Raw genomic sequence first — 140970 nt, 5'->3', positions numbered from 1 at the left:
TACTATGACATTTTTTTCACATTTTTGACAGCCTTACTATACTATGACATTTTTTTTCACATTTTTGTGCTTACTATACTTTTTTTTTCATTTTTGACCTTACTATACTATGACATTTTTTTCACATTTTTGACGCCTTACTATACTATGACATTTTTTTACATTTTTGACTTATACTATGACATTTTTTTCACATTTTTGACACCTTACTATACTATGACATTTATTTTCACATTTTTGACGCCTTACTATACTATGACATTTTTTTCACATTTTTGACGCCTTACTATACTATGACATTTTTTTAACTGTTTTTGATGTCTTACTATACTATGACATTTTTTGGCCGTTTTTGACGCCTTACTATACTATGACATTTTTTTCACATTTTTGACGCCTTACTATACTATGACATTTTTTGGCACGTTTTTGACACCTTACTATACTATGACATTTTTTTCACATTTTTGATGCCTTACAATACTATGACATTTTTTTTTCACATTTTTGATGCCTTACATACTATGACATTTTTTTTTCACATTTTTGATGCCTTACTATACTATGACATTTTTTGACCATTTTTGACGCCTTACTATACTATGACATTTTTTTCACATTTTTGACGCCTTACTATACTATGACATTTTTTTCACATTTTTGACGCCTTACTATACTATGACATTTTTTTCACATTTTTGATGCCTTACAATACTATGACATTTTTTTCACATTTTTGACGCCTTACAATACTATGCACATTTTTTTCACATTTTTGACGCCTTGCTTAACTATGACATTTTTTTCACATTTTTGACGCCTTACTATACTATGACATTTTTTGACAATTTTTGACACCTTACTATACTATGACATTTTTTTTCACATTTTTGACGCCTTACAATACTATGACATTTTTTTCACATTTTTGACGCCTTACTATACTATGACATTTTTTTCACATTTTTGATGCCTTACTATACTATGACATTTTTTTCACAGTTTTGACCATTTTTGACGCCTTACTATACTATGACATTTTTTCCATTTTTGACGCCTTACAATACTGACATTTTTTTTGACCATTTTTGACGCCTTACAATACTGACATTTTTTTTCACATTTTTGATGCCTTACTATACTATGACATCTTTTAACTGTTTTTGATGTCTTACTATACTATGACATTTTTTGACCGTTTTTGACGTCTTGCTATACTATGACATCTTTTGACCATTTTTGACGCCTTACTATACTATGACATTTTTTTCACATTTTTGAGGCCTTACTATACCATGACATTTTTTGACCATTTTTGACCATTTTTCAGACTGTTCTTGGCACCTCAATATACTATGACTATTTTTTACACCTTGCTATAGTATGACATTTTTCGATTGTTTTTGACACCTTATTATGATAGTTGGACAGTTGATGTAAAGTTGTTGGTGAATTACCTGGAGGTCTCTGTACTGATCTCATAAAACTTCTTCACAAAGACTCTGTGATCATGGACTACGTGTCTGTGATCATGAACTATGTCTCTGAGATTGTGGACGATGTCGAGGTGGTGACACCTGGAGGAAATCAAAGAGAAACATGCAAAGGAAAATGATCAGTACACTACTACCTATTCCTCATCAACAGTTTATTCCCCAAACACAGAGAAATATTCAACATCACAGGCTGAATCAGAACATTTTCCAAATATTAGAGGAGTGTCTCAGAAAATGGGCTGTTTATTGTCATGTATGACAAGTGTCACATCTTTGACAAAAAATATTTGGGAAAAACGAAACTAAAATGATCTGAAATCTTAAATGTCTATATTAATTGTCTGTTAACTAAGCACTGGATGAATGATGTTTGACTGTGAACTGCAGAATAAAAACTTTCACTTTCACAAATTTTTGAAAGCAGGGTTTACCTTATAATTTTTGATTATACTTCAGTCCGTGGGCAGAAAATTAACTGACAATTATTTTGAGTTTTTAAAAATTATTATAACTAGTAGTATTTTCTGACAAATTATTGGCACAATTGATCAGTTATTATTATATTCAATACTAAACTCACTAAATACCAAGAATTTAAACAATAACACTGTTACTAACACCTTGTTCAGAATGAGTAACTCTTTAGGACACATACCTGTTTGGTTTATCAGGTGAGAGCAGGTGTTTCTGTCCAGGCTGCAGCAGCTGAACCATTAAACCTGGAAAACACAAGTACAGCAGCTGAAAACTAAACACTAGAACCAACAATCACACTCTGGGTATTGGGGTGAATAAACATTATGTATGTGCTCAGTAAAGTCTCAGTCTTCACTGCGTTTAGAAATGTTTTGTCCCTCATGTCGTAAATGACTTCTTTCTCCTCTGTAAAGCTAAGAGCACCATCTGGTGGACAGCTGCAGAGCCTGAAGTTTCCAGGTCCAATAATCTGTCCAGTGTTAGATAGAAATGTTCACACAGGTCACACAGCTGGTTGACCAGGTCTGTGGTTGACCTACTCCAGTAAAGCAGAGTAAAGTAACTGATGAGTGTACTTTAGTTGCGTCAATAAATGACAGCAGAGACAGAGGTGGAGAGCAGCAGTATTTAATGGCTTTTCTGTAGAAACAACAGCGATTTAAGGCAAAGGAAGGAGGTCTTTATTTTATCACCACAGAAACAGAAAAAGTTTAACATGCACATGTAAACATCAGCAGTAACTGCAGCTCAGCATTTCTATTTCTAGTGGATGTAGTGCAAAGCAAGACCAGAAATCTTTGGCTCTCAGGTCACAGGACTAAAGAAAACGGTTACGTCATTAGGCACAGGGATTAGTACGATAAATCTGAGACACGTCGTCTTCAACTGCTCACGTGTCCAAAAGTAAACCTCTGATCTTCATTTCCCCTGAGGAGCTGAGAGGACCAAGGTCCTGAACACTGTTCACACTGAGCTCTTGTAGCTGGAGGTCTTCACCTGTTTCACCTGTGATCTTCAACCACAGCAGCTCAGGTCATTAAACACAGAGGACAGAAGGAGCAGGGCTGATGTTCTCAGTGTTTGTTGGTGGAAGAACTCGGGTGTCTGAGGCTCTGTGGCTCCTACAGTAAAACTCACAGCTGTGTCTCAACACATCTCGATCTTTGATGAAAAAGTCAAAACTACAAGACAAACACCAGTCAGTCAGTCTGTCTGAGTAAAGTCTAACTACTACATTACCCATGAGCCTCTGCAGCTGTTGCTAAGATGAATTCCTGTTAATCTGATTCAGAATCAGGAAGATTTAAACTGCAGAACGTGAAGCTCTTTGAGTGTCTGTTAGAGAAATGCACTCTGGGACTTTTAGTTGATTTCTTTCCTTCAGGTGTTGCGTTCACAGGCATCTTGTAGCTTTGACTTTTTATCACAGAAGCAGATGTTTTCTGACTGAGCTGCTGGTTTTCTGTCATCATGATTGAACCAGGAGATTTTTTATTTTAAATAATAAGAATCTGAGTTTATGAATTTATATAATGTGATGTTTGAGTCTGTGGCTGTTTATCATCGTCTGGAAACCTGTGATAAAACTTAGTTTAACCAGAAACATCATATCACTACCAGACTCCATTGACAAAAACAGGGATTTAACCAGGAGCTGCTGGAATACCACTGCCTCCATCTGTTAGTGTGTCTGTGTTACTGTGAGACTCTCAGTGGTGGAAGAAGTAATCAGATACTTTACTGAAGTAAAAGTACCACACAGTAACACAGACACACTAACAGATGGAGGCAGTGGTATTCCAGCAGCTCCTGGTTAAATCCCTGTTTTTATCAATGGAGTCTGGTATAGTGATATATAGAGATGTTTCTGGTTACTTCCAAAGAGTTTTGTCCCCATCGATCATTTACAGCCAAAAACATGGAAAGTTAGGCCGAGGTTTAAAAACACCAGATTAATCCTTTATTTCTCAGCAGCCACAGACTTTAACTTATTTCCAGACATGAGTCAGTAAACTCAGTGTTACAGGTCACATTAACCTAAAGTGCAAATAATCTGACGTCGTTTGTTTGCTTATAATAAGTACTGATTCATCACGTCTTTCACATGTCGTACTGTGTTGTACAGTGAACTGTTGAATCGTCAGTGTTGTGTTTAATGTCTGAGCAGACAAACTGTGAAGCTGTGAAACACAGTGGACATGATCTCTCGTGCTGAGTTTAGTGTCCCAGGCTGTTTACATTCTCACCTGTCAGTTGGTGCAAATCTCAGCCTGATTTAAAGTTGCTCTGTCTGGTTTTGATAACAGAGCGGAGTCATGAGTCAGAGTGAAGTTTTCAAACCTCTACAGCTACAACAAACCCACGAGGTTAAAGTTCAGTGGTTCCAGCGTGTGGTTTTAACACTGGTCGTGGGTTCTTCAGGTTAGTGTGATGAGCTTCTGTTGAGGTTTACTTTTGGACGCTCTCTCCTCTGTGATTCCACCTCATCCTCTCTCACTGGCCCTGGCCCTGTCCCGGCAGCGCCCCCAGCAGGCCATTGGCTGTGGTGAAGAGGTTGATGGGAGACGATCCGTCGGTGATGAGGGTGGACTTCAGCCCCAGAGCCTGGAGCATCTTAACCTGCAGGAGGAGACACCGAGTGTGAGTCTGAAGCTCAGGTTGTTAAAGGTGTAGTAACATTAATGTCTGATGAGCTTCTCACCTCACATTTAATAACCTGCGTTTAGAGGTGAGACAACACAACCTGACATGTCTGTATCTCTTTTTAAATCAGCTTTTCTGGCTGTGTTGAACAGTACCTGGAGCTCAGGTCCAGCTCTGGCCATCTCCTTCAGCGTGTCGCTGCCCAGACTCTCCACCAGCTGACTGAAGCGCTGACTCTCGATCTGGGCCAGACGCTCCTGCTTCTCCACCTCCAGTCGGTCCATCTCCTTCTTGTAGCTCAGCTCCTGCTCGCGGGCCTTCGCCAGTCGCTGCAGCTCTGCCTCCTGCACACACAGTTTACATCTGCTGTAGGTTTCCTCTTTAGTTCACTATTTCAAATATTGCATGTTTTATATTTAATATTTAAGTCACATGAATAATGACAGATTGCACATTAAATAACGTTAGAGTCAAACCCTGAGATCTGTTTCTACAGGTTCTGAAACTGAAGCACTGACAGAAACTAAACTGTTTTTCTCTAACGCCACAACAGACTGCCAATCATAAAACATCTTTAATATTCTCACTGATAATCTGAATTCCAATCAGCACACACATCTGTTTGATGCTGCACTTTCTGTTTGTGATGCTTTAATAATGAAAACACTCTTCAGGCTCAGTTTCAGAGTCTGAATGTTTGATGAAACTGTATCGGCATTAAAACAGGATTTGTTTTCCTTTTCTCTGATTCCCACAGTTCACTGCTGTTTGGAGTTAACTGTTTTATTTTGAAAGACGACAGAGGAACAGGAAGTCAGAACATACCGCCTCGATCCTCTGAGCCTCGGCCTTCAGCTTGGCCTCGTTGACGGCCGCCTCTCCCTGGATACGAGCCGCCTCCGCCCGAGACTGAGCCTCGGCCTTGGCGGCTCCTGTACTCTCCACCGCAGCGCTGCGACACACAGTTAACATCCACACTGTAAAAATGTACCCGTTTGATCCTTTAACACCTCCTGCTGCTTCACCTGTGAAACTCACCTGAGAGCCTCCAGCTCCAGCAGCTCCTTCCTGGCTCTCTCAGCCTCGGCCTGGTCGGTGATCCTCTGCCTCTCCAGCTTCCCCCGAGCCTCCTGCTCCAGACGCTCCGCCTCGTGCCTGCACACACAGGAAACACCATGAAACTGGAAAACTGGGAAATATCCTCAAACATATACTCACTGCATCTGCTGAAAAATCAGCTGTAAGAAGCACGTTACTGACATGACTCACTGAAACTGATCATTAAAGTGTTTCTAACTGATTCTGAATCATCAGAGTTTTCATTTGTTTCCGGACTCTGAGAATGACTCTCATCCAGCTAAACCTAAAAAACTGATTTTTGTTTTTCTCTTCACTTCAGCTGAAACGTCGGGAATCACTTTCCATTTGTTTTCAGGGAATAAAAACCTCTTTGAGCACCAGAGTGTAACTCTGCTGATCAACAGCGCCCCCTGCAGCCTCCTCTGGTCATTTGACAGCACAGTGAGACTGTGTGTATGTGTGTGTGTTTTTCATACCGTGCGGCCGCCTCCTGGGAGTTGGTGGTGATCTCGATGGCGAGCTGGACGCTCTTCTGCAGGGCGTCTCGTGTCCTCTGGTCGACGGGCTCCACAGACTGGATGTCCACGCTGCTGATCACCAGGTTGTTCTGGTGGAAGCGAAGACTGGGACGAACTGCCAGCTTCTCATCAAAGCCAAACACCGCTGAGCAGATGATCCGGTTCGAGTTCTGGAAACAAGAACCAGAGTGTCAGAGCAGCACGCTGCGAGCAGCCAAGTGAAGGTCAGAACTAATCTGCCTCCTCCTGAACATGAAGGAAGGTGAAATCCAAACCTTGTGGAAATCATCAAACTGCACGGAGGCGACGGCTCCTCTGACCCGGGAGGCGATGGCTTTACAGGCGTCTCCCACAAAGTCAGGGACTGAAAACAGAGCAGCTGCGTCAGCTGGGTCTGCAGGAGACTTTATATCAAAGTGCCTGAAGAAAGAAAGAGAGAGAGAGGAAGAGAAAGAGGGAGGGAAAATAAATACATCAGGCAGCAGAGAGTCTGCAGTTTGCTGTAATTTTAACTGATGTGTTCACTTGTTCTGCTTCTGAAAATCTCTCTCCAAGCACACAAACACTCTGTGACAATAAAAGCTCCATGACATGTTGTTGTCTCCTTTGTGAACAAAACACCTCATATAGCTTTAACTATAATTACCTCCTCCACCAACCAGTCCAGCTGCAGTTCACTAGCGTTTGAATTCTTGCGTCATGTAGGAAGCTGAATCTATCACCTTCGTGTTTGACCACCAAAGTCTAATCAGTTCATCTTTGAGTCCAAGTGAATTCCATCAAGGTGTTACTGAGATATCACCTTCACAACGAACAGATGAATCCCTCCCTGTCAGTTCTGCAAACATTCTCACATCATCAAATACGACTCGAGACCTTTTCTGAGTCATTGATGTGAAGTAAAACCTTTATTTACAAGCTCTAATGATCATTCTCACCTCCTAAACACAACTGCTGTTGAGGCTTTAAATCAGATTCAGAATCAGATTAATTCTCTGTACAATTTTCTCCATGAGCAGCTGCGTCAGAAAACATCTGCTCCTTTGATAAAAAGTCAAAGCTACAAGACACCAGTGAGGATAAGAACTGAAGGAGAAAAGTCAGCTACAATTCCCAGGGCGCATTTCACTGACACACATCCAATCACAGAGCTGAAACTAAAGATTACGTTTTACAGAGACTTAATCAGTTCTGACCGGCTAAAAGGCTTTTATTGTGTAAAATCTGCAGGAAGTGTTGAGTTTGTCTAAACAGTAAACTAATCTATGTCCACTCCGTGTCTTAACCCCAGAACTCGTCACTCCTGTGGTTCTCGGTGTCGGACTGTGTGGTTACCAGTTGTAGGACAGCTGCAGCTGCAGTCGGGCGTGGTCGGCCGTCTCGATGGTGATGATGTCGGTGAAGAAGTCGGGGCCCAGCAGGAGGCAGACGGCCTTGATGACGTTGGCCCTCTTTCGGTTTGTCTCCGGACAGTGACAGTATGGTGAACTGCTCGTCAGGTCCCAGCATCACCATCTCTGGACCAAACACCACCCTGAAGACGAGACCACACCACCACCACGTCAGCTGGTTTATTTAACCTCCACACCCTCCATCAGGACCAGAAACCCGTCTCACCTGGCTTTCTTCTCCCTGTAGTCGTACACCTGGACGGCAGCATTGTGGGGGACCCTGTAGGAGACCACCCGTGTCTTGTCCCTGGGCTGGCCGGTTCCACCGGCAGTCCGGTCAGAGCGGTTGGCCAGTGGGTCGAGAGGAGACGCCAGCAGGGTCTCCACGTTTGGAGGAAGCTCCTTCTGCCACAGCTCCTCATCCTGAGTCAGCATGTAGGTGTGACCGATGACTGCACGCACCTGAGGGACGAGGACACGCTGACGTGAGGGTGGACGCTAGAATGACATGGAGTCAGCTCCGGAGGTTTTCTTTTTTTGTTGGGACTAGTTAGAGAGGACTGGGGACTAGCTTATATAATCTAAGGACTAGGTACCGAGGTAAGGGACTGGTTGGAGAGGTCAGGGACTAGTTAGAGAGTATGAGGACTAGTTACAGAAGTCAGGATTAACTGCAGAGGTCTGACAAGTAGTGCCAGAAGTAAGGGACTAGTTGGAGAGGTCATGACTAGTAACACTTTTGGAAGTCTAACTAGTTACAGAAGTCTGGGACTAGTTAGAAAGGTTTAAAGACTGGTGTCAAAGGTAAGGGACTAGTGGTAGAGGTCTGGGGACAAGGTATAGAAGTTTAAGGACTAGTTACAGAGGTATGGGACTACTTAGACAATGACCATAGGCTGTTAAGGGATCTTGGATTTTGGAGCTCTTTATGTTGATGTGTTCAGACATTGAAGACATGACCGTCAGTCACCAAAAACACTTGAACACAACATACAGGAAAGACCAAATGTTCTTTAAACAGAGGTGGACAGGTAAGACGTACCTTTCCGGTCTTGATGTCCCGGACATAGATTCCCTCGTTCTCGTCCAGAGGGATGGCCTGACGTCTCAGCACCACCTCCACAGTGGCGGGGGGGACGTACTCAATCGGGCCCCGCAGCATCCAGCGGTCTCCGGGGCGACGGAGGACGCCGCTCCTCCGAGAGCGCTTGGCCCTCTCCTGCATCAGCTCCTCCTCCTCAGCCTCCTCTTCCTCCTCCTGGTGCTGGCAGAGAGAACGGGGAAGAGAGAGGAGGAGGACGGAGAGAAGGGTTAACGTGGCGATGCATTGGAGCGGCGGAGGAGGGAGAGGAGGGGAGGGGACTGGAGAGACGAGCTGAGAGGAAAATAAAACCCATAACATGGAACAAAAGATTTGAAAAGGAGGAGGAGAATGTGAAGGGTGGACAGAGTGATGATGAACGATCAGAGTGTCGGTTGGCAGGGTTTGATTCAACAGAAAGAAGGAAGAGGAGAAGAGGAAGAAGAAGAAGAAGAGAGCAGGGGTATAATGGGTTAGCCAGGTTAGGAAGGGAGGATGGTGCAGTGAAGGACAGAATCTCCTCCCTCCTCAAACTGACTCGATCCACCTGGTAATCCTGGATCTTTACCACCGTCAGGACTGAAGACTCCAGGTATTTTCCAAACATTAACATTACCACCAACTGTCAAGGACTTCTACAGACCAGCTCTGATCTCTGTGAAACCTTCGCTGCAGATTTCACATAGCTTTTAGAAAATTTTCCAGACTGACCGTTTTAGATTTGCTTCTTACTTCATGTAAAAAACATCAGTGTTCCCATCAATTACTGAGCTCCACTTTCAGTTTGTTTCTTCTTTAGTTTTTCTTTAGTTCTTCTTTAGGATCGCTGGTGAAGGGAGGAAGGTGATACCGTCCAACTCATATTCATTATAAGGAGTCACACTGTGTTGTTTACCTGCAATCTTCCTGCACATATTAACAACTGCACAGTTTGGCATTTTTCACTGTCTGTAGTTAATAAGAACAGATAATAAAGTAGAAAGTTAAAAATAATCTCCATGAATTATTACTAACAGAAAACCATGGTATGTGTGTCTGATCCAAACTGTCAGAGCTTCACAGTAAAGAGCTATAATTCAGACATTAAAAAGGATTGTGGCCTCAAATAAACGAGTCATTACTTTTGAACTCTTTATACTACAGTTAGTAATTTTCAGCGAATGTTCTGTAAAACATTTGACCTACAGTTGCATATTGGCTAAGTTATGTGGAAAACTGTATTAAAAACCATTTCATGCTTTGCAGCCCACCTTTAACCAATTCGATTTATGAAGGAATCAAACAGATATTCTGCAAAAGCCACAACTTTGCAAAGATACAACAAGTTAAACACGTCCAATGTTTTTAAAGCCTCAGTGTCTCAGAAACCACAGATACGAGCAGAAAACTCTGACATTATTTACATGAAGAATGAAGTAAATCTGAGGTTAGACAGGAGGTCTCTGTTGATCTGACCTGCAAACTATTAAAACAACGTGTGCTCAGAAACGACTGCAGCAGATTTTACTTCTGTTACTGAATCTCTGACTTTTAGTTTGGTTTCTTGCAAACGTTAGAATCTGAACCTGTGTGTTGGATCAGAGATCTGAATGGATCCTAACTAATCAGTCTCCAGCTGCTCCACCTGTAAACTGAGGCTGACGATCACGCCTTTACAGATTCCTCTGTGGGAGACTCCCTGTGATAACCTCCAGCTGTAACCTCTGACTACACCCAACCACACCAATCAGTTACACAGGCTGCGTGTTAAACTTTAAACCACAGAGGACAGAGACACACCTCTGAGCTGCAGGGTTTCTTTAACCCCGACACACCTCTGTATGAAGATGAAGTTTGCTTTGGTAATCAGTTTTCTGTGATCAACCGGTTCCACCAAACCATCAGAGCATGAACACAGTGAGTAGGCTCAGAGGAATGTCAGCTCCTCCCTGACACACAGAGAAGAGACTCACTGAGTAAATACCTGATGTCCTTTTCTAACAATGTAAGTGCAGCTCCATCTGCAGCAGGAGGCGTCTCCTGAGCCACAGTCCGGATCAGGTCTCTCCTGTTTCTGCCTCTTTAGTCTGACTTCCTGTATATTTCACCCTTTATTTTCTAGCCTCTCTTTGTCGTACATTTATGACCTCTGACCTCAGGCCTCCTCACCTCCTCAGTGTCGTTGAAAGCCTCCACAGCTCTCAGGACCAGACCCTCCTCCTCCGACAGCACGTACACATCCTGGATGCCATATTCAAGGTGCTCCCCTGGCTGCAGGAAAAACGAGCGCTCACCCTGACAGAGACAAAGAAGAAATCCAAACATTAGGTCTCAGGAGGAGCAGGACTGAGGAGATCCTGGAGGGAGTGAGGAACAGGGTGACGTGGTTCTCCTCACCTTCACCACCCTCTTCTGGCCCAGCTGAGGTTTCCCGTCGGGTCCAACCGGGTCCAGGATCACGCAGTACTGCCTGCTGCTCAGAGTGGTCACATCCACCACCCCCACCACCTCCTCGGCCACAGAGGGGATGTGAGCCTCCCTGTCGGCCATGGTGACCAGCCACTCCTCCCCTGTGCGACGGTCCCGACCGCCGGCATCTTTGAAGGGACGCAGAGCGCGAACGTGAAGAGCTTTCTGCAGAACAGGAGACAGAACAAGTTCAACACCTGAACTCAGGCAGTTTGATGTGACGTCTGTTTGACGGCATTCTCAGGTTTCTGAGACCAGGATATGACGTTAACCTGCAGCCAACATACTGATCATAACCAGGACACTAATGTACACATGTAAAGGACAGGTGGACATTGATGATATTTCTCTGCTCACATATTATTTTACATTTGTATTGCAGCTCTGTGATTCACCAGTTTCTCATTGACCTGCTTCAAAAGTGAAATCAAACAGAAACAGTTTGAGACCAAGACTTGCTAAGACTCGTCTCTGCAAGATCAGCTGTTGGAGAATTCACAGAGACCTGCAGTCAGTCAGACTGTAGGTGTAACATGGTGACAACGATGCTCCTCCAGTTTAAATCCAGTTTGAATGTGAGATACAAAGTTGGAAAATAGAATTACCGCCTCACGTTGTTGGTCTCCATGCAGCACAGCAACAGTATGTTTATGATGTATGATGTTTTATGATGACGGACGAGTGTGAGTGTTTTTATTTGAACAAAATGTGTCATGCAGTTCAGGGTTAATTAATCCATCTGTGTGTCTGTTAAATCCTGGGTTGATGCAGTTTGACTTCACCTTGTCAGTCAGGATGAAAGCGTTGACGATGTCAATGACCTCTTCATGAGCACCTGGCAGGTACGCTCCCACCTTACTGACCAGCCACTCCTCCCCTGAAACAACACAACGTTTAATGGCCGCCCGCTCCAGAAACATTCTTCATCACAACATCACAGTCACATACCTCCCTCTGCAGCACACAGAGTTTATTTAACTTTACATTTTCATGCTGGCTCTGTCGACCACTGAAGTTTATAAGGAGCTTTTCAAATTCTAATCAAGGTTTGTGTCCTCATGTTTTAACTGACACTCAGGCACTCAGCTTTAATGCAAATGTGTTGAGGCTGAAACCTACGATGTCCTTCTTCATAAAACATGTAAAACGTTTTGCTTTGCAAATGTTTTATGAGGCAGAGGCCTCCAGGGCACAGCCACTGCACACCTGCCTCATCACATCATTATCTGCTTTCTTCTTGCCCTCATGTCAAACTGGGGTCGCCACGGTGTTACCTGTGACCCTGCGGACTCCTCCTCGGTCCACTCCCTCCTTGCGAGCTCTCAGTCTGATGGCCTGGTTCTCTCTGATCACTGTGGCCTTGATGGTCTCCAGCACGGCCACCTCCTTCCTCGGGATGTAGGTCCCTGATGGAAACACACATGATTACAGACAAATGAAATATACAGAGTTTCTGTACAGACACATCTGCAGCTCACACTGTCTAACGACAGAACTTAACTTCTAAAATCACTGCAGTTTACAGTAAAAACAACTTCATCTGTGATAAGAACGGCTCACGAATCCCATACTGATTCCAGTATTTAAAGATAAAGCAACAATATAGAGTCATAAAGAGTAAGTCTAAGTAAAATCTAAACTGTACCAAATTTTTTTGCATTCCTGATTTTTTCTTTATTTTAACCCCTGGTAAAACTGTAGAAACTGTAGAAACCTGGTCCCTCAAACAGCCACTCATCTCCGGCCACTCTCTTCTCTCCTCCCTCCACCTCAAAGTCCAGCAGAGCCTGCAGACGCAGAGCCGTGTCCGGGTACACGATCTGCAGCGGGGTCACGTCCTGGAAGACAAACACTGTTCGTCAGATATGTCTCCTAACAAAGTGGTAAAAGTTTGGTCAGTTTAATTAGGTTAAGATGAATAAAAACCCTGAGACTGCAGGCCGGGTTTCATACAGACCTGCTGGACCTCCTCTCCGGGATACAGAGGGAACGGGTCCTGGGTCAGACGGATCTCCAGGTCGGCATGACGGAGCTTGGCCTGACCTGATTGGTCAAAGAGGACCTGACCGTTATCATCGCGAGACACAGGGTTGGCGACCACGCAGTAGTGACGAGGAGGCACCATGATCATACGAACCGGCAAGAAGAGCACTCTGAGACAGAAAACAGGAGAATCTGTCTTTACATAAGGAGGTTCTACTTGTTTTATATTAGAATATCTTATAGTTTTTTCATCTCACAGGACATACAAAGACATCAACTTCAAAAAAACCAAAGGAGCAGTCTTTGAATGCAGCTGACTAAGTACAGACTGTACATGTATGCAGATGATACTATTCTTTATGTTGCAGCAAAAGCCACAGAGGAATGTCAGCAGGATATGACAGAGGATGTGGAGAGAGCTCATAAACTTCTTCAAAACTTTATGTGCCTCAGAAACACCTTGACAAGTTCATCTCTTTGAGCAGAACCTCTAGAACCTTCCCATCAACCACTAAAGCTTATGATGCTTTAGGACCCTGAGAACCACTACAACCTCTTAGAAACTTCTTTAGATTCTCTAAATGATGTACTGAAATGGTGAATGAAATTAAACTCAAACTCAACTTTAACTATGTGTAAACCTTGAGCCAAGGTTTTCCTTTCATTTATCACCTCACACTGGATCCTGCTGTGAAGCTGATGACGATAATACACAGTTGTGTGCAAAAGTTTGTGGGTAAACTCCATTATTTTATTTATATTTGAAGGTAAAAGAAGTAAATTCAACCCAGCTGCAGTAAACAAACATTAAAATAAGCTTTTCTTCAGATGTTAATGCTCTGTTACTTTTTATTCCATCAACTTTCATGAAACAAACTTCATGAAAATATCAGTTACATATGGAATTTGTCCATGGTGCCCAAATCTTTGTATAAAACTGAATAATCTTGTGCAGGAGAGCTCATTTTTCTAAATAAAAGTAATGTTTTGGAAGTCAATGGTTTTACTTCTAGCAAAAATGTGACCTAGAGTTCTAGTCAATGAAACCTTTTAAAACTGTCCAAAAAAGGGAGTATCTGTACCCAAATAACCTTGGAAAGCAGCAGATTATCCTGGTGAAATGACATTAACTGAACTGAAAACAGTCATTATTTGAAGCCTTAAAATATCTGTCTTATTAAATGACCTGAAATGTCCTCTCTTACATATCCTCGCATCGTTCTTATATCTCAGCTGCATGATTTGCTTACAGTGATGTTTTTTAAAATCCCTCCGTCTTACATGTGGGATAAAATCACTGATTGAGTCGACGTGAGCAAAAAAAAAAGAAAAAAAAGTGGCTGTTAAAGTAAATCACTGTATCTACAACAGCACTGATAAAAGGCTTTTAAACACAGAGAGGGGTGTGTGAGTGTTTGTGGCTGTAGTCTGGGAGATAGTGTGGTCACCTTTCATAACACACTGATCCAGTTTACCACAGTTTATCACTGTGACACAAAAACAATGAAACAAAAGATCTGATCTGTGGTTTTCTGTCACTGATTATAGCAGCAGGTTTAGAGCTTGATCTGCACATTCTGTTCATCTGAATCACTGTGGCTCACAATCAATCACAGGACTGAAGGTCTGAAGTCCTGCTAGCGCCACCTCCAGTCTACAATGTTCACTACATCCGCAATATCAAAGCGACTGTAAAGAGCAAACAACATCCTGAAGATTTAACTTAAACTTTTCACTGCCTTTGGTTCTAGGTCCCATCACTATGAGACTCTATGGATAAGTCGAGTTACTCAGACATGACGTCAATTTGCATGTCAGTTGTACTTTGTATGTTTGGCTCTATCCAACTGATTTTGGAGACATTTAAAGTGGCAACAGACAACGTATTAGTTTTAACTTCTCATTAGAACGATCGAGCAATAGAGCTTTTGATTGGTTGCACTGGGACAGAAACCCAGCCCTGGACTTTTCCTCTGGGACTGACTTTATGGTTTTTTATGGTCCATCAGCCCACTGGGATCGGTCCTGGTAGTCCCTGTGGTTCAACTGTAGAAAGAGCTCTGGGACTTGAGAGAGTTTCAGACAGTCAGTTGTCTTTATTTCTACTGCATCAGTTGGTAACTAAACTGCTGCTGATTAATACAACCAGGTGTTGTACTCTGTCTTTGTCACAGCTCTTTCTTGCGTTGGACAGTATCCAGGCTGATAGCAGGTAGCCATATTGTTAATGCTGATGCTACCAGCCAGAAATAAACAGATGATTCATTGTCTGTTTGATGATTTGAACAAATAACACATTTCCTGGTGGCCCCAACATTAATACCACATACCACACAGACACTGCCATCTTTAGGGCTAAATCACTAGCACGGCTAAAAATACACAATGCTAAATTATTCCAGTTTCTGCCTGTATGTCCACAGGTTTTCAACACACAAGAAATATCTGTATGTGAGTGGGCAACTTTAAGATAAAATCTGAAGGTACTGTTCCCTTTCTAAGGTCTACAACCTACATGTCAGAAGTAACTCTGTCCCAGTTAGACCTTTCACTTTAAAGAACACAGAGGTTTCTAAGGTCGACTGTCTCTGACCTTTCATTGTCTTGGCGGATATAGGTGAGCGGTCCAATCTCCACCCGGGCGATGTTGGTGTTCTGGTCCAGTACATGGATGTAGTGATGAGGTGGGATCCGGATGATCGACGCCTCCACCGGCACCTCAAATTCCGGCCCGCGGTTTCCTCCCTTCTTCGACATGGTCTAAACTACAGACTGCAGAGAGGGTTAAAGACAAACACAATGAGAGCCAATTATCATCAATGAACGTGTGTTATAAGATAACTCAGATGTTTTTGAGCCTGGGTCTTATTTTCCATGTTTTCAGGTGTAAATCATTGATAAGGACACAAATATTTAGAATCAGTGCAGTATATTCCAGCAGCTGTGATGTAGGAATACCACTGCCTCAATCTGAGCCTGTTAGTGGCAAAAACAAGCACCTTAGTGGACGGACTTTAACAATTTAGCAACTTTAGTTTAGTTAAAATGGTTTTGTGGAAAAATGTAAAGTGTTAATTTGGACCAAACCTCAGGAATCATATCAGCACTGGTAGAGAAAACGTTCAGTGATACCCAGCCCCAGTGTGAAGAAATGCAGCTCAAAGTTTAAACATGACTCAAAGATAACTGCCGGAGGATTAAAGAGCAGACAAGCACAAGAAAACAAGAAGCTCTGTTCATTGAATCTCACTGAGGGAGAAGTCAGTGAATCCTCTGTTCACTCTGTACGAGCAGCGAGCTCACTGGGAACTCAACATGCTCGTTAATGTTGGAAGAAAAACAGACTTTTCTAGACACTGGGAACTTATTGTGAAGAGACTGAACGTTTCACAAGACAAACCCAGTTACTGAACCTCAGGTATGCACACTGACACACCTCCTACACAAAGGAATCACCCAGTACAAAGTCTCCACAGTGATGGATTTACCTCTCTATCTGTCACACATACTGTGTGTGCTGAGTGATCCTGAACAGAAGCTTCTGTCAGATGAATGATTAACATCTGCATTCAGTTCAGTTCAACTCTGTCGCTATTTAAGTCATATGAGCTGAGAACAAACTATTAACTGCAAATATAAACTGACTGAGCTCAAACAGTTTGAGGATTAAACTAATCTACTGAGACTCTGGTGACATTCTGGCACTAATTAGATACTTATTAACTTATTAGATACAGTCCATACACTCATGTACATAACGTTCAGTCCGTCCTCCATTAGAAACACCTCCCAGCATAAAGCAGCACAGCTCACCAGCACCACACGTCTCAGTCTGGATCAAACTGAACCACGGTTCAGGTCTTTGTTGTGTAAAAAACATGTTCTTGGATGTCTGATGTAGGGTTGTCACCCATTAAACAACAGAAGAAGAAAAATATGGTCACCCATTAAACAGTAGAAGAAGAAAATTGGAATTAGGCCAATCTGCCAAATTTACTTCAATATTTATTATTATTATGATATTTACAAACAGCAAAGTAAAGAAAGCATTAAAGTAATGTGATGAGAAATCAATAATAATAACAGGAAGCTAATAAAAACAGCACTGAAACTCATTTGTGCAAAGTCACAGAGGTGTAAATAAATCTACACAACTTCAACAACAACAGAACAATGACATGTACACAAACAACTTATTAGTTTTAGTTTTTCCTGTAGACCTGTAAACAACATGAATCTGTTCCAACAATGAACCTCAACCTTCTCAGGTCAGGCCCGTTGGCCTGACAGCTGCCTAACAGCTGCTCAGAGAGTAACTTGGTTACATGGGCCCACACCGGAGAACTTGTTCCATTGAGGAAGAGAACCCAAAACCAAACTCCCATTACAAATCCTCTAGATTTAATGTCAACCTCTTTGTTAGCCTGTGCACACCTAGCAGAGTATTAACTAAAGTATTTTAGGGATTAATAGGATGCTGCATCGAGTACGGCGTGGATTATCAAACACCAAGTAGCCTTGGTTTTAGATTAGGTTTAACTACACCTTATATAATTACTCCACTCCCCAGTCTGAGGCTAGCTTAAAATTGCTGCGAGATCGCTGGAAATCAGATGACAAACAGTTTTTAAAGTGGAGATATCGTGAAATACAGCGCTACTCGGTGTATCAGATGTATGCCGATTTGAAGTTTGAGTCTGATTGATGTTGAAAACATCTTAAATTGTATTTTATTAAGCATGTATCTTCCCCTGCAAATCCAGAAGTTTGAAATTTACAGATTTCGGAGCGGAGTTCTGCAACGTTAGCTCCAGGGCTCCTACCTCGTCCCAGTGAGACTCAACGGCGGTGTACGGGAGGCAGGCAGCTCGGTCCCCTCTCAGACTGATCCGGACTTCTTGAATGTGGTCAGATCGCCAGAGCCAGGACGAAACAACATAAAGACGTCTGCTCTGTAGTGGACGTTGCTGCCGTGGTGATCCCGGAAAAAGTGAACGGTAGTCACGTGGTTTACCGACTCTGACTGGTGCAGAGATATGGGTGATGCGTCATAGTCAGATGGCATCCCGCTGTGTGAAAACACAGCTACAGGCAGCGACTGAAAACGTTTTATTCACCTTGTTTTACTCAGTGAAAACATGTTGGGATGATGCGGGGGAAACAGCTCTTAAGCGCTGCAGCTCTGAGTGTGGTGGGTGAATGTGACACCTGCTGGTCACCTGTGGAACTGCAGGTGTGTTACCTGGTGCGTTAATACATTTCCTCAAGTACTGTATACTTATACTTTACTTTCATAATATCCCACATTTTACTTCTACTTCACCATATTCAGGGAAATATTACACCTTTTACTGCTCTACAGTTATTTCACAGCTACAGTTTATTGTCAGAATAAGATTTTTGAATAAAAGTCACATAACAGAACTGTCACTGCAGCAAAACACACGAGCAGAGGAACATTATAGATATTTAATGGTTAAACTAACAATACAGCCGAGAGGACAGACGACCAAAACAACACACAGCGCACACACATACATATCATCCACTTCCAACATGATGCAGTCTGATTGATTACACGTCTTCTACAGAACTGACTGTTTTTAATCAGATTTCATTTGAATCAATAATATATTAATGACTGAGTTTGCGTCATCTGTTTCACAGGTTTTCCGTCCTGACCAGGAGAAAAAGGAGGAAAATGTTCATTTATTTTATGTTTTGTTATTTGTGGAATGTGGAGGCTGTAAAACTCTTTATCACAGGTGTGTCAGCGCAGACTGTAGTTTACCTGAAGCTGCTTCCAGTCCGTGACCAACAGCCACACTGTATGAAATATTTAAATCGCAAACATAAAGAGAAATTTTAAAAATCCCACAATGAAACATAATATGGCACTTGAACTGTTTTTGCTTTTTATTTATCTAAAGTGATGGATTGTGTTTCTTTGACCTGTGGAGTTCCTCAGGGATCGATCCTGGCTCCTCTAGTTTTCCACTTCACAGAACTTTATCCGTAAGTTTTGCCGTGTGTCTTTCTATGCTGATGATGTTCTACTTTATGTTATGAGGAACTGTCAGATTATCACTTTACATTCAGTAAATTCTCATATAAAGCTGACATTTAAATAATGCCCAGGTCTCAAATAATGGCTGGGAGGTGGCACGAACAAATAAAGGCTGGCTGCTAACAAAGGCTGACACTGGAATTAGCCATAGTCTAGTGTAACAACTGTAATATTGTCCAAGTCCACGGCACTAATTCATCAGTACAACAACAGAGTCATGTCATACGTACAACAGAAATCATGTTTTCATGCTCTTAATTCTTTGCTGTGCTCCTGATCCATGTTCCTGATGTTTTTTCACATTAAAAGCCTGAGAGGGCTGCAAGACTTTTAATGTAAAACAACTGAGACAACATTTCTATTAAGGTCTGGTTTTCATTGCCACTCAGGTAAATATTTTTACATTTACATTAAAGATCTTAAAGAGGTCATGGCCCGGATGTCTCATAGTTTTGCAGTTAAGGTGTTTTTATCTATTTCTTCTCTTTGCCCCAAATCAGAGCTTTGGAATTATAAAGTTTTACTTCAGATGTTTTACTCACTTATTCACTCACACACATTGTTATGGTATTTTCCAGTGTTTAAGGTCTGGTCGCTGTGATGGATGATGATGCGAGTACATCCACATGGAAACTGACGGCAGCTTAGGATTCAGTAGTGGGAGGTAGACACTGCCCTCTGCTGGGCAGCAATGAAATATCTGTTTGTTGGAGAACTCTCTCAAGGACAAAAAGCTGAATTCTATAATAATAATACTATAAAGGAATATATACAAACATGTGTCTTGTATCTATTTTTTTCTTTGTTTGATTTCTCTTTAATTCGGCTTTTTAAATCTTCCATACAGTGAGCAGGAGGACATGGACGAGCCGACAGGTTCAGGCCTGGATTGGGGTGGGGGGTGGGGGGTGGGGGGGGTTTTCCTGAGACTCAGAGATAAAGAAAATCCAACACAGAGCTTCTCATTCACACAGAGGTCACATGATCACAGGACGAAACCAAACACACCAGGGTTAACAAACTTTTTCACAAATCAAACAGAGCTATGGCATGCTAAATATGGACACTCTATCCATACGCTGCAGGCTGGACAATAACATCTCATAAACATCTTACATGGATTCTGTTTTCTTTAAAGGAAATGTTTGTGAAAATATCTGAGGAGAATCTGTACAAAGACCTTTGGTTGAATATCTGCTCCTGTATATACCTCTAGTGTACAATATACACATTTAGATAACTCTAATTTAAATACTAATTTGGCTAAAATGAATATCAAAAAATAGTATGTATATGTATACTGACATGTCACATGCCGTCTTCCACTGTACACACAAACACTGACTCCATATGTGAAATGAGCTGAACATGCTTCTCTTCCCTTTGTATAAACAGCATTAATAAGCACTTTTACAGGTTTCTGTAGATTCATAAACACACACACACACACACACATCTGTAGAAAAGGTCAGTTGTTAAGAACACAAACATACTGGCACCGAGCCGAGAGGAAGACTAACTACACATGGTTAAGATCACTTGGTATAAAATAGATTCTTTTTTAAATATTACAAATGTAAAATTTGAAATGGCCAGACATGGTGAGTAGAGAGCTGAAGTGAAACTGAACCGTCCATGAGAAAAGTGAATCAACAACAGAAATGATTCATAATTCAGACTTAAACATAAACCTGCAGAGTTCAGAGGCCTAGTGTTAACTCCATTTCAGTTGAAGCAGACTAATAAACTTATATTGTACATAGACTGTTGCAGCTGAACCCAAATATAAAAGGCAGCGAGAAGATTTTACTGCAGCATCACCACCTCAGGATCAGCTGATAGAGATTTGAAGTGCTGTCATTGCATATCATCACGGCCAAATGGAAAACTCTAATAAACCTGCAGCAACTGTCTGTTTCAGCTTTGAAATAATAAATAAATAGTCCAGTATTCTCTCTCTTTTAGCTCTGTGTTTGGTCTCCTCCACCTACTGAGGGAAATATCTGTCTCTTTAGCTGCTAAATGCTCCACTGTGTTTACCAGCTGATCTCTGACTGTGATTGGCTGCTGAGCAGGAAGTGAACAGCTGAGACTGAACCAGACAGGAAGCCAAAAGTAGGAGCTAAAAGAGGCTAAAAAGCTCCGGAGTGCTAAGGGAAAGTCTGGTGATAATTTTTATGTGGATTCATCACCACAGGTGACTCATTGTTAACACAGAAATATTGATTGTAGCTGCTTTAAAACTTAAACTCTTACTAAAAGGTCTGTTTTAAATCTTAGAATGAAACTCAACAGGAAGTGACGTCAAGACTTCAGCTCTCTATAAAGTCAAAAAGATAAAACTTCATGTTACATTGTTATTAGTGACAGTAATCATAATAATCTGCTCAGAAGTTTCTCCTCATAGTGGGCTGATAAGAAACCACTGGTCCAGCATTTGTCTCTTTGTTTGGTTCATGTTTGATAAGACATGACGACGTGAAGGTTAAAAAGGTTTGTGCTGGACCGACTCGGATCCATCCACACAGAGACCAGATTCAGCAGTTTTCAGTTTGAAATGTGAGTAAATGACCCAGTTTGTGAGTCTTGTCGAGGAAGCACAGTGAAGATTAAGTGCTGGTGTTCACACTGAGAAACGAGTGTCTGACTTCTCCTTCTCTGACTGTTTTAACCGTGGAGTTCAGAGTCGGGAGGAACGGTGACAAAAACCCTCCATCATCCTTCCTTTCCCCCGTTTCTCTTTCTGTGTTTCACTTCCTGAGGCTGAAGGTGGATGTTTTTGTTTATTCTGAGGGGATGACACGTCTTCAGTCCAACATTGCGTCCAGCTGGTCGGCCAGGTCGTCGAACATGTTGCCGATGTCGTCCAGGATGGTCCCTGCAGACTTCACTGTGCTCGCTCCACTAGAGTGAATGAAACACAATAGATGAATTTCCCACAAGTGGGATAAATAAAATCTATCTTATACGTTACAAACAATACAAAAATATTACATGAATATGAAACAAATACATTGGGAGGTTTTGGCCTGAAAGTGGTGCTGGACGAAAAGTCAGAAAAGAAAGTTGGGAATTATTTTCTAGAGACCTTGAATAGTTCTTGATTTCTCAGGGAACAAAGTGGATATTTTGGTTTAGTGTCCAAAGTGAAAGGAGTTCAACCTCTTGGGAGCAGAAATGTGGTGATATAACGCAGAAAGAAACGCACTTAACAGAATATTTGGTCACGCTACAGCATTAAAAAAAGCTACACCTGATGGTCTTACCCGTCTGAGTTGTCCTCCAGGTTCAGTTTCCTCTCGACGGCGATCAGAGCTGCTTCCAGAGACGTGCTGGTCTGATCCAGTCTCTGTTGGACCACCTCAGTCCCACAGGACGACTCAGGGACATGACCTGGACCAACCACACACACCTGAGGCCTTGCTGCTGTCAAAGATGGACTCTGAGGGGCCGAGACCGAGGTCAGGGCCGAGACCGGAGCTGAAGCTGGGTGCCCGTGGGCTGGGGAGGACGGAGCAGTGAAGGCCACGCTTTGAACCACACTGACAGTCACAGCTGGAGGAGAGGAGAGACCAGCTGCTGGGGACACAAAGAGAATAACAGGTTTTTATGTCCAAGACCAAGTCAAGACCATCAAGTCCTAAGCATCCTAAGTCAAGCTACAGAAGTCAAGAGGTTCCAGGTCAAGTCCAGGGTCAAAATCCCCAAGTTCCACATCAATTGCCACAAGTCCAATAACGAGTCTCAACTATAAAACAACAAGTTCTGAGTGAGAAAAAACAAAAAAAGCCAGAATAAATCCCTGAACAACCCTGAAGGATTTAAACCTGAGGAACTGACTACTGCAGATTTGAAGCTGTGCTGTTTGCCCTTGGTTGAATCATAGATTATAACGTTATTCCTGCTGTACATCAGTGAGGGGTGTGTATCTTACCCTGTGCAGCCAGTAGACTGTGGCGGACTGGTTTCGGGGCAACAGCAGGAGGTTTTGGGGACAGTGGAGGTTTGATGGGAGATCCTGTAGCTGGACTGGCTGGCCTCTCCAGACTAGTCTCACTGATCCTCAGACTGACCTCCTCCTGGCTCTGGGATGGAGGCCTGCTGCTGCCGGACTCTGACTCGGACGTCCCTGCTCCATCTCTGCTGGGGGAGCCTCCTCCCTGCTCCTTGTCTTTGGGCTTGTGTCGGCGCTTCACTGTGTCCGACTCCTTCAGATTAAACTCGGGCACCTCCAGGTTCTTGGCTGCTTGTTTCTCTGGAGGCTCCAGCACAGCCTCGGCCCTGGGGGGCCCTGGAGCCTTGGGCCTCTGTTTGATGGTCAGGTTTCCCTCCTCTGCGAAGGGGATGCACTCGCTGGAGCTGTTCTGAGGGGACGAGGATCCCTCCAATCCCTGACTTTTTGACTCCTCCTCCTCCGAGTCAGACTTCACCCCTTGGTCCGGCTCGGTGCTGGTCTGCGTGGGAATACACTCGCTCTGCACCCTCCTCCTCACCCCTGCAGCCTCTCTGGGTTCCTGCCCTGCAGAGACGAGGGAGGGGGAAGGCGGCTCCTGGTCGATGAGGTCTGGTCTAGGTCCTGGGGTGATCCTTTCCTCTGTGTTTCCTTCCAGAGAGGCAGTGATGCTCCTCACGCTCCCCGGGCTGTCGGTCACCACCATGCCCGTAGACGATGTAGTGCTGCTGTCGCTCAGCTCCCCGCTGGTGGTGCTGCTCACTGAGCTCAGTCTCTTTGGAGGGGGAGGAGGGGGACCTTTTTTCCGTGCGCGCACAGCAAACGACTGACTACGTCCCACATTTCCGTTCTTTTCTGGACTGGACTGCAGTCGAGCCAGCTGGCTGCGGCCGGGCTTGCGGGTTAAGGTGGCGTAGGACGGCAGGTTTCCACAATGTGCGGCTTCGTCGTCATCCTCATCAGGCTCTCCGTCCGACAGAGCGTAGCGGGTCATGCTCTGGGTTCGCTTCTTGGGCGGTGCCAGGGTCATGGTGTGGTCCTCAGGCCGGGGAGATGAGCTCAGGTCTGTAGAGCCACAGTGAGAGTGCAGGTAACTGAAACCCTTCAGTGCCGGGGAGCCATGAGGGGAGGGGCCCCGAGATCCAGACAGCTTGGGTTTGGTCGGGATGGCCGGGTACTTGAACACAGTGGCTGTTCCCAGAGGCACCTGCTTGGGGAGCGGCTGCTGCTGCAGAGGCCTCTGGTCCCAGCCCTCAGGAAGGTTCCTCTCCTTGGCGGGGCTGCCCTCCAGGCTCTCCTGGGACCAGCTGTGGGGGGTGATGGAGGCTGTGGGGGGCTCCTGGGAGCGGCCGGAGCCTCTCGACCGGGTGTCGATGCTCTCTTGACTCTGGGACATTCCCACTGCGTTCTTGATGGCCAAACCTTCCTCACAGCCTCCGTAGTGACTGGACATGGCCGTCTGCAGCTCAGCACTCAGCTCGCTGTCCTGGAACGTCAGCATCTTTGGTGTGTGAGGGGAAGAGCATTCGCCTGAGGAGTCGGGCGGCTCGATGGCGACCAGGTGGAGGGCCCCGGGGCCTTTGCGTCGCAGCGTTCCTTGGCCTGATTCAGCCTGAAGGATCGCCCTCTGGATGTCACACAGCTTCTTCACCGCCAACATCAGCTTCTTCTGGTGGCCTGGAGGGAAAATGAAACCATTACACCACAGTAAAAACACTGGACACGTGTCAGACTGAGAACTCATGACTGTCCTCACCCAGCTTGGTGATGCCGATCTCCTGCAGGTCCTCCCACGTCAGGTCTTTGACGATGTTTATGGAGTCGTAACCATTTTCAGACAGTTTCTTGTGGTACTGTGGGAGTCCGATGGCGCTGAGCCACTCACCCAGATCAGACTGTGAGAGAGAACACACACTCACATTAACTGGTTCACAGTGGTGAAGTCAGTGTATTCAGCAGTAAAGAGCTGAGGTCTTACTGGGATGTATTCAGGCAGCCACTCTGGGATGTTCAGATTGTTGATCTCAATGGAAATCTTCTTACGGTGTCCTGGTTTGGTTACTCCAATGGCGGTCAGATCCTACAAACAAAAACAAGACAGTCAGTCAACAAACCTCCACACACAGCTCACAGCAGAGACTCTGAGTATTACAGTGATTTACAGTCAGTCCTCATACACCTCGACATACAAGTTCTGATAACTTTATTTGTATAGCACCTTTCAAAACAGAGTTACAAACTACGAACGAGCAGCTCTGAGACGTAAGGAGCTGCCGAAGCAGACAGAGAATTGAAGTGATTAGTGATTATTTTAGAAACGATGCTAAAAGATGCAGGCAGTCAGTGTAGGGAGGATAAAATAGGAGTCTAGACACAGGTGTCAACCCTCTGATGCAAAGACTTCAAACAGGCGAGTGTGTTTGTGTTTCACCTCAGGAGTCATCCTGCTGATGGTCGGTACATCATAACCAGCGCTGATGAAGTTCCCAGTGTACTGCTCCAACTGGAAGTCACTCAGCCACTGATAGATGGCCTCTGCATCCTGAAACATGTGATAGTACGGACATGATGAACAGAAGAAGTGATACAAACAGGTTGTTGAGGATTGTGGACATTTGTGCTGATGGTTACCTTCCCCTCCAGCAGCTGCTGAGGACGAACAAACTGCTGCGAGAAGCTCTGCTCTGCAGGTCTCTGCACCGTCACCGTCTGCCTCCGAGGAGTCCCACCTGCAGGGACGTCACAGCAGAGCTCAGCAGGTGAACAACTCAGACACACTCTGAGTGATAAGATCTGAGAACACTTCCCTGGAGCATCAGGTGCTCTCAGTGTGGACAAATAAACCTGAGTGTGTGTTAGAAATGTACCTGCAGGATGATCAGGCTGTTTGCTGAGGTCTGAGTGTCCAGAATCAGCAGCAGGGGGCGCCACCTGCACACAAAAATACAAACAACAAACAGAGTCATTTAGCATGGCGAGCACACACCTGACAGGTTAATATGTAAGCAGAGGGTCACATGATGTGTGAAGTCACTTTAAATCCAAGCTACTGAGAAGTTCAGTTTCATGTTGCACATTAGAAAAATCTTTTACACTGAAGGAAACTACAACTTTAAAACTTTAATCCTGGAGAGTGAAAAAACAGATTTATTCATGTTTCTGCTGCATGTTGCATGAATCAGCTGATCTGGTCTCAGCAGGTGCATCAGTGTGATTGTACTTGAGTACCTTGCTGGCGTTGTCGTGGTGACCGGTGTGGTGTTGGAGGCCGTTGGGTGCGCTGTTGCTCTCGGTGCTCTGGCCGCTGCCGGCGCTGCGGGTGCTGCCCACGCTGCCCGTACTCCCCACGCTGTTCCTGTCTCCTGCTGCGAAACACAACAACCAAAATAAATCCACCACGTCCAGGACGGAGGGGAGGGAGAGTCCACGTCAGCGCAGAGGGAGCGGCCGGCGTCAGGCTGGAGGAAGCAGCAGATGCTCTTTGTGGAGTCACAGCAGGTCGAGAGAACGGGGGACAGAGGGAGGAGGGGGGGCAATAACAAGAAGCCTGCAGGGGCTGGGTGGGGGGTGACGGCAGGATGCAGGTTTCTGGTATAAAAGCTGTGCTGTGGCAGAGCAGGGGGGGGGGGCACAGCTGCAGGCACCAGTCCATTAATGACAGCAGCATCAGACTTTAAGGAGGGAGGGGGGCAGCGTAAGTGTACGACCAAGTTACTTCAGAGGTTTGACTGAACTGCTCACTGCTTTAAATCACTTCACTGGATCATCCACTCTATACTGAACCGTCACTCTCTGATGATACTGCAGAGTTAAGATTTATAAAGGACAGATAAATAACTGCAGAGGAGGAATTCATTTATACACAATTTAACTTCCTGAGACTCGTCCTCATACAGGGATATAACATTTTGGGTTTGCTGCACCTCATTCTTCATTTTAAATTCAAACCTGTTGTCCTCATTAGTTGACACTGTTCTGTGAAGTCTAGTGTTCAGGACATTAACATTCAGACTGGACTGTTCAGCTTTCTGGATGTTTCTTCTTCATTTCAACAGGTGAGGCTCTGTTTCTACAGACTAAACGGACGTTCACAGTTTGGAGTCTGAAGGAAGGAAAATGTTTCACAACGTTCAACAATCAGAGGGATTTTAGATGTTTTTGTTTACAGCCATGTTCAGGTCCTGACATAAAAAGTTTAATGACTTTATTCTGTAGACAGAATAAAATAAACCCATTGTCTCCATGTGTGGACTTTTAGTTTTTATACTAGTCAGGTCCGACTGATCCCAAACAGCAGGAGAAATTAAAGATGTAGACAAAACCAACGCTCAGGTCTCAGGAAGTTAAACTGATCATGACACATGCCAAGTTAAAAATGTCCTCGTGTTACACCTGGGAGGAGACCTCCTGGCTCTTTAAGAAGGATGGCGTGTTGTCGCTCTGCTGTGGCAGCGGTGAGAACTGACTCATGAATTCAGCCTGAAGCAGACGAGCGTTTGGACCCGACACACCAAGATGGCCGACCTCTGCTGAGCATGTGTGGCCTGGACGGTAAAACTGGAGAATGTGAGTGAAGCTTCAGCAGGTGAAGCTGGATAATGAGGAGACACCCTGCGGACAGCAGCAGCTCACCCTGCGGACAGCAGCAGCTCAGCGGTCTTGGTGTGTGGGGTCCTGATGCAGAGCGTTGAGCGGGGGCAGCGATGCAACGTCAGAACAGCCGGGGGGGTGAAGGTGGGGGTCAGGGGGAGAAGCTGTCGTTCGATGGCGGGGGGATGGAGGGACTCTTACCATGACATGAGTCCCTGAGAACCCAGATGTCCTCAAAGGGACACCCAGACTGAGACAGGCGGCTCGGAGACAGACCTACCAGACACAGAGACTCTGATGGACTGGGTTCTGTCAGGGGGTCGGGGGGGCTGAGGGGAGGCGGGGGGGTCTTTGATTTGTTTTTCATGCAATTTACTGTTGATACTTTTTTGATCCAGGATCCAGGAAACAGTCTGTCTTTACGTGATTCCACCATCATCCAGGTTTCTGATCTCAAACCCACACTCACTGTTTGTCTTTCTAACTGTGTGTACGTCAGGTTTACAGACACACCTGCACAGGTGAGTGATCAGTAACCTGCTCTCTTTTGAAACAAACCAGCTCACATTCAGGTTTTCCTAAAACCAGGATGAAAGTGGATCCTGATCCTCAGAGACCAGATCATCACTGGACTGTGAACGTATCAAACATCATTCAACACAGATCCACAACATTTAATCAAACTGGTGCAGGACAGACGGAGGGAATTCACCCGTTCATAACAACATGAACGAGCTGCACATCGTCACAGTCACGTTCTTTAACTATATAGTTTGGAGTCCTGATGTCAGCACACAGCGATCCTCTGTCTCTGAACCTGTCAAACATAACGAGTGTCTCCTACAGGACACTAAAGACTCGTCCAGTGTCTCTGTGCTGCTGACTCACCTCAGTCTGCTCAGCTACAGTCTAACAGGCTTCTTTAGAAATGATGAATAAACAACAACATTATGTTATTTATTTAAAGTGTACCATCCTCATCTGGAGACACACACAACATACAGCTGAGTGAGGTTATGTTGTAAGTAGAGCTGAGAAGATTAGTCGATCAGCAGATCTTGATATTTCAGTCGTCAGGGTCGAGTTAATTCAGACACGCTGCCTTTGTTTTGTATCTGACAGCGAATAGATGAAATCATTAATTAATCAATCAAGCATTAAAGTAAATCAGTGTAAATGTTTGATCGGGACAATAATCTTTGGAATCAGTGCAGTATTGATCAAGAAGAGTGAACCCAGCTGCTGCAGTGTGACGGACGACCGTCCACGTCAGAGTCCGTCCAGACTCAGATTATTAGTATAAATATCTGACAACATGATGAGAGGATTCCTCCAGAGACAGAGCTTCTTATTAAAGAGGAAGATCCTGTTAGTTTAACCAGAAACATCTCTATATATCACTACCAGACTCCATTGATAAAAACAGGGATTTAACCAGGAGCTGCTGGAATACCACTGCCTCCATCTGTTAGTGTGTCTGTGTTACTGTGTGACTTTCAGTGGTGGAAGAAGTAATCAGATACTTTACTGAAGTAAAAGTACCACACAGTAACACAGACACACTGAGGTAGTAGTATTCCAGCAGCTCCTGTGTTCTGTTTAGTAAAAATCCTGTAATCGTCAGTGGAGTCTGGTACTGTCCAAAGTCCCTATCAATCATTTAAACAATAAGATTCACATATACCAGAGTGTTTCTGTGGTGCAGCCTCAGTGTAGTTAAACTACAGACCCAGAACTTTACTTTGAATCAGTGTTAGAGGTCTGAGTGTGTGTCCTGAGTGTGTGTCCTGAGTGTGTGTCCTGAGTGTGTGTGTCCTGAGTGGTGGTGGGTCTGAGTGTGGTGGTGTGGGGGGGGGGTGGGTGGGGGGGGGGGGGGGTGTGTGTCTGAGTGTGTCCTGAGTGTGTGTCCTGAGTGTGTCCTGAGTGTGTGTCCTGAGTGTGTCCTGAGTGTGTGTCCTGAGTGTGTGTCCTGAGTGTGTCCTGAGTGTGGTGTGTCCTGAGTGTGTGTCCTGAGTGTGTCCTGAGTGTGGTGGTGTCCTGAGTGTGTCCTGAGTGTGTGTCCTGAGTGTGTCCTGAGTGTGTGTCCTGAGTGTGGTGTATACCTGTGTTGGTAGTGAGGCCGTTGGCTAGCGGCAGCACCACGTGGGTGGGGGGGGCGTACAGAGTGTAGGAGTCGTCGGTCTGAGGGGCGGAGCTGAGGCTGGAGGAGAGGGGGGCTCTGGACAGCAGCTGCTGGCGCTGGGTGGGCAGAGAGGCGTGCCGGGACAGGGTGCCCCCTACAGGGCGAGACGGGGGAGGACAAGAGGAAGAGGAGGAGGGGGAGGAGGAGGGAGGTTATCAAGCTGATGGTTAGAGGTGGAGGTCAGTGATTATGTGGTGTGGATGGAGAGGTGGATGCAGGAGGGAGGACAGAGGAGGTGGAGGCATGGGATGGTCTGGCAGCAGGCGGATTAGTTCCTGACGGATGACGGAGGGACGTCTGATCTACATCACTTCCTGTACGAGGTGATGGAGAGTCTGATGGAGTGAGGTGACGTGGAGAGAAAACAGACCTGACTCGTCCCTCATGAGTAACTGACCGTTTCTCCTGCTGATGACCTCCACGATGGACGGAGGGAAGAAGCCGACCCGGTCCGTCCCCCTCGGGCTGTCGTGGATGTGGCCCTTCCAGCGTCCGTCCACGTGCTGCTCCAACACCTGCAGGGGCGGAGGAGGCGGGTCACTGTGGTGTTACACTAACGTATTTCAACAGTGAACTCAAAGCAGACTTTTCTGAAACACACAGACGAACGGTTTCTAAATATGTCACAGATAAAATACAGTCAAGTTAAAGAGACAAGACGTAAAAACATCTTCAGATTATTAGTATAAATATCTGACAACATGATGAGAGGATTCCTACAGAGACAGAGCTTCTTATTAAAGAGGAAGATCCAGAAACATCTCTATATAGCTCTACCATGGAGGCAGTGGTATTCCAGCAGCTCCTGGTTAAATCCCTGTTTTTCTCTATGGAGTCTGGTAGAGATATACAGGTGTTTCTGGTTAACGTTAAAGGAATCCTATCCTATATCCCACATGGTGTCCTCAGGATCTAACCTGCAGCCAGTGACACCTCTGAGTTAAACCACTACAGTGAGAAAACATCACAGTCTGGATTTTTTCACTGTTTAAACATGAGCAGAGCTTCACTGATCTTGCTGTGTTTTTTTCTGATGTTTAATATTTAGAACACGTCCCGACATGACGTCCCACAGACCGACACCTGCATCACATCCCTGCAGCTCCTGTTAAACACCTCCAGCCTGATTCACACAGGAAGTCTGACCTCTGACGAGCTGACTTACAGCTTCACTCTGAACTTCAGGCGTCTAACTCAACATGTAGTTACCAGTTTAACACTCAGTCACTGAACAGATCACAGGAAGATCACATCCCTCCACAGAAACCTGGAAGACTACAATCATTCCTGATGGTAAAGTTAGAACTCAGGGAACATTTCACTGCAGCTGTACTATGTGACAAATAAAGGTTGTGAGTCTTGAATCCTGATAAACACTCGGCTTAATACAGAAAAGAACTAAACTCTACAGTCAAACAACTCTACACACAGTTTCTGTTGTTGAGTAATTACATCTAATTTAGAACTGGATATTCTACTCATCACCTTTGACTCATCTGAATCAACTATGAGTCTAAAAACCAGTCCCAGACATTAAGATGTGGCAACTGCTCATTAAGTATTTTCCATCTTGAAATCACTTGTACAGTTTTTTTCTACTAAAGAGTCAGATCCTTTTAGTTTAACCAGAAACACCTCTATATATCTCTACCAGACTCCATAGAGAAAAACAGGGATTTAACCAGGAGCTGCTGGAATACCACTGCCTCCAACTGTTAGTGTGTCTGTGTTACTGTGTGGTACTTTTACTTGCAGTAAAGTATCTGATTACTTCTTCCAGCACTGAAAGTCACAGTAACACAGACACACTAACAGATGGAGGCAGCTGTAGATTAGCAACTCTTTCATTTGCTTGCTAAAATCCCTGTTTTTGTCTATGGAGTCTGGTATAGAGATATATAGAGATGTTTCTGGTTAAACTAAAAGGATCTTCTGTTTTTTACAGTGCAGCTGAGGCAGGAAATGCTGCGTCAGAGGGAAACACCTCTGTCTGAACTGTGATGAACCAGATGCTCATGCTTCACAGTGACACACACACACACACAACACACACACACACACATTTACAGCCGACAGAGGGGGAATATAGGACAGAGTTCACAGGAAGGTGTTGTCTGTGTGTGTGTGTGTGTGTGTGTGGGACTTGTCTCCACCTGTCTCTCGACAGAGGTTCAGTTGTTCCCACATTAAAGGTGTGATGCTGGAGTTCAGACTGAGACAGAGATCCTGTCAAACACTCAGCCTGTGATGTGTTTTACCACAGTCGACATGAGGAGTGTGTGATTTATGGTGGAAATCTTTTAACGAATATAAATAAATTAATGTTCATTTCTTTGTCTTTTACTTTGGTTATTCTTCTTCTCATTATCATTATTACATTTTGTTTACTGTCTATTCTTTACTTTAATCATCAAGAATTCTTATTTAGCCACAACTATTTTATAATCAGAGTTTTCTATGTTTTTGCTGTGATTTGTTTCTATAGAGCTGACGTCCAGTCACAGTTTGTCCCTGTGAAAACCGTCCACCCTGAGGTCTGAGGATCATCCTCAGCGACCGAGACCCGAGTGTCTCACCATGATGATGTCTCCGGCTCGGATGTTGAGGGCGGTGGGATCGTGGAGGTTCCAGTAGTCCTTCAGAGCTCTGACCTGCAAAACCCCCGTCGCATCTGTAGAGGAAAGATCCAGAGAGAGTGAGTCAGAAAACTGGACCAGAACCACTGAGATCCTGATCCAGCCCAACCCTCCTTTAAATTCACAGTTTATTCAACATTACAGCTGTATTTCCCTTTTCCCACCTACAGGATTATATTACAATTCTGGTGGAGAAATATTAAATAAACGTGACATGAATTTCATATTTTTAATTCATCTCTTGTCAGAACTATCATTTTCCCTGTGATGAGTCAAAATCATCAGTCAACCAGAGCGTTAACTCCTCCTTAGGTCAGCAATACCACAGACACCAACCCTAAACTTATTTACAATGTTTTTGATGTAAATAACTGATAGGGACAAAAATCTTTGGAAACCAGAAACATCTCTATATATCACCACCAGACTCCATAGAGAAAAACAGGGATTTAACCAGGAGCTGCTGGAATACCACTGCCTCCATCTGTTAGTGTGTCTGTGTTACTGTGAGACTTTCAGTGGTGGAAGAAGTAATCAGATACTTTACTGCAGTAAAAGTACCACACAGTAACACAGACACACTAACAGATGGAGGCAGTGGTATTCCAGCAGCTCCTGGTTAAATCCCTGTTTTTCTCTATGGAGTCTGGTTAATGTTTCTGGTTAAAATAAAAGGATCGACTCAGCATCAGTTTGAAGGTAGAAGTATTTTAATGTTTATCTTTTGTTTCAGTCAAAACTTTTCACCACAAACACACACAGAGGAAATAAAGCAGAAAAACACACAGAGGCAGAGCTGGATACCAAAATAACACAGAGATTTTCTTGACTCAGAGGAAAATGGGAATTTAAATCCAGCAGGCAGATCCTCAGCGACAATCCTGCCTGTTTCTAAAGTGATTCATTGGTCCCAGACTGTGAATCCTCAGAGAACCGACTGCATTCAGCCGCCAACACGACACATCAATAATTAATCCACGGCGCGTGTCGGCCGAGTGCGTACGAGTTATTCATCTCTGCCTCTCTGCACCAGTAAACAAGTCGGGAAAGTCTGAGCGTCCATGTTTAAACAACTTCAACACAACCCGCTCATTATTCCCTCAGTCTGTTCCCACAGGCACTTCAAAAGGCTGCAGGATTACAGAGCACAGAGCGCTCACATACTGTATATACAGCTCGCTTCAGTGTGAGCAGTCTGCTCTTTGAAGCCCTGAGAGCCGACAGATAAGAGTTTAACGTTACATAACCCCCAAATTTAAACACAGCTGCTGTTTGAATCAGTCAGGTCAGCCTCCATATATCTGACAGAAGCAGCCTGAACATGCATCACCCTGAAAACTGTGACGTTTACACTTTAATAAAGTTTCTTTATGTTTACGCTGCTTTTTACTGTTCCTTCATCTTTCTTTACGCCTCATAAATACACGTGTTGTTTTTTACTGTATTAATTAATACTGGAGGCAGTGTTACAGTCGAGTCTCTAAACCTCAAGTCTGAGTGCGGGTCGGGTCCCGAGTCACCAGTTTTCAAGCCTGAGTTTAAGTTCAAATCATCAAAGACCAGACTGAGCCGAGTCACCACAGAAGAGTCTCAGTGGAGTCTCTATGACCTCAGTTATAGCCGAGTCTCGAGTCCCCCAGTGTTCGACTCCAAGTCCGAATCACCAAAGAGTCTGAACCAAGTCTACTCTCCATCGCCTACGTCTGAGTGAGTCTTGAGTCCGAGTACAAGTCCAACTCAGAGTCACCAAAGAAGAGTCCGAGTCGCAGATGCCTGAGTCTGAGTTGAGTCTCAAGTCCTAAGTGTTCGAGTCTGAGTCCAAGGCTAAGTCACCAAAGAAGAGTTGAATCCCCATTACCTGAGTCAGAGTCAGGTCTCATGTCCCCAGTATCCAAGTCCAAATCCAAGTCTGAGTCTGAGTCGAGTCTTGAGTCTTCAGACTGAGTTGAGTCCCCATTGTGTGAATATGAGTAAGAGTCCAAGTCTAAGTCACCAAAGAAGAATCAGAGTCAAACCTCCATTGCCTGACACGAGTCAAGGCTGAGAACAAGCCCGAGTCACGCAAGAAGAGTCAGACCTGAGTCACCAAGAGTCGAGTCCCGATTACCTGAGTCTGAGTCGAGTCTCAAGTGATGAGGGAATAGAAGAAAGTAGAATAAAGAGGGATCAGGACTCTGACCTCGGAGCAGCTGCTTGATGTCCTTGCTGGCGTGTGAGGTGGTGAACTGGTTGACGATGTCGAGCGCCGTCTGGTTGTAGGTGTTTCTGATGTTGACGTCCACTCCGGCCTGCGAGGACAACGACACAGGAGACACAGGACAACAGCGTTTACCGTCTTTAGACACGAGGTTTACTCTTTAACTCGTCTCCTCGAGTCTTTGATGTGAAACAAAATATGCAGTTTCCCCTTTGGGGGTTTGTCAGAGGTTGATCTGATCTTACGTCAGCACAGAGCTGAAATGGAAGCGCTGCTGCAGGGATAAGAAAGATAAATGTCAACACCACTGTGGGTAAAACAGTGTGTAACACAACAACCCTCAGGTTGTTACTGACATGATGGATTCATGCCATGAGTGATGGGAACACTCAACACTGTTATTAAGGCACAAAAAGCTTTGGAATCAGTGCAGTATTAATCAAGAACACTGAACCATCAACAGCTTTAGTTTAACCACAAACATCACTGTATATCACCATACCAGACTCCATAGAGAAAAACAGGGATTTAACCAGGAGCTGCTGGAATACCACTGCCTCCATTTGTTAGTGTGTCTGTGTTACTGTGAGACTTTCAGTGCTGGAAGAAGTAATCAGATACTTTACTGCAGTAAAAGTACCACACAGTAACACAGACACACTAACAGATGGAGGCAGTGGTATTCCAGCAGCTCCCAGTGAAACTCCTGTTTTTGTCATATGGAGTCTGGTGCTGATGATATAGAGATGTGTATGTCCTCAGATGAACTCACATCCAGCAGCAGTCGGACCACCTCTGTTTTCCCGTACAGAGACGCTTCGTGCAGAGCTGTTCCAGACTTGGTGGTCTTGTTGATGTCGATGCCGGCCTTCAGCAGCAGCCTGGGAACAAACACACAGACACGTCATCCACATCTGAGCCCCTGAGGCCGAGCAGGGAGCTCCAGAGCTCAGAAGACCTCATGATCTGAAGGGAAGTCTGGTCCCAAAGCTCGGGGTTTTTGTTGTGTAGCTGAGTCTCAGAACGCTGCAGGCGTAATGAAACATAATGGAGTCAAAGAAGGTTGGAAAAAAGATGAAGAAACAAGAACCGTTTGTGTGTGTGTGTGTGTGTGTGTGTGTGTGTGTGTGTGTGTGTGTGTGTGTGTGTGTGTGTGCTCAGTGGATTAATGAAGAAAAAGGTCCAATCTGCTGCTGTATTAGGAACACCTGTGCACCTGCAGTATCCATCATGTGAGTGGATGACGGGTCTGCACAAAGGATGTGATGCAGGTGACAGGTGAGGTGTTCCTAATAAAGTGACTCCACACACCTGTTCTACAGCAGGTTCATGTTCAGGCTTAAACTGCTGACTGTTCCCCTCCACTGCACACAGCACACACACACACACACACACACACACACACACACACACACACACACACACACGTGCAGCTCAGTGGTTACCAGCCACAGACCACAGGAGCTCCGCCCTCTGCTCTGTCGTCCTGGTTCATCAGACGTGAACGTCTCGGTTCAGACGGGGACTCGTCACGTGTGGATCCTTCTCCACAGTTTAATGTCAGTGAGCGAACAGTAACACCTGAGCTTCCACTCTCCTCATCCTGTGTGTCATTATCAGACTGTATCTACAGAACACGGAGCGACTGACTCACATCATCAGTCACTCTAACCCAGGCCCTGAAGTGCACACAACCTGCTTCATGTGTGGAAATGAGTCGTTTAGAAAAAACAGAATCAGAGAATAAAAGTGTTCATCATTGCTGGGATTATTAGTGAAAGTGGCCTAAAAGGTGAAGGTGGTTTGAGATCAAGTTTAAAGTTCTGTGTTGTTCCTTTAAGTGTTTCTGAGCTGTGTCGTACATGACGCTGCAGGATCATGTGACAGGATGTGATCGTACCGGATGATGTCTTTGTGTCCGTTGCGGGCGGCGAGGTGCAGCGGGGTGGTGAAGGCCGAGTCTGTCGGCTCCTTCCTCTCTCCCTCCAACAACGCCACCACCATGTTACTGCTGAGCAACAGCTGGGCCACCTGAGGGGGGGGGCAGACAGAGATGAGACGAAGTACCACACACACACACACACACACACACACACACACAGCATCAGACAGCTGCAGGTGAATCCAGATGTTTGGCACAGACACAGAGTCACAGCTGGAAGCTTCAGCTCAGAGAGAAACTGAGTTCACTTTGAGAGAAAAGAATCAGCTGATTCCATCTTTTCATTGTTCCCTCGTTCACTGTGAGTAGATGGGTTTTCATGTTAACGTCCCCGACAACCTCTGTAGTCTCATTTAGACACTCGTTAGCAACCGCCTTTTTTAAGACACGTAAAAGCTTCAAACATCAGGAGTGGGGGATTTACTGACCCATTTTATGTCGGAGAATCAAACCTGAAAATGTCTTGAGCTTGTGTTAAAACCACAGACCTTATTTCAGACATTTAACCAGAAACACACTGACAACAGGAAGAGCTAACATGCTAACATGCTAACATGCTAACTGACTTCCTGGTCTCAGGATCCTGTAGCTCTGTGTCTTCAGGTGAGGATCATCAGGATCCATCAGAGTGAACGGCTGCTCTGAGTGGAAACACAGCAGCTGCTGTCAACACAGCCTGACACCAGTGAGTAACAGCTGAGGCTTTAACACACACACACACACACACACACACACACACACACACACACACACACACACACTCTAAAGATATCTCAGTGAAGTTTGAATCAGCCATGGGGTCATCATGTCTCATTTAACAAACTCTCACCAGTGTGTGTGTTCAGTGTGTGTGTTCAGTGTGTGTGTTCAGTGTGTGTGTTCAGTGTGTGTGTTCAGTGTGTGTTCAGTGTGTGTGTTCAGTGTGTGTGTGTGGAGCATCTTTTCCACAGAGTTCATGTAAAACTCTAACCTGCAGTAACACAAACTTGTGTGTGTGTGTGTGTGTGTGTGTGTGTGTGTGTGTGTGTGTGTGTCTGACTCTCCAGAGAAACAGTGGAGTTCACTGACAGACAGAAGTGTGTGTGTGGTGTGTGTGTCAGCTGTGACTGTGTGTTCTCCGGTCACAGAGACTGAACCCTGACCCTGAACACAGAAACAGCTCTGTATATCAGTACCAGACTCCATTGACAGAAACAGGGATTTTACTGGGAGCTGACATATAGTGATTCATTTACATCCAGAAACAAAACCTCTCCTCCTTTTATAAACATCACACACTTTTTTTCTCACCTTGACTCTTCCGAACTCACAGGCCAGGTCCAGAGGCGTCTTCTTGGCCTTGTTGACCAGACAGGGGTTGGACTGATGCTGCAGCAACATCTCAGACTGAAACAGACAGAAGCTGAAGTGAAAACACAGAACACACACGAAGGAAACACAGAGACACGACCTGAGAATATGAGGAGGGTTAGTGTGTGTGTGTGTGTGTGTGTGTTAAAAATAAGTTCATTTAAAGGAACAGTTCAACAGTCTGATCTGAACTGAGACGATCAGCAGTCAGTGGAGTAAATGTGTCTGAGCAGTGTGTTATATTATTATGATGTTCAACACGTGAGTGTGTGAGTGTGTGAGTGTGTGTAAACATGTAAATCTCTGTCTGACAGTCGTCCCTAATCCTGTCCTGAAACTAACAGAGTGGTGTAACAGTCACATGTGACCCCAGGATTAATCATCAGCAGAGCCCCACCCACACACACACACACACAGATCGGACTATAGCCGACTCACCACTTCGTAGTGTCCGTACTGAGCGGCCAGGTGCAGGGGGATGTGTCCGTCCAGAGAGACCCCGTTGACCGAGGCTCCGGAGCGCAGCAGCATCAGGACTGACTCGGCCTTCCCCTGCCAGGCGGCGTAATGCAGCGGACGCATCCCTGCAGTGAACGCACCACGACAACACGACAGGTCAACGCCGTCCTCTGCTGCTCACAGCTTCACTTCACTGAACGAGCTTCAGGCTGACTCAGGTTGGATCAGTGTGTATTTGGAGTGAGTATGTGGGGCAGAGTGTGTGTGTGTGTGTGTGTGTGGTGTGTGGTGTGGTGTGTGTGTGTGTGTGTGTGTGTGTGTGTGTGTGTTACCGTTGCTGTCCTTGATGTCCACGGTGGCCTGAGCCTCCAGCAGAGCAGACAGCAGCTCTGTGGTCCCTGTGAGAGCAGCGTGGTGCAGGGCCGAGAACCTGAGAGAGAGAGGGGTCAAAGGTCACAGGGGGGGGAGGGTTAATAAACATGGCAACAAACCTCTGAGCAGCTGCAGGTGGCGGGAAACAGCGAGTCTGATTTACACAGCACGACATCACAAATTCAACCAATGATGGAGCAGGAAACAGCCTCAATGTGGAGGACAGTGTCACACAGTTACAGACTGTACAACAAACACCTCTCACTCGTCTTCTCTTCTACATGAACGTGGTGTTTGAACACACCGTCTCCGTCAGGTGGAGGCCGGGGCGAGAGCACACCTGTGTATATATAGACGAGCTGTGATAACACGAGAAACGCCGACGTGAACGTGTGGAGGAGGAAGTGGACTGATGTTCGTCAACGAGACGTTCAACTCACACGATGAAAAACAGAAACAGTTGGAGCTCCGAGTCTAAACCAGGTGTAACAGTTTAATGAATCCAACAGGAGTATTTTTCCATGGAGGGTGTGACTCAGGTGTTGTGGTGTTACCTGTACCTGCAGGTCCACGTCTGACTCACTCAGTCTGACTCTCCCTCCTGTTCGTTCAGTCAGCGGCAGCGAGTCCAGACACACCACAAACATCAGTCACTCAGCCCATCACCACCTTCACCTGACGACGGGAGGTCAGGGTGGTTCCAGGTCTGATCTGTTCCTGTTCAGGTTCAGACGTTAGTGAGTCTCTGAAGCTTTAATCAGCCTGCACTGGTTTTTATGAGTAAAGAACAAGTGGTAAAGCTGCAGGTCGTCAGCATTAAAGACGAATATTAGATTAATTTAACAGCTGTGAATGTAACACCAGCTGAAGACGAGACTGGGTCTGACGTGGGTTATCGTCTTGAAATCATTAAACAGAAACATGTTTGACTCTACGATGGTAAAAAGACGATTTAACGACAGATTTTATTTTCTTGTTAAACTTTAGATCAAGGTCAAATAAACAGCTGAGATTCTCAGCACGAGGTTTAACATGACCAGAGCAGCTCTGGGTTATTGAGTTAGACGTTATATGTGAGGATTCATTTAACATCCTCAGACACATGATTTTAATTCGCTGCGTGTTAGAGAATCACAAACTTAAACTGTTGAGAAACACTCGCACAACAAACACAACCAACAAACCCTCTATCCTACACCACAGCTGGAACAGTTTAACTGAATTAATGAGCGAGAGTTCTGATCTATAATCTGTTTGTTTCAGGCAGTTTCACACCTGTAACCAACATGTGCTGTGTCTCTCTATACTTGACACTGATTGGTTTATGAACAGTCTGACGTCAGCGTGTTGTCAGTTCATCCTCTCTGAGGATAATCTACAAGCTTCATCGTTTTTATACATTTTTCATCATTGAACCAAATCTCAGTTAAATATTTTGTCTCCTCCTCGTCTCATTTTTACTGCTCTTCCAGTTCTTCTTCTTCTACTGTTTAATGGTGACAATGTTTTTCTTCTTCTACTGTTTAATGGATGATGAAGTTTTTCTTCTTCTACTGTTTATGGTGATTAAGTTTTTCTTCTTCTATTGTTTAATGGATGATGAAGTTTTTCTTCTTCTATTGTTTAATGGGTGATGACCTGGCATAAACTTCCTGTCATTAGTCCAAAAGTCAGAACCATCCAAAACCATCCACTGCAGCCGAACCAAACGGTTCAGTTTGCAGTTTCAGTTTTTCTATCACAGTAAACTGAACATCTTTGGGCCAAAACAGGAAGTAAAGATGAACATTTTCCACTTGTTTCTAACATTTTATAAACTAAAAGATCAAGTTGTAAATATGACAGGAAGTACATGAAACTAATGATTAACTGCAGCTCTGCCTCAGAGCAAACACATGGAGAGACTCTTTTATAGACAATTCATTTTACTCTACGCTCCACAGTCTCCACATCTAACCACCCTCCCCCACATGTGAAGGCACAGGCAGGAGAGGAGAGAAAGCTACAGGCTACATGTGGTGGTCTGTAAATAAAAAATAAAAAACCAGGCAGAGACATTAGAGGAGCTGTGCACAGGAGAGAAGAAAGAAAAGAAGAAATGAATAAAGACAGAGGGGGGAGGGCTGTTTTTAGTGCCGCTCGTCCTGCCTTTCTTTCTGTTGCGTAACGTGAGCGATGGCATTGATGTGGGTGCAGTGAGAGACAGCGCTGAGGGCGGCTCCAACAGTAATGGATGGATTACTGAGAGAGAGAGAGAGAGGTCACAAAGAGCAGGAGAGAGTGATGGAGGAAGGAAGAGAAGAAATCCTTCAGTCGACTCAAAGACTTTAACATCAGGAACCGTCTCCTGCAAACAGGTCGTCAGAGGTGAAGAGTCTGGTTTCTGATCCAGACCTGGTCCACAAACCGTCAGATTCTGTTTCACATGAAAACCTAGATTCACTCAGATCTGATCCACAGCTGCAGGTTTTGGAGAGTTTCCTTCAGGATTAATAAAGTTCTATGTTATCTTAAAATCCCTGCATCACATCATTACCACTGCAGCTGAGCCCACAGATTCATCCATCAGTTCTAATGATATTACTGAGGTCAACAGATTTGACCTGTGGTTGCACTTTACAGGGTTTTTTATTTTTCATTTTCAATTGGACTTTTCTGGATTTTTAGTTTTATTAAAGTTCTACTCAAATAAATCAGAATGTCATTTTTTAATGTGTATTAGTGTGCAGTGAGTCTGGATCCTGGTTGAGGCTGCAGACCTCCATGCTGGACTGAGACAATCCCTCCTCACCTGACAGCCCCCCCACTCCACCCCCACCCTCTCTGGGAGAGGGAGGCCCCCTGCGACCTCACCCCTCATCACCCCCATCACTTGTCATCAAGGAGCAGAGAATAAAAGGTGGTGGTGGGGGTTCAGATAGAGAGAGCTCTGACCCTGAACACAGAGACCCTGACCTCCCCCCCCCCCCCAATGCTCAGACAGAGAGGGAGAGTTACAGAAGACATTCCTGCTGATAGTGTCACATTCCTGCAGCGAGCCGACCAATCACAGAGCTCCAAACCCTCGGTCGGGGGGTGGGGGTGGGGGTATCCGTCTGAAACTAACTATAGATCAGTTTTACAGCTGTTCCACATGTTTGGCTGTGGAGACCTGACCTTTCATCATCAGTCTGACTGTGGAGGCACTGACCTGTTGTTATGGAGGCGGATGCTTTTATTTTGAAGGAGTAAAGCAGAGTTTAAAGGTGTTGTTTTATAGCAGCTGATCAGGAGGTTTGTTAATGTTTCGTTTCTTTCTCCTTTTAGTCTAAAGTTTGACGTATCAGCTGAATCAGTACATGAGCCTCAGAAACCCAAACTCTGCTGTGTGGTCAATGAAGCATTAACAGAAATGAACAGCAGCTGAAGGTGGGAACCTGGATTTATTCTGATTATAGCTGAAGAAATACTTCACATTAAAAGTGTGTGTAGAGTCACTCAGTTAAAAAGGTGAGGTGTCAGTTCATTGTGAACAAATGGAGATATCTGAGTTATAATGTTAATGGAGTACTGAAGGATAAAGTCACATTTAGTTTGGTTTTCTGTTCACAGTCAGTTTTAGAGTCAGCTGCAGAGTGAGACCATCGTTAAGCTGAGGACGCTGCAACCATCTCAGACCAGACTTTAAGACCTGGACTCCCAGTCTCAGGTCAGGTCATGGAGTCAGTGCTGCAGCAGCCGGATGGTTTCTCTCCCCTCCTCAGATGCAGCTCCGCTCCTCTCTCCTCCCTCTCTCCCTCCCTCCTCCCGGACAAAAGGCCGGAGCTCCCACCATCGCAGCGTTTCACACGGACTCATTCCAGCTCTTCTCTCCATAGAAACCCGTCCACGCAGCGAGCCAGCGGGCAGCGTCAGCGCAGACTCAAACACTAATTTGTCTCACGGGGACGCAGAAAAGAAGCCTCCTGTATTCACACTGTGTTTGTTTCTCACACACACACACACACACACACACACAGCAGCATGCATGTCAATAAAGACAGATATTGTCAGGAACACACACCAACACGTCCTCAGTCACTCTGATGTGTGTGACAGGTCTGGGCTGATTTCACCTCCTCAGCTCAGTCTGCAGGTCCAGACACCGCCCGGCCTGCCACCTCCACCCTCTCTACACATGAACTACACCTTTACTCCTATCACAACATGAGGAATAAATAACAGAGCGCAGGTCTGTACATCCACCTGGAGAGGAGGATCGGAGCTGAAAACTTGGCCAAATGTTAAAGTGTCTGAGCCAGAAGGAAAGTATGTCAGCTATTGTTCAGACAGAGAGAGCTGGATGCCTTTCTGTTTCATTAAACATAACCTCCGGCTCTGTGCTTCTCCTCTGAATCTGTTTCAACGTTACTGTTTTATTTGTTCACTCATTCAGAGTGTTACTCTGTCTGTCAACAAGCTGCTCGACAAAAGACACCGTATCCTCCGGTGGGTTTAACGATCAGATGAATAAATCAGGCAGGAAACCCTCAGAGAGCTCAGACCTCTGCTGCATTCATTTGTTATTCTAATCACACAAGTTTTATCCTGATTCTTCATCTGCATCTGACGCAGAATCACTGCCTGTACGAGCCTCGTTCCTCTGCTGAGCCTCTGGTTCCTGAACCCAACAACACAGAACCACAGTGAAACAACACAAACACTGCTAAAACTCCTGTTTCTGTCAATGGAGTCTGGTAGAGATATATAGAGATGTTTCTGGTTAAACTAAAAGGACCGGATTCTTTAATAAGAAGCTCTGTCTCTGTAGGAATCCTCTCATCGTGTTGTCTTTAGGACAGACTTTGATGTGGACAGGTGTCCACTGGATTCCCAGAGATCCCCAGTGTTCAGATCGAACCAGACTCCTCTCAGTGAAAACACAAACCTTTTCTCTGGAGCTTCATCTGCAGCTGGAACACAGCTGTCAGGGCACGAAGCTGCTGTTTTAATGTTAATATTAAAGCTGCTAATATCAGCCAACATGTCAGCCGTTGTGTGGCTGTAGCCCTGCGGTCTGTCGGCTGACTTTAATCTGAACAGATGTTAACAGACCAGCTGAGTCACAGAAACAGAAACTGGTCTGAACTGAAAAAGGAAAAGGAAAAGTTCAGGCGTGAGAACAGAGTCCTGGTTTGCTGACTGACTGCTGACGTGCCGTGCGGGCGCTGGAGGATTGTGGGAAGCGGTGCGTTAGCGGTGTTGTGTTTAGATGAAGCCGTGTGATTACTGCAGCGGGGGCGGAGCTGCATCACCCGGCAGCACCAATGAATAATGAAAAACCTTTTCCTGCCTGAGATCCACATCCCCACGGAGGCTATTAGCCCCAGCACACACACACACACACACACACACACACACACACACACACACACACACACACACACACACTCTCTCTTTAACACTGAGGGGAAACACCACGTACAGTTCAGACCTGCTGATGTTGTGTATCCCCCAGAGAGCTGATTCATCCATTAAAGCCACAAACTGTAACTTCACTGAGCAGCAGCGCCCCCTGCAGGGAGGAGGGCTCATATATTACCCATGATCCCCGGCCTCTGGAGCAGGAAGTGCTGCAGCCGTAACAAACAAACTCTTGTTTCTACTTCCTGGTATTTCCGTCAGTTTCCTGGCTGGAGATCAGAGATGATCGTACCTGCACAGGTGTAACTTCCTGATTAACCTGCACTATGAAAGGTGGACAGGTTTTACCTGAGGTCTGCTTCACACTGCGTCTGTGACTGAGTCATTAAACTACAACTCCCTGCCTGCACCAGCAAACACAAACTAATCTAAGTTAACAGAGACTGAACTGGCCGACGTCGTGAACACTGTCGTACTGTTGAACACCAGTTTAGTGAACCAGGGTTTGTTGACCCGGACTCCCCCTGATAACCCTGAGTTGAAGGCCTCAGGTGTTCAGGGAGCAGGTGAGACTGACAGAGGCTGTTACACTGAACCATCACAGAGATTCTGAAGCTCAGACTTTGACATCATGTTGATTTAACCAGTCAGTGATCAATGGTAATCCATTAATCAGGTGAGTCAGTCAGCAGGTAAAAATGTGTGAATGTTTCCTGCTCCTGGGATTTTCTGTGTTTGATATGATCATTTCAACACATCAGCTGAACTGCAGCTGCAGCTCTGTGACTTTAACTTTCTCCTGACGAGTCTCGGCTGTCAGCTCTGCATTAAGTCATCCAGGCTCTTTGTAAACACTCCTATCTAATTGGTCGCAGTCCAGCCCTCTGCTCCCTGACCTTTGACCTCCCCTGCCCCCCCTCTGCCCTCTGAGAGGCCAACAAAGGAGCCCAACACTTGACGGAGTCTCAGGACTGATGTGGTGGTCTACAGTCTGTTTTGCTGCGCTCCTCGTCCTCTCTCTTTGAGCTTTTGTTACGACAGTGGTGTTGACTCAGAGCTGAAAAGGCTTCAGCTGTTTTAGCGAGAGGCCGTTAAATCACAGAGCTGGACTCTGACAGGAGAGACTGACTCTGAAATATCTGGGACAACTTTTACTGTAGAGAAAGAGTCTGCTGCTGCATGAAGAGATCAAAACCTTAACGCTTCTCTGTCTGTGGCTCCGAGCAGATTGGAGGCGTTAATCTTTAAAAACACCTCACAAATATATTGTTTCATTTAAAAAAAAGTTTCCTAAAACTGTTGCTCCCTGTATTTTTTATCAAACAAACAGGAGGAAATATATTAGGTCATGATGATCATGAAAATCTGCTTTTAAATGGCTGTAAAACACATTGAAATCACTTTACCTTAAAGGTAACATGACGTTTCTTTTACTTTAGTAAAATAAATTCTAATGGATTTGAACTGTTCCTTATGGGCTGTGGCTGAGTGAATGTTTTCAGTCAATACTATACTATTACTACTACTCAATACTATTTGCTGTTTAGCTACATAGCTAACATTACCTGGCTAACGTTAGCTTAATGCACTGGTGACCAAAACAGCATCATAACGCAACATTTAGATGAACGTTAACGTTAGTATAACTAAACCAACAGCTGCTACGTTCAGTAACTGGTGGTAACGTTAACTAGTTACGTTAATTAGTTAGTTAACTTTACCTAAAGTTGAATGGGAGCTAAAATCAGAGGAGCTTTATTTTACGCTACTCGTGAGGATAACGATTATCCCCAGCAGCGCTCTATGGATCAGGGGAGTCAGATATATCAGGCTTGTGACTGGAAAAGGTTCATCAAAGTCAGTAGGAATCATCCTCTGGAGATAATGACTGTTTGTACTGAGGATCCACTGAATATATGCTGATATATTTCAGTCTAGACCAAAGCGATGGACCGACTGACGAAGCAAAACAAACAAGTGGAGAGATGAGACACCTCAGTCAGGAGGGAGCCGGCTGAGAGGAAACAGCGGCGAGATGTTACAGGGAGGATAATAAAAACTCTGAACAAAGAGAAATATTAATGAGGAGAGACAAAACTTTCTTCATCTATTGCTCCTCCTGGGCTAACGAGCTTCGAGGGGGAAATTTAACCAGTCAGCGTTTCACCGACTGACGAGGTAACGGGGGGAGAACAGACTGAGGCTGAGGCTCAGGGTTCAGGCAGAGAAGGTAACAAACCAGATCTAAATGATGTTCTGACACCGGCATCACCTCAGCCAGTCTGCTGACTCAGCCGAACAGACCGAGAAGCAGCAGAACCTCCTAACGAGTCTTTGTAGACCTCGCCTCTGGTTTCCAGCTCTGCAGCAGCAGCAGGAGTTACTGCAGAGTGGAAACTGTTTTATAGATGCAGAGGGAGCAGAGTAATGACTGGACACGGAACAGAAACACCCTCGCTCAGAGAAATGTGTCCAGAAAAATGTCTTTTTATAGTGTTGACTTCATCACTTACCCATCTGAGTCCTGGTAGTTCACGTTCAGTCTCTTGGTGGAGCCCAGCAACTCTGCAAAACACAAGACAACACACCATGTTAATGTTTCATCATTATATGGACCTGATATCTGCTCATTCTCTCCTGTTACGTCCAGCTCCTGCAGTAAAACTCTCCTGTTGATTCACCAGGACAAAAGTGTTTGAAAACATCTGGTTCTCTGATAAAAGTCAGAGCTACTCAACTACGACTCCCAGGGTGCATTTCACTAACAAACATCCAACAGACCATCGTCCACGTCAAAGTCTGTCCACTGACTCAGAGCAGAACACAGGAACTGCTGTTGATTTTATTGTGTGATTTTCAGTATTTTAGTGTGTTTGTGTTACTGAGAGCAGATTTTCCAGTGAAGTACGAAGCGTCTGGAGTCCAAAATTGAAATTGAACAATATTCACACGATCATTAAATTCTGAAATTTTAGATTTGTAGGTATTTTTTAAAATGATCATTGACTGATAAAATGAAAACAAAGAGCAGGATCCACTCTCACAGAATAAAGACGCTGTGGTTCAGGCACAGCCATGATAATCTACCAGACAACGTTCACCAAATCTCTCTATGTGATGTGTACGGCCTTTCACTCTTTAGTTAATATGGAGTATCTATGGGAGGGAGCTTCAGTCCCTGCAGGATAATGAACAATAGAGACTGAGTGTCTGGTTTGAGGGACCCAGGAGGGGACGGACTGGAGACCCCAGGTCCCCTCAGGCAGTCCAGGAAATCCAGTCGGTATCTGGGAGGAGATAGGTGGATGTTTCCTGCAGAGAGTTTACTCAGCAGGCGGAGACACCTGATCGTAAATCCTCCTCTGAGTGTCTCTGCTGGACCTCCCGAGGAAGCTTCATTAGCCTCTGACCCGGGTTTGACTTCCTCGGCTGGGTCAGAGGACGGTCCTCCGCTAAGATCCCCGGGAATAAAACCTTAGCAGCTCTTTGATGTGCTGCCAGACAAAGACTCCCTGCTTCTCCTTCTCCCACAGGCCTTTTCAGCCGTCACCGCCGGGGCTCCGCCACAGAATCCAGGTTTGGACGAAGCTTCCTCTTCCCTGCAGCCTCGGTTTGACTTGCACTCACTGGAATGCTGTGGCATTCAGGCCTTTAAACTGGTCAGACTCTCTGACAGTCTGCACTCTGTTCGGTACAGTGGTGGCCTGGCCTGCGTCTAATCAGCATGTCATTATAATGCCACGGTCACTGACTCTGCACTGTAAGTCAGAAAGCTGCATTCACTCTCTGTCGGGCTCTCAGAGCGAAGGCTGCTGCCTCTGAATCATCAGACAATCACAGTTCTGTGCAGGGACACAGCTACAGCCCAGTACAGCATATAGACCAGGGCTTCAGCTGAAACCTACAGCATTCAGGGAGAACCAGCTGATAATTCTCTGAGTTCATCATTCACGCAATCTGGCAAGAGACATGATTATGTGTCCCAAACTGATTGATATCGACTGTGAGTTTATAGAGTATCCTGATGACTGAAGCCTGAAGAACCCAGTGGGCTCATTAGTTAAACTCACAGATCACAGATTCCTCTGATAGGACCTTCTATGTAGAGGAGCAGATTAGACAGTCAGCAGTTTGTGTAAAGTATTTCCTGTCTGGGAGTTCGTAGCTACAGTCCAGAACTTTAATCAGTTTCCTGAACCCATCGTTCTCTGCTGAGCTCAGAGGCTTCATGTCTTTAACTGAGAAGAAGGAAACTGGTTCAGCCCTGCATAGATGTTAGTGGTTCAGCCCTGTAGCTGTTAGCTGTTAGCCCTGCTAGCTGTTAGCCCTGTTAGCTGTTAGCCCTGCTAGGACTTGGTGTGGACGGACAAACAGCATCTTCCTCCTCTCTGTGTGGTCGCTGGGATTAAACCTTTTCAGCTGATTGTAAAGATTTGTTTTGTTTCCATCTTTGTTGGTACCGACCGGAGACATGTTTTTCAGACCGTCTTCATCTGAACTTCGTCACCGTGACCTTTGTTGAACAGTTTCCTGTTCAGAGGATAAAGTCAGTTCTTCACTTTTGAGCTTCACTCATGTTTCTGACTCGTCCACAGCTTTCTCACCTCCGGTCGGTCAGGAGATGGGTGTGTACTTTGATATGACCTGTTTCTTGTTTGCATGTAAACTCAGTGACAGCAGGTGAGTGTGACACTGCTGCAGTCAGTGTTTACTGTGAGAGCTCATAGGTCGGTCAGCAGGTGCTTTCATAGGGGATAATGGGAAAATGACCCCAGACAGAGAATCCACCTTCAGACTGGACACTGACACTCAGACAGGCAGAATGTCATTTTTAACATCTCTGCCCCCGCCCCTCCCAAAATTAACCTCCAACCCCCCCCCCCCCCCCCCCCCCCCCCCAACACACACACACACACACACCCCCTCCTCCCCCCAACAACAGAGCGTTTGAAGTGTTTAAGATCTCGGGGAAAAACAGCAGGCTTTCCCTCTGGGGATCAGAGCGCTGCTTTGATAATGACCTGGATTTTATAATTAATGGGAATAAATCAAGACAAAAATGAAAACCCAGACACACAGTGAACATGAAAACATCTCCTCATTAAAAGATTTTTTTTCATAACATACTATATTAGAAGTCAGCCCAACAAAAACTCCTGAGGATAAAAACTGAGGCCTCGTTTTGAAAAAGATGGTGGACGGGTTTCATTCATGAAGCAAAGTAATCTACTGACATGTTGCCAAACATGGTTTCATGTCAGGAGCCGGTGGTGGTGATGGTCACTCATCGCTACACGCTACAGTGGGGTGCTATTGGAAAGTGATGAGACAGACTGGGGCTAGCTGGTTAGCATGCTAACTTCAGCAGAAGAAGTGACAGTAACAGGAGACAGCCCTTTTTGAGTAAATCAATGAAGTTTGACGCTGAACTAACATTTCTTGTGGACTGGTCAGTAAACAGCTGCTAATGCTAACATTAGCTATGTAGCAATAGCAAAAACTTACATTTAGCATCTGTGAGTTTGGCTGTTTGGAAGAACTTTAAACATTTTTGATTTCTGATGTGGCTGAGTGCCACATCTCTTCTGAGATCAGATCTAGTTCTGTCTCCTAGAAATTCTGTTTTTATACGACTCAACTGCAACAAAACAAAACATGATCTCTGTAAGGATCGTGTTCAGAGGAAACATGTTTATTGGGTGAATGACTTTTGTGTCTAAATGTCTGTTTGTAGCATCACCAAAAAAGTCCTGCGTATCAGCGAGATCGATCTGATATCAAACCCCCCTCATCACTTTGCGCTCAGGGCGCGCTGACCTCCAACAGGAAACGGTCACCAGTTGATGCTAAATATTGTAGCCAACGGTCGTCTTAAGGCTATCATCATCTGCTGCACATTTGTTCAAAGTTATTTTTACTGCTGTTTATGGAGCGAGGTGGAGAGAGGCCCAGAGCTGAGCTGCAGCCTGTTTGCAGGGACTCGGCCTCTTTTTATAATTTCAGGCGAAAGTTTAACGTCCCGTGGATCTGCTGCCACAAGAATGCAGCGAGAGGAGGAGGACGAGGTTTCTGCAGGAGTCTGCACATTCGAGAGGTCTCGTTGGGACCGGGCCCGTGGACCAGAGTCTCGGGCTGAAAGAGAATCTGTTGTAAAAAATCTACCGACTAAAATTAGACGACCACTGTGAGTATCAAAACTATGATTACACGTCTGCAGGCAACGCCTCACACATCTCCCTGTTTCTCAGGGCTCAAACGGCTGCATTCAAGACAAAGCAATAAACAAAAACCAGGCAGCCCGTTATTTTCCTCTTTCCTCTCATTGTGGTGGAGCGTCGAGGCCGAGCAGCAGCTCTGCACCGAAGCTAAGTTTTCTTTCAAGAACTCTGGCCGAGCTCCAAACACACCACAACAGACTGCAGTCAGAAACTGTTCCCTGAAACACAGCTGAGGTCCAGCTCCCACCACTTAAGATTTATACTGCAGATTACATCTCGCAGTCTAAATATAAACAGGCCTCGCAGTTTGAAAAGCAGCCATAAAGGAGCGATACGAGTCTTCATCTGTTAATCAAACAGGAAAGAATCCAAACGGCTGTTCATGTGGTTTCTGACTTTTACTACGATCTCACCTCCAACACTACAACACTGGGACAGCTCGGGTCACATGACGCTGCTGAGCCGCTCAGCTTACAGTGCATGGCCAAAAGTATGTGGACACACCCTCAGCACTCCCTCCATAACATGTGACTGTGACACTGAGGACGTCTTTTCAGTTTATTCAGCCAAGTTTTCTCTCGTCTCCTGTTTCTCCATTCTAACTATCCACTGCCTCTCTCTCATTTACATCGTTATATATCTTTGGTTTTCACACTGGACGGTAACCCACCTGCATCTGGCTTTTGTACAGTTGGCATTCACTCCCAGGTCAAATGACTCTGCAGTATTCACGATTATTTATCGTTTCCAGCTCTGATCAGAAACATGACCCCGGCCAGGAAATGCAAATTTTCACCGCTTTTCCAGCACGATGCTGCGATGAGTGTCGAACACGTTGGTGTGTAAACACTCAGGAACATTTGTTGTTTTTCACAGTCTACAGGCAGCGCTCTAACACCATTCAGTCAGAGTAGAGCGTGAAAAGACTGAAGTAAAGGACATGAAAAAGTCACGTAGATGCACCAGAACAATAAAACAGAAAGGGAAACTGGGTTTACCTGTGTTTAAAGAACCTGCATATATGATATCATCTGACATTTCATAAAACATAAAACATAAAACATCAGAAACCCTGCAGCTCAAACCATTTTCTTCGTCAACCTTTTCTCTCGGCGTCTCCTGACCACATCATGTCAGTTAACGCCTGTAGTACATGTCGGACACAGCGTAGAGATGCTATGCAGAAGAAATGAGCTGTGTCGACCTGGAGAGTAAATCTGAACATTTCTGAGAGTTAATGTTCATCAAGACGCCGCTGATTTACATCTCACACTGTCCTCCATCAGTCAGATCTGGATCAGGAAAAGATGCCAAAATCACTTGAGTAAATAATCTGCAGTGCGAGTTCATGTGTCCTTCACGTCCCTCTTTAGTCAAACTCCAGTGTGTGATAGTGTCACTTAGAGATAGTGGGTTTGTTTGATGCAGCAGGTCTGATTGAAGACTGGAAGGTCGCAAAGGGAAATGTGGGCACCAATCAGCAGCCCCCCCCCGGCCTTCAGAGAGCCTGGCACAGGAACACAGGAAACTCTGGAAGTGTTTGTCCAAAGCAGGAGTGGGACACGTCTGTCTCTTATCTGCTGACTGACTGAGGACGGTGACGGCAGCGCAGCAGATGAACCCGTCTTCTTTCTTATCTGTGTCTCTGGAAGGGACGAGGACGAGGACGAGGTAGAGGTTCGTCCCCTCAGCCTGTCCTCCAGCTCCACAGATGAAGAACGGCAGAGAGACAAAAGCTGCTCCAACCCCCCCAAAGTCTGGACTCAGCGCCAAACTGGACCACAATCACACAGATGCAAATAGACTCTGGTTTTATCAGTTTACTCACTGCAGCTCTGAGCAAGACAAATACAGCAGAGATGTTAGATATCAGACAGTCACAGTGACTCCAGCAGAGTCATTAAAGTTCAGACTGCGCTGACAGAGAGTTGATGTTAAACCTCTGCAAACATCTGCTCACCGTGAGGGGAAACCCCACCAACAGCAGGTCATTTCCTGACACTGATCAATCTACAGCTCTGAGCCATGAGGCCGGTGTTACAGCTGCTCATGACGCTTTTGAATATTTGTGTCTTCACGTCTGAGGACAGAGAAACATCAGAAAGCGTCTGGTTCGATCTCGTGATCTGATTTGACTCCAGTTCTTGATTCAGATTCTTGATGCGATAAAAGAAGTGATTAAATCCAGTTTCAGGGACTTGTTTCCTGCCAACAGCTCTCTGCAGACTGAGCTGTGAAACCTGTCAAACCCTCTGATTCATCGTCTCAGCAGGATCCTCAGTGTGAGAGGAGAACCGGAGTGGAGTCTCCTGTGGACGGAGAACCTGGAGAATGTGTTTAGATTGGACGAGCTGAGCTTCACTCAACAACATTACAAGAACATAAAACCTTAATCCTCCTGCTGCTGAGGGTCAGGTTCAAACTGCTGGATGAAGTTTTCTTCTTCACACTCAGAGCTCTAATTCTGCAGTATCTCTTCAATCAGAGCTGAAACGGTTTCCTTTCACATCACCTGCATGTGTGAGGTTTACAGAAGTTAAACCATCCGACAACAGAAAATGAATCAGCAGCTTCGATAACTGACTGTTTTCCAGTAAATGCTGAAGACCTGCAGTTTTATCAACTCATGTGATGATAAACTGAATACTTCTCATTTTTGAAACGTCTGTCAGAGTAAACAGGTGATTGGAAGACGCCACCGCAGGCTTGAAGAAATCCTAGTGAGGAGTCTGTTTAACTAAACGACAGATTAATCAATAATAGACATAATGTTCAGCTGTTCAGTTATAAATGATCTGAAATGAAGTGGAAACTGTTTCAATAATCAATAATCATTTTTAGAGTGAGAGGATTTTCTGCTTCTCTCTGGTTGATGTGACGTAAACTGAAGATCTGTTGTTAGAACCAAACAAGACGTTTGAAGACAAGTAAGGGAGAAAAATCCTGTCAGACTAATGGATGATGAAAATAAAATCATTAGTTGCAGCCTCATTGGTCAGACTGAAGTTTGACAGCAGGAATTCTGTTTACATTTTTGAATAAATGAGAAGAAACTGAATCCTGTCTTTTCTCCACTAAAACCAGAGCTCGTTACCAGGGAACATATTTAACAGTGAGTTTCCTGCTGCTTCAGAAGTGTGTGTGTGTGTGTGTGTGTGTTTCAGACGGTCTCGTGTTGTTGTTGGCTGCTGTGCTGAGTGTATTTGAGTGCTCAGGCTTCTGTATTTCCACGCCGCAGCGCTCCTCCTCCTGCCAGCAGCCTCCAGCCTGGCAGGACGGAGCAGGGCCTCCGGTTTCACTCCGCCTCACCTCGGCCTTAAACTTTACGCAGCGTTTAGAGGCCGTTAGCCGGTGACAGCCGCTGCAGACGTGTTGTTTACATTCCTGCCGAGCCTGCGGAGCGCAGCGAGGTTCAGAGGTGGAGGAGGTTCAGGCTGAGGTAGGATGGAGACGGAGGAACGAGGCCGGTCTTATCGGCTCTGCTGCCTGTGAGCGAGACGTCGCCGTTATCAGCTCGTTCTCTGCAGCTGATAAATGTGGGTTTAGCAAAGCAGCAGGGAGGCGCCGGGCTGGAGTCCTGTAGGGTGGAGGGTTCACGACCTGCAGCTTAGATTATTTCCACTACTGATGAACCTTCTCTGATCGTTTCTACATTCTTCCTGTCTGATAACTGACCCATCTTTCTACACTTGTTTGTTGAAATGTGAACAAAACAGTTGTTAAATCACTAGAAGGAAAAGTCAGAGGATCAGCGCGCTCGGCAGGATTCATCCTCTGGGGAACATGAACGTCTGAACAACAGTTTGTTCCAACACTCAGATACTTTCTGAAGTTAAAAACCGACAGCTGGACACGAGAGGAGACCACATCAGTCAGTATCCTCTCTCCTCTCTCACTCTATCACTCAGTCAGTTTGTTGTTTCCCTCGGGGGAGGAGGGGGGAGGAGGGGGGAGGAGGGGGGAGGAGGTGGAGGTTCTGCCTCCCGCTCTGTGGAACAATAGTGTTGGGAAAGGAAGTGTAGAAGGGGCCCAGCTCCGAGTCCTGGCTTTGTTCCTGAGAGCTGCTCCACGCCTCGAGAGCCTCCGTCAACACAAAATAACCCCCACCCTCCCCCACCCTCCTCCACCCTCCTCCTCCCTCCTCCTCCCTCCTCCTCCTCTGACACTGAGAGTCCCAGGTTACAGCTCAACGCCTCCGTAACACAAAGACACTTTAAAATGTCCGGCTCTCACTTCCTCACACACACAAACACAACTCCCTGTGCACATGTTCACTGCAGCAGACGTCATGTGTTCTGTGTTCAGTCTGTCAGCATCAGGAAACACAGTTAAAGCCACGACAACAGTTCAGGTATCACAAGGTAAAGTTGTAATGTCAGAAAGTAAAAGTCAGTGTTCCAATAAGTTTGTCAACAACTTTCTACTTCCTGTCCATCCCTCCCAGAGTCAGCTGTCGGTCGGACATAAAACCTGATGAAGGATTGTAGTCGGTGGACACATGAACCAGTGATCAGAGAAACAAGGTGAACAGTCGCTCGTGTCCTCACAGAGAAACACTGATTCACGCCAGAACACGTCTGAATAATCAGGTTAATGAAAACAGAAAGTCCAGGTTCAAGTCCAAGTTAAACATGACTTGTTTGAACACAGCTCACCTGCTCAACAGACCAGAGATCAGTTCTGTTTTTAATGATGTACGTAACGCACAGTTCAGGTCATAGGAGGAACCAGTTCATGGCAAAGTTCAGCTTCAGTTGCTGATCTGGGAGCAGTGATCTCTGAGGGTTAAAGAAGCTGCTCAGGTAAAGACACAAAGGAAACAAAGAGAGGAGGAGGAGGAGGAGGAGGTGCAGACAGAGAGAAAGAGAGAGTGTGTTTTCTTTGGCTGTGAAAGAAGAAGTTCCTGCTGTTTCATGACAAACTGAAAAACTAAAAGTTGTGATTCTGTTAAAAGTCAGTCAGGACTGTGGATTATCTGTAACGATGGATGAGCCCTGAGCAGAGGGAACGTCTCTGAACTCTGCTCTGTCTTTAGAGGCAGAAAGACAGAAACATGAAATCTATCATTCAGTCTGTTTCCCTCTGAACAGCTCAGATCTGTGCTCAGCTGTTCGTTTATTCTGATGGTTCTCAGGAGTGGACAGAACCTCATGAGGAGCTGGTTTCTCAGGGTGTCGGTGCAGCTCCTCCTGACGGCCTCATTCACACTCTGCTGTGGAAACCCTGATCAGACCTTCAGGTCTCAGGACTCAGAGGACAGTGTGGACACAAACGTCGGTGCAGCTGTCGGCTGCTGAACGGACGGTAAATATCCACATTCTGACAGCAGCCTGTTAATGAGACACTGAGTCTGAGTTGTTCTGAAGGAAATGTGATCAGATAGCTGCAGGTTTAAAGCTCAGAGCTTCAGTTGGTGTGATGAGATTCAGAATGACCAAAATGAGACATGAGACAACTACAAAGAGACAAAGAACGACTACAAAGAGGCTTAAAACAACAACAAAGACACAAAGCTACTGCAGAGACACAAAATGACCAAACTGAGACGTAAAACAAGTCGTGTTTTGTCGGTGCAGAGTCTCAGGGTGGGGTGTGATGTGTGTGTTCCTGTTTCTACCCGAACCTAAAACAAGAAATGGCTCAGCTCTCCACACGTATTGTTCAGAGCTCCACGCCTGTTCCTCTGCTCATAATGGACGTTTTCCTCAAGAACAAACCTCCATCTTTTCTGGACAATCTTAGTACCCCACCCTCTCCACCCAGCCTCCGACATGTGACCGGGCATGCCTGCATGGCGGGCAGCGTGGGCGCGGCAGATCGAGCCTCCACTTACAGTAACAGAGATAAGGTGACACATTAACCACAGCAGCTCTGTGGTGTTTCATCTGATACAGCTACAACATGAAGACTGCAGGAACACTTTGTTCAGCTGTTTGTCCAGAGCTGAGCTCAGACACTGGTCACTGTGCTGATCCCGTCTTTACTGGTTTCTACTCTGCACTTCAGTCCGTCACAGCTGCAGAGCTGCAGGGCGCCATGAAATCTGGATTCATCATGATCTGACTTTTGCTGTAGCTGCCTCAGTTCACTCAGAGCAACAGACTGTAAACGTTAGAGCTGAGGCTGTGATGTGATGACTTATCAGGAATAAAAACGCCTTTTAATTTATCGTTTATATCGTGGCGTCGCAATAGTTTCTGTGATGATGTGGACGTGTGCGAGACGTTTGTCTCCATCAGTTATTTACACCTAAAAATACAAACCAGGCTCAAAAATAAAGGACTGATCTCTTTTTACATAGAAACAAAGTAAAAGTTTGGATTTATCTGTTTCACTCTGAGCAGAGTCCAGTCGTCCTGAGACTTTACATAAATGAATAATGTTTGTGTTTTATTGTTGTTTAAAATCTGTTTGAAACATACGACCTGTAGATGATCTACACAGCAGGAATTCTTGAATATTAACAAACATATTGTCTGTAGAAACAAGTTTGAGGTAAACTCTTCTGATGTTACTCTCCTCTGCAGCATGGTGATATATATGCACAGCCCAGACTGAGTCTTACAGCAGCTGAAGCACAAACCTAACAGTGCTGAGCTCTGGTGTCAGGTGAGTTTTACCTGTCACTGGAGCAGAGGCACAAAACCAGAGTCCAGACTAAACTGACAGTAATCTAACGACCAACGTGAATTAATCCACGTTTCTGTCAAAGAGCTGAAACTGAACCAAACTCAGGAGCTGAACTTGGACAGTTTCCTCTCTGTGTTTCTGCCCTGCAGCTCCACATCTCCACAACAACTCGTCCACTTGTTCAGCCTGTGAGTGAGATTCTGTTTCACCGGGGAAAAGAGCAGCGAGAGTCTGCTGGCAGCGCCGCAGACGCCCGTGAGGCCGCGCTCTCCTTTCTCCTCTTTGTCGTCGGCTGAAAACTCGAGGAAACGCTCGGCGCTCTGTGTTTCACCGGAGTCAGATTCCAGCCTCGGAGAAAGGGGGGTCGAAGGTTTTTGCTATGGGGTCCACATACCAGCACCATGACATCACTGCCTCAGCTCTTCCCCCTGCATTCAGACTCACTCTGCTGCTCTGACAATGGCTGGCACACACACAACTCCAGGGATTTTAGGAGAGAAAGAACAACTGAAACTTTCAGCTTCGAGTCCACAGCTGTGAGTTAGACGTCACGCCGAGCGGCCGCCCTCCAACTGATCCTGTTTTACGGCGTCAGAATAAACAGACCTGGACAGACGTGCTGTTATACGCAGCAGCAGCCAAAGTTTCAGAGTGGAAATGCAGCCATTTATAGCATCTCACCACAGCTCTGACCCAAATGACTGTTCTGTGAATTCCTCTCAAGCTCAGCGGTGGGAAATGTTCTTCAGTCAGAGACACATCAGAGTCAGATACAAGACAGGACACTCACCGTCAACAGCTGAGACACTGAGAGGGTCACCAGAGAGGATTCTGGGTATTGTGTGGGGTACAACTGAAAGGGATTTCTGTAACTGATTAATAGTTTTCTCTATTTAACGTCAGAAAACAGTGAAACAGGTGACGCCTCTAAATGTTCATCTGACAAAACAGAAAGAAAAGACATCATGGTCATTTATTCTAACCTTTCATCTAAAACCTTTAACCTGATGAAGGGTTTTAGTCATCGGACGTCTGAAGCTGATTCCACTCATGATTCATCTTCTGCTTGTTTTCCTGATCAATCAATCAATCAATCAATCGTTTGATCTATAAAATGTCAGAAAATACTGAAAAGTGACCACCACATCGTCTGGTTCTGTCTGATCATCAGTTCAAAACCCAAAGATCCTGAAAACATCTGCAAACTGTAGAGACACCAGACACAGCTCATCCATAGGTGGTGCGTTCGGGTGAAGCAGTAAATATAAGAAGTATGGTGAGAGGTGGAACATGCAATGCTGAGAAAACAACCTTCTCAGCATTGGTTTCAAAAACTCAGAGAGACTCTCTACAGATGTTGAGCTGACACACGTCTTTTTCTGTAAAATGTTGAGTTTCCACGTGGTGACGTCCCTGCTGTCGATGAACCACACCCACAGCGTGACCTGCAGCAGTGAAGCAGAACAGATGTGCTGTGGAAACACGGCGGTCAGGGCTTGAAAAGATGCATTCAGTGTTCTTCAATGTTAACGGTCACATCTCGTAACCTCACAGTCACTCAGTGAGTCATGTGACCTCTGAGCTGCAGCGATAAAAAGCAACGACTCCAGTTTGAAACTTACAAAAGAGAAACCGACCAACGAGACAGAACATCCATTACATAACACAGCAAATAAAGAGAAACTCCAGCAGCCATTAGTCTGCTGCACACACAGTATCCCACTACACAATATACACAGTATACACAGTATACACAGGATATCGCCCCAAACCACCTTCATTATTGTTTGTTTTTTTTTCATTTCAAAGCTTCTATAAAAAGTGAAGAGGACCTGTTTCCTGTGCGGCTGCTGTGAGCACGCTCACAGGCAGCTTCTTTTAGAGGAGGCTGATCTCATTATTCCAGAGAAGGTGTTTATGTGGAAAATAAGGAGAGCGATAACTATCAGCATGAGAGCATCAGTTCAACAGCAGTTCAACAGACGTCCCAGAGGCTGGAGACTCTACCCACTCTATGTGGGTTAATTAGCTGAATGTCTGAATTTATGAGGACTCAGTTTGTGCTCCTGTTTTTAGACGAAAGAGTAAAAATATCTTATAAACAGTGATCATCACAGCTCCTCAGACGAGGCTCAGATTCATTCATTCATTTAAAATGAGCTGGGATGGAGCTGGATAGAAGAGATATGTGTACGATGTATGTCAAGTACTTAAGTACTTTTTTTGTTGATAGTTTTCTCTATTTAAACTGTGAAAATGTCCTTTATTTCTTTCTTTCTTGTTTTGTCCGACAGATATTCAGTTTACAAAAAGAGAAAAGCAGTTTCCATAACTGTCGGCCATCTGGATTATCTCACTGTTTCTGTCACTTTTTCAAACCTTCTATCACTAATCTTTAACCTGAAGGATTTTAGTCGTCAGACGTCTGGATCTGAGGTTATCAGAGAAACAAGCGGAGCTAACAGTCTCTCCTGACGTCCAGTGTCCACTCGAAAAACACAGATTTTTAACATGAAACTGTTGTATTGAGTGTTTGACTGGTTTGAATCAGCCGCTCTGTTTGTTTTGGAGAGGAGGAAACCTCTGAGGAGGATTCCAGCTCCTGAACCATCAACACTGAAGGAATCCTGACCCAGAAACAAGCTGAGGTAACGTTAGCAGCAGCTCCTCCGAGAAACACTGATTTAATGTGAAACTATTTTATTAAGTGTTTTCACTGGGTTGAATCAGCGGGTCTGTTTGTTTTGACAGCAGTGGTGAAAAGAAAGAGCAGAGACTTCTTTGCTTGGAAAGACGATGGTGAATCAGGGAAGGATACGTCGTGACGGAAAGTGAACGTGGGCGTCATCGTTTCCAAAAGTCTCCGTTTTAGAGCCTCGAAATGTCCGGAGCAATGTGGACGCTGCGTGTTACCGTAGCAACAGTGATGAGGTTTAAAACTAAAGAGTGGATGCAGCCTGAGTCAGTTATAGAAAATAAAGTCAGGCCTCTGTGGGTTTGTTCTCCGTCCTCTGGAGTCAGGACTAAAACCTCTGACAGCCAGAGGTCCTGAGGGCCCCCCCGGTCCCAACACAACACAGCAGCTTTGTTTCCCTTTCAGAGGTAAGGCTGCTTTAAAGCCTATAGGAGACCTGTCTGTTTAGTGGAGCAATTAAACATTTAACACCCCAACAGCAGAGCTGACAGGCAAACACTATCAGCTCAGACACACAGGCAGAATTTCATGCACTGTCTGAAAGCTTTTAACACTTTCCCTCAAATCTGTCTCGTGTGGAGGAGAGAGGAAAGTTTCCCTCCTCATTATCCCCCTGGTTTATATTTGGTGTTTTGTGATGAGAGGGTGGAAGCAGAGCGAAGCAGCAGAGTCCCACCAAACTTCCTCAGAGTAAGAAGTGACGGATTGACTGAACAAACAGTCTTCTGTGTTTGCTTGGCCTTTCCACAGAGCAGAGTACATTCACTGTAAAGGAAATGTCCTGGTTCTGGGTCTCTCTTCGCAGTGTGGATGGAGCAGCGAGGGTGTGAAGCTCTGAATTTGCTCCAGTTACATGTGAGGCCTGTCAAGTGACTCAGTTATTCCCCATTTGTCAGCAGGAAAACCAAGACGTTTGACAGCAGGCAGTGAGCGATTTGCACAGAAAACTCTGCACTAAATGATTTTCTGGAGAAAGACAAACATTTGAAAAACTGGGTCTGAATATATGAGAGTCCCAGAATTCCTCTGTCCCCAGAGAAAGTTAGAGTTAGACTGAAACTGGCCCTACATCAGAACATATCACTACACCTGTTATTGCTCTGTCTAACTTGGATCTCCCTCTGACTGAGTGATAGTCAGCAGCTTAAACTGCTGGAATCAGACCCAGAGAGTTCAGAGTGAAGCTGTTAAAAACCAGAGTTCATCTCTGATATCCAGGACACTGACGGAAATATTAAGAGTTATAAACAGAGTTTGGTGTGTTGTTAAGCTGAGACATCCTTCATCAGGGACATGATGTGTGATATATGAAGATTTAGTCTGATCTCACAGGGTCAGACTCTGGAGCTCAGATAGGAGCCATTTCCTAATCTAAGAAAACTGATAAAATACTTTGACTTCCGGGCCGGTTAGAAGTCATTTGCTCCTCGAGACTCGTGATAGATCCTGAGCCAGATCCCTAAAAAGCAGTGTGAAGTCTTGGAGGTGGAGGAGCTGCAGAGTGAAGCTCAGCCAGCAGCTTCAAGAGAGGGAAGAGTCTGTGGGAGATGATTGGCTGAGCTGAGTTTGAACCCAAACTCATGAATAAAACATGAGTGTGTGGAGAGACAGCAGACATCCAGAGTGGGCGTTCATCGGCCAAACACCCCCCACCCTCCAACCCCTCTTTTGTAGCAGAGACTCCAACACACTGCTCGCTGTTTTGTCTCGGTTCTCAACGGCCGGCTTTTCATGGAAGGACGACAGGTTTACGAGGCTCCGATAATGAGACACTGATGAGCTTCAACACCAAACACCTCTCCAATGGCTCAATAATAACGCCTCCTGTGGCACACTTCTGTTAAATCAGACAGATGGGGATGTTAGAGGTCACTTTTGTTTGTGGTTCAAACGTTTAAAAACCCACCAGAGTCTGTGGGAGTGACTGTGAGGAGAGAACGTCAGACTTCCACAGTTGTAAAAGTCCTGCAGTGATGATGTGTTTCTGTAGTCCAACCTGAAGTTAGCATCAGCCTGGTTCCTCCACAAAAAGCCAATGGGATTTTTTCATAGTGTTTTGGATTATTCCAGAAAATAAACTGTGAGCAGCTAAAGTTTCTGATCCTTCAGGTTTAGTTGATCAGATCATCTTCACAGATGAACACCACTGTTCTGATGTTTGAAGTAAGAAGCTAATGTTAGGCTATAAACCAACTACACCACGGTCACATGACGTCAACGTCTCCACCACTAAGCTTCCAACTGGTCATTTCATTTAGCTCTGAGCTCTTCTACAAAAGCCTTTCTTCTTAGAAAGTTAGTGAGAGTTTGAAAGAGCGTGAGTAGAAACACAACAAGCTTGTGATAGTTGGACGTGTTGAACGTCACTCTGATCTCAAACCTGTTGTTTTCCCATAGTACGTTCACATTTTAACCAAGAGACAGTCACTGCTGAGCTTTACGGCCGTTTTGTTTGGGGGTCTCTTAAACTTGGTCTTAAATTTTGAAAATCAAGTCACAGAAACTCTACACTTTCTGGAAAACTAGGTTCAAATTCTGGGCCAATGAAAGGAAAAAGCCTTAACCTTTTTTTAAGTCAATCTGTGAAAAGTTCCACTGAACAAATCTTTGACTTCACTTTCTCAAAGAACTCCTGAGAAGTGAAGCGAGGTTATCAGATTAAATTCTAATTCAATAGAGCAGCACAGTCACAGAGAGCTGACTGTAAACAGCAGAGCTATGGGAATGAGATTCCACAGCATCTGATAAACAAAGCTGAAACCCCCTCACCCCTCCCCAGCACTATAATTCCTTTTAATCCTGGCTGGGCACCATCTGGGAGCTCCTTGTGATTCGGGTGATAGCAGTTGGGCGTGGGGCAGATACTGAAGCACCAGATGTCAGGAGGACAGAGTTTGGGTCACACATGTCCTTCACAAATCACAGGAAACATCTCAAAATCTCAAAGAGGCCGTTGGTTTTTCATCAAGCAAGAAGAGCAGAAGTTTATTTCTCTCCTGGTGGAGGAATCGTGGCAGACATTAAGAGCTCTCAGACATTCGATAGGCCGCTGTTTGCAGCACACAATGGTCGACAAAGCTCTCGAGTAACATAAAGGTGATGGATTGGGCGTGTTGAGGTGGAGAACAATGGGTGGGAGTAATGTGACAGTCTGCAGGAAGTCCCTGAGGGAGCAGGACAGGCCTGTCAGCTGTCTGCAGACACCATCTCCATACACCCTGAGACTCCTCTACACCTGCCACAGGGAACACCTCAGCCACATCATCACCAGTTTATAGCTTTCAGCTTATTCAGGTTGAACTGTAGAGAATCAGGAAGCTGGAGACAGTGATGATCACCGTCTTCTCTCATGATACAATATGAAGGTTGTAAACCTCTCTGTCGCCCCCACAGAGATCTCATTACACCGCCATTGCTTGTTGACACCGAACAAAGGCGATGTGATGACGCCCTGGTCTGTGATTTTATACAGCACGCTGCTCCAATGGAAACCTTCACTGCTGGATTTAAGGTGGATTTAAGCTGCTGTTTGTGGTGCGTTCCAGTTGTACTTGGAAGTTGGAATTTCTGAGTTCCTAGTCTGAAGTTTGAACCTGAACGCCCCTTGAAGTCGGAGCAACTTCTGTTGCTAACAACAGTCTGAGATACGTTTGAATCAGTTTGGACGTTTCTTTTTTTCTTAACATCTGAGGTGTTCTAAACTCTGTGAGCGTCCATGTTGTTCCGACTTCTCAACTGGAACGCCGTTACCCCGGAAGTGACGTCGCTCCCGGATCTGACCTCGATGTAAATGGAACAAAGCACAAGCACTACTTCCTGTTTACACCGACATGCACATGCCCAGTGTGTGTGAACTGTCATGTGATGAGTATTTTCAGGTGTGATGGCATGGACAGAGATTCTTTCTGATATGAAGCTAAAACACTCGTCGATAAAAATCACTGACATTTTTAAACATCAGAGAGAAAATGAATGAATGAAACATAAACTGATTAAAAACAAAACAAACATGGCTGCCTCATGTTTTAACTCTCGTCTTTGTATCTTTTTCGATGTGTTGACCTCCCACTCTTCACCTCCTTCATTCACCCTCAGAGGTCAGAGGTCAGAGAAGAAGCTGGACGCCGGCCGTGTGGACGGTCATGTGACAGGTGAGAGGTTATCTGCCTGATAAAGACTGACCTCCTGCCGGCCCCGGGGCCTCAGCGGGCCCCTCTCCCCAGTCACTCTGACGGCAAACAAAGCCTGCTGTCAGGCAGAGAGGCGACGGAGAGAGAAGAGGGACAATCCAACTTTATCAGATTATATCCACAAACTCTGGTTTTACTGGGTGCTGTTTCCTTTTTATGATATTAGATCATTTCTCCAAAAACAAAACACCATGAGAAACTGATTCACTGCTCAACACATCGAACACTCACTGACTCCAGCTTTAGCAGCAGGTGGTCTCAGGTTCATGTCCCTGCACAGGGTCCACACAGACCAGAACTATAAACAGAACCACATCCACGTCCGCTCTCAGTCAGTTTCTGACTCTGTATGACGCTGCAGCTCTCGGCTGTTTCCTCAGAGCAGGACACAGTGAAGGAGAAGTAAACACAGAGCTGCTCTGCAGAGTCGCCTTTCTCTTGTTTTCAGTCACAAAAAAATCCAAATATTTCTGTCCATGAATTTAAAACATCCACTCTTCCTCCAAAGTGAAATCAGAGATTCAGAGACAAACAACTCGTCCTCTGCCTCATTTAAAACCATGTTTCACAGCAGCTTGTAAAGATTCACACAGTAACACACACACACTAACAGATGGAGGCAGCTCCCAGTAAAATCCCTGTTTCTGTCAATGGAGTCTGGTAGTGAAATGACGGACAGACAGACAGACAGACAGACAGACAGACAGTCAGTCAGACAGACAGACAGACAGACAGACAGACAGACAGACAGACAGACAGAGAGCAGGATCATCATCCCTTCAGTTTTAGGATGGAGTTTCAGAAGGAGTCAGCTGCTCCTCTGCCTCCCTGCTGTCTGCAGGTTTATTAGCAGAGAATCAGCTGAGGTTAATGCTGATGAAGCTTCGTCTGGATTTTAAATCCACTGTTTTCTCCCTGTGTTTCCAAACGAGGCCATTTTAACACCAAGAAAGTGCAGAGCGCTCCTCGCTCCTCCTGCATGTTTGACTTGGAGAAGAGAGTGAAACCAGCATGACTCTGCTCTGAAACCATAATAATACCAATCAAAACAGGAAGATGGATGAGAGGTCAGGATGAGGACACGCAGCAGACGACTGGATTATTTAATAACTGTTAAATAAGAGATTTATAGAGCGTGGAGAGCAAACTGAATTTATCAAACTTTAAATGTTTTTACCGATTTAAATTTACTCCCATCACACTTCAATAAATAAACACACACATATGATTAAAGTGACGACAGCTGCAACAACCAAACACTCAACAAACCAAAGTCCAGTCCATAAACCTGCAATTATTACACAGGTCAGGCTGGAATTACTCCACACACACACTCAGCTACAGCTTTCTTTAACCACAAACATCTCTATATATCTCTACCAGACTCCATAGAGAAAAACAGGGATTTAACCAGGAGCTGCTGGAATACCACTGCCTCCATCTGTTAGTGTGTCTGTGTTACTGTATGGTACTTTTACTTCAGTAAAGTATCTGATTACTTCTTCCACCACTGAAAGTCTCACAGTAACACAGACACACTAACAGATGGAGGCAGTGGTATTCCAGCAGCTCCTGGTTAAATCCCTGTTTTTCTCTATGGAGTCTGGTATGAGAGCGGTATGAGCATGACTTACTGTTCCTGTTGGTTTTGAGCTTGGACAGCAGTTTCTGAGTGGACAGCAGGTCTCCGCTCTTCACCGCCTGCAGCAGGTCCTGCTCCTTCCCCATCGCTCCCCGCCTCCTCGTCTTTCAACCAGCTTTATTTAAAATCCTCCCGCCGCCTCCTCAGAGCCTCATGCTGAGCGCCAGAGACATGGACCTGCCTCAGGTGAGACTCTCCACTTCCTCCCTGTGTCTGACGCTCAGCTGACAGCCAGGAAACAACCCCAGACTCTAACTGTGAAAACAAAAACCCTCTGAGAGATTTCCTCTGAGCCGCAGAGATGGAAAAACTCCTCTGTTGCTTAATTTCCTGCTCAGACTTTTCTTCTGCTCAGTTTTGATTCTGGGGGAGATGTTATTTCCAGCGTCGGCCGAGGGGGGCTGGAGGTCTGTGGAGCTACTGTGGATCTGCAGAGGGGGGGTGGTGTGGTCAGGACTCAGAGCCTGAGAGGGAAAAGAAACGAGAAAAACAGATCAGTTCATCTATCAGACGACTCCAGACTGGAAACCACAGCCGCTCTCCTCTGCTGCATGTGGACCTGAAACCAGAGACACTGAAGCAAAGTTCTTCATCAGACCCCAAATCCACTTAGTGGATCCTGATCCTCGTCCTTATCAAATGTGAAGTCTGCACAGTGAATCAGAGCACAGACAGTCAGTCTGTTTAATGTCACAGTAAAGTGAACATCTGTGGTTTTCAGGCTGTTTAACGAACGAACCCTGACAGGAGCCGACTTCATCCTCTGTGACGTTCAGAGTCAGGAAGTGTTTCTGCTGTTTGTTCCTCCTTTACATCGTCTGTCATGACGCAACGTTTCACATCAACATGATGAGAGGATTCCTACAGAGACAGAGCTTTATATTAAAGAGGAAGATCCTTTAGTTTAACCAGAAACATCTCTATATATCTCTACCAGACTCCATAGAGAAAAACAGGGATTTAACCAGGAGCTGCTGGAATACCACTGCCTCCATCTGTTAGTGTGTCTGTGTTACTGTGTGGTACTTTTACTGCAGTAAAGTATCTGATTACTTCTTCCACCACTGAAAGTCACAGTAACACAGACACACTAACAGATGGAGGCAGTGGTATTCCAGCAGCTCCTGGTTAAATCCCTGTTTTTCTCTATGGAGTCTGGTGTGATTGACTCCATGTTGAAAATGATGACTGTGGTTACGAGCACCAGGCTTCTGCACATGAACGTCACTGTGGGTTTCCAGTCTTATCTGATGTGATGTTAATGTGGCCTGAAGGCAAACAGGACAAAGACTTCCACACACACACACACACACACACACCTGTCACAGGTGAGGTCAGGGCCGTGAAACCACAGTGCTGGAGTGTTTAACCTCCTGTGAGCTGAGCTTTAATTACAGCTCAGCAAACCTTCAAACAGCTCATGGAGGATGTTGCGGGCGGCCTCTGCTGTGTAAACACTGAGAGCACAGATTCACACACCAAACTCCACTGACTTCTTCCACGTTTTTACACCAGAGGAATAAGTGATGTTTTAGGTCAGCTGACCGCTCTCTGCTGCTTCCCTCAGGGCGATAGATTACACACTCACTTCAGCCGTGCATCCACTTCATCTCCACTGCAGAGCAGCTACTTAAACTCTTCCGGCCCAGTGGCCAGGCACGGCTCAGACACAGGAGGGAGAAGTTGGCAGAGTTGGTCCGAGCTTCGTCTCTGCTCCAGTTTTTCTGCAGATAACTGACATGTCTGCTGACAGTCCTGATCTCTGCAGCTCCAGGCCTCAGGAGCAGTGTTGCCACATAAACAACAGGAGTGTTAAGGGGGCGGGTGTTTGCAGCCGGATCCCAGAGTCCAGATAGAGACGCTGGTCTGGCCCTGCACCCTGCTCCGAGTCCTGCTTTGTTTTCCTGGTTACAACTTGTTTCATTACATAACCAGGAGGCTCAGAGCAGCACAGGCAGAGCTGTCAGTCCCATTTCCACCCATCGTGTCCCCCTTTCTCTCCCACCTCCCTCAGGCGTTTTGTATTCTCACTGCTTTCATGACAAAAGCAACAACACTCATAAATTTCACTCTGACACTGCAGGAGCTCCAAGTCTCAGTGAGGAAGTGAATAAACATTTTATCACAGTGAAGTCAGAGATGCAGGATGAAGAACCTCATCACGTTAAATGATACGATCTGTTCCAGTGTGTTTACACCAAAGCTCTGTCTTTACCAACTCCAACATGTGTCGTCCTTTTTAATATTTAGGTAATGTCATTCCAGCCTCCATTCGAAATCTGCTACTTTTATGTTTAAGTGTTCTTCAACCAACATAAAACAGTCTTAAAGGATATGATTCAAAGTTTCTCTGATTTAATAAGAGTCTGTCTTTACATCGGGACAAGTTAATGCACAAACAATCACCTCTGAACCTTCTCACTGGAAGTCTTGTTTTAAATGTCGGGCACCGACCGCAAGTTAGCAGCCACTGTGACCAACTCTAACTTGATATTTTACTAAATTTAAAGTGTTGCTCTGTGAGGTTAAAGTGCGCCGAATTGAAGATGTGTTTCTAAAGACACCGAAAAGTCTTTGTTGTTTTAATATTAAGCTCATTTTCTGACGAACGACTCCAGGTTAAAGAGATGTCGACATGACGCTGTCTTTGCACCGCAGAATCTGGTGTTTCGCGGCCGGAGTCTGGTATGTAAACACACCGGGGAGAAGCTTCGCCGTCACCTCCACCAGCTCCGACCTTTGTACCGAAGTAAGTTCACGCACTCGTTCGGATCTTTTCCCCAAAAAATAAAAATAAAAATAAAAATCCAGAACAATAAGGAGAAGAAAGCGGATTCAAAGCGGACTTACCTCTGCTGATCAGGTGTGTCAGAAACTTTTCAGCCGCTGAATGTTAACGGACCACGGAGGCAGTTTGAGGGCAGACTCCGAGGGGCTGACAAAGTATTCCCACTGTTCCAGAAGAATCCAGTATTTTATTCCGCGGGTGTGAACTTCCACCGGTATTAGTTTGTACTTTCACCGCTGCGCAGAGTTAACGACAGATTTCTGTGGTTTTTTTTACGACTTTCTCACTTCATCCGACGCTGACGCTCCTCCGGGTTTTCCCTCCGCGCCGTGAATGCCACATTCACTCCGCTGGATTCTCCAGAATGTGGACACGGTGTCAAGGCGCCGTGAACACAGCACGCAACATCCGGCTGTGACTTTCAAAATAAAACACGTAAAGGAAAGCTCGGAGTCTCATTTTAACGGACACGGATTTCACCCGGATTAAACGACGTTTCTCACCAGAATCAGCGGGTTATATCACACGTCCACTGTTTATACATGTTTATATAAGAACAGTCTGCTCATTGTTTTCATCTGATAAAATACTGAAGAGTCGAAATGTGGAGATAAATTTATTTAATTAAAACATTATTTTCTGATCACTCAGATTTTTCTGTTAATAAATAGAATAAACTTTAACTCCACTTCCATAATTATACTTTAATAAAATATGTACGTGTTATAGGCTGTAACCAAACTCTAAAACAGTACTGTATATTATAGGATGCCTGTAAATGTTTTGACACATTCTCCAGAGGAAATGTAACATTTTCTGTGCTTTTATTTCGAAGAGTCAATCACCCTTTTTCCGGTTATTTTCTGTTTTTTGTTCTGCAGTTTAACACCATCGACCCTCCCACTGGATTTAATGTCACTTTTTTCCACAGAGGCTGTTTTATCAGATTCTATCTGTCACCATCCTGCTCCTCTCACTTCACTTAATGCTGCATTTACTGACTTTTTTGTCGCCTGTGAAACGAGCTGTAAACACAATATTCTCACATGAAGCAGCTGATGAAGCAGCTGTGTCTGACCTGTTATCACACAGCTGCTTATTCCCACATCCAGCTGTTACAGATCAACACCATGATTCATGTGGAGTCAGTGTTTGTCTCCTGTTTTAGCTCCGTGTTTGGTCTGCTCCTCCTCCAGCTGATTTTACATGTAAAACAATCTGATCAGCAAAGAAAATATGATGTGAGGTTAAATCATTATTACATCAATAACTCTAAGACTCAATGAAAAGGTAGAATAATCAATTTACTTCAGAACAATAATATCTGAAATTTACTAGGAATTAAATATCAGTGCAAAAAGAAAATCCCATTTCACATAAAATTATTATATAAAATGTAACAAAACATAGCATCATTCACATGAAACAGAGACATGTTCACCTGTAAAATAATTGCAGCTGAATTTATCAAACACACACTGTTCAAAATCTGGCATAAAAAATTAAAAAATTTAACATAAAAACATAAAAAATTTCAAACTTAATTCAGCATATTGTACAAAATTAAATGTGCGTAGTATCTACAGTGTGTCTCTTGATGTAAGAAAGACCATAAAGTATGTAAAAATTCCTCCTTAAAGTTTCACCCTTTAAAGTTCTTGTTTCTGTCTCTGACAGACTCAGATTGTTCTTCTCAGTTTCACAACATGATGAGAGGATTCCTCCAGAGACAGAACTTTTTATTAAAGAAGAAGATCCTTTCACTTTAACCAGAAACATCTCTATATATCTCTACCAGACTCCATTGACAAAAACAGGGATTTTACCGAGCAGAACACACGTTTGTTAAAACACATTTTGTGTTGACATATCTTGGTAAAAAATGTTGTGCACAACAAAATCTGATTCCTCATTCCTAAAAAACAGCACTAACCAATCAGTCATTCCACCTCGTCAATTTCTTTTTACAGTTTTTGTTGTCAGTGCGCAAAAGATCTAACAAATACTTTTAAAATAATTTCTTCACAACAATGAAAGAGGTACTGTCAGTACCTGTAAAGTAAAAAAACTCTATTCAGTAAAATACCAAAATTGTTTAAAGTCTGTATAAAAAATAAATTTCACCCTGAGCTCCTTCTGCTCTTTAGTCCTGAGAACGTATCATCCCCACCTCCTCCGTCAGCTGCCTCCTCTCCTCTGGTACAGGTTGATGACCCTGTTGTAGTGCAGCACCTCCCACAGCCGTCGCTCCAACTGAAAGTCGTGGTTGGAGTAGAACTTCAGAGGCCTCCTCACGGAGTCGTAGTAATGATCGGAGAAGGCAGCGTAGTCCTCGGTGATGAAGCCGAAAGCAGAGACCTGCAGGACAGACGGACGAACAGGATGTCCCTCAGTCATTAACAGGTCCATCTGAGACCAGGACTTCATGCCTCTGGAGTTTAAGAAGCTACGGCTGCAGGGAGCCTACCAGAGTCCATTGATGAGCTGCAGGAACACTGCTGCCTCCATCAGTTAGTTTGTTTAAAAGATTCAAATAATGTGAAGTAGGAGCAGGAAATCCTCACATGTGGCATGTATTGGAAGTACTTAAAGTGCAAGTACCTCAAATTTGTACTTAAGTTAATGTACTTGGTGTGTATGTTACCTGGTCACAGGTGTGCAAGGCGGTCAGCAGCATCAGGGCTCCGGTGCTCGGCATGTACAGGTGACGAGTCCGGACATCGGTCATCAGAGGAGACTGAAGGAGACTGAGAAGTGATCAAATATAAAGATGGAACTCAGCGCCGGGATCAACTCAGGTCTGTTTTTATTTCTCTGAACTGACTTTGTAAATAAAACATTCTCGGGTCACTGTGATCCTTCACCTGTGTGTCACATAGGAAATAAAATCCGGGTGGAGAATCTTGAAGCTCTCAGGTGGTTTGTGGCCAAAATACTTCCAGGGTCTGTCGGACAAACAGTAACAGAGAATACTTCTACTCCCGCTCTCTGAACGTGGTTTCAGACGTTTAGGAACACTTCAACATTTTCTGCCAAATAAATGTGACGTAAAAACATAATATAACGACAAGAACTCCAATCAAAAGGACGTGAAATAAAAGTCTGGACACAGGATGAGGGACAACGGAGAGGGAAAGAAAACTTCTCGTATACTTTTCATCATCAGTGAAACACCTCCACCTACAGTGTTACAGCACAGATAGAAAGAGGAACCTCATTAGCTCATGAATTCTTGACTTATAACCAATGTTTTTTTTGAGGTCACAGTGACCTTGACCTTTAACCTTTCACCACCAAATTCTAATTAGTGCATCCTTGAGTCCAGGTGAACTTTTGTGCCAAATTTGAAGACATTCTCTCAAAGTGTTACAGAGACATCATGTTCACAAGAACTGGATGGACGACATGAAAACACACTGTCTCCTGCCTCAGCGTAAAAAGTACAAATGAAATCAGCAGCTCTGTCAGAGTCCTGTAGGAGGATTATAGTCACTGTTGTCAGTATTTAAACCTCTCACCTGTCGCCCATGTCCCTGCCTGAGCGGACAGTCTGACTCCGAACAGCAGCTGCAATCATCACATAGTCCCTGAGGTCTGATGGGATGAAGATGTACTTTATGTTCTGCAGAGGAAGAAGACAGAGGAAATAACGTCAGACGAGGAGAATAAAACTGCTCAGAGGTTTGTTTCTGTGAGCGTTCGTCTCTCACCGAGCTCTGAGGGATTCTGGTGAAGCCGTCTGCTCGGTACATGCGGAGCGCGTTCTTCATGGTGTTGGCGGTGAAACCGTAGAAGGAAATCTTTGTCCCCACGTCCTCTTCAAAACCTCTGATCACCGCTCCATTCATCCTGGAGACAGAGGAAACAGTGGTGATAAAATACTAACACCAGTCAGAGACATAGAGCCTTCAGACCATGTAGAATCAGCCCAGTTTGTGTGAAGACTGAGTCCTGAACAGACCTGAAACAGCTCTACCAAGGCTAAAGAGTCCCACAGGTGAGAGGGTGGAAATAATATTTAAACCACAGTAAAGGGAGGTGCTGGGTGGACGTCCACCTGAAGACAAAGTCGTGGCTGTCGATCATCTTCCCCTGTCCCGATCCTAAGAGGATGCCTCCGTTTCCAACCACAGCGCAGCGAACACACCTGCCAGGTGAGCCTCGATCAAAGAGACCAGACGAGCTGTTGAGGAGGGAGAGGGCTGATCTGACGACTGTGGAGAAAAGAGGATGAATATCATCCACCTGCACACAAAACTCTCCTGGCTGGATACTGGAGATGAACGCTGGTTTTTAATGACTCCGTTACACCTGAACTAGTCTCTCAGCCTGGACAATCAGTTTGAAGAAGGTGCTCTGGAGTGTACCGTTAACAGGAAGTCCCTTCCAGCCATAAGGAGGTCTCTGGTTCCTCAGCCTTTCCCAGGCAGGTTTGGAGAAACTTTCTTTCCCCTGAAAGACCGGCACCAAGAACCTGAACCTCCTCCTGAGGAGAGGGTTGTGTCTCATCGCTTTCCTTAAAGAACATGGAGCCTCCACCTGCAGAAATAAACCACCAACAAACTCCGCATCTCAAAACCTACTGAACCTAAACCCACGTCATGTGTATTATCCTGTACAGAGGTTTAAACAGCTGGATGAGTCGAGGCAGCTGCACCTGTAGCTGAATGATAAAGAAGAAAAACTCACCGCTCCTGCTTCTGGTTGAATAGTTGGGATGATTCTCCAGTCCACCTCATCGTCACCTGAAGTGTCGATGCTGCCACCTGCTGGATCCTTCCTGACACAGCAACACAATCACCCACGACAGGAGTTAGAAAAACCTTTGACACATTTAAACCCACAGATTCACCAACTGTGAAATGCCACAAAAATACACTCAGTGTCCAGTTTATTAGGAATACACCTGACTAATGCTGTAACACATCAGTCCTGCAATAAATCCTCCTTCATGTCAGATGCGTTGATTCAAGGTGTTAGATGATTATCTCATTTATATCACAATACAATATAAAGATAGATTATACATTTAAAAAGCAAAGATACTGACAACAACTGTTTTCCAGATGCTTTGAAACTGACTTTAATCAGAGGTGTTTAAGAGAAGTATGACTTCTTTAAGAAGTTCTTCTTCTTCAGGTCTGACTGATTCTACACGTGCAGTTTTCAAATCTGGGTGGAAGTGAAGTTATGGCTCTCTCTCTCCATTCACTCAGACAGAAGCATGGACTTGTTTGGAATAAATGGGGGGCGTGGCCAAGAAGGATTTTGCTTTGCTAAACAGGTTTAGGAAGCAGGAAATATTTTGTCTGTTTTAAATAGTGGGACTTAGTGGACTCAGATTTCACCTTTAAAGATGTAAAACTGGACTCATCAGGTCCAAAGTGGATCAGGGTCTGTTTGAGGTGTAAAGTGCAGACAGGTGAGTCCCAGTTATGACCTGGTTATAACAAAGAGAGGTATCGTATGAACGTGGCTGTCATATCAGTATGTAAACAAGAGTCAGGTGACAGTCAGCTGAACCGCATAATGTTCAGGTTCAGTTAAAACTGTCCTAAAACCAAACAATGATCTAATTACACATAAGAAAACAAAACTGTAAATAGATAAACAAACAGCACCCTATAACCATTAATAACTAAAGTGCCATAATGGCGTTATTATCAGCAAGTGTAGCATATACTGCAAGTTCCAATCAAAAAGTTCCAAGTTCCTGCACTGTCCCTGAACCGCCAGCCTCTCTGTGGTAGTCACCTTGTGCAGCGCTCATGCCACACTGTTCACTCCCTGCAAGTCTTTTTCTGATAGAGCAACAACCACAATCTGAGAGGAAGAGGTCGCAAGAAGCCAAATCCAGAGAGTAGAGCGGGAGGGAACCGACGATTGTGATGGTGCAGCCAAAGAACTTGGCTGTTTTGATGCGATCGCTCCACAGTTCAGGCATTTGCACTGAATGTCCTCCGTCTGCTTGCACCTGCTGCACTTACATCACCGTGCTGCACTCCATTCCTTCACAGCAGGACCTGTCTCAGAACTTACTGATCGCACCTCGTGCTGGTTGGTTTCTGAGTATCTGAGGAAACAATGAAACTGCTGTGCACAGTGAGGGTCAACAGGGGCCCTCAGGAGGTTACACTGCCCACCTCAACACACACCTGACATCAGTGTTTAATGTAAATGGATAACACAGAGGTTTTCTGTTCAGTTGAATGATTAAACACAATAACGGCTTAGCAGAAACCGGAGGTTAAAACCCAGCAGCAGACACAAATTCAAACCACTGTGTGGAGTGGTAATAAAGACCATGTATCTACCCTTTATAAACATCTGCTAGACAGACAGACAAAACAGAACATTAACACAGAGTCAGAGTTTGACTGTACCTGCAGGACCAGGTGAAACCAGCCCACCTACCTACCTGTGTGTCACGTTGCTGTATTGTCTGTATAAGATTGTGGAGATGATAAAGAGGAAGGTTCCGACCAGAGCACATTTGACGGAGCACGCTCTCATTTTCCCCGTTAGGAGTTTTTAAAATCACCGTGACGGACTCCTCTCCTCTGCCTCCGTCAGTGTTTCCTGTCAGGTGGGTTCAGGTGAGACGCTGCGGGTAAAGTCCGAGGAGGAGGGGCGGGGTCAGGTGACCAGATATTTACAGCAAACAGACGGAGAAGTGTTTGCTCTGTGAAAAGATGTTTCTCAGATGAAGGACACGAACCCGTTTTTCCGGCGATGGAGGAAACCAAACCAGACGCACCTGTCGTGACGTCATTTTCGGGGCGGGGTCAGAGTCCGTGAAGAGAAGTGGAGGGTGAGATTTCTTTTCTTTTTCTTAATAAACCTTTATTCTACTCTAAAGTCAAAGCTCTGATGATTAAAACTACAGCGCAGGTGTTTTCTATTTCAATATTTATTATCATGAAAAACAAACAAACATAAAGTCATCACAGATTCATCAGACGTTAAATGAATAAAGCCTCTTTCATCTGTTTGATTCTCTAAAGTAAAAATCACACAGTCATTAAACATCAGCTACAGACCTGTTAGGAAACACTACGTTACCCAGAATGCAGCAGGTACAGTCTACAAACCCAGGTTAGTTTAGACTTCTTCTTTTAAACAGAAAATATGGAAGTTAAACTATTCTGAAAACAGTCGTAAAAGAGAGAGTCCAAATATAAAGATGGAGAAGAGAAAGAAAAAGTCTCATCATTCAGAGAGAATCAATAATATTTCATTCAATATATAACATGCGGTCGTTTCAGGAGGAGGCTGTAACATTATAAACAAAAAGTCTGATTATAGAATAAAGTCATCGTGTTGCTGTCGTGATGAGAAAAAGATTTTTTCTAAACTCTGCTTCCTGCTGCTGTTTGTTTGTTTCCTTCTTTCTTTAGAGCTTTCAGCTGTAAAGTTTCAGACCTCAGACCAGGGTCCAGGAAAAGATGGATCACCGTTCATTCTGATGAGAACAGGAAACAGGAAACACAGTCTGGATTCACTTCCTGTCTGAGTCTAACTCTGGTGAGGACGAGGCGTCTGTGTGAGCGTCTGAACGTCTCGTTCATCTACAGCATCTTACATTCAAGTTTTTGTGAGAGGTGGTGTTGCCATGGTAACATGACAGGACTCCCTGAGAGGACGGGCGGGCGGCCATGATGGCGTCAGGTGCGTCTCAGAGGGAGTAGAGCTTCAGCTGCTCCTCCATGTCTCCCTCCGTCACCTCTCCCAGCGCCTCCTGGTTCTCCCTCAGCAGGAGGAAGATGGCCGCCAGCTGCTCCTGTTGCACCCTGGGAAGTCGGACGACACAGACATGAGCACCCTGTTTACAACAGACTGATGTGTGTGTGTGTGTGTGTGTGTTTAGTCCCAGTCTGATCCAGGATCTGGACCACAGGACACCCCCGCAGGTTCTGAGTCCATCAGACAGGTGGTTTTAACCACACACCAAACATCAGGCATCACTCCCCAATGTCAGGGGCCTCCCCCTGCAGGACAGACCCACCACACCACCAGGCCTGCTCAGAAACATCTGGAGGAACATGACAAAGATCCAGTCTGATCCAGGATCTGTGAGACCACCAAAACAGCTGTGACCTGTCAGAGCGTGGACACTGGACCTCTGGAGGTTTGATCTGTTTTATTTCTTATTTTAGCTGTGAAGACGTTTGAAGCTGGGTGGAGAAGAACTGTTGTTTTAAAATGTGAATATTAAAATGAACTGATGAAAACACAATGAACAACATGAGCTCAGGTTTATTTCACACATTTATTTCATTTAACATTTAAACCAAACTCAGCAGGTTAATGTTACTGTTTTAACAGACTGAACTAAACTCAGGCTGAACTTCATCACATTTAGACGCTTTAATAGATTGAACCAAAACATCACACACACCTTCCTCTAACTACACACACTCTGTTTCTGTTCATCAGCACTTCCTCTTCAGGGTTTAAAGTTTCCCTTCACTTTAAAAAAGCAGATTCCTGAAGGCACTTTGGTGTAAAGACGTTTGCTATTCACAAGCAGCTCAAAGCAAAAAGAGTGAAGTACGATAAAGACGGCAGGTTTTTAACTCCCTACTGACTGCATAGCTGAAGGTTCCTCCTCCTCAGCGTCTTCACACATCAGCTGTAATAAAACAGAGAAGACGGAAGCTGAGGGAGCGTTCACTCTGCTGTGGATCATTCAGGAGCTCTGAAAGGAGAGAAAAACACGAGCAGGTCAGTTTCTGACTCAAAGAATCTCAGGGAAAATTTGATTTCTTAAGAAGCAAAACACAGTTTTAAAGAGTGTTTCTACTGCTCCAGCTTTCTATTGATGTTCATGTAAATGATCGCTAGGGACAAAAATTGCTAGACATCTCTATATATCTCTACCAGACTCCATAGAGAAAAACAGGGATTTAACCTAGGAGCTGCTGGAATACCACTGCCTCCATCTGTTAGTGTGTCTGTGTTAAACTAAGAGGATCTGACTCTTTAATGAGAAGCTCTGTCTCTGGAGGAATCCTGTCATCATGTTGTTGACTCTGTCAGTGCTGGTCTCATCATTTACACAAACAACATGGAGAATAAGACCCAGGTTCAGAAACACCTGAGTCTCTAACTCTGTTAAAGACGTTTCCTCATCATACTGATGAATGATGTTAGTGTGTGAGAGCAGGTTCAGATCTGAGCAGCAGCACTCACCGTTAGCTGTGGTGTTAGCGGGCAGCATGCAGGGTTAGAGCAGCACAGCTGGACACAGGCCGACAGACGTGACCCAGACTGGAGGAAATGACAGAAAGAGAAGCGAGCGCTCGGAGCTCAGCGACTGAAAACCACCACCAGAGCCAGAGCAGCTCGAGTCTGCTGCAGGACCCTGAACGCCTCAGGAGGAAACACAGACGACCTGAGACGCACTAATTAAACCACATGTGACTGATTCAGAGCTGTAGAGCTTTTTACTGAGTTTTTTTATTCTGATTCTCCATCATCTGTTTTTATCTAGAAGCTTCTTTAAATCTCTGTCACACTCTGAGAGTCACCTGGATGTTAGAGGTTTACTCAGACATGGACTGTGTAATGACCAGGTCTGTCCTGCAGGGGGCGCTCATTGACAATAAGAAGGACACACCAGCTTCCATCAGCTGTTACTAAAAACAATGAACTCATGTGTTTCAGCGTTAAAGGATCAGATGGATCGTCCTGTGTCTCAGTCAGACTGGAGCTGCAGACTCTGACGCTCTGATGGCTCAGAGCTGCACTGATATGAAATCCACTCCCTCTGAGTTCAGCTGAGGACGTCAGCGAGTTTGATTTCCAAATAAAATCACACATGAAAGAAAAACTCAGTTTAAATAATCCTGCATCTGAACAGTTTATACTGACTGACTCCAGCTGTTACTGTCTTTAGATACAGTGTTGAAGTAATCCAGTATTTTATAACTCAGTGTACAGACGTAACGTGGAACAGAGTACTGGATCTTTGAGTCAGGTGAAAGATCTGAGACCTCCAGCCTGTGAACCTGTTTGACAGCTGACACTCTGGTCTCAGCTCGGAGGAGGAGAGCGTCTGCTCTGTGTTTCCTATAGCTGAAGCTTCCTATAGGGTCTTTGTGTTTCCTGTATAGACGTCTTATCCCCTCTGAGCACACATGACCCACATCGGCCTCTGTTGTGTGATCTGGGTCGGACTGTGAGCGTGCACGCTGGACTTTTACTTCAGTAAGGAGCTCTGCACGATACCACTCACAGCATTTGACCTTATGGAGCCGACATGAGCAGAGTGTGACCTGCTCAGCGACTGTTCTCACACTGACCACTCCTTTCCTAACCCACCCAGCGGAGGTAGCTGTCCGCCCACCCAGAGTCTGGGTCTGCTCGAGGTTTTGCCTGGTGCTGCTCATGGTGGATCTGTTGGGTCTCTAATATAAGAGAACAGTTTCGCTGCTGTGTGTGACGTCTGACGTGATGTGGAGCTGTGTAAATCAAACTGAGCTGTTCAATAAAACATGATGTTAAAAATGCATGAAAATCAAAGGGGGGGGGGGGGGGCAGAGGGGGGTCAGTAGGGATAGACTGATGATTCATTATTTATCAGTATCCATCAGCAGAGAGATAATCCCTGACGTCATGTGATCGATCCAGGAAACAGAGTTGAAATATTTAAATCAGAACGTTCACAGGCTCCACTCTGGCTGTGTCCTGCTGCTTTCATCAGTCTATCCGAACCTGCGGGCTGTGGGGGGCTGGTTTACGGGGGGTGGAGGTTTGGGTGCAGCTGGGTGGAGGACAGGTTGTATTTAATAGAAACGTCGCCTTACCATCTCCTTCCTAACACAGGTGGATTACAGAGAGGTAAAATCTGACGTAAGCTCTATCCTGAAAAGATAAAGGTGGAGGCAGTCACACACTCTGCCGACTCACACACACACAGCCTTATCAGCTCTACACACACAACACACACTGGGTGTCACGCAGGGAAACACCTCTTCACCTGGAGATAAACTGATGGATTAACAGGGTGGAGGTTTCCTCTGTCGCTCCAAAGTGACCATGTCTGAGATTTTTTTATAATTTAGCAAAAGATATTGATTCGATATTCAAACATGAAGCGTGTGTGTGGAAGCAGACGTGTGCTGGGCCTTCATGCAGGTGAACAGTGTGAAGTGACTGTAACAGAGTCTGATCACAGCGAGGTGTGAATCTTTCTCTTCGCAGACGAGACGCTCACGTGTCAGATTCAAACTCTCTGACAGGTTGTTTGGTTCTTGAAGGACTGAGGTCTGGTGCTCAGTCTGGGTGACGGGCTCGGCTGCACTGGACTCAATAAAGCGTGGAGCTGTAGGGACGGACAGAGGCTCACCAGCTGAGGACAGAGTTTAGAGAAACTCACGCACGGGAGATGGAATGAGGAAGTTGGACGTTTGTCCCCGACACAGGAAACGTGAAGGGAAATAAAGTCAACGCACGACAAAGACTTTCCCTCCTCTGCTGCTGAAACACTCAGCAGACAACAACACAACAACACAACACAACACAACAACACAACACAAACAACACAACAACAATAACACAACAACACAACAACAAACAACAACAACACAACAACACAACACAACACACACACAAACAACACACACAACACAACACAACAACAACACAACAACAACAACAACAACAACAAACAACACACAACACACACAACACAACAAACACAACACAACACAACAATAACACACAACACAACAACACACAACACAACAATAACACAACAACACAACAACAACAACACAACAACACAACACAACACACACAACACAACACACACACAACACACACACAACAACACAACAACACAACACAACACACACACACACAACACACACAACAACAACAATAACACAACAACACACAACACACACAACAACTGACACACACTGACAACTGACTGACACTGACTGACTGACTGACACACTGACACTGACACTGACTGACACACTGACTGACTGACAACTGAACACTGACTGACACTGAACACTGACTGACTGAACTGACACTGACTGACTGACTGACTGACACTGACTGACACTGACTCACTGACTGACTGACTGACTACTGACTGACTGACTCACTGACTGACTGACCACTGACTGACTCACTGACTGACACTGACCTGACTGACTCACTGACTGACTCACTGACTCACTGACTGACTGCACTGACTGACTGACTGACTGACTCACTGACTGACTGACTCACTGACTGACTCACTGACTGACTGACTGACTCACTGACTGACTGACTGACTCACTGACTGACTGACTGACTCACTGACTGACTGACTCACTGACTGACTGACTCACTGACTGACTGACTGACTGACTCACTGACTCACTGACTGACTGACTGACTGACTCACTGACTCACTGACTGACTGACTGACTGACTGACTCACTGACTGACTGACTCACTGACTCACTGACTGACTCACTGACTGACTGACTCACTGACTGACTGAGGATTATATAACGTTCTCTATTCACTGAACCAGCAGTTAATCCACAGTCATCTCCAACATCAAACACTGATTCAGACTCATCAAAAACACGGACGAGGAAACCTGAGCTTCATCCTGAGAATCCCCACCTCACACACTCAACATCCACACGTCATCAACACTGAGTGTGTGAAGAAAACAGGTTCCTCAGCTGTGGATGATGAAGCTGGAAGCAGAGCTGAAGCCCCCCCCCCCCCCCCCCCCCCATGGCTGAGCAGGACTGTTTGCTTCTGTCTCCACATGCAGGATGAAAACACAGCAGGTGTGTGTGTGTGTGTGTGTGTGTTGGAACATGCTGGACGTCCTGCCGTATCATCAGCAGAGTGAACTGACCTCTGCTCCTCCTCGATCTCCTCCTTCGTCATCAGCGTCTCGAACTTGCTCTGTTTCTTACCGGGAGTGAACTTCACTTTATCTTCAGCTGCAGCCACGTCTGAAACAGCACATACAGCAGAGTCACTGCCTCCATTCCTCCACACCACCCTGCAGCCACTGATACAGCATTCAGAGGTTTTAAGAACAAATGCCAAAATATTTGCAGGTTCCAGTTTCTCATGAAGATTTGCTTTGTTTTATATCTCAGCTCTGGACGATGCTTAATAAAACCTGCATTAATCAGATATGAAAATAATCATCTGTTAATGACTGAGACAAAAAAACAAAACTTCTAAACTGTCCACATCAGTGTTTGTTTTTGCCACAGACAGCTTCTTATTAAAGAGGAAGATCCTTTAGTTTAACCAGAAACATCTCTATATATCTCTACCAGACTCCATTGATAAAAACAGGGATTTAACTCAGGAGCTGCTGGAATACCACTGCCTCCATCTGTTAGTGTGTCTGTGTTACTGTGTGGTACTTTTACTGCAGTAAAGTATCTGATTACTTCTTCCTCCACTGAAAGTCACACAGTAACACAGACACACTAACAGATGGAGGCAGTGGTAGATTAGTAACTCCCTTCTTCTGCTCGGTAAAATCCCTGTTTTTGTCAATGGAGTCTGGCACTGATACATAAGAGATGTTTGTGGTTATCTTTTGTACACCACACACACACCTGTTGGTCACCTGCTGTGTCACAGGTTGCAGGGACATAAAGCTGATTGTCAGTCTGGACAGCGGCTGTTGTTCAGGGGCAGCCAAGTGCTTTACTGCCTGTTCAAGATTAAGTATCATCCTCTTAAAGCAGATGGCTGCTCCACCTCCACACACACACACCACACACACACACACACACACACACACACACACACAGCTGGTACAGACTGGTCATCATGTGCGCTGCCTTCCTGTTTGAGGAGTGTGTTTCAGTGTGAATCAGCTGCAGGTCAGTTTTCTTCCTGAGCAGTGGTTAACCTCCTGGTCAGAGGATGAAACCATCAGACTGACTGGGTGTTTTCCTCTGAGCCTAAATCCATACACTCATCATTCAATACAACCTGTGTCTGTGTGTTGTAGCCTGACAGCTCTGCTCTGTTTCCTGCAGCTCAGCCGCTGACAGCAGCCTGTTCAACATTAGCCTCAGTGAGATGTCCTGCATCGCTCTGTCCTCAGCTCCAGCTGTAGAGTCACGTCACGCCTCCTGTTGCTGCCATGATCCTGCTCAACAGCTGCTCTTACATTTACAACTTATTCAAAAACATATCTAGTGCACAAATTGCTTTTATAGGGCAGCAACTAATTATTTTCATTATCAATTAATCTATTGATGACTGTGTTCGCTCACACTGACAAACGTCCGTCATGATGCTTTCAAATGTCTCGTTTTGACACTGAACAGAGAAAAGCAGCAAATCTTCATCAGCGGAGGATCTGGACCCACAGAGGGTCGAGCAGAAGAACTCATTACTGCAATGACTGATCGATGATCAACACAGCTTCTGACTGACTGATTTAATAATCGATCAATCGTCGCAGCTCATTGATTAACCTGTTTAATCTGAGAGATGTCTTGAGTCCTGGTCCACTGAGACCCAGTTCTACTGAGACTGGACCTGAGCAAACGAATATGACCGATCTGGTCTAGATAGAACAGCGGTCTTACCATTGTTGAGGACGGTCTCTGGTTCAGGTTCTGGTTTGGGCTTGGGTGACTCCTCTGGGACCGGTTCGGGGTTCAGCAGGCTGTCTTCTGTAGAACCAGGGACCAGCTCAGGTAAAGACTCCTCCACAACCTTCTCTGGTTCCGCCACAGGCTGCTGGACCACTTCAGGTACCGGTTCAGGCACCACAACAGACTCTGGTTCTGGGACTGCAGCTGGTTCTGGGACAGGTTCTGGGACTGCAGTTGGTTCTGGTACAGGTTCGGGTACTGATACTGGTTCTTGGACAGGTTCTGGTACTGATACTGGTTCTGGGACAGGTTCAGGCACTGATACTGGTTCTGGGACTGCAGCTGGTTCTGGTACAGGTTCGGGTACTGATACTGGCTCCGGCACAGGTTCTGGCTCTGGAGTAGGTTCTGGTACTGCAGCTACTTCTTGTACTGCAACTGGTTCTGGTACAGTCTCTGGTACTGTGACAGGTTCTGGTGCTGATACTGGTTCTGGAACAGGTTCTGGTTTCTTTACTGGTTCTGGTTTCTTTACTGGTTCTGGTGCTGGTACTGGTTCTGGGACAGGTTCTGGTGCTGATACTGGTTCTGGAACAGGTTCTGGTTTCTTTACTGGTTCTGGTGCTGATACTGGTTCTGGAACAGGTTCTGGTTTCCTTACTGGTTCTGGTGCTGATACTGGTTCTGGGACAGCCTGGAAAGACAAAAGGTTTTCAGACAGTGAGATGAAAGTGTAAAGTTACAGCGACAGTTGAACGGAGCAGCTGTTTGTTTTATCAGTTTGTTGTTGATAAAACCACATGACTGTCGGGTCCTGAAATAGAAGCCAAGTGTTTCCCAACAGACCTGATCCAGATTCTGAACCTTTACTGGTGAAACCACCCTGTGATTCTATAAAGTACGCTATGAAAACAGATGAAATTCCTGTGTTTGTCAAGGGATTCATCAACATCTCTATATATTAGAACCAGACTCCATTGACAAAAACAGGGATTTTACGGAGCAGAGCTGGAATAATCAACTGATACTTTAGGGTAGAAACAGCCTGCAGCACTGATCAGAGGAATAATCAATATATCATCAGTCAAACTGGATCATCTGTACATGCACATGTTGTTGACCTCTGACCTCTGACAGAGACTGTCCTGTGGATGACTACTGTCAGCAGCAGCTCCTCGTTGAGACTCAGCCGCCGCCTGCCGCTGACACCAGGACAAATAAAACTGCTCCTCAGTGTCGACCTGTCCTCTCCCCGCCACCTGACGACCCCCGCCCCCACCTCCCCCCACAGATGCACCTGTCCTTCTTCTCTGAAGTGCTGAGTTTGCAGAGTTTGAGATCTGAGCAGCAGATCTGGTTTCTCTGTCGGCCTCTGTGCTGCTTCACTGATTCACACTCACAATACATCTGCAGCTCAATGGACTTTAACTGAGCTTCATGCAACATTATAATATGAACCAATCAATTAATCATGAAAATAATCAGCTCATCCAGCTCCAACAGTAAAATGATGAGTACTTTTACTTTCTCTACATTCTCAGTGCAGTAGTCAGATTACTTTGACTTGAGTAACTGTTGTGGATACTGTATCTAAGCAGAAAGAGGCTGCAGTGCTCCTGTCCGGTCCCATCAGTCAAAACCAGCCTGGACCCGGACAGACGCCACAGTCCTGCTCCTGATGACTCACTACACTGACAACTGGTGGCATCAAGGGAGGGGGGGTATTAAAGTATTCCTGCCAGCCCGTCTGCTGCCCGCCTGGTCTCTTAATCCCTCGGCAGCCGGAAACACCGGGCCCTTCCTCTGCCTCTGAATTCCTGGGCTGTGAAACAGCAGAATAATCTGCACAGAGACGACTCTGAGTGTTCACAGTCACAGAGTCATTAACTCACATAATGAGTCAGCACGATGATCGAGTGTAGTCCTGCAGGAAACTAAGGCCCAGCTTTCACTGCTCACCTAAATTGGGCAAATATGTTTGTCGGGTGAGTGAGTCCCACATGAGATCATCCAGTGTGATGATGAAGTTCTGCTGTGAGGATGAATCAACTGAGGAGCATGAGAGGAAGCTATGGAAGACTGATTCTGCCAGGAAAATACTGTAAAAATACAACGGTGAGTCAAGATACAAGTTTAGAAAATATTAAACCACGACTGAGATTCCTGATCAAGATTATAACACAATGATTCAACACAGGAAGAAGCTAAATGTACATGATGGGTTCCTTTGAGATTATTAGACACTAAATCAACAGTATAAAATATCAAATGTTATTATGAGATAATAATTCAAGATTATAAAAGACTGTAAAGTTTATACACATGATCATCTTTAGTAAACCGTGTATTTATTACACTATGTCACTAAACCAACATAAAAACTAGGGATAAGTCAAATGTCATTTTAAAGGTCTGTGAGGATGAAGGAGCTCTGCCTCTCTGGATTAACCTCTGACCTCTGAGAGCATTTCCCAATCTGAAACATTACACTGAGTGCTCCTCTCATAAAAGCCATTCTAGCTGAGTAACAGGGCATCGGATCTGCTGGCATGTGGGGAATTTAGTGAACTACCTGAGCAGTGAGGACGAGGCAGGTCCAGGCGGTGGACGAGCCTGAGGCCAGCGAGCTGACAGAGCATCGCCAGAGACCGGATCAGACGACAGACAGACGACACGAGGCCCCGTTTTTACCAGAAGATAGTAAATAAAACAAAATGTAAAAATGTCACTCACTAATGATTCTGTGGCTCTTGTTTACTAGTCTTACACGCTAACTAATAAGTATTTAGTTAGCCAGACATGCTAACATTAGCTGCTTGGATTTGGAGGGATTTTGAAAAAAGACCTGAAGTTCCAAAGTGAAAATGTCTCTAACTACAGTGTGAACATGTGGAGAAAGGAAGCCGAAGACAAAGACAATGAGGTTGTAATCTCCAGATAATCTGTCTGTGGAAACTACTGCCAACCTCTACATCTGAGGAACCTAATTAGGGGTCTTCCCATGAGTTAATCACTGCAGGATACTGTGCTGAGGGATAAATACCAGTGGTGTAGTGGTTATGGTCGGGGGGGTAGGCTGGAATAGGCTGTTGTTGTGGCAGAGACCTTCCATCTCTGCCCTGGTTCTGCGTCCAAACACAGACTCATTGTTCTGCCTTATCTCCTCTTCAGCTCTCTGACGCCGCCTCCATTTAGAAAACAGACAACCGGACACTCGCACTCTGTTCTCTGCAGGGAAATGTCTGCAGGCCTGTCTCAGAGCTGCAGAGGCACACGCCAGGTGTAAGAGATGGACGGTGCTGCCTTCAGGGTCCATCACGCTCAGGCTGTTTTAACACAGTAGAGTAGGATTATTGAGGACTAACACTGGTCTCTGGTTGGTTTTCTTCTACCTCTCAGGTTGTGACTGTGATTGTTACAGTAAGTCATCACAGAGGAGAAACTGCCTTTGAATCCTCTGCTGTGTCTTTTTCTTTCTCTCACTGTAAATCTGTCTGTTCACAGCCGTGAATCTCTGCCCAGCTGCAGCACGGCCACAAAAGACCAAAACATGCCAGGATCTGAGGGCCGGGCAGCCGCTCTCTGCAATCACCACAGAGGAGGAATTAGCTGTGATGTTGTGATATGAAGCCATTGTTTTCTCCTGGATTTGATGGCCAGCCAACGGCTCTGTGGAGCAGAGGTGTACTGAGCCAGACCAGAGCAGACCAGGCCTCAGAGGCAGAAACAGGGCCGGGCCAGGGGGGAAATACCAGCAGAGGTATGTCAGACTGCAGAGGAGGTCCAACGAGAACACAGCTCAGACTGGCTACTGTTCACAGTCTGATAAAACCTAAAGAGATGAGAGGTCAGTGAACGCCATCAGAGACCACACGCCCATCAGATGATTCAGTCCTCTGTTTAGAGGACAACTGACTGATGAGATGAGTTAAAGCCAGAGGACGTGTGTCAGACATGACAAATAAAGTTTAGAGCCACCACAAAAATCTACAAACATACAACGAATAAACACTGGTAAATAACCACAATAACATGATAGGGTGACAGACCTGGAAACTGACACGTTATGACAGAACTAAAAAAGGTCTCAAAGTTTTGAAAATAAAATAAACAATTAAAAAAGTGATGATGTGTTTCTGTGGTCCAGTTCTGAAGTTAGTTATTCTTTCATAGTGTTTTGGATTATTCCAGAAAATAAACAGTGAGCAGCTAAAGTTTCTGATCCTTCAGGTTTAGTTGATCAGATAATCCTCACAGATGAAGTAGTCTCATTTAGACACTCGTTAGCAACCGCCTTTTTTAAGACACGTAAAAGCTTCAAACATCAGGAGTGGGGGATTTACTGACCCATTTTATGTCGGAGAATAAAACCTGAAAATGTCTTGAGCTTGTGTTAAAACCACAGACCTTATTTCAGACATTTAACCAGAAACACACTGACAACAGGAAGAGCTAACATGCTAACATGCTAACTGACTTCCTGGTTTTAGGATCAGTCCTGCAGGACTCTATTATGTCATATAACAAATTTGGAGTCACAATGTAAAAACTTCAGGATGATGAGAGTCATTTGGAAGCACTGGAACTGAACTGAATTTTAGGGGGTTGGGGGTTTGTTCTGTTTTGGTTCTCATAAACTCTTGGACCGGCCCTGAGGTGTTAAACATGACAGAGGAACGTACAGATGTGTCTCCACCTCTGTGCTGGACAGAGAACAGCTGGCTCTAACTCCACCTTCCTCCCTCAGACCTGATGATGTGAGCACACTCACATCTCCATATATGGAGAGCTGCAACACAGTTTGTAATTTTCAAAGAATGAGGAGGGAGAAGAAACATTCAACAGGTCTGACGACACCTGATGAATCTGACCTGTCTACACAGTTCAAACACAGTCCTCTGTTTTCATGTTTTAAACCAAACCAGCTGATTCTGTACAGTGAAAAACATCCATATCAGTTAGAATAAAACCAGTTCAGTGCATCAGTCTGAGTCTGAACTGCACCTTTATCCTCTTTTACCTTATATAGGCTGCAGTGTGGGTGGAGGTGGAGTCGCTGCAGTTGGTAACTCTAGAACAAGGATCAGTACAACATGCTAAGCACATAAATGTCAAAGAGCCAGATCGGGCTCTGACTGTGACGACAGAGACGCATGGAGCGGCTGCAGGGCTGTAAACCTGCAAAGAGGAAGCTGCACCGGTCTGAAAACAACCTGAGAACCACAGGAACATGGAGGGAAACAAACAGGACAAACACTGCAGCCTGGAAAAGACTGAGGTTACAGAGGAAATAAAGTCCAACTGAAGAAACAGAAACTTGTGTATAATAAAACATGGAAAACCTTTAAATGGTGGCTCCATCCACCGGTTTTTATGCACATTCTTGTCTGAATGTGTTTCCACAAACAACGACATGAGAAAAACATCAGATCTGTGTGGAGAGATGAGGAGACTGAACCTTCCTCACATTAACACATGGAACTGGATCAAATCCTCTTTGATGGTTTAATGAGTGTGTTTGTGAATGTGTTTTCCTTCTCAGTTTCTTTCACTGATTTTCTCTTAATTTGGTTTAAATGTGAAGGAAACTTCCTCCTGTTCTGTCAGTTTACATGTTAAATGGAATAAAGTGAAATAAAAATGGAGAAGGTCCTGTTCCTATTAACTGTGGGACGGTGACGTCGCTGCTGTGAAGCTACACGAGTTCTGTTCGACTCTTTGACTCCCACAGTCGTAAAAGACAGAGGCCAAAACAACAAGACTCGCTGTGTCTCACAGACACACAGGCCTCCTTTATGTGGCAGAAGAAAACTGTAAAATATCCCATGATGCAGTGCGGCAGCTGTGAGTCAGACAGCTGAGGAGTAAACTGTGTGTGTTGGATAAGGTTATCAGTGGAGACGAGGGCGAGGCCCAAGACTGAGAGCTGCTCAGTGACACTCAGCCACAAGATTGATGTCCATGATACTTTTACAGCAGAGAGAACAGCAGGTTTATATTTGGCTCAGACCAACGTGTCAGATGAGTTTGTCCAGTTTGACATGCTGCGGACCTACCTTAAGGTTACCGTTGGTCATTAAGAGGTGGTACAGTATCCACTGATCAGCCACAACACTGAACCACTGAAGTGAATATCATTAATCATTTCGTTACTTTCCATTGTTCTGCTGGGAACCTTGTCTCCTTCATTCATCTGGATGTTACTTTGACTCGTACCACCACCTAAACATTGCTGGAGGAGGAATCCATGGAAACAGGGTCCTCCCCCAGCAGGACAGTGAGCCCAAGGTGTTGACCTGGTCTGGTCTCCAGCCGACACGGTGCCTGGAGTTCTTACTCCGTGGCGTCCGTCCAGACACTCCACCATGAAGGCCTGACTGATGGAGGCTGCTGAGATGGTCATCCTTCAGACAGGTTCTCCTTCTCTGAAGCTCTGAGACCGTTTGATTCTTTGTCTCCTCAATGACCAAGGTCCTTCTTGCTCAGTTACTGAGTTTGGACAGACGGCCAACCCTAACCCTAAGACGAGTCCTGGTGGTTCCAAACTTCTTCCATTTCATAGTTACTGAGCTCTGAGCTCCTGGAAATGGTTGAATGACTTTGCCCTGATCTGCTTTGCCACAGTTTTATCACAGAGGTCTGCAGAGTTCCTCAGACTCTGTGGCTTGGGTTGTTAGCTAGCATGAATCATGGGACTACAGTTTGGAGATGCAGCAAAGGTTCATAATACTTTGGTAAATGACAAATTTCAGTTTCTGATTTTTAATACAACACGTCCTGTGTTTCTGTGTGAAGATACACTGAGGAAATCATTCAAAGAAAACTCTGAAATGTGACTTTACAGTGAAGTAAAGATACTTGTGGAACCAGTTCTGCCTCCTCAGCTCTGCAGCCCAGCGTGGTGTTGAGTCTGAATCAGCAGGATGAAATAACACAGAGCAGACTTCCCAGTTATCAAACATCACATGAACCGGTGTGAAGGCGACACACCCACCTCCACCTCTCCCTGCAGCACCAGAGTCCATTTCAGACATGTGACACCACAAATATAGATGTAAATATAGGATTCATGTTTGGCACCAAATATAGCCGGTCAGTCTGTCGCATGTTATAGCAGCGGTGGGCACATTCTTCAGGCTTTTTAAAGGCCTCAGCTCGAGACGGAAAAAGGTCAAAAAGATCCAAGAAACGAGGGTCGACGTGGAGAAAGACCTCTGGAGACTAACCCTGTCCAGAGAGAGGTGTCTGTACCGCTGCAACAAAAACCTGATTTGCATGTTGGTGTAAAACCACAGCAACATTAGCAGACATTCAAATGGTTCAGGCGAAAACACAGCCTGGTCTGTGGATGGTCCACGCTCCTAAAAACTCATCAACACTTCTATAAAGGCTCCACACTGTGTGAACAAGCAAATCATCCAGTCATCAGCTGCTGAGCGAGGCAGAGACGGTGACTGTGTTTGGGCATCGGCCAAACGTCAACCAATGTGAGTCCAAAACCCTGTGATCAAACTGATAAAGTCCAGGAAGTTAATTCTCTAGAGGACGCTGGTTCAAACTGTCCGACTCCTGATGAGGACAATTAACGATGTGGAGGATGTAAACGCAGCAGGAGCTCGACTCTAAGCTGATAACACGGTGACCCAGCAGCTCTAATAATCAATCAGACTGGATCAACAGCCGCCGTCCCAGTTTATCCCCCAGCGAGTCTGATCTGTGATCAATGACCCACAGCTTTAGACAGAAATCTGATGCAGTAACTACAGGAATCATGTGATAATCCACCACGGCTCAGATACATCAGTCAATTCATGAACACTGAACCTGACACAGTTTAACCCTGAGGACGACAAGATCAGCCAGAAAAACAAATGAATCTCCTGCATGATGTTATCCTGAAGACCATGAGATGCAGCTGAAAGTCAGAGAGGTGACCTCACCTTAATGGACAGAAAGTGCACCTGCAACACTTTACTGTCATTAACAGATATTCTCTGGTGTCCGTTTCTCTAATGTAGTAATGGTAGTAAACCTGAGTCTCTGTCTGAAGACGTCAGCTCCGACTCTCAGGTTCAGTTTTTCTAACATTTAACTGTAAAAATAATCCACAAATAATCAGTGAGGATAAACATCTGACCTACAGCTCATTCAGGGACATCCCTGACGAATATTAGTCGTATAAATACTTAAAGTGAGAGTATTTCAGTATCAGTGCTGCTGTCTGTGTGTAACAGTTGAATTATTATTACTTTAAGATGCAGCACAAAGACCAGGCTGTGCTGAGATGAATCAGCTGATTCATTTTTTGATCAATCAATTCATGGTTTGATGTGAATCTCAGAAACATTTTCATGTGGAGAAAAGCCTCAAGCCTCATCAGCAAGTTATGACGACACCTGGAACATCTGAGAAAAGCTTCATCGATTCATCGATCGGTGTACAGAAAAATAATCACTGATCAGTTTGATATTTAGAAATAAAAAGTTTGGTCACAGATCAGGGTTGTGTTTTATTCCTTTAACAAACTGCACTGCACAATAAACCCCTGTAGTATTAAAACTTTCCTTCGATCAATACATTTGTATTGGTTTGTAATCGATCGATCTTACCTTCACTTGTGAGTCCGGGACGTCCTGGACCTTCTCAGCGGCTCCGATGTCCTCCACAGCCGGAGCTGGAGGCTCTGGCCGCGGGGAGGCTTCAGGCTCGGGTCGGAGCTGCTCTCCCAGAGCTCTGGACGGAGGGACGTCGTCTCCGTAGCCGACTTTAGGCTTCTTGTTCCCGGCTGAGGAGGAGGAGGCGTCGGGCTTCTTGCTGAGGAGCGAAGAAGCGAAATAAATGGCAACGACGGTGAAGAGGATGGCGGGGATGATGACGGCCGGGTCCAGGTCCATGGTGGAGGTTCACTGAGGGAAAAGGTGAGACGCTCAGAGTGTGTGTCCACGCGTGTGTGTGTGTGTGTTGGAGAGGAGGACGGTGTGTGTTGGTCAGGCTGCAGTCACACACACACTGAGCCGCATCCCGCCTCTACACACACTCTAACCTCAACAGCTGAGCGGACACAGTGAGGGGGGGGCTGCATCCGCTTTGGTTTCAAATTAAAAGCCGCTGCAGGAGATACATATGCTGCCAGCTGGTTTTCAGAATAAAATACCGTTTGTGTTTGTGTTGACTAAAATATATACACACCCTCTGTGTGTTCATTAAAGGACGACTATGTTTTCAGTGTAAATGATGAACATGGGTCAGTTTTCACTGTAGTTCTGAAGGAAACATGAGATGACACTGACACGTTTCGAGTCATAGAAAAGATTTTATTCACCAACAAAATGAAATTCATCACATCCGGGTCTCTCTGAGCGCCGAGGCTCCTCGTCCTCACTTCATCATCATCTAACCTGCGCAGGAGATTCAGCATCCACACGAACGTTCAGCGAACCTCGGCCCGGACGACGGGGAGGAGAAAACCTTCGAGCGGAGACAGAGACCTTCACCGGAAAGGCAGACGGAAGGCACCGTGTGACCGACCTCAGACCGACGTAGTGCCTTTGATTGAGTTTGAAACGACAGATAAAAACACCAAACAGCAGAAACACAACCTCCCCCACAGTCAGTCACACCAACAACACACTGTATAGGCACTTTAAGTCTAAAGCCACAGATTAACTGCACAGGAACAGCGATTCATCAACTTCACTACTGATTCTTAAAGGATTCAGTTTCAGAGAAGCTGCTCTGACTCTGCGACTCTTTTCTAAAGCTGAAACACCATCAGATCTCTGCTCTGAGCTTCTCTACTGGGAGATGTCTGCTCTCACTAACACACAGCGCCCTCTGCTGGCCTTCACTCCAACTGCCAGGAAAACCAGTGTGACTCAGCATCTGCAGCATGTGGCACGAAGCAGGCAGCGCTTCACACACACACACTCAATGCTTCTCCATGTCTGTGTGTGTGTGTGTGTGTAATGTCATTAAGGCTGGCTAACTAAAGTGACGCCGTCAGTTTCCACAGCAGATACACGAGCCAGGCTGAAGTTAGACCAGGACCTCCAGGTCCACAGCTGAGTGCAGATGAAGACGGAGCTCATCAGCAGTACTGATCCTGATGAATGAGACCATCAGCCTCCACACACACTGACATTGACCTGGCTGATCTTCCATGTTCGTGGTGTAAATGATGTTAAAGTGCTGACAGCAGTGTTCATATATTCACTCACATTCCTGTTGATGTCATTCGTTAATGTGATGTGAGCTGGACACAGATCAGAATAAAAATGGATGATTAGTGTGAGTAAATAAAGCAGATTGAAGAGTTTCTAAAATCTAAAAGGCTTTTTGCTCAGGTGAATTCAGTGACGTGGTGGATGATGTCCACAGCCTGCTGTTACTGCTCATTAACACCAGCTGGCTGCTGTGAACCCAGAGGCCCAGGTGATATTTGTCTGCTGATGAAGCCTGAACCGTGTGTTTATCTCTGACTGATGAGCAACAAATTTAGCTTCTAGAAAATATCTGATCCCTGTTTCAGCTCAAGCTCAGAGTCTGAAAGCTCCAACGAGTCCCCAGTGTCCCCCCCCCCCCCCCCCCAAACCTCACCGTCTGTTACTCCACCTCCTCCTCTCTCCACGTCCTCACACTACAGAAGCTACAGAGACAAACAGATATCGATTGGTGTTGAAAAGCACAGTGGTGGCAGGTGTCCAGCAGGCCCACGCCCCAGTCCACCCTCCGCCTTTATCTACACCTCTCCTCTCAGCGGCAGCCATCTTGTCTCTGATGGCAGCCACTCTTTTACCTAGACTAGACGAGAAGCAGCTGGAGTTGTGGGTCTGTTTGTGGGTACAGGAGTGATGGCGAGGGAGGCGGCGGGGGTGGAGGTGGAGGTCACCGTGACGAGCTCCTCTCCTTGCTGACGCAGTCGTCCTGGCTGCTGGTGTCTCCGTTGGCGGTCATCCCGCAGGTGCGTCTCTTCTTCCTGCGGTGGGACATGGCGTCGCCCTCAGAGCCGGACTCTGCCTGCAGGGACACGGTGTTCAGACGCCGTTACATCACGTGAACAGGTGTCAGGTTACAGAGAGGCAGGGATCGCTCACATGTTAGACCTGTCTGCAGCTCTAACCACTGATCCTGAGCCTAACAGGGTCAGACTCTATCACAGCATCATTCATTACACTGAATAACTGTGGGTTAAATAACGTTTGTTATTTCGTCTCCGTGACGTCCTCATGTGAATGATTTCACTGCTTTCTCAAAGCTCAGCTCCCACAAGTCCACTATCAAATCCAAGATCAGGGTCTTAGCTTTAACGACCTCCTCCTCTGAAAACATCTGACTGCAGACAGACTGAATGAAGTGTGTGTGTGTGTGTGTGTGTGTTTTAACACGTACGTCAGAGTCGGAGTCAGACGAGCTGGAGGATGACGATGATGAAGAGTCACTGGAGCTGTCTGATGCGATGCCCGTCGACTCCTGCAGGTCCACTTTGTCTGCGAGCGCTGCCAGGTCGGGCCTCTCCTGCTTCAGGATGCTGCCACAACAACACACACAGTCACAACACACACACACACACACCCATCGCCCCCCTGATTTATTCAGACCAGTCCTTACCGGTACCACTTCCTGGACAGTTTGGGTCGTCCTCGGACAGTCTTGTGCCACACGATGGGGAAGTTGGTCGTGCTGGCAAAGTTCTGGGTGACGGCGATCGTGGTGTCCAGGTTGAGGACGACGTGCCACCACCCACCTGCCGACACACAGCTAGTTACCATTAACACATGGATGGCTGCAAATCTAACACACTCTGTTACTGCCCAGGCTTCAATATCAGATCCTGAGGCACGAATAAAACAACATCAGCCAGCTCCACCCTCCATCAGCTGCAGGGTGAAGCCGACTGTCGACTCAGAGAGGAAGTGATTCTGCCTGAAGATAAACTTCCTTAACGATCGAACCATATCAAACAGTAAAACGAGCTGCTGACTCCTGACCGACACGACGTGTCCTACACTCCTCCTGTCTGTGCTCTAATCTGCACAGTCAGACTGGTGAAGTCTAAATCCTGGACCACCAGCCAACAGGCAGCTGAGGGTTTAATCCATCAGCATCACCCTCAGAGTCCAGGACCACGTGTTCCTCACAGTCTGAACTGTCAGAGGAGCTCACACCTCGAAGGGAACCAGTCTGCTTTCTGATTGGCTGGTTTGGAAAAGAGAACAAACACAGGACAGACTCAGATCAGGACTCAAGATTCTGAAGAGGATGTTTCTCCACTGACCAGGCACAAAAACAGTCTCCCCGGGTTTCTGGAGGATCTCCAGCGGTGCGAACTCTGGAGGCCAGTTGGGCTGCTGCGTGCGGGGATAGACCACGTTGAACCAGGTGATAGCCTCGTCCTGCTGGTTGCCTCCGTCCTCTCTGGTCACCTTGATCAGCTCTCGGGGGGTGTTGGTGGGGAACAGGCACCACCTCTTGTGACCCTGAACCAGGGCGTTCCAGGCGCTGGTGCCCAGCGGGTCGATGTGGATGCCGGTGCCGGAGCGAGCCGGGCCCATCACGAACCACCTGCAGCAGAGACCAGATGAGAGGGTGAAGCAGGTGACACTGAACTCAACCATTCTACAGACTGATAAAATAAGAAGGTCAAACCTGTACGGAGGTCTGCGTTTCTCTCCTGCAAACTGGAACAGGTCGTCGGTGAAGAAGACCGGGACCTGGTAGTCCTCCAGCAGCTTCCGGCGTTTGGCGTGTTCACCGTAGCTGCTGTCGAAGATGTAGAGCGGGCTGTCGTCCCTGGTGCTCTCCAGGTACTCCACGTAGTACTTCATCTTCATCTTCACAGAGTATCCGTCGTTGTCCTCCCCGCACTTGAACTTCTGGTTGCGGTATTTGCGTTTGAGGCGCTCCAGAGTCCATTTCTCTCGGGCGGGCCAGTTCTCCTGGCAGTTCAGGAGGACAACGGGTTTGTAGGGGCGCTCGAAGCGCTGGATGAACTCTTCAGGGCTGATGTGGAGGGCGTCCACACGCTCTACGTTGTCCTGTAACACAGCATATATCAGTGTATTGTACGGTGCTTTCTCCTCTGTCCATGAGGAGAAAAGACTTTAAACCTGTTGAACATTTAAAGCCTCCATCTTTGTTAGGAGCAGAGCTGTAACTTCAACCTCCTGTGTTTTTCTCTTTCTAAAATCATTAAACACAAAGAAACTGAGACTGGGTACAAACACACTGCTGTTTTAAAGAAAGCAGGTCAGTGCAGTGATAAACTGCTGTGTTCTCTTTCATAACCTGAGGGCACACCCACACTGAGTAACCAACACTAACTGTGGCTATTACTCAACTCACTCGGCCTGTCGGCTGGTTTTAATATTCCACTGCAGCTCTGTCCTGAGGTCAGCGAACAGGCTGACCTCAGGACAGTCAGGTGTCAGCATGAACACTGAGGCTGGTTTTTATGACATTATTTCCTGTTCAAACTGGATATAAACAAACACCTTCAGAGTGAGTGATGGAGCATGAAACCCACAGTCCTTATCTGAAGTCAATGTGAGCAATTCACAGAATTATTTTATTAATCTGAAGTGAGAGGAAGTAAATACGACTCCTGCAGCAACAGACAACAAAACACAATCTTCAGATTAATACACTGCCCATTTTTATTTCAGGAACCTCACAGGAGTAAATCAGCATTAGACTAAATGTAGTGCAGTAAAACTACAAGACTTGCCTCTGAAATCTGGGAGTAGCATAGTACCTCAAACATGTACTGGAGTACAGCAGCTGAGTACATGTATTTCTTTACTTTCCACCACTTGTTATCATAACTTTAAACTATAAATACTCAATTCAGAACAAATCCTCTAATAAATGATGATGTATAATATCAGTGCATGTGTGTGTCAGTAGTTTAAATCAGCCCCACTTTAATTAGTTACAACACAGACAATCAATCCTTTAATGTAAATACTTGTGTACTTTTACTTTAGTTGGATTTTAATGTAGTATTTTATCTTCAGTGTGATAAAGCAGGAATCAGTTTGCTGGGCTCAGATGAAATTAACCGGGTCACAGAATTTTCTGTAACACCGGCTCCACACCGCCTCGGTGTCTACGTGACAAGCTGCACTCCTGCCGAAGCCGCTGTTAGCTTAGCATGCTAGGTTGACAGTTACCTTCACGGTGCGGTGTGACAGGTCGAAAGTCTCATGATAGCCGTGTTTTATCCAGTCTAATGAATCCTTCAGCTCGGGTCTGGCGCTCCGTTTCGCCTCTTTAATCCTCTTCTTACTCTTATGGTTCATTCCTCCTTCCTGGTTTTATCGCTGCTCAGCTAGCTATCGAGCTAACCCGGGGCTGTCACACAAACACATTCACTAGCCTGCGCTGGTAGCCGGCTAGCTGCGCTGCTCCCACACCCTCAGCTTTCACTTTAATAAGACAACAAACCCAAAAGTCGGTTAATGTGTTGAGCTCGTCCCCAAATCTATAATCACTGAAATGAGAACACTCTAAATTTCTGCCTGGTGTTATAATTTCATAAACAGCTAAAACCTCAGGAGCGGCTAGCTACCTGGCGACACAATGCTTTTGCAACTGACTGACGTAATTAGCACCCGCCCCTGTAGCAGGTTAGAAAGCTAATTGGCTACAGCGTCTACGAAAGCAAAACACTGATTGGTTGAGGAGTAGAATAAGCCTTCCCGCCAGGCATATACATGGATTTGATTGGCCGTTAAGACGTCCTTCTCACGCTGGGTCCTCGGCGCGGAAATAGTCCCAAGCATGTCTGCCTGTGATATAATATCAACATGATTATCTATGAAACTAGGAAATATTAATTTCACATCAGACGACGAGAAGCCAGAACAATAGCTGGAGATATGATCATGTAATTTCAGAGGGTTTTAACTTGGACGATGGACCACAGTGGAGCTGAAACAGCTAGCATAGCTTATAAAGCTTTCACGTTTGATGACAAGAAAAACACACAGGAATCACTGTCTGTCTCCATACCCGAGGTCTGTCTTACTGTCTCTAGACATTAGCATACTGCATGAACAGCTTCGTTAACATACCCGAGTGTAAAACCGACTTCACCAAACAACTGAAAGTAGTTGGTGTCATAGAATCAAGACGCGAACTCCTGAAAATGTGTGAATTTAAGTTAACTACATGTTTATAAATGGTACGCAGCCGGTAGAGGAGGGGTCAGAGGCTTTATACCATACATTAGAGTCTCCCCTCAAATTCGGCTAACATCCTGTGCACAAAATGTGTTTAATTAAATAGAAATTGAACTTATAAATACCTCTACTGTTAACCCGTGTGAAATCAAAGCAAAGAGGACCTTACAGCCCTGAAGGTGCTGGTTGTGTTTTCATCATTCACCCTGCAGATTAACTGTGTGTGTCTCAGGTCCTGGATCCACAGTATGGCATGTATGTGTGGCCGTGTGCAGTGGTGCTGGCTCAGTATCTGTGGACGCACAGAGAGGAGCTGAGAGGGAGGACGGTGCTGGAGGTGAGGAGAGAGTCTCAGCCTGTGATCTGAGCTGCAGGTGCTCCCTGAACAGCACGTCTGTCTCTCCACAGCTCGGCGCAGGTGTGAGTCTCCCAGGTGTGGTGGCTGCGAGGTGCGGAGCGCAGGTGATCCTGTCCGACAGCGCCGACTCTCCTCTGTGTCTGGAGAACTGCAGGCGCAGCTGTGAAGCCAACGGCCTCCCTGATGTGCAGGTGCTGGGCCTCACCTGGGGGGACGTCTCCCCGGACCTCGTCCTGCTTCCTGAGCTGGACTTCATCCTGGGATCAGACGTTTTCTACGAACCTCGAGGTCGAGTCCGTCACAACAAACTGATCAGAGATTACAATCTGAACCGACACACTAATCACACACGAGCTGTTTTTAACAGGCAGTCTGACTTCTTTAATGTTCTCATTTATTTATGGATCACAGACAATAATCTAATACTTTCAACACCATGTTAAACCTTCACTCTCTCCTCTGTGGTCGTAAAGATCCTGATAAAATGAACCGTGATCACTTTAATCATGAGAATAAACTCGGAACATTTGGAACCTGTTGCAGATTTCGAAGACGTCCTCGTCACTGTTGCTTTTCTCCTGAGAAAAAACCCCAGAGCCCAGTTCTGGACCACGTACCAGGAGAGAAGGTGAACCTGTGTTTCTGTGGTGATGATCTGTGGGCTTGTGGGAAATGGTGTTTCTAAAAGACTCCCCCTCCTCCTCCTCCCTGTGTTTCAGCTCTGACTGGTCCATCCAGCCTCTGCTCCACAGGTGGAGTCTGAGCTGCGTTGACGTTCAGCTCCACAGTTTCGATGCAGAGAAATCGGAGCTGGCTGGATCGACTCTCCCGGGCAGACACACTGTCCACATGATGATCATCACTCTGAACACAGAGGACGTCGGACTGTGAACGTTTCCCAGAGGAAATAACCAGATGGTGGGTCACTGCTCCTCCTCCAGTGTTTCACCCAGCTCAGAGGAAGACGTCACATTTTACACGTTCATTCAAATCTGTTTAAATGAACTCAGATTAAAGTTAGAACATGTGATTTACTGTAAATGTTAAATTACATGTTACATTTCTTTGATTTCTGAAGGTAAAAGAAATGAATCCAACTCCTGCAGCAAACAGACGTTAGAAATGAGCCTCTGTGAGTTTTAATATCCACTTGATAAATGAGTAAATGTCATATTTTTACATGGTTTAAGCCACAGAAACATTTAACAGACTCCTCCACAGACGGAGAATAAAACTCCTGTAACACTGTCACACTCAGTGTAAAAGAATAAAGTGATGCAGCAGAACCAGAGACGTCTTTTTAATCCACTCTCTCCTTCCTGGAGCCTACATTACCCACAATGCAACAGCTGGAGTTTAGACTGAAGCTGTTTGACTGTGGAGGATTTACACTCACTGCTCACCTGAGGTCAGACTTCTCACCTGGTGGAGGTGAGGTGTGTACTTCCTGCTGTCACCACCAGAGGGCAGCATTTCATCACACACGTGCACACTGAGCTTCCATCGTCCTCAGACCTCAGGCGGGGACGGATGATGAGGGGCCAACCGGGCACAGGAGCAGGGGCTCAGAGTTTCACAGACTGTTTGATGAGGTCACCTGAAGGCCTCAGACTGAGCGGAACCAGTTCAGGTGTCTCAGCTCAGCCTCAGTCTTCATCCTGGTCTCATGAAGGAGACGTCTCAGGAACGCCTGCAGGGAACGTCTTTAAATTAGACACAAACACTCTGTTCGACTGGAGGCTCAAAGGTCAAAGGTCACATTGAACCCACACAACATGTCTTAACTCCAGGACTCAGATGCTAATTATTAATTTAATTATTATTAATTCTCTGAATCACCGACCTCTTTATCTTTAACTGCCTTTAACAGTTAAAGGTACATGACTCTTTTCCTGTTAGTTTGACAGTAAACATGGATTTTTACTTTGTTCAGTAAATAGAAAATTTGCCATGTAGCAGTTTGATGAACATGAACTCTGAGCTGTTTATCTTAGACTTAGACAGACTGTATTGATCCCTTTGGGATGACTCCCTCAGGGAAATTAAGTTTCCAGCAGCTTATACTGACAGAAGCAGCACAGAGGACAGTTTGCAAACAACACAGAATAGAAATAGAATAGAATAAGAATGAATTAAGATAAATATACTGAGTATATTGAAGTGTATATGGCTGGCGGTGGATGAGGTTATTGAGTGTCCGGGTGGGTTATTGCACATTAAGTGGCTACCACTCCCTTCTGTCCTCCATACCCTATCTCCTCCTTCCCCCCAAGTGTAGGAGTTGTAGAGCGTGATGGCACGGTGGACAAAGGAGTTCTTAACAATGGCACGGTGGAAAAAGGAGTCCTTAATATCTGAAGCTGACACCAGCAGTTAAATGTTTAAAGAGCAGGAAACAGGGACTTTAATCGCTCACTCTGTTTAATGATTAACGTCTGTCAAGGACGGTTTTCTCAGCTGTTTGGTATGTTTGGTTGGTTTTTGGCAGGAGATTTGGAAATTAGAGGCAGACGCCAGATAACAGATTTTACCACACCCAGGTTATATAATCATGTTGTCACAGTAGTCTCTCTGAGCAGCAGCAGCTGATGTTACAGCCTGTGGTGAACACTGCTCGGCTCAGCACAGTTAGAAATACTCTGTATTCACCGTTTAGAAATAGAAATGTGTCAGCAGCAGAATATACTTCAGGTACCGAACATAAACGTGCTGGCTGTGCAGAATGATCACTGATGGTCATGTGTTGTATCAGTGTGTTGTAAACACTGATGCTTTCATTTATCCACCAACTGTCACAGCAGAAACCTCAGCAGACATGACTGTACATGCAGAGACATCGGAGCTGAAAAGGCTCTGAGGTTTGTCAAACTGAGCCCCGCCCCTCCCTACAGAGAACCACCCCCCACCCTGGACTGAGCTAATGCAGAGGCTGAATGATGAGACAGGATGTGGAGGATACAGGTTTTTATTGTTGGTCAAAGATGAAATCAGACAGAATCAACACATCAAACATCTGTTAACACAGACACCAAACCTTTCAACGACACCAACTGAACCATGTGACCATTAGGATCTAACATGTATATAACAACAGAAGTAAACCCAAAACAACACTCAGTTATTTTCATTAAAATATATAGTAGTCAAAAATATTGTACAGTCTGATCAGTGAACATTTTACTGATTCATTCAGTATCAACATGTCCTCAGGATGGAAATAGAAAATGTAATCTGGTAACAATTATGTTTCCTACAGAAGTATTAGTTACTGTAGAAGAGACAGGGTTGGATCCAAAGAGAAGTCATTTACAATGAGATGAAACAGAGAATCATCTCTCACTATTATCAGTTTACAATGATTATATCTGTATGTGAAATGAATCATCACCTGACTCGCCTCCACCTCTGTGCTGCATTTTAGCATCGTTCAGCTCATTGGTTTCACCACCCACAGCTTCACTTCGTCTGCGACTGTTCTCACCTCCTAACCTCTGAAAACCCTCTGGACTCAAACTGTACTGAAGTAATATAGTCATACATTTCTACACAAACAAACACAGTCTGGTAATAACCTGTGACACGGCTCCAACACTGTGTCCATGTATGTATCCCTGTCAGATGTAAACTCTACAATGACAGTGGTTATAATGAACACAGAACACCTCCTGAAAACCCTGAAACCCTTAAATCCCCAAACATAATAAACACAATGTATAAAACAGTCGTACAGTCAGAATATTACAAGGTCCAACAGCATTCCCAGCGTATCATAAACACAGACTTATTAAAAGCTGTTACTGCAGTGTTATCTTACAATTAACTGTTGTTTATGGTGTCATTTATGAGATGTTAATAAAGGTTAATCACAGTCAAGGACTACAGTCTTTCAAATCAAATGTTGTAAGTAGATAAACACAATCATAAAATGTTAATAATGCTTTAGCTGCTGTCAGTGTTGTTACCAACAAATATGTTGTTATTGAACAAACAAGCAACAACAATAAAAAGCAGTAATAATCTTATAATCTTAGATTCAGATAAATGCGGTATGTATGTAACTGTGTATCTGTTTCAGTGCCATTTTTCAGCCAATCAGGAGCTGCTGTGTGAACAAAACGCACTGAAATAACACAATCTACAAACACTGGTCTGATCACTTTAAACAATCAAAAACAATCACTGTTTTTTCCACAACATTTATGGAATGCATTTTTGGCAAGTAGTGTGAGACCAGTGGTTCCAGCTACTAGCAGCCCACCTGCGACAGCTCCCAGTGCAGCTCCCACCGGAGGCGTCATCTCACCACCTCCAAAAAAAAACCCCATCAAACTTCCAGCACCTGTTCCAAACAAAGCAAAAGTTCCAATGGCGGTACGTGTGGTATTATTTTGTCCAGTTTGATTTTGTGCCTGCTGTTGTGGCTGCTGTTGTACCTGCTGTTGTACCTGCTGTTGCTGTTGTTTCTGCTGTTGTTTTAAGGCTGTTTCTGCCTCTTGGAGCATTTCGGTGGTGTAGTAGGTTCCTCTTCTCATCTCAATCATGTGGGTGATCTTCTTCAGTAGGTCAGTGACTTGATCAGGATTCTTATCTGTAAGGTTAAAAACATGGTATCTCCAATTGCATCGTATGATGAAGTCTCTGAGCCTTGAATTTGTATCAATAAATTGTTCTATAGACATTTTTTGGTTCTTTAGTTTATTTTCATCTGTGAACAAGACCATAGTGTAGGCCATTATGTTTTTGCCAAAAGTGCGCTCAATGATTTCCACTGCATCCTGATGATCCTTCGTGAATTTATTCAGCCTCATCACAAAGAGGAACACATGAGGACCATACTTGGTGAGTGAGATGGATTTCTTGAGGTCCTCCACCACCTTTTCCTCACTTATTTCAATGCCTGACAGACCTGGAGTATCAACAACAACCACGCGTTGTCTACCAATAGTCTTTGAGACGGCAGATGGAGGGCACTTAGTGGAGAAGGGTTTTTCCTCTCCTGATGGGCTCAGGATCATGTTCCCTGAAGAGGACTTCCCTTCTTCAACCACCCCAAGCAGGACGATCCTCAGCTCGCTCTCTGACTCCTTATCTGTTGGAACATTTTAGTGTTGTAAGAATCATCATGATCTCAGACACATAAATCTATCACAATCAAACCTGTTTCAGACTGTACTCATTAAAAATAATAATAAATAAACTGACTGTTTCATCAGTGGGAGTTTAACTTAAGTTTTAGTGAAGTTTCAGTTATATTGGACAGTGAAGGGGAAGTTCCACCTCCAGACTACTTGGATTTTAATGTTTGGTTCAGTTGAATTTTCTCACATCATCAATGTTAGGAGAAGGTTTGTTGTTGTTGACAAAACATCATATTTTCACGTGAGAGTTTTAAACTGATAGTCAGTGTTGCTTCTTTAATCCATAAAAATGTTTTTTTTAAAACCTTAACTACATGGTTTGTATAGTAACCATGATGACAAAGGTCTTCTAACCTTAACAAAGTACCTTTGTTTTTACTATGCCAAACAATGATTTTTATCTAACCACCCTTTACTAGTTAAGAAAGGGGTTCATTAATTTTTTTTCACCAGTGATTGTAACAGTCTACCTGTGGCTTATCTCCTGCTTTGTTAGGATTTTTTAATATTTGTTAAGATATGATGTATATGCAAGTGTTTTTTACAACAAAAATTCATATTGTGTGTTACAAAAATATAAATAACCCAGACTTTCTCTGTATAAAATTAGCTTGTATATCACTACTTGGATTTAAATGTTTGGTTCAGTTGAATTTTCTCACATCATCCTAACTGTGATGCAACTGGCAAGGCTCTATCTCATACATCCTTTTATTGATCTGACAGAGTTAAACCACTGTGAGTAATCAACATTTTTGAATATCTTACCATAATTATGCAGACGACACACAGGTTTATATAACAATGTCAATGGTGGACTATGACCCCACACAGGTACCAAAATTCCCTCCAGTCAAACAAACAAAAAACTGAAAAAAATTAAATGACATAAATGTTCATGGAGGCAAAGAAGAATGATGGTTTGAGACGGGTCCACTTACAGCCCCAGAAGACTATTTTTAAGAAGCTGAAGACTTTCCTGGTTGCATCTGTATTTTATTAAATTATATTTGGAACTTCTTTCACATCTTGCCCACTATAGCTGAGCTGCATTTTATTCTACTGTTTAATCAGTTTTATTCTATTTTGGCTTAGAGAAGTCTACTCTGGTTGGTAAAAGTAGCAGATATATGGTTAAGTCTGTGACAGTTCAAATTCAATTCTTCTACCAAATCCTATGCAAGCTATCCAAGGAGGGGCTGTGGTACACTGGATAATAAAAGTTTGGGGTAACAATTGACTGAAACAGCTAAATTTTGATTTTAATCTCAGATGAAACCACTAATATTAAAAAAAATTAAATCAAAAGGAGAAAAAACACATAAAAGACCTGTTTGTGACAAATTATAAAAGAAAACTTTATGCAGAATCAAGCCTGTGTGTTTATGTGAAAGCACATTAACATATTATTATGGTTTTCAAAACTGACCCTAAAATGTTAAAATGAACTAGAGATAAAGGCAAGAGGTAAAGAGGTAAAGCCAGTTGGTCTCTGTTACAAATTTCTCTGCAAACATCATGAATGAGACTGATCTATAGAAACATAAGAGAAGGCTTCAGCAGCACACATCCACTGCAATCACCAAAACTGAAAACTGAAATATAGTGTCTTAATTATTCTCAGTTGTGTGAAGATAATCAAACTCTCCACTATGGATGGTTGCACTACCTACCATCCCAGGACCTCACCTAACACCAGATTTCACTGTTATTTATCTTGAGTATTACTGTGGTGCTGTATAAGAAATTGACTTACCTGAGGGTGGTTTTTCAAACAGTGGTGCTTCTTCTGTGGACATCTTTCTTGTAAATGCAGCTGGTCTTTTGTGTCACTGTGGATATCTTCTTTTGACTATTTAAATTTTCATCTCATCTTTATATATTATAGCCTGCCTCTAGTTCCCTCCCCTACCAGACACCTCACTTGTTCCCAGCTCAGAGCTGGCCAGTCAGAAGTTAAAATGTGGCTGAAAGCAACAAATCAGGAGGCTGAACAAAACTACATCAAGCAGAGTACATTTCCACAAACCTACCTACTGAACAATGTCAGTGAGCTTCTTTCAGTTCAGTTCACAGGAACTTTTTCTAATTCTTGCTGAAAGTTAGATGTTCATTGATCCCCTTCTCATATCTGTATGAAGAATATTAATTTGCAGCTGTTTATCTTAGCTTGGTATAAATCCTGGGAACAGGGGGAAACAGCTACCCTGGCTAGCCTACCAGTATCTGATTAACATGTTAACCCATACAAAAACTGAAGTATATAACATTTTTTCATCTAGCTGTGACAATGCTAATTGCAGCTGTCTGAATACCTGTCCCCTGAAGTCTCCCTCTTTAAGCATGTTGGAGATGGCTGTCACATGATAAAATGGCATCAGCTGGCATCAACTAGGCTATTCTGTCAAGAAAACAAAAAATTACTGACCCGATTTATGTGCACTAGTTTCATTTGAACACAGTGTTTTGTGTTTTGTTGGGTGTGTTTATCTCTCTTCCAGCAGGGGAAACAGGCTGACAATTCATTATGCCACCATTACAAGAAAAGCTCCCACAACCATTTTAAATGTCTTTAAAATCATAGCTGGACAGCACTGACCATCTAGAAGTCAGGTCAAAATATTAGCTTTTTTTAAAACTTTGACAGCAGTGTCTCTGCTGCTGATAACAGGAAGCTAGCACAAGGCCTCTCCTGCAAGTTTATTGGTTATTATTAAGTATTGTACCACTATGTCAACCCACGCCACATGACAATCCACCACATAATAACAGTCACCTCAGGGAAACACTGTATATTTGTATTTAACTGTTTGTCTGTAAAACCAAGCAAACAAAAACACAACAATGATTAGTTTTATAGGATTACACATTAATAAAAAGGACAACATAGCATAACACTGATTCCGAGTAAAAGAAAAAAAAAAGTTAAGTGATACCAATAATACAGTAGTAGTAATGAAGGTAGTGATAAAGTACTAATAGCAAAAGTAGCAATAATACTAGAAGCAGTGCTAGAAATGTCTAATTCTAGCAGCAGGTGTTGAGTGGAGTTGTAGGAGCAGCAGGAGACTTGTCATCACAGATCAGACTCTACAGCTCCAGAGGCAGAAATACCTGCAGAAAGAGACAGAAGAGGAGAGAGAGACGGAAGAGCACAATACTACAGGAAAGAGGAGATACTGAGTTAGTAACATGTAACATGGGATATGAATCTATACTGATGGAGAGAGAGAGAGAGAGAGGAGAGAGAGAGAGAGAGCTCAGTGCATCATGGGAGATCTCCCGGCAGTCTAGGCCTATAGCAGCATAACTAAGGGATGGTTCAAGCCTGAGCCAACCCTAACTATAAGCTTTATCAAAGAGGAAAGTTTGAAGCCTACTCTTAAAGGTACAGAGGGTGTCTGCCTCCCGGACCGAAACTGGGAGAAGGTTCCACAGTAGAGGAGCCTGATAACTGAAGGCTCTGCCTCCCATTCTACTCTTGGAAACTCTGGGAACCACCAGTAAACCAGCATTCTGGGAGCGCAGAGTTCTGGTGGGATTGTAGGGGACTATGAGATCTTTAAGGTAAGATGGAGCCTGACCATTAAGGGCTTTGTAAGAGAGGAGGAGGATTTTGAATTCTATTCTGGATTTGACCAGGAGGCAATGTAGAGAGGCTAACACAGGAGAAATATGGTCTCTTATCCTAATTGTGCTGCAGCATTTTGGATCAACTTTAGAGACTTGTTGGGGCAGCCTGATAATAATGAATTACAGTAGTCCAGCCTGGAAGTAACAAATGCATGGACTAGTTTTTCTGCATCTTTTTGAGACAGAGAATGTCTAATTTTGGTGATATTACGCAGGTGAAAGAAGGCAGTCCTAGAAGTTTGTTTTATATGTTAAAGGACATATCCTGATCCTGACCAATCCAGATTCTTTACAGTGGAGCTGGGAGCCAGGGCAATGCCGTCTAGGGGAGCTACATCATTAGAAAGTTTGTTTCTGATGTGTTCAGGACCAATTATAATGATTTCAGTTTTATCTGAGTTCCATAGTAAAAAGTTGCTTGTCATCCAAGTTTTAATGTCCCTAAGACAAGCTTGGAGTTTGGCTAGATGATTGGTTTCATCAGGTTCCATTGACAGATAAAGCTGTGTATCATCTGCATAACAATGGAAATTGTGTGTTTTCTGATAATATTGTCCAAGGGAAGCATATACAGAGTGAAGAGGATTGGTCCAAGCACTGACCCTTGTGGAACTCCATGTCTAACTTTTGTGTACATGGAGGAGTAGTTGTTAACATGTACAAACTGAAGCCTATCAGATAGATAGGACTTAAACCAGTTTAGTGCCGTTCCTTTAATGCCAATAAAGTGCTCCAGTCTCTGTAAAAGGATGTGATGGTCAATCGTATCAAAAGCAGCACTGAGATCTAACAAGACAAGTACAGAAACAAGTCCATTGTCTGATGCAATTAGGAGGTCATTTGTAACTTTTACAAGTGCTGTCTCTGTGCTGTGATACAACCTAAATCCTGACTGAAAATACTCAAATAAACTATTATCCTGTTTTGCAGCTGCTTTCTCCAGGATCTTACAAAGAAAAGGGAGGTCAGATACAGGTCTATAGTTGGCTAATATGTCTGGATAAAGAGTTTGATTAATGTTATGTTTTGTCTTGCTTTTTTAAAAATGAAAATGGGATTCATAAAGTGCAATATTGTTATTAGCTTGCCTTTGTCTGCCACCCAGCCTGGAAGGCACCCCACCCTGATGCCCACCGGGCACGCTGAGCCTGACCAGGCCCCATGGCTCCAGCCCTGGCCACCAGAGGATCGCTGGTGAGCTCCTAGGTCTTGGTCCAGAGAGGGGCCCCTGTTTCCCTAATCCAGGCAAGGTGCTTAATCACAGATTACTGGCTCCCCCCTCTGGACCAGTTTGCCTTGGGAGACCCTACCAGAGGCATCCACAGCTCTCAGGATAACTGGGACACGCAGACCCCTCCACCACGTTAAGGTGGCGATTCTTGGAGGGGCCCTACATGTGGAGGAGTCTGAAGACTCAGGACAAGTGTCACCTATATCCCTACCGGATATGGCTCTGGATATTGTTGGTTAACATGCAATGTCAATGAAATGTTGCGTGGCAATCAGGAGAATGGTGTACGGAGGCTGCTGATGTGAGCCATTTGATCTTTATACAACCAAAGTAAGAGCTGCACCGTATTATCAGCACAAAGTCAAAAACACATTTTCAGTGGGTGTTGGACTCCGCCAAGGTTGTTCATTGTCTCCAATCCAATATTTGTGGACAGGATCTCAAGGTGCAGCCAAGGTGAGGAGAGTGTCTGGTTTGAGAACCTCAGAACTGCATTTATGTTGTTTGCAGATGATGTAGTTCTGTTGGTTTCATCAGACCAAGATCTTCACTTGGACAGTTTGCACCAAGTGAGAAGTTGTCTGGATGAGAGTCAGTACCTCCAAGTGTGAGACCATGGTTCTCTGCCAGAAAACAGTGGATTATTCCCTCTGGGTTGGGGCTCAACCTTAGAGACAGAGTGAGAAGCTCAGACATTGAGAGAGAGCTGGAAGTAGTGTCACTGCTCCTTTGTATCAAAAGATGCCTTCCTTTGGAGGTTTTCTGGGCACGGCCAACTGGGAGGAGATAACGGGGTAGCCTTAGAAGTTAATGGAGGGACTACATCACAATAGCTTATTTGACTTACATTGATACAGCTCTCGTTATGGTGAACAATGGCAATTACAGACTCCAAAGGTGTTTGAAAGTTTAGAAGTAAGCCCAGGTACCCTATGCCGACACTAATGAAACAACAGAACATACCTGAGTGATCATAAACACCTGTGAGACCAAATGTTCCAAACATTATGGTGCCCTGAAATGAGGTAGACTGTGTAAACAAAGTTGTAATTTCAATCTCTGCAAAAACCCATATTTAAATCACAACTGAATGGTCAATGGCCAATTTTTTGATTTTTGGCTTCTTTCAGAGTAGTGGAGAGAAAATATCCAAAATTCTCAGGTGTTAATTTTACTAAATGCACTCTATTAGCATCTGTAGATTTCAATTACAACACATATCTTTAAAGGCTGCTTTCTCAAAACAAGTTTTTTCTCTGAACCAGAAATTCCCACATGACAGTTTTATTCCTGACTGTATTCTGAAGATTTTCAGAATTGAATTGAATTGAATTGAATTGAAAGGGGACATAGGTTGTGATGTAAATGAGAACTTGTGGCCAAATGCAGAAGACAGGGTTGCTTAGCAACATTATAATTCTATATCTGTAGTTAACCTTTACATGTACAGTATATACTTTACTGTGATTATGTACAGCTTTGAAATGCTTTATTAGAATTATTGTATACTGCAGCATTTTTGATTTATTTTAGTGATATTTACTGTAAGGTAGAACACAATCTATAGTAAAGCAATAATAACCATTAATTTGGAATGGAATCTTGGTTTAGAAGTACTGTGAATATATTATATATAATATATATGAATAAAAGATGCTTCAATGACAATAGTGATCGATGTTATAATGCTTGAATTGATCCTGAGATGTGAGATTAACTGATTAACTATTCAGCTGCTTGTTGGTAATGAGAACTAAACAACAATTTGCAAACATGAGCTCAGTGTAACCAAATATTAAAAAATAAATAACAATAAAAAAAACTGTAACAGCTAATCAAATCAACAAGAACCTACATAACCACAACCAGCCTATTTAAAAAAAAAAGGCAAATGCGACTTCATGTGCATCATGTTTTATTTTCAGATGTGATTTTGTTGTATAAACAGTGTTTCCTCTAATATTGGTTTGATTCAAAGCTCCACACATAAACTTTTTGTATCAGAAAGACTACAGGAATAGACTAGGCTAAGGCTACATAAACTCATGTCACAAACACTTTCTTTGGTTTCAATTTAGCTTCATTACATCATACACAGTAGAGACAGTGAAGGCACATGGGGAGAGGGAGTGGTGGATGAGATGCAACAACAGAACAAAAGTCCCCAGCCACATTCAAAGCACAGTTATAGCACAAGTCTTAGACCACAGGCAAGTGATATATCCCACAATAACATTTGATCATAAAGAATCAACAATTGCTGTTTCACACTGTTCACACAAGTCACTGTTTATTTGTTCTATATTTAACCACGCCAACAATCTTTAATCCTCTCACCTAAGCTTGGACAGGACCACAGGACCACAAAAACACTCAACATGCTTTAGTTGCCAAGAGCAGATATTTTGGAAAAAATAATGAAATACATAGTAAGTTAGTATTTTAAGAGACATTTTTAAAAAATCCCTGCCTTTCTTTAAAATCCATTTGCTGTAGCACATCAGAGCTATATAAAGGTAATTTGTCTACATCTGTTGACAACTGTCAGGGTTTCCACCCCAACTGCAATTTGTATCAACATTAATGTACAGCTGCAAGAAAGAAAAGAAAATTTTTAAAGGTATCATTTCTCTCCCTAGCACCTAATCTGAAAACAAGATGATTCTGTGAAAAAACAGAAAAAAATAAAATAGATGGAAAGCAGGCCTAATTTACAGATTATTACCACTATGGTATACAGACAGGTGACAAATTAAAGGAAAAACTTTGCTCCAGGCTCAGTGACATACTTACATGTTGTGTTTTACTTTCGTTTAATTCACCACATTAGTACATTATATAGAGAATCTAAAGGAGAATAATGGGGTCCTTTGCAGGGTTCTAGTCATTACTGAGGAGATTCTCAGGATCGTTTAGGATGCCTCAGTGGTTGATGGGAAAGTTCTGGAGGTAATTTAGATTGTTCTACAGGCTGTTTAAAAGGCCACTGAAGAGGTTCTATGAATGGTTTTAGGTTTAAAGGTCATTAAGAAGGTTCTAGTTGTCCTTTAGCAGGTACATCACATTTCTATCACACTTTAGCTTCTTTTCCTTTAATTTCTACCCATTTTTATTTCCCTACTCCCTTTATCACTCTTGGCAAAACATCAACATGTGGACAATTCACTGTATGACACATTTACAATCTATGTTTTCCAGCAATTTAATTACTCCTTGCACCACACTTTTTAATGGTTCACCCACAGTGTAATTTAAAATCTCATCAACCAGTCTGTCCAGAGCATCTTGTTTTGAATCACCAGTTTCCTGCATTTTTTTGTCAATGGCGTCCTCTGCCTTTTCAAACTTGTCATTGGTGTAATGCCCCCCCGTCTTTTCAACAATATCATCAATCTTTTTCAGTAGCCCAGACACTTGGTCGGGGTTCTTGTTGTCAAAAACATAGTGTTGCCCTCCAAATCTTTGAGTTACTTGGTCATTTATGCACTGCTCGATTTTATCTTTGTCAGTGTCACTTGTACAGTAGAACAAGGTCAGAAAGTGACTTTTTGACTCTTCACCAAAAATCTTCTCAAAGGTTTCCAACGCCTCCATATCTCTTTTTGTCACTTTCCGTAGCTCTCGCACATACAGGAACACATGAGGACCAGGAGCAGCATGTACGATGCATTTGACGATCTTGTTTACCACTTCTTTTTCTTCTAACTCAGTGTTGGACCAACCAGGAGTATCGACAACAACCAACTTTCTTCCATCAAATTCTCCTTCCTTCCTCTCACACGCCAATGTATCTGAGGAAGCAGACAACCCAGGTGAGTCAGGTGTCTGCAGGATGGTGTTCATGGTTGAAGTCTTTCCACTTCCAGTCCTTCCAATGAGCACAATCCTCAGCTCTGTTGGAAAATATAGATAAAAGACAAGAACAGACAGTGTTCATATTACAACTATTAAAACACTGGATTTTGACTATTTTAAACCTCTTAAGTTCTGCTACACCACTAACAGCTATACTACAGCTATACTGCTATACTGTAAAGCATAAAATATTTCAGCACTTCAGCTCTTTTTATTTGTTCATGTGACAGTGGTATCCATGTGTGTAACTGTGCTATTTTCTTGCAAGTCTTAATTATTTAATTGCATTTTATGGACAAACACCAGTGGACTAAAAATGTACCCAGTCACCCACTGTTTCAAGGGTTGAGCCTCGTCATAGTCCTGTGTTCAGGAGACCACAGTTGTGCAGGAGGAGCAGAAATGTACCCTCTGAGGATGATTTTGCACTTGTATATATTGTTCTGTGTGCTTGTATAATGTCTAGAAATTTTTTTTGTGCTTGAGTTTTTCACAAAGACCAATGAAAGAAATGCTGAATGACAGACTGCAGGTACAAACAGGCGATGACATCCAGCTGATAGGGACAGTTAGAGAGTAGTTACAAAGAACCTATCTTGTTTAATTTGGAGAACTTGTTAATCAAACTTACTTGTTGCCCGAGTGTATTGAGCATTACTGCATCAGTAATTTCTGACTTGACTACAGACTTTTATTCTTGTTGTTATTGTACTGTGTAATATGTAATGTAATGTAATGTCTGTGTAATATTTTTCTATATGCTGATGATACTACTCCTTTTATGTCTTGTAGAGATAAAACTTTCTAAGTGCAGAACCACTTGAATTATGCTGATATCTTGATGATTATTATGATAACAGGCTGAACGCCTTCATTTCTTTCTTTTTGTGCTAATAATAGATTTGAAAAGATAGCATTACTTCTGTTTTACTAATCAACATTATAGGAATCATACATGATGTGAACTGTGTCATGATATGGCTTCAAAAGCCCTCACAAGATAAATCAGTGGATACTTTTGTTTTTTTTAGAAAAAGCAGTTTTAATTAAGGTGTTTAGTGTTTTACAGGAAAACTCAATAAACATAGATAACAATAACAACAAGCTAAAAACTAGTAATTTCAGAACAATAATTAGGTTACAGTGGAAAGGTGTATAAGTGTATATCAGTCTGTTGCTCGCATATATTAAGTTAAATGTACATGCACTGTTGCTCAATAAAATTCAACAACAGTTCATCAATTCATCAGTTATTTGAACTTTGTTGTGCAAAATTATGTTTAAGTCATGACATAAATGTATTTATTTAACTCCCATAAAGTGCAGCTGTTACATAATAGTATATGTGTTAGCTGTGATCACATAAGCTGCACTGAATACTGACTGCAAATCTCCATTAGGTATTTTTTAATGATCTGGATTTGTCTAAAATGTTTTAGAAAATAACTAAACCCATGTATTTAATGTAATTTGTGACTTTGTCAATTTGAGATGTTTTCTCCTGAGCCAGATCATAAAAGATAGAGTTGTTAAATATTTAAAGTCATCAAACAATAAATTTGATTTACACACATGCTGGAAAAATTCTAATGCTAATTAAATACAACAATACAAGTAAATACATATAACAAAATATAAGTAATAAACTGCTGCAAAATGTGAATTTTGTAATGAAGCAAAGTGAAGGCTAATACAACAAATAAAGTCTGTTAAGACTGAAATGTCAAAAATAAAATAAACTTAATAGTCACAGATAAGTGAGTAGGTGGTTAGTATAATGTAAGGACTTGAATGATTGAGATTGAGAGCAGGTTTATTTTAAACATCACTGGTGATAATAATCCATAATAAGAAGAGAGTGAAGTGTTGCTCTACTGGTTTATCAAACACTACCCTGAGTAAAATCACTGCATATGAAATATACTCACCATTGCTGTCCATCTTTGTGCTGTAAAAGCAGTTGAGATGTCTTGTAGCTGTATTCTTTGTCAATTCTTTTTATATCATAAAGTCTGTGTAGTCCCCTCCCCTCAAACTCATGTCATCTGTTACCTACCCAGTTTGAGCCAACCAGTCACAGATCAGAAACCAAAATGTAGCTGCAAGCAGCAAATCAGGGGCCATGCATCAAGCACAGTACATTTTATGTTGGATTTGACCAGATATTTCCTACATATTTTAACTGTAATCTTTTAAGTAGAAGTTGTTTTTTTAGATAAACTCTGTGTTTTATGTATTACTGTTTCTTTGCATGTAACTGTCCAAATGTCATGGTATTTAATTACAAAGTTGGGGTTAGGAACTACAACTTTGGGAATTAATGTTCTTGGAGACCCAACCTGGTGTCAACCTGTTTAACTCCAGTGTCCTCTTACACTGGAGCAGAGGGAGCATATCTTTGCTGTATGCAGCAGCATCACCCAAAAGAAAACAGATGGAAATATAGAGCTGCTCATCTTAAGCACATGACTGAGCTCCTAACACAGAGCAAGATGATTTTCTAGGCCCAAGTCATGGGAAATGTTTGACAACAGCTGGACATGCCATTACTTAAGGCTTCACTATGCTTCAAACCAGGTCTTTGACCTGGTACTGGTACCTGTTTGATTAGATCCAGCATCTCCTTTTTTCAAAATCTGTGAACAAATTTGTTATAATGTAAAATGTTAATATTTACCGTTATCCATTCTGTCATTCTTTTACTTCCCATTGATGTTCCACTTGCTTGCCTATTTCGGATGCATTTTGAATCAGAGTTACAAAACATGAAAAAGGGAGACGTCAGTCATCAAGGTCACACAGTGACACCTTAAGTAGCAGAGTTTGTTGTGTCTAAGTTACACTAAACAGAGTGCAGGAGATTGATAGACAGGCAGAATGTTTAGTTTGGTTTCTTAGCCTGTTTTCTTTATGTGGTTGAATATAGAACTTTCTGTCATAATTCCCTTCTCCCCCCATTTTAACAAGACAGAGGTAGGAATCCTGGCTGGAATACTCAGTCAACAAAGATACAGCTTTTTTGTAGGTGCTTCCTGCAGTCTGGTCTATGCAGAAAAGTTGTGGGGGGAGATGGTCTCTCACTGTTTTATAACCTGATATGGATTTTCTTTGAAGCATACTGAAGCCTTAACAAACAAGTTCCCATCGACCCGAGTGCAGATGGTCCATGAAGACCCTAGAAGAATTAAAGAGCATCAATCATTATTTACATAATACTGCAGGTGTTTCATTTTGCCTTTTTCTAAAGTAGCAACAACCCTTAATGTCACTTCAGTCTGCACAGAACTTCTATGTGACAAAGGTGTGTGTACAGGTAACAAGACAGAGGAGCAAAATGCAGTATTTTACTGAAACTGATGGCAGGGGTGGCATGGTGGTGCAGTACTTAGCACTGTCACAGCAAGAAGGTTCCAGGTTTGAACCTTCCTCCAGTTTGCCCGGGGCTTTTCTGTGTGAAGTTTGTATGTTCTCCCTGTGCCTGCTTGGGTTCTCCCTGGGTACTCTGGCTTGCTCCCACAGTCCAAAGCCATTCATGTTAATTGGTGACTCTAAATTTCCTGTAGACATGAATTTTGGTGTGAATGGTTGTTTGTCTATATATGTTGGTGCTGCGATGGACTGGCAATCTGTTCTGGGTGTACGCCGCCTCTTGCCCAAGCTCAGCTCTGATAAGCTCCAGCCCACCCACAACCTTTCAGGATAAGCAGTGTAGATACTGGAGGCACGCTTCAGATGATCATCCTGGATCGATGGTCATCTGAGAAGCATGCCTGCTTGTGAAATTACGTAGAGTTTGAACTGTCTTTCAGCTCTCTTTGTTTATTCTTTACACAACTATTATGTCACTGTGCACAATCAACTACAACATTATGAATGCCTTTGCAGAGATACTGCCTGGAAGTCTACTCTATCCATGAGTTGATGTGCAACTACCATAACAGCCTTACTGTAATTTGCCTGTAGAGTACCAACAAGCAGGTATGGTGATCAGGCAAACAATTTGGTTCTATCTCTAAAAAGGAGAGACTGTATCTCAAACAGAATTTGTCACCAATAACTCTGTGTTGCCTGTTGATGTAATAAAAATGCTATTGTTACAATGCTAAGACGCTACCACATGAACTTTATGCAATGCCAACAATGCATAATCATATAAACTGATGAGCCAAAACTCTGTGACCACTTACAGATGGCGGTAATAATGTGATTACTTGTGACAGAGGTGCAGATCAAGGTTGTGTCTATTGTTTTTTTAGTATTTGCCATCAATTATACAACAACGACCAAGCAATCTCATTGATCAACAAGACATTTAGAACAAGCTCAAATCAGCATGACAGTCACGCCTTACTCATCACTAAAAAATATTACTCCGCCATATACATATACTTACATATACTTTGTTGGTAATAGTTGTATAATTGCAAGATTACACTCGAGGGTGTCCTTTAACATCATTTGAGCATGACAATGATGTGGTCAAGACCGAGGTGCTTACGCACACCCTCTCAGTTAATATTGCTTAAATGAGACAAGAATTAGCTAGCTAGTGTGCTATTTCCTTGTGGAAAAAGACCAAACCATTATGGCTGGATGACTCCGTGCAAGGCTTGTTGGGTGCTCCCAGTCAGCAGTGCTGAGCACCAACCAACAGTTGTCCGGAAAGGAACTGATGACAGGCTGTTGGGCACCCAAGACTCATCCAAGATGCAAGGGCAATAAAGGCTTTCCCATTTGTTCCAAACTAACAGAGGGACGACTATAGCATGTCACAAAATTTTTGATGATGTTAATGGGAAGAATGTGTCACAACACATAGCGCATGCTTCAAGATTTTTTAAGGTCTTGTGCACATTCCTCAGTGTTTACAGCCATTAAGACCTCTGCAGAGTTGAGCAGTGGGTTATTGTCTAATCCAATAAGATACATGTGACATTAGTCAGGCAAGAACATGCAACAATGGTTTTGTTGCCCAATAGTGTCTTCATGTTATCATTCAACTAAAACAAATAACTTATTAAGGGAGGACCGTCACCATGTGTATGTGTAAGGGTAAGAAGCTAATGGTAAGGAATTCCTTGAATGAACAACAGGAGAAAGATATCCTAAGGATAATCTCCTCATTCAGAGGAGTCAAACAAGGTATGTAAAGAAGAGTTTAGAGTTTGTTTTCAGTGCTTATGTTTGTGAACCAGCCTTGGTTTACTGTGTTATGTCATTTTACAGTAAATCTACTAGGATTGCATCAGACTGAGACTGTCTCCATGTCTTGGTTAATTCTGCATCAAGACTGAGGTTGAATACTTCCATCGGAAGAGTTTTGTACAACAAAAGCCAATCAAGTAAGAATGTCATTTTCAGAAGACTTTAAAAAGATACAAGACCTTCTTCACCATGGTTATAATAACAAACATGTAGTCAAGGTTATAGAATGATCATGGTAAAAGAAACAGTTTGAAACAGAAAACCAGCAGAGAGCAGTTTCCTGTATTAAAGTCCAGGGTTTTGGTCCATCCATCCATCCACCCTGTCCTCACTAACATGTCGACTTTGTAACCTCACCTAACAAAGTGTAAGGGTTCAAAACTAACTGGTCAGATTCACATGAAGTCAGAAAAACATTTTGTGGAGAATCCTCTGCAGTCAGTGACTGAAGTCTTGGACCCACAGACATAAGCAGATGATTTGTATCTCTCTGGTGGTGCTCCACCCCCCCACCCTGAAAAGCTCTTGTTGCTTGGTCTGTCTGTTTTGATAGTTGTCCTGCTGAATGATGAGATGTCTTTCAGTGAATGTGGATGCAACAGTCTGAATCTGATTTCACAGAGTGCTCCTGTTTGACCTTCAGGGCCACCATAGCTATATGTACAATATGAATAACAGTAATCTGAAAAACAGGAGCAGGTCAGCCTGTAAGAGAATGAACAGTGCAAATATAAAAGTGCTGAGTCAGAGAAACGATGCAGTTCAGCAGGGTCACAGGGTCAGGAAGGAAGGTTCCTACACCTGCCGGAAGGGAGGGCAGTGAAAGGTTCCTGGTTAGGGAGGGATGAATCATTGATGATGTTTTCATGAGAGGACAGTCTCAGAAACACACATCTGTAGTGGTTACTATATTTCAGTCCACTGAAGCTGATTCCCACCCTGTGGCTGTTTTTCAGTCTGAATCCTGTGTTGCTTCATTTTGCACTGACCTCATCTACAGACAGACTATTGTTGTCCACTCTCCTGCAGGAGTAGACTGAACTATGTACATCTTAGGCAGAGAGGAGGCTCCTACACTGTTGTAGATATCAGAAATATTTACACAGCCAAAATAGTTTACTGACAATGCTGATAGAACAGTTTCAAAACTTTTCAAAACATTCCAGGTTTTTGGAGTCCTCTCCATGTTGGGGCTTGGAAAGTGACCTCCACCATTCAACTCACACCAAACCTGATGTACTCTGAGATCTGAGCTGCAGAAACACGAGTACAGTTTCCTGCCAAAACACATACCAAACACATGCTTCATCCATGAGTGGGAGGTGGTGTTTAAAAAATAAATCAAATTCCAGAAACTCAAGTTGGAAACAAGAAAGTTTTAATTAAAACGAACATGTATGGGCCCATCTGACTCAGTGAAGAGTATTTCTACACATCTGTGTTGAGGTGAATGGAGACATGTTCTTAGAATGAAGGAAGCAAACTGAGCATGACATGCTTGACTTCTACAGACAAAAATAAGATTCAGCAACAACACAGGACATGAAAAGGCACAAGGACAACTACAATACCCGGAAATGTACAGAGCAGTTCATCATATTTTCTACAGTAATTAGTGATTGATTCAGGCCAGGGTGCCTGGCCTCCACACAAAGATTTCACAACCAGAAAACAAGTTTTCAGAGCTGATATGAAACAGGACTCCAGACTGGAATATTCTGTCAGTAGAAATACACCTGTCTGTAGACATGTCCTGCAGCTTTATCAGGAGAATTACAGAGGGTTATTCATGATGTTGGTTTCATAAGAACTTACAGGTGTTTCATTCTGCCTTTTCTAAAGCAGCAACAACCTTTAATGTCACTTTGTTCTGCACAGAAACTCTCCCTCAGACAGATCGGGTGAAGTCATAGTTTTCTAATGAAGCTTATTAGAGTGTGGACGTTATTTAGGTGCAATGAAGATAGATGTTTAGATCTTTTGAACTCTGTTCATCAACAAAAACAACTTGGATTAATGTTTCCAGGCTCATCAGTGCAATAAGATAATAAAATGTAAAACAGAGGACAAAGAGGAATAAACAGCAGTGTTCATCATTAACTCTGTGTTTATTTCTCTCTCACTGCCTCCACTGATAAGACTCTTGGAACAGTTTCTTTGGCGTGCCTTCCAGAGTTCCTCTGAACAGAGTAACAAGCACCGACATTTAACTCTCCTTGTGTTTGCTCATATTATCTGAGCAGCTCAGTCAGTGCCAACATTCAGTTCCTCTGAACAGGATCATTGTGAGTTTTCTGTGAGTCTGTGGTTAAGTTGGACTGACTGCCTTCAGGCATCAGCAGCTCACAAATCTGCTTCTTCTTCCTCCTTTTATCAGAGTTTAGTGTGAACTGTATCAATCAGTCGGAGGTCCTGTTTACACAACAGTGGTTTCTCTAAAAACATAAAAGATTTTCCTTGTCTTTCATGTTCACTGACCTGCAAACACACCAGAAAACACAACACTTTGTCAGGCCAATAGAAGACCGTTTGCAGTGTACCAGTGTGTTGTTGTTCTCCTGTTCATGCTGGTTATTGGGCTGAAAGTGTAGCAGCCCTGTGCGAGGTGGGTCAGTGTCGTCGCAGTTTTCAGTAAGAGTGAGTCAAAACCAGTTTCAAACGTTTGTGAGGTTTTAATACTGCAGCAGGCCTGATGATGAGGTGAGGTGATGGCGTACGTGCCCTTCAGAGTTCCTCTGAACAGAGTAACAAGCACCGACATTTAACTCTCCTTGTGTTTGCTCATATTACCTGAGCAACTCAGTCAGTGCCAACACTCAGTTCCTCTGAACAGGATCATTGTGAGTTTTCTGTGAGTCTGTGGTTAAGTTGGACTGACTGCCTTCAGGCATCAGCAGCTCACATATCTCTGTTTTTTTCCAGCAGAGGTGAGTGCATCGTGAAGAGCACATTCGTTAGCTCGAGGGCTAACAGGACAATAAGTCTGTACAGCTAATTAAAGATTTATCACTTTGATGTCCTCCTGTCTGTGTGTGAACCAGGTCTCTGTGGTGGAGCAGAACCAGAGCTAAAGCTCTGATAAAGGTCAGAACTTTGTTCGCTCCAAGAGCTGAAGGACGATCTCAGCTGAACAGACGAGAGAGGAGTTTGGTGATCTGTGTAGAATCCACAGTCCTGGTTCTGTGCAAAATCATGTTCAACACTTTATCTACAGCTGATGTGAGGCGTGATCCCTCTTTGTTTTTCTGTCTTTACAGGTCTATTCATGGAACTTTGGAGTCTGAAGCCTCAGATTTGAAAGAGCAGTTCAGAGCTGGACGGCAGCTTTAAGAGTTTCACTGCAGCAGAGGAACTGTGTGGTCAGAAGGAGAGGACTGGATTGGGTTTTTGGAGTTCTGGATGTGAGGCACAGGAGATGAAGAGTTAAACAGAAATCAAAAAACTGACCTGAGCTAACGACTGGAAGCTTTAAATACTGCAGCAGGCCTGATGAGGTGATGAGGTGCAGGTGTGCAGGTGAGCGTAGGCCTCAGGTGACCACACCCAGCAGGACTAACACACACACACACACACACACACACACACTGAAAATGACAAATAGTACACACACAAAGAAAGTGAATGGAAACAGCATCAACTTTAAATAAACTAAAGACATTTTGTGATGTTTGTCCTCCATCACATGCACGTGAAAACAATGACGAATGATCACCGCCTGAAAATCCTGAGAAATGAGACAAATTGTGAATCTTCCCTTTAACTGGCTCAACAGATTATCTACAGACTGTCAGACTGTCAGACGACTCCTACAGAGTATTTACAGGATGTATCTCTGTGAGCCCTTTAAAATGTGTCAGAGATTAGATAACATTGTATAAAACAGTAAAACATAATGTGGTGATATCAGTGTGATAAAATGTTTCACTTCCTTGTGCAGCCACAAAGAGCTCCAGTAAACTTGTATGTTTACTGAGAACAGAGACAATACAGAACTGTTATGGATGAGATCCAAATGCCTCAGAGATGATGACAAAACAACCAGTGATTCCAGTTGTTTTGAATCAGTGCCCACATTAATGAGCTTCCAGAGAAGAGAGAAATCAGTCATGACTGAAACGCTCCTCCTGTGGAAACATGTCATGGAGCAGAGCTGCAGGATGTTGTGCAACTCTGACCTCAGTGGTTTCTTGGTTTCCTGGTTTCTTCAACGTGACACTGAGTTCTCTGGACTCAGACGACCTCCACAGTCACCAGATCTCAGTCCAACAGAGCACCTTTGGGATGTGCAGTCAACAAATCTGCAGCAGCTGTGTGATGCTGTCATGTTAACATGGACCAAAGTCTCTGAGGACTGTTTCAGGACCTTGGTGAATCCACAAGAGTTAAGGCAGTTCTGAAGGTAAAAGAGGGTCCAACTCACTACTAGCAAGATGTACTTAAATAAAGTTTCCTCACACTGACCCTCCTGTTCTCTCACTGCTCTGTTTGTTGGAGCAGCTCAGTTCCCTGAGCTCTGTCAGGAAGGAATGCTGTTTGTTTTAACCCTCCCTCCAGCATCATGTTTCTTGCCTTTGCCTTCTCCCAAAGAAGTCTGATGAACACACCAAATTCACATAAAGAAAATGTTAACGCTACTAATCAGATACTCTCTGCCAACACCATTACATAAAAATAACTGCTGCTGAAACACATTTCTCTTCTTCCTTGAGGTGAAGAGGAGTGTAGTAAATTATAGGGATGTCAAATGTCAATGTAATAAAAATATGTTGACACAAATTCTTTTTAATGCCACGCATTTTTTTGACACACGATTAATGCACACACATTCTATGATTATGATCCCACAGTTTGGGAAATCAGGAAATGACTGGAAGCTGTGGGAGGCAGGCAGAAAGTTCAGCTCCACTGCCCTAACAGATGTTCAGACTGTTCACTGTATCACTGAACCACTGTCGTCAGACTGAAAACCCAGAGTTAAACCTGAACTAACCTCAAATCCTGCTTCAGAGTACAGGCCTCTGTCATTGCTTTGGATTGTTGCAGTAATAATAAACACCCTGTGTATTTCTCCTTTCTCATGTTGATAAGAGCATGAGAAACTTGAAAAACATCCTTTAAGGTACAGTTAGAACAGATTAAAAAAATGAACTATGGACAGTCATGTGCTAATTGCAATTAAATACTTTAATCTATTGACAGCCCTAATGAAATAAACCGGTATTCTACTTTATCTTTGATGACAGTGGATGAATTAAATGACCTGTACAGCTGGTACTCATTTCTCTTCACATGTGGACGATGCACCTCCCTACAGATGATTCAACTTCACTGTCACTGACACTAAAAACCAATGGACATGAAAATGCAGACAGAAAGGAACAAATCTTTTGTCAGGTTTGGAGTCTTGAATCAGATCTGCACTGATTCGTGCTTCCTCCATCAAACAGGTCTAAACTCACACTCTGAGATCCAAGTCTGTGCTGGACCAGGTGTGGACTGGAAACAGGTTTCTTCCATGTCTTCCAAGGCAGAGAGTGTTGTGTGCTGATCAGACCATAAAGACCTTTGAGGTTGGCATTAGCTAGCAAAGGAATACATTGGTGAAGACGCTCAGATGTGCGTGACTGAACGGTTTGATGAGTGTGAAAATGATGTGAATCAGATGCTGTGGCCTTCACAGTCTCCAGATCTCAACCCTGTCGAACACCTATAGGGTTTTGGACGGACGTGTTCGACACTGTTCTCCACCAGCCATCATCAAAGTCACCTAATGAGGGAATATCTCTATCAGAGGACTGGTGTTCATCCCTCCTGAGCTCAGAGACTTGTAGCATCACTGTGAACAAGCACTAACACACTTTGTGCTCTGTTTCAACAAATCCAACAAAAACAACAGATGACTTTAAACTGATGTGGAAAAATACAGAACTCTTTGAGGGTTGAGAATGTTGGTGCTGAAGCTCAGGGTGCAGCTGTTTGATTAAATGCTGCCCTCTGGTGGCTTCAGGAGAAAATACAACATTCATCTGTAGTGGATCAGTGAGGGTTTTCAAACCATCTTGGCTACACTGAGGAAGGGAAGCGACCACCAATGTACAAACTGAGGAAAGAGGTGCGATGGACAGTAAAAAGGTTTTTGTAGCAGCCTGAAGAGATTTTGGCAGCAATCACAGTCACATGTTCCAATGCACAGTGGAACTGCCTTTCCCATAATGCTTTGGGGCACATACACTCATACACCAAAGGTAGGTCATCAGGGGGCCATCACTGTCTTTCCAAAGGATACTTCAGCAAACAGACTGGAGGAGCAGGGAACCTCCTGAACCAAAGATGCCCCACGAACTGACCAGAAAAACCCCAAAAATATGAGGCACTACCCACACGTTAAGCTGTGTTGCTCATTCCACAGAGTCACAATGCTTACAGTTATTCAGGTTTTCCAACAATATATAATACAACACCAATTGGTATTATTAAAGGGGAGAAATAATTGACCAAAATAACATTACCAAACTTTTTTGAGGAGTTTCTATCCAGTCAGTTCAGTGCTTCCTTCCTCCTTTAGTTAGTTTAGGAAACACTGGACCTTCCTTTATTAAATGAAAGGAGGTGATAATTCCATCCCATAATTCCCATACAATAACACACTCTGTCACATAACTGTGCAGCTCAGTTTGACTGCAGAGTTGAATTTTCCTCTTTTCCGTCTTCATGAATGTTTCTTCTCAACTTTTCTGAGATAAACAGGAAGAAAACACCAAGCTGTGTTCAAACTATCACGAGTGAAGCAGAGTTCACACTTTCATTATCATATGGCTTTAATACCAGTGACGTTCAGTGGATCATCATTCTAATACTTTGATTTCAGGGTTATGTGTTCACCAGTCGACCCAGCACACACTGGTGTCTACAAACACAGTGATCTGTTACAGAATACAGTCACAGATCCATATTAAACAAGAACCACAACAGACAGAAAGAACTGAAACTGAACTAATGATGATTACTTCTAATACAACTCAACACTAAGAATGAACCTAAACCGACTTTGATAAAGTTGTACCTGCAGACAGGCTGCTGCATCTTATCAGTGTGCTGAGGCAGCAGGGTGAAGGCAGCTGATGCCAATAGACTCAAGAGGCTCATCAGGAAATCTGGTTCTGTCCTGGTGGAACTGGAGCCAGTGTTTCTTTAATGTCATTCTAAGTAACTCTTTACTGAATGAAATTAATGAATCTTATTTGGACACTGTATATATATTGTACCTATACATACCTATATTTTACTTTATTTCACTTTGTCATTTATATTTAAAAGCCTCTAATAATATTTTTCTGTTCTGTTTTCTGTCTTTTCTGTTACTGTATTCATGAACATGAACATGCCTGGCACAAGAATTTTCTTTGGGATGTATACAGTTCTATTTTATCTTAAATACAAACTACACAATGTGATACAGAATATGATCACTGATACATTTGAAATAAGAACAAAAATATGGAATAAACAAATGATGCCTTGACTTAACTGGATAATGTTGCACCTGCAGAGAAGCTGCTACATCCTACAGCTGTGTATTAGAACCACTGCAGGAACAAATACTTATCAGGAGGAAATATTCTGAGATGAAAGTTGTAAATTAGAAAGAGAATTTTTTTGTGCATCAGGAACTACAACACAATGGACAGATGTGAAGACAGCTGCTGCTGCTGCTGCTGCTGCTGCTGCTTCAACATCTGGATCATCAGGACTCATCCTCACTTCCTGCAGAGAGAGAGAGAGACAGAGCAGAGAGGAGGTGGATCAGTGTTTACAGAGACTCTTCATCAGATGGACAGATATACAGATGTGATGACTGGACTTCAGCAGAGCTTCTGCTCTGTATAAAGACCACATGGTTCCAGAGCCAGTGATCTGCAGGCTTCAGTCACACTGATCTCAGAGCTGTGACAAACATCAAACTCATCAGTAGTTTAGTGTTGAAATGAGACAACAAACAGTGTCAGATCAGATCTGATGGAGTTAGAAGTTTGATGAATGAGGACCACTGTCTCTGTACATGTTGTGAGTCTGTCAGCTGGAATCCAGCTTTATTTCCTCAACACATCAACACAACAACAACAGTCGTCTTCACATCAACTCAAACACATCATCACAACCAGCTTCTGGCTGATCTGATTGGCTGACTGTTCTCTGTCTCTCTGTCTTTCTGTCCAATCCTGAAGCCTGTCACCATTCTCCTCTCACAGCTTCACTGAGGAAAGCAGCCACTGAGAAGGTCCCAGCTCACTGTTCATCTTCTTCAGGTTGCTGATGGCTCTCTGGATACTTCTTGAACTGCTTGTTATCTGTCCCAGCAGACCTCCTAAGAGTCTCTGGTTGGACTCCAGAGAGAGGCCATGAAGGATACGAACAAACAGGTCCAGGTGACCATTTTTACTTTGAAGGGATTTCGCCATGACTCTCTTCAGGAAGACATCCAGAGATTGGTCACTGCTGTTGTCTTTCCCAAAAGACCTAGAAATCACATCAATGTTCCTGAGAAAAGAGGCCCAGTCTTTCCCCAGGAAGTCCTCCAGTACCTGTGTGTTCCTGTTAGGTGAAACAGTGGAACATGTAGACTGCAGCCAGAAACTCCTGAACGCTCAGATGAACAAAGCAGTAGACTGTTTTCTGGAAGATCACACTCTCTCTTTTGAAGATCTCTGTACAAACTCCTGAGTACACCAAGGCCACTGGAGGACTTCCTGGGGAAAAACTGGAACAACAGGGACTCAAAGCCATAGTCTTTTCTCGAGAAGATTTCTAAGTTTTTTGGAAACAAAAATAGAGAGTGATGGAGAAATCTCTTGAAGGTAAAAATGGCCACCTGGACCTGTTTGTTTCGCTGTTTGTTCGTCTGATCAGAAGAAGTGGAGATGACTCTCAGTGCTGCAGTCTGAAGGAGGTCTGCTGGGTCAGACAGAGAACAGTCCAGAAATCATCCAGAGAGCCATCAACAACCTGAAGGAGATGAACAGTGATAAAATCTCTCCTGACAGAAGCATCAACATCTTCCACTGTCTGATGGAGATGAACGACCACTCAGTTCATCAGGAAATCCAAGAGTTCCTGAAGTCAGAGAACAGATCAGACAAGAAACTCTCTGAGATCCAGTGCTCAGCTCTGGCCTACATGCTGCAGATGTCAGAGGAGGTTCTGGATGAGTTGGACCTGAGGAAGTACAACACATCAGAGGAGGGACGACAGAGGCTGATCCCAGCTGTGAGGAACTGCTAGGAAGGCTCAGGTGAGTCCAGACATGATCATTAACATCATCAGATCAGTGTAGATCAGTAGTTCAGTTCTTCAGATCTACACAGTATTAAATTATTCTCATTAGTCTTAGTTTTACAGTGCACAGTCTTTAGGTCAGGTGTGTTTTTTCTGGAGATGTTTTAAAAGCTGTGAGAGATAAAAATGTAGATTCAGTTCAGTTGGTTGTGATTGTTGCTGTGAAGTTAATGAAAACAGTTTTTCTGTTTCTTTGTATTGAATTGTTAGATTCTACATTTATTTAGAAATCTTCAGTTTATCTGATTGAAATCTTTCTGGTTCATGTAAACTGATGAAACTAATTAAAGCAGGACTCCACTGATCTTACACCTCAGTGTGTTTCCAGGTGTTGGGGAGTACGAACTCCATCTGTGGAAACAGTAGTTTGAAGCCTTTAGTTTCTCCAGAGGAGCTGAGTGAAGTCTGATAAATGTCCTCAGGTGATGTCACCTGAGTCAGCGTCGGTCAGGAATGAAGACTACAAGTTTGAAAAGTTTAAAAATCTGGAGGTGTGGAGTTAAAAAGAAGTGAACTTACCAAACCTCTGTAACAAATGAAACAGAAACACTCAGCTCAAATTAAAGGTTCCACTTTACATTTTTAATTCTCTACATCTTTAAGTGAGAGTGAAACTTTTTCTGAACAGCAGCTGCTGTGATAACAACAAACAGTGATGGGATAATGGTTAATACTGAAACTTAATGTAACAGCTGCACATGTGGAGACAAGTTATCAAATGACTGAAGAGACTCAGTAATGTCATTTAAACTTTAACTATTTAAAGTTTGCTGACATTATCATGAGCCACCATAAACTACTGATCAGACCAGACCAAGAGTTATTGTTTATGAACTCAACTTTTTATTTGTAAGGATGAAATTATGTTATTTCTGGTTTCATGGTTTTACTTCAAAGGGTCAGTGTTTAGGATTTAGTGACATCTAGTGGTGATATTACCGATTGCAACCAACTGGATAGCCCTACCCTCACCCCTCCCTTTCCATGTGTGAAGGAGAACCTACGATGGCCTTCAGATAATATTAAGTTGTGAAAGGTCCTCTGTAGAGCCAGTGTTTGGTTTGTCCTCTCTGGGCTCCTGTAGAAACATGGTGGTGCAACATGGATCTCCTCCCTATGTAGACATGAAGGGATCGTTCTGAGGTAACAAAAACACAAGGATTTTTAGGTTCAGGTGATTACACAGCAGCATGTTCTGAATCAGTGTTGACATGAACAGGTGTCTGAATGTTGAGCTGACATTTGGATGATGTCTGTAGAAGGCTGACATTATGATGATCCACAATAACAGAAGGACAAAGTCACTCTACTCATTTTAGACTAAACATCAGTCCATGCTGCTTTCATCAGTATTGTCCTAAACACAGTTAGTATCATCTGTATATCTGTCCATCTGTCAGACAGCTTCACTGACAGCCTCCGTGTTTATTTGTCAGCTGATATTTCAGAAACAGATCAGATGTTCATAAACACACAGAGACTCTTTGTTTCAATGTGACACACGAGTTGAGCTGTAACAACAGTGAATCCCTCACTAAAGTGTTGGTGCAATCATGAAGCCTTGATGACTCAGCACTGCTGCTCTGAACAGGACTGAAGTCCCTGCTGCTCTTTATACTGGATGTGCTGATGAAGAGTCTCTGTAAACACTGATCCACCTCCTCTCTGCTCTGTCTCTCTCTCTCTCTGCAGCTGGAAGGAGTCACCTGTGTAGAGGAATCAGAAGAAGTGGAGATGACTCTCAGTGCTGCAGTCTGAACTGATCTGAGAACAGGTCCACTGTCAGACACAGAGTCCAGTCCACCATCATCCCTGTGTGTTCCTCTGGATCTGACAGAGGATCATCAGTGTGTCTGGATTCTGCTGCTGCTCTGTCTCTGCAGACACTCCTCCACTCCTTTAGCTCCACCTCCTCCACCTGGACTTTTTCTCTCTTCATTCAGATTGGCTGAACCCAAAGTGATGACTCTGATTAATCAGCTCCATCATGTAGTAGGATGGAGAACTGCAGCTAAATTCCAAATGAAAGGAAGATGCTGTGACAGTGGATTAGGACCATTGTAGGTAAAATAAATAAATAAATGCTGAGTTGGGGGAGGGGGTAATATTCAGTGGTTAGTTAAAGTCGACAATATTGTAAATATTATCACAACCAACATCATCAACAATAATGTCGCTGTTATCACCTAGTAACAACTATCACTACTATCTAGAGGGATGGGGTTGGAAATGGTAGTCTGACAATGTTTGTACGTTGTTCTGTGTCTTTTTTGTGTAATTTATGTACACTGCCTTAGTTTATCATGTCATTGGCTACAGGGTGAGGGTGAAGTGAGTTTAGTTGGTGGGAGGAAAACGGGATATATAATTGAATATTTACTGCCTTGTATCACCTTTGTGACCATCATGGTGCCTCCCCTTCCTTACCTAATAATTAATCACAAAAAAACTTTCTACACACCTCCCCTTTGATCATGGTGCACGGAGGAGCAAAGGATTTATGCCTAAAATCAATGAGCATGTCCTTCATCCTTGCAGCATCAGTTGCAGGAAAACTCAATCACACCATTGTACAACAGGACCATAGTCATTTTCATCATCATGATGGTTGTGGCCATTGTCAGTGTAAAAAATGTAAAGGACTAGAGCAAGGACACACTCCTGAGGACACCCTGTGGATGATGACAGAGACATTATGAAAGACTTTGATGATGACATCTCCTCAGAAAAACATCCATTCACCCTAAATCTCTCAGTTCTGTCCGTTAACAGGTCAAGAATCCAGCCTACACTGTCAAAGTTAAGGCTAAAGTTGATTAAAAGCTTGTCTATTAAAATGTGGGGTTGAACTGTATTGAAAGTAAATTAGCAAATAAAATCTTTGCATGTGTATAATTGCCCTCAAGATGTTTGAGTAACAAATTTAGCAGAATGGCAGTAGCATCCTCTACCTGCAGCTTAACCCTATAATGAGAAGTGTAGTGTTAAGATTACTGTGTCCCATTCTTACTTTACAGATGACTGTTTCCTCTTTTCTATGTCCTTCCCTAGTTCTTACAATATCACCTCTGTTTTGAATGAGTCCTCTTGTCTCCCAATCCCAGTGCTCTTTGTTAATGTCTTTCCATACACTGCTCTTTCCTTTTGATTTATGACTTCTCTTTACCAACCATGCCTATATGAGCAGGAACCCAAATGAATATGACCTCAGCACCTTGTTTCCTTACTCTTGTGTGTACTGACATTATTTCATAAAGTAAGTCCTGATGGTTACTGGCCACGACTGACATGAGTATGACTTTACAGGGCTCAGACTGAACCACTACAGACTACGACTTTGCTTATTTTGTTCAGCCCCTTCTAAAGCCATCAAAATGGCATATACACTTTGACAATTTCAGGCCTGTCTGCATATCTCACCTCTATGACCGAGAACTACAATTGCAGCATCTGTATTTCCTGTCATTGGATTCATGAACGTCAGCAAAAACCTGCACGTAGTCTTTAAACTTAGATTCTTCATCCCAGTAAAACTACCGAAGTTGATCAAGAAGATTTTCTGTTTCTTTAAGGAATTCTTCAAAAAAACAAACAAAAAACCAAGCAAACAACAATAAAAACAAATTAAAAAAACACCGTTTGAAAAAAAAACTCCACGAGATGGCGGTAGATATAAACAACGAGTCTGGTGCCGCTTTTAAATACCAGAGAAGAAGAATTTCACTACCCACAATCCTTTGCCTCTTTCCGGTTCCAACCATTCGAGCCCTAAGATGGCGGACCGGCGGCGAAGGAGGAGGCGCGCGTCCCAGGACAGCGAGGACGACGACGAGTCCGGTTCGGGTTCGGACAGCGGGAGGTCGGGATCCCCGGCGACTAAGACCCGGGGGAGAGATCCCGACCCGGTGGAGGCGACAGTAGGTCGGCCCGAGGCGAAGAGCGACGTGGAGTCCGAGTGTGTGAGTAGCTGCTAACTCTCGGAGCTAACGTTAGCTAGCCGAGCCGACGGCTCCGTGTCCCGGCCGGGAGCTGGGACGGATACCGCCTTCAGTAAAACTTTTCCCGGGGACCGAGTCCTGGCTTTGGCTTGGTGTTACTGTGGTGGAATTATCAGTGAACAATGAAGTTGAGGACTCGTTTTACACTTGTCATAAAGAACTTAATGTTTGTTCAGCGTTAGCTTGAAGGAAACTAGGTTGACGTTATTCAAGTTAGCCGTTTAACCGTTAGCACCTCAAGTCTGTCTGGAAACTTCTAAGATACTCATTTTTATAAATACGTCATGTTCCGTTTAAACAGCTTACAGTGCCTGTACTCTGTCATTTTATCGTTGTTCTGTTTTCTGTTGTGAAACCGAAACGTTACGGCGCCAGTTGGAACACATTTACACGGGTAACAAGTGTGGCCATAACACCGGCTCCAGCCTCTGCTCGGCTACTTTACACTGCTGTAGGTTTTTACTAAAGACGAGAAGCTCCTGATGTGACAGCCGGACAGTCACCTGGGAGGGCCGTGTGTGCACACAGGTGTGTCCGCAGTGTTGGTGGGCTGTTATGAAAGTGAATTTCTGTTTAGCAGTCAGCTAGGCCCCGCTAATGCTACTGCTCCATCGTGTGAGTCTGCCACGTCCAGCGCACGTTAGCCCAGACTGAGATGACCCGGGCAGGTGTCGGAGGCTGCTCCTCTCCCGCTAACACGCTGTTTTCAGGATCACCTACTTCACAGCAGGAGTTAGGCCTGAGTTTAGGTTGTGAGAAATCTGTCCAGGTGTCACAGTCTCTGACACAACACCTGAGATCTGTTTGGTACTGAACAATACTCCACTAACCCCCCACCCCACCCAGAAAACCCCCATCAACTCAACAGGTGTGTGAGCTTCACCACTGGAGCCACAGTTGGTTGAAAGGTGACACTTCCTCTGTTTCAGACGTGATCTCAGTGAGGGACCTCAGAGGTCCTTCAGTGCTGTGGAGTACATGATTTTGGGGATTTGATAAGGATTTGCTAGATCTGGTTCCTGCCCCTCTGCCCCGGGACTCTGACCTCAACCACAGTGCAGGCTGTGTTCAGATTTAGACAGTGAACACAGAATCTGAATGAAAGCCAATATAACAGCGAGTCATGTCATGATTAAAGTGCAGTAAACAGATGGAACAGTCTTTAGGAGTCAGTTTGAAGATAGATGGATGTGTTGAGTGGTAGTTGAAAGCTCCACATACGTTTCCCTTTAGTGTAAAACACTCTCCTGCAGATATACAGGAGCTGAAGCTCCACCACAGCTGGACATGGACATGTTTTAGGATGTAGGTGATGAAAACAGCGCCCTCAGTGTGAAAGGGCCTTTACTGGTTTTATACAGTGATCCAGCACAAGCTGATCATATCTGAGAGTTTAAGTCTGGGAGTGCAGTGAACTGAGATCCTGCACCAGAAGGGAAATTGTAGCAGCAGAAGGAATCGTGAACAGAAGTGTGTGTTCCAGCTTCCTCAGCCCCGAGCAGAGTTTCAAAACTCATGTGAATGTCATCGTTGTCCCACTTCAGTGGACGAGCTGTTTGCAGCAGGCAGCTCCCAGTGTGACTGTAGGAACAGCTCTGAGCAGTTTGATGGTGCAGGTTTCTTCAGCTGACTGGAGATTTTCTCTCTTTGGTGTGTTGGTGCTGACTCCTGTTTTCTGTCTGTCTCTGCAGGAGAGTGAAGACGGCGTGGGAGAAGGTAAGACATTTATTAACTCACAGCAACATCTAGCATCCAGCTCAGCCTTATCAACTGTGATGAACAGAGTGAAGATGTGGCAGCATGACTGACGTTTTTCTGTCTGTCTGTCCTCCTCGTCCAGCTGTCCTCTCTGACTACGACAGTGCAGATCCTGAGGAAAACGGCTCCCATTCAGAGGTTAGAGCTCATCAGCTGTATGAAACGGGTCTGACCCAGTCCACCAGTGAACAGGTCTGATCCTGTAGTGACAGTCAGATGTGCTGTGTAGCCTCAGAGGCTGAGGGTACAGTGTCTGAAATAACCAGTTCAAGTCTGAAATAAGAACAAGGAACAGAGCTGTTCTCAGTGCAGCTAAACCACTTTATAAACAGGAGGTTTAGTCAGAGGCCTTTCTTTAGTTTTTGATTGATTAATCTCTTGGTAACGAGTCTTGTGTTTTTACTCAGGATAAAAAGCTGAATATAGCAGGTGGAGTAAAAACTGTTCCTCTGTTTCCTCAGGGAGCGGAGGAGGAAGAGGAGGCAGAGCAGTTCAGCGATGAAGAAGCTCCAGCAGCAGCCAGCGAGCCCAAACCCCCCGCTGCCGACAGCCCAGCACAGGGAGAGGAGCGGCAGGGGGAGGAGGAGGATGAAGAGGAGGAGGCAGAGGGGGAAGGAGGAGGACAGAGTAAAGAGGAGAGCAAAGCAGAGGAGAAAGGAAATCTAGCAGGAGAGAGGCAGAGCGGAGACGGACAGGTGAGACCCTGACAGATCTGCTGCATCTCGTGTATTAAACCCTCCCGTTAACATCACGTCGTCTTCTTCTTCTTTTTACCTGAAACAAACGCAGGAGTCCACAGACGACCCTGAGACGAAGGCGGGAGGAAAACCTGGTCAGCAGCTCGACGACGACGAAGACAGAAAGAACCCAGCTTACATCCCCAGGAAGGGTCTGTTCTTCGAGCACGACGTCAGAGGACACACTCAGGAGGAGGAGAGGTACGGACAGAGCTCATTCTGACTCATGTCTGAATGGATTGTTTTTGTTTGTTTGAGGAGTAAGAAGCTTCATCGGCTGCCTGTGTTTCATGTAAAGGTGGAAGGAAAGAGGTTGCTGCTTCATTCTCTCTCTCTCTGTGTCCTCTCAGACCTAAAGGTCGAAACAGGAAGTTGTGGAAAGACGAGGGGCGCTGGGAGCACGACAAGTTCAGGGAGGAGGAGCAGGCGCCCAAGAGCCGCGAGGAGCTCATCGCCATCTATGGATACGACATCCGAAACGGCGGCGGCCCCGGAGACCGGCCGTACAGACAGCGACGGCCCAGGTGAGAATAACAGAATGACAAGAGTGAGGCCACGGAGTCCTCACAGTCATCACTGCATCATGATGAATGTAGAGTTACTGTACGTTGCTCCATCACGTTTTACATGTGGAGAGTTACTGAACTGAAGCTCAACAAATTATATCACAAATCAAATCCCAGTATCTGTCAGAAAAATCAGATTCTGTATTTTAACAAAATCGTTCAACTCTGATCTGGTATTGCTGGAGTTTCATGACAAAGCAGCAACAGAAAGCTGTAGAAATCCAGACTTCAACTGTCTGTAAAATGTCAGATATATGAATGTCCAAAACCCAAAGACACATCATTTCTAACTATTCAAAATAAAGTAAAGCTCAAAGCAGAAAATGTTGGACATTTCCTGATATTTACATCTGAACCAATGAGAAGGATAAAATCCAGGGTTCCAGAGAGAACAGGTCTCAGCTCAGTTTGTCTTTAAATCCTGTTTGACCTGCCGAGTCTGAACGTGTCGTCTCTTTGTCTCCCTGCAGACAGAGTTTGTCTCCCAGCAGAGACAAACGGTGGGGAGGAGGAGAGCGACCGGTCCGATCCTGGCAGAGCGGAGGAGGAGGAGGAGGTCTGAACCGAGGAGGAGCTCCTCCACCTTCATCCATCCACCCCTCCTCTACATCCCCTTCCTCTCTCCCCCTCTCCTCCGCTCAGCGCAGCAGCAACCCCTCCAGACCACCTCCCTCCCGCAGCAGACCCCCGCACCAGAATCAAACGCACCTCCCGCCTCAGCCCCACTACAGGAGTAATGAATCAAACGCACCCCAGATGCACCATAGAGAACGACAGGGCCCTAAAGCTCAGCTGGAGCCTGCAGGAGAGCGGGGTGTGGTGGGCAGGGGAGGGCGTGGTGGTGGGAGGGGCGGTCCCTCTGTGGTCATTGAGGACATTACAGTTAGCCAAGGAGGCGCCGGGGAGCAGGACCCGAGCTTAAGTACTGTGCCCGCGGCGGTGGTGGCGTCTCAGCCGGGCGGTTACCAGTCTGCCTCGCCGAGACGACAGCAGCAGGAGCAACGAGGCAGCGTCGACCGACCCGCATCCGGGTTGGCTGCTTCCTCCTCCTCCTCCGCCTCCGACCCCTCCCTTCAGTCATCAGCTGCACCGACCAATCGGGAAGCCTCTCCTCCCGCCGAGCGGCCGGTGGAGCGTAAATCTTACTCCCTGGCTCGCAGGACTCGCTCTCGGCCCGCAGACCTGGGCAGCAAACAGCCGTCCATGGAGGAGTCCGCCGCTGGGGGGAACGCCTCCTCCCCAGGCAGTGTGGGAGGAAAGAGCTGGACTGGAGGAGGAGGTGGAGGAGGAGGTGGAGACGGGCCGAGTCAGGCAGGAGGAGGAGGAATTGGAGGAGGGCTGACGGAGTTGGACCAGGACGTGGCTCGACTCAGTCTGGCAGGACAGAGCTGGAGCCAGAACCCGACGTCATACATCCGCTCTGAGATGAGAGGTGAGACGTTCAGGTTCTCTCTGATCACACTGACCTTAATGTTTCTGCAGCTGATTCACATCCGAGACAGAAACAACACTCGTCCAACAAGTCGCTCTCTCTGATAGGGGATGGATCATTGATCAGTTATTGATTAACCAATATTTTCTATGTTGGAAACACGCTGCTAAATAAAGTGTGTGATCCAACAACAGCAACACATTAACAAACCAAAGCTACGACGCTCCACACAAACACAACACAGTTATCACCTGCATCACAGTTTTAAATGAGCTCTGTTGGAGAAGAGCTTGAAGGCAACTCAGCTAAAGTTTAACACAAATGATAGATAGATGATAGACACACACACACACACACACACACACACACACACACAATACAGCCAGTATATTGGAAAATCAAAGATGTAGAAGAAAGAAGCCTTTACAGACATCGTATTGAAGTACAATGGTATTCAGAGTGTTAATCCCATATGGTGCCACAGAGTTGGAAAAAAAGACTTAAAGGTAAATGAGAGGTCATGATGGTGTGATGGCAGCTGAGTCTTCCTGCAGCCTGAAGCTGCTCTGTCCAAACACCTGCAGGACGTGGAGCAGGGTGTTACTGAGGTCCTGCTCAGACCTGATGATGGAGCTCACCTCCTCCCTCTGTTCATTAATCCTGATCAGTGATTCATTATGTATGTTGATTATGCTCATTCCTACTCCCTGATGATGAAATAGAAACAGTGAAATATCATCTTGAGCTCAGGTCGCTCCTGAGTGAATCAGGATAATGTGAGTGTTCCATCTGTTGTTCAGTCTCAGGTTTCACTGACTGTGACTGTTTGACCTGTGTCTCAGTAAACTCAGACTGACTCTGTCCTCAGGCCTTCCCAACCCCATGCACATCCCCGGCGGCCCGCCTCAGTTCTCCAGCATGGAGGAGATGGGCGTCGGCTCCAATCGGGCCAAGCGCTACTCCTCCCAACGCCAGAGAGCCGTACCCGAGCCGGCACCGCCCATGCACCTGGGAGTGATGGAGGGACATTACTATGAACCCAGTAAGACATAAAACACACAGAGGACACGCAGGAAGTGACGGCAGGTGAAAGAGTTCAGATTCAGTGACAACCTTTAAAGATCCTGGGTGATTTTATGAGGGAAGGAAGCTCTGGTGGATGTTCTGTTATTATTATTATCTCCTTCATCATTTACCAGTTCCTTCTCAGATATAACAAACAGGTACGTTATTATGTTAGAACTAGAACAACTGCATAAACTTTCTTGGAATATCTGAGTAATTACAGCTAAATGCAGCGGACTTAATTAATCATATTTATGGGTTCTGTAAAATAAAGACTGAGGTTTTATGTTCCTGTTAAATAAGAGCATCAGAGGCTCAAAGGTTTCAGTCTGTTGTAGTTCGTCCTCCTCACCAGCAGAGGTCAGTAAAGGTCAGGGATCAGTGTGTTACAGAAACGTCGTCCTGAACCTGCATCACTTTAGTTTGAAATATTAGTCTGAAGAGAATCGAGGACCTGCAGCTGCAGACGTCCACTGATCATAACCTCCCTCTGTCTCTGTCTCTCAGTGTCGTACCAGGGACCAATCTACGCCCACGGGGATGGCCCCGCCCCCATCCCACCGCAAGGCATGCTGGTCCAGCCTGAGATGCACATCCCCCACCCCGGTCAGTGGAGTCTGGGTCTCTCACCTGTTCCACATGATGTCATGTTGGGTTTTAGCGTCTCACCTCTCTGCCTCCTCTCCAGGTCTCCACCCCCACCAATCAGGCGGCCCCATCGCTAACCCCGCCCTCTACGGAGGACCGCCTGTGTCTCTGTCGCCAGGGCAACCACAGCAGCTGCTGCCCCCGCCTTTCTACCCTCCGCCGGGCGTCATGACCTTCCCTTACCCAGCCATGTACCCCAGCCCACAGGTATCACTTCGACTGACGATGAGTTTACTTCAGGTGTTGTCAGTGTGAGTCTAACACTTGTGTGTGTGTGTGTGTGTGTCAGGGTCAGTCCCAGGTGACCTACGGAGGTGTGACCTACTACGACACGGTGCAGCAGCAGGCCCAGCCCAAGCCTTCGCCCCCCCGCCGCACGTCCCAGCCCGTCACCGTCAAGCCCCCCCCTCCGGAGGTGCCCTTTGCCTCAGAGTGACCCCGCCCCTCACCCCTCCCCACCACCCAGTCTCAGCCTCACTCTGATCCAGGAACTACAGGTGAGCACACCCCCTCTTCACCTGCTCACTGTGATGTCATGACTTTGTTGTCCCCTGAACGCCTCACAGACAGACAGTTATCAGTAGATGATAGAGAAGCATCTGGTCCAGAGGTTTGTCAGTATGACAATGTAATATGATGGTGTGTCTTCATAAAGGGACGATGTCAGATTCTCATGATCCAATATTTATTACAGCATTTTTTAAAAAGCCTGGAAAAGAGACAGAAACATCAAAGTTTGTCTGTGTCTGTAGGAGCGGGGTGGGAGGGTCGGTGAGGAGCTGCGGTCCCAACAGCAACCGCCAACGGTAACGAGGGAGGGACGGGCGGACGGAGGTGAAGACGGACTCTGCAGGTGAAGACGGACTCTGCAGGTGAAGACGGACTCTGCAGGTGACACTCTGCATCACTGGTGGAATCTTCCTTTTTTCCCTTTGTTTTCGACCTTGTAGCAGTCAGGCGGGTCGGCCATGTTGGTCTCACTGTTCAGTAACTCACTGGTCGGATCTGCCAACATGGAACCTGAAAATATATTTTAAAAAAAGAAAGTTGAAACCCTTTAGAGCCACTTTGAAGCATTTAACGTCTGGAGAGTCGGACAGACGTCGAACTCTGCCACAGGCCACGTGTGGAAATGAAAAGTGAAAGTCCAGTTTAAAGTGTTTCTGTCTTTTCTTTTTTCACGGTGAAGTTTTCTGTTGAGTCGTGGAAACTGCAGCGTAAACGGTTTGAGTTTCTCTTTGTTATTTTCTCAGTTTCCCTCAGACGTGTACATGAGCTACAGAAACAGAGGGTTAATGTGTTTTTATTTTCCACCATCCAACCTTGTTCCACTGTTCATACAAAGAGTCTAACCAGATAAAAACAGGAGCTTTTTCCACAGTTCAGTTTGTGTATATAGTTTGAATGCAGCTCTCAGTGTCATGTGACCCAGTGCTTCCTGATGTTACGTCGCGTTACAGCTGGTCGGCCTCCACACAGACAGACTCACACTTCTTCTTCTACATGTTTTTGTTACGTTGACTCCGGATACATCATCTGTGTTTGTTACTATAACTGACTTCAGAAACCTGCGAAACGCCGTGGACTCACCTTCAGTCACATTTATCCTCAAACACTTGATTCTCTCAGCAAGTTTCTCTTGATTTACTTTAAATTCCACTATTAAACATTAATAATCAGCATATAATCAGTTTATTAACGGTTTATATCAGACTGTACTGTTCTTATAATCAGCTCTGACTCAGTATAAACAGATTAAACAGTTTATGACCAGGTTTTCATGTTAACGTCCCCGACAACCTCTGTAGTCTCATTTAGACACTCGTTAGCAACCGCCTTTTTTAAGACACGTAAAAGCTTCAAACATCAGGAGTGGGGGATTTACTGACCCATTTTATGTCGGAGAATAAAACCTGAAAATGTCTTGAGCTTGTGTTAAAACCACAGACCTTATTTCAGACCTGTGGACTCAGTCCATCTCCATGTTTTAGGCTGCAGCACAGCTACATTATAGTGTGTTATGAACCTGTTTTGATGGGGCTGCCACTAACGAGTACTTTTTAATTTGTTGATTAATTGTTTGGCCTGTAAAATGGGAGAAGAAGCTCAGTAAGTTCAGACTGTAGCTGGAGGTTCTGAATCACTGAGACTCCAGAACTAAAGATTTTCAGTTGATCACATGAGACTGTGATTCCCAAACCTGCAGGCTCCTCATCTCTTAAAGTAAATATACACCTGTGAGACAGTTTCATGTTAAAACTGTCCCAGTCTTTCACACAAAGATTGAAAAGTGTGAAATTTCTAATTTTATTCCCATAATGCAGTAGGACTAAAGCATCATCTTGTGTGATTTTGTGTGCAGGACAGTTGCAGGTTGTCTGTCACAGCTGTGGACTTAACATCAGCCTGCTGACCTGCAGACAGCAGTAAACTGACCGACTGTCTGTCAGGTCAAAGCTCAGACTGCAACACTGTGACTCGTCTCTCATTTAATGGACCAAACCTTTCACTGGTTAAAAAGCTTGTTCATCTTTAGACGCTGATGTTCACTCTGACCTGAGACATGTTTCTGATGCAGCTCAGTCCAGCTCTGCCTCTGACCACAGCCTCAGTGATGAGGATGATCTGCAGCTTTAATGACCCATAAACAGAGTCTGAACAAGAACTGGACATTTGAAGCTCGGTGAAGGGAGCAGCTGTGGCAGAGCTGTTGTATATAAATTCGTCCGTTACACATACGTCTAAAACAGTGGAGCTGTGAGCGAAGATAAATGGACTTTATGAACAGAGCAGGTCGTCGTATTTCAGCTGAGGATGAGTCTTGGACACATGAAATGTTTTTCCAGGTGAAAGTGTCACCTGTAAACTTTAAAACCAAGTCGTATTCAAACTGTGCTGCGCCTCCTGCGACTCTTAAAGTGAGTGAGACGATGTAAAATCCGCGGAGCGCCCCTTTAACACTCGTTCCCGTTGGTTGTTTTTTCCGACAGCAGCTTTTCATTCCCCTCCTCCTGACGAGCAGAGAGTTTGATTATCGACACAAACGTTGCACAAAGAGCCTGTCGGAGAGAAGCTGCTGTTTATGGTCGCTGTACATAGAAATCTAAATGTGTATATAGAAGCTTGAACAGATAAAATAGAGCAGTAAACATATTCTAATTATACTACTAGTGCTACAGAGCAGTCAAACACATCGGCAGGGACCTCGAATGTTGACGATGGATGGATATAATTTAGAGACGTAGACGACAAAGGAGCTGTGGCTTTAGCTTTGACCTATTTGTTTCTCTTTTTTTTTTTTTTTTTTTTGAAACGTCACTGTTTAATTTTAATACTGTTTTTTATTCTAATCTGTGAGTGTGGGAGTGAGAGGACGACTCCCTGCTCACAGATCAGTTGTTACCACAGAGGAAACCGCTTCATTAAACTGAAATAATCTCAACACAAACACGTTTTCAGAGCTGAAGTTTAACTGATTCTCTTCTGCTCTTTTATTTTAGCACTGAACAAAGAACTGAGTAATATTCAGAAACAAACCTTCTGACCTCCTGCTCCGTTTCTTTCTTTCTAATAAGAGCCTTTTTCCAGCACAGTTTAATCCTTAATTCTTTCTGTCTTTCTTTTCTTTTCCCTTCCTTCCTTTTCTCCATTTTCTCTTTCTCTTCTCTGATACTCTTCATTTTCCTTTCTTCTGTCTTTACTTTTCCCTGCCTTTCTTTTTCTCTACAGTATTTACATTTTCTCTCCTTTTCTCTTTCCCCGCCATCTTCTTCTTTCTTTACTCTTCTCTCTCCTTTTTTCCCATTTCCTGTTTTCTTTCTCTGTCAC

The 140970-nt window shown here is 44.5% G+C and overlaps 9 protein-coding genes across 23 annotated transcripts in view; 2 read left to right on the top strand and 7 right to left on the bottom strand.

The window, feature by feature from the left end:
• Positions 1 to 2584: 2584 nt before the first annotated feature.
• Positions 2585 to 18142, bottom strand: mvp (major vault protein). The gene is given in 18 exon segments (XM_018674854.2): positions 2585 to 4592; positions 4772 to 4960; positions 5442 to 5568; positions 5655 to 5771; positions 6173 to 6384; positions 6490 to 6634; positions 7550 to 7668; positions 7670 to 7748; positions 7832 to 8067; positions 8648 to 8869; positions 10835 to 10960; positions 11063 to 11299; positions 11917 to 12011; positions 12409 to 12540; positions 12849 to 12972; positions 13092 to 13287; positions 15711 to 15889; positions 17941 to 18142. Coding segments are annotated over 17 exon segments (2646 nt in total). The 5' UTR covers positions 15875 to 15889; positions 17941 to 18142; the 3' UTR covers positions 2585 to 4466.
• Positions 18143 to 20191: 2049 nt separating this feature from the next.
• On the bottom strand, positions 20192 to 68751 carry LOC108882385 (caskin-2). Of its 7 annotated transcripts, none has more exons than XM_018674855.2 (22): positions 68472 to 68751; positions 65614 to 66085; positions 46760 to 46811; positions 38825 to 38922; positions 38472 to 38617; positions 37974 to 38069; positions 36642 to 36772; positions 35514 to 35622; positions 34724 to 34832; positions 32485 to 32579; positions 30306 to 30423; positions 29829 to 30002; positions 27928 to 28002; positions 26365 to 26501; positions 26004 to 26067; positions 25768 to 25865; positions 25568 to 25678; positions 25115 to 25216; positions 24893 to 25031; positions 23119 to 24813; positions 22451 to 22763; positions 20192 to 22088 (listed from the first exon to the last, which is right to left on the bottom strand). In XM_018674855.2, exons 2-22 carry the CDS (start codon positions 65705 to 65707, stop codon positions 21992 to 21994), a joined length of 4053 nt encoding a protein of 1350 aa, XP_018530371.1. In that variant the 5' UTR covers positions 65708 to 66085; positions 68472 to 68751; the 3' UTR covers positions 20192 to 21991. The 7 variants fall into 7 exon arrangements, with proteins under 7 accessions (XP_018530371.1, XP_018530373.1, XP_018530374.1 ...); XM_018674857.2 differs by having other exon boundaries at positions 22451 to 22760; XM_018674858.2 differs by lacking the exon at positions 27928 to 28002.
• A 950-nt stretch (positions 68752 to 69701) lies between these two features.
• st6galnac2 (ST6 (alpha-N-acetyl-neuraminyl-2,3-beta-galactosyl-1,3)-N-acetylgalactosaminide alpha-2,6-sialyltransferase 2) lies at positions 69702 to 74973 on the bottom strand. Of its 2 annotated transcripts, XM_018674863.2 has the most exons (9): positions 74828 to 74973; positions 73099 to 73189; positions 72777 to 72948; positions 72467 to 72623; positions 72120 to 72258; positions 71928 to 72031; positions 71274 to 71354; positions 71054 to 71156; positions 69702 to 70767 (listed from the first exon to the last, which is right to left on the bottom strand). In XM_018674863.2, exons 1-9 carry the CDS (start codon positions 74920 to 74922, stop codon positions 70588 to 70590), a joined length of 1122 nt encoding a protein of 373 aa, XP_018530379.1. In that variant the 5' UTR covers positions 74923 to 74973; the 3' UTR covers positions 69702 to 70587. The 2 variants fall into 2 exon arrangements, with proteins under 2 accessions (XP_018530379.1, XP_018530380.1); XM_018674864.2 differs by lacking the exon at positions 71274 to 71354.
• Positions 74974 to 75303: 330 nt separating this feature from the next.
• On the bottom strand, positions 75304 to 92041 carry si:ch73-366l1.5 (FILIA-N KH-like domain-containing protein). Of its 3 annotated transcripts, XM_051073917.1 has the most exons (6): positions 91616 to 92039; positions 83556 to 83700; positions 82998 to 83489; positions 81287 to 81386; positions 79218 to 79275; positions 76660 to 77107 (listed from the first exon to the last, which is right to left on the bottom strand). In XM_051073917.1, the coding sequence occupies exons 1-5, from the start codon at positions 91898 to 91900 to the stop codon at positions 79242 to 79244; spliced, it is 1056 nt and encodes a 351-aa protein (XP_050929874.1). In that variant the 5' UTR covers positions 91901 to 92039; the 3' UTR covers positions 76660 to 77107; positions 79218 to 79241. The 3 variants fall into 3 exon arrangements, with proteins under 3 accessions (XP_018530386.1, XP_050929874.1, XP_050929875.1); XM_018674870.2 differs by lacking the exons at positions 76660 to 77107; positions 79218 to 79275 and adding an exon at positions 75304 to 76199 and having other exon boundaries at positions 91616 to 92041; XM_051073918.1 differs by lacking the exon at positions 79218 to 79275 and having other exon boundaries at positions 91616 to 92037.
• Positions 92042 to 92299: 258 nt separating this feature from the next.
• jmjd6 (jumonji domain containing 6, arginine demethylase and lysine hydroxylase) lies at positions 92300 to 97616 on the bottom strand. 2 transcript variants are annotated; one of them, XM_051073916.1, is made up of 7 exons: positions 97175 to 97616; positions 95652 to 96040; positions 95281 to 95567; positions 94614 to 94749; positions 94395 to 94533; positions 93603 to 94022; positions 92300 to 92552 (listed from the first exon to the last, which is right to left on the bottom strand). In XM_051073916.1, exons 1-6 carry the CDS (start codon positions 97301 to 97303, stop codon positions 93891 to 93893), a joined length of 1212 nt encoding a protein of 403 aa, XP_050929873.1. In that variant the 5' UTR covers positions 97304 to 97616; the 3' UTR covers positions 92300 to 92552; positions 93603 to 93890. The 2 variants fall into 2 exon arrangements, with proteins under 2 accessions (XP_050929873.1, XP_018530382.1); XM_018674866.2 differs by having other exon boundaries at positions 93802 to 94022.
• A 131-nt stretch (positions 97617 to 97747) lies between these two features.
• Positions 97748 to 99834, top strand: LOC108882391 (histone-arginine methyltransferase METTL23). The gene is made up of 5 exons (XM_018674871.2): positions 97748 to 98020; positions 98418 to 98522; positions 98594 to 98831; positions 99087 to 99171; positions 99263 to 99834. Exons 1-5 carry the CDS (start codon positions 97919 to 97921, stop codon positions 99432 to 99434), a joined length of 702 nt encoding a protein of 233 aa, XP_018530387.1. The 5' UTR covers positions 97748 to 97918; the 3' UTR covers positions 99435 to 99834.
• Positions 99835 to 101492: 1658 nt separating this feature from the next.
• LOC108882392 (GTPase IMAP family member 9) lies at positions 101493 to 105535 on the bottom strand. Of its 5 annotated transcripts, none has more exons than XM_018674875.2 (3): positions 105438 to 105535; positions 102977 to 103632; positions 101493 to 102882 (listed from the first exon to the last, which is right to left on the bottom strand). In XM_018674875.2, exons 1-3 carry the CDS (start codon positions 105478 to 105480, stop codon positions 102868 to 102870), a joined length of 714 nt encoding a protein of 237 aa, XP_018530391.1. In that variant the 5' UTR covers positions 105481 to 105535; the 3' UTR covers positions 101493 to 102867. The 5 variants fall into 5 exon arrangements, with proteins under 5 accessions (XP_018530391.1, XP_018530392.1, XP_018530393.1 ...); XM_018674876.2 differs by having other exon boundaries at positions 102989 to 103632; XM_018674877.2 differs by having other exon boundaries at positions 101493 to 103131; positions 103450 to 103632.
• Positions 105536 to 110443: 4908 nt separating this feature from the next.
• Positions 110444 to 114416, bottom strand: LOC108882394 (GTPase IMAP family member 4). Its single transcript, XM_018674881.2, has 2 exons — positions 114329 to 114416; positions 110444 to 112438 (listed from the first exon to the last, which is right to left on the bottom strand). The coding sequence occupies exons 1-2, from the start codon at positions 114339 to 114341 to the stop codon at positions 111708 to 111710; spliced, it is 744 nt and encodes a 247-aa protein (XP_018530397.1). The 5' UTR covers positions 114342 to 114416; the 3' UTR covers positions 110444 to 111707.
• A 16265-nt stretch (positions 114417 to 130681) lies between these two features.
• The window catches only part of casc3 (casc3 exon junction complex subunit), a 10860-nt gene continuing 571 nt past the window's right edge, over positions 130682 to 140970 (top strand). Inside the window, exons 1-12 of the mRNA XM_018674882.2 lie at positions 130682 to 130897; positions 132628 to 132652; positions 132777 to 132832; positions 133156 to 133389; positions 133484 to 133632; positions 133782 to 133955; positions 134468 to 135429; positions 136298 to 136471; positions 137002 to 137100; positions 137183 to 137349; positions 137432 to 137639; positions 137895 to 140970. The exon at positions 137895 to 140970 is cut by the window's right edge and continues 571 nt beyond it. Of these exons, the coding sequence (XP_018530398.1) occupies positions 130712 to 130897; positions 132628 to 132652; positions 132777 to 132832; positions 133156 to 133389; positions 133484 to 133632; positions 133782 to 133955; positions 134468 to 135429; positions 136298 to 136471; positions 137002 to 137100; positions 137183 to 137349; positions 137432 to 137578 (2373 nt within the window). The 5' untranslated portion in view covers positions 130682 to 130711 and the 3' untranslated portion in view covers positions 137579 to 137639; positions 137895 to 140970. The remainder of the gene's footprint in view (positions 130898 to 132627; positions 132653 to 132776; positions 132833 to 133155; positions 133390 to 133483; positions 133633 to 133781; positions 133956 to 134467; positions 135430 to 136297; positions 136472 to 137001; positions 137101 to 137182; positions 137350 to 137431; positions 137640 to 137894) is intronic.

This window comes from Lates calcarifer, linkage group LG11 (assembly GCF_001640805.2).
Source record: "Lates calcarifer isolate ASB-BC8 linkage group LG11, TLL_Latcal_v3, whole genome shotgun sequence".
NCBI classification, from domain to species: Eukaryota; Metazoa; Chordata; class Actinopteri; family Centropomidae; genus Lates; species Lates calcarifer.
Note: the sequence above shows the minus strand (reverse complement) of the source record. Positions and strands in the feature narration are given on the sequence as shown.

What these genes read in the sequence shown, in the direction of transcription:
- LOC108882385 (XM_018674855.2), bottom strand. Translation starts at nt 65,707, where the DNA reads ATGGGGAAGGAGCAGGACCTGCTGCAGGCGGTGAAGAGCGGAGACCTG. An exon ending in GAGCCGGAGACATCATCATG is followed by an intron (nt 30,424 to 32,484) that starts GTGAGACACTCG and finishes CCGCCCCTGCAG; the next exon opens with GTGTTGGAGCAGCACGTGGA. An exon ending in TCAGCAGGATGACTCCTGAG is followed by an intron (nt 25,217 to 25,567) that starts GTGAAACACAAA and finishes TTTTGTTTGTAG; the next exon opens with GATCTGACCGCCATTGGAGT.
- st6galnac2 (XM_018674863.2), bottom strand. Translation starts at nt 74,922, where the DNA reads ATGAGAGCGTGCTCCGTCAAATGTGCTCTGGTCGGAACCTTCCTCTTT. An exon ending in AGCCACGACTTTGTCTTCAG is followed by an intron (nt 72,259 to 72,466) that starts GTGGACGTCCAC and finishes CTCTGTCTCCAG; the next exon opens with GATGAATGGAGCGGTGATCA. An exon ending in ATTTCCTATGTGACACACAG is followed by an intron (nt 71,157 to 71,273) that starts GTGAAGGATCAC and finishes ATCACTTCTCAG; the next exon opens with TCTCCTTCAGTCTCCTCTGA.
- si:ch73-366l1.5 (XM_018674870.2), bottom strand. Translation starts at nt 91,900, where the DNA reads ATGGACCTGGACCCGGCCGTCATCATCCCCGCCATCCTCTTCACCGTC. An exon ending in TCCCGGACTCACAAGTGAAG is followed by an intron (nt 83,701 to 91,615) that starts GTAAGATCGATC and finishes TTGTCTTTCCAG; the next exon opens with GCTGTCCCAGAACCAGTATC. An exon ending in GAGATCGAGGAGGAGCAGAG is followed by an intron (nt 76,200 to 81,286) that starts GTCAGTTCACTC and finishes CCGACTTCCCAG; the next exon opens with GGTGCAACAGGAGCAGCTGG.
- jmjd6 (XM_051073916.1), bottom strand. Translation starts at nt 97,303, where the DNA reads ATGAACCATAAGAGTAAGAAGAGGATTAAAGAGGCGAAACGGAGCGCC. An exon ending in TGTCACACCGCACCGTGAAG is followed by an intron (nt 96,041 to 97,174) that starts GTAACTGTCAAC and finishes GCTGTGTTACAG; the next exon opens with GACAACGTAGAGCGTGTGGA. An exon ending in CGTCTGACTCCGACTCTGAC is followed by an intron (nt 94,023 to 94,394) that starts GTACGTGTTAAA and finishes GTGTCCCTGCAG; the next exon opens with GCAGAGTCCGGCTCTGAGGG.
- LOC108882391 (XM_018674871.2), top strand. Translation starts at nt 97,919, where the DNA reads ATGGACCACAGTGGAGCTGAAACAGCTAGCATAGCTTATAAAGCTTTC. An exon ending in CGTTTTCTACGAACCTCGAG is followed by an intron (nt 98,832 to 99,086) that starts GTCGAGTCCGTC and finishes AACCTGTTGCAG; the next exon opens with ATTTCGAAGACGTCCTCGTC. An exon ending in ACCACGTACCAGGAGAGAAG is followed by an intron (nt 99,172 to 99,262) that starts GTGAACCTGTGT and finishes CCTGTGTTTCAG; the next exon opens with CTCTGACTGGTCCATCCAGC.
- LOC108882392 (XM_018674874.2), bottom strand. Translation starts at nt 105,480, where the DNA reads ATGTCCACAGAAGAAGCACCACTGTTTGAAAAACCACCCTCAG. An exon ending in GTTTGAAAAACCACCCTCAG is followed by an intron (nt 103,633 to 105,437) that starts GTAAGTCAATTT and finishes ATGTTCCAACAG; the next exon opens with ATAAGGAGTCAGAGAGCGAG.